Below are 144,179 nucleotides of genomic sequence, written 5' to 3' on the forward strand. Positions count from 1 at the left end.
TACATTCTTGACAGTCAATAAAAAAGGCTGCTTTAGATGTCCACATTGTACCACCTGCAATGCCATGCAATCTGGGACAACAGTGGCACACCCTTATACAGGTAAAAGGTTCCCCATTAGGTTTTATTTAACTTGTACGTCTAATTTCGTAATTTACATTATTTTATTGCCCATGCTCACTCCTATACGTGGGCAAAACTGAACGCCAGTTCAGGGAGCGGATGGCGTTACACCGCTCAGCTGTCCAAGCAGCACTACAAAAGGGCACAAGTGACCAACCGCTTGCACGGCACTTTGCCCAAGCTCGACACTCTCTGGCCTCCATACGATGCATGATCATAGACCATGTGCCACCATTGCCTAGGGGAGGTGACAGAGGGAGAAAACTTCTCCAGTTAGAAACGAGGTGGATCTTTAAGTTGGACACCTTGGCCCCTAAGGAGTTAAACGAGCAGCTGGGCCTCCATTGTTTCTTATAAATATATAAACCAGAGAATCATAGGACAGAGGGGTTCAATCTGCAATTACTTATAGGGTACAAGATAGGTTAAAATATGCCCGGGTGTTGTGAAGTGCCATCCACTAACTTATAGAATCAGGGGTAACACCCAGAATTCAAATAGACTAACAGTATTCATCAATGTATCACCACACTTTTGTCTTTAATAGTGTCAATATTCAATTAATCACCATGTAGTTTAGAAAAAAATCTTCCTTTTCCCTAGTTTGTAATATCTGTTTAATGTTGTTAGTCATATGTATGTGAAGCACTAGGCGCAATGTACATGCCTTAGTAGGTGCCCTGCTGTCATTGTTCTATTTCATGTTGTTTTTGTTTATTTGCAGTGTCACTTTGGTTTTCAGAGACAGTGGACACATGTACTAGGGTTATGCGCCTTATAGTAGCAGTTTGAATACTGCATTTGTTGCTATTACACCGTAACACACGGAGAAGGTTTTTTTTTTCAATATATTTTTTTCAATAAATCTTTATTATACACTTGTTTAGCTCACAGAGCGGCTGGTTGCCGCGGTAACCACTGAACTGAGAGTGACGTCAGACACAGGCGCCTGACACGAGCGCCTGGAAGCGCACGCTGTCCCTGGAAGCCGGGGTGATGCTACACAGTATTTAAGAGGTGAGTGTTCACTTGTTTTTTATGTAAGCGGTTTGAAAAAAGCCTAGATTAAAGGCTGAAACGTCACAGAAAAAGCTTGGCTATCTGTTTCATTTGATTGAAGTCCCCATTGCCGCGGCCATCCACTGCATATATATATATATATATATATATAGAGAGAGAGAGAGAAAGAGAGAGAGAGAGAGAGTTAAAATAAAAAATGAAATGTAAGTAAAATGAGAGAGATAGTGTTAGTGAGGGAAAGGAAAAAGTGTTACTAGAATGTAAGGGCATGCCGCACTAAAGCCACCCAGCCCAACCAGTTCAGGGGCACCGCACCCCACACCACAGTTAGTAAGAAGCCATTATCATGTGGCTTCTTGCTGGTTAATCGTAGACCCAATTTAGGGTAATGGTGGTGTGGGGTGCGGTGCCCCTGGACTGGTTGGGCTGGGTGGCTTTAGTGCGGTACGCCCTTACATTCTATTAACACTTTTCCCTCACTAACACTATCTCTCTCATTTTAATTACATTTAATTTTTTATTTTATCTCTCTCTCTCTCTCTCTCTATATATATATATATATATATATATATATACAGTAGCTTCGGCTTCCTATCACTAATTTTTATTAACACTATAGTATGTCACTGGTGTGCCGCTCTGCGTATGAATACTTGCTCAAACAAATTAACCGGAATAAGGGCCATAGAGGACATCAAAATGTGTGCAACATTTACATGGAAAATTAAAAAGTGGTGAAACTCTAGCACAGGCTGTAGAATAACCCTGATCAGTAAATTATAGCACTAGGTTTATCACATTATCTACACAATGCCTATAAGTAAGTCTGATGGTGCTACACTAACATACTTATTTAATTATTAACAATTCTGAATACAATGCACACATATTCTGCAGTGCTTTACAGAGAATATTTGAACATTCACATCAGTCGCTGCCCCAGTGGAGCTTACAATCTATATTCCCTGCCACATTCACTCTTGGGGTTAATTTTTTTGAAAGCCAATTAACCTACTGGTATATTTTTTGATTGTGTGAGGAAACCGGAGTACCCGGAGGAAACCCATGCAAGCACATGGAGAATATACAAACTCAGCACAGTCAAGCTGTGTACACACGGGGGCGATAGGGGCTGAAATCGCTGGGAATATGGTCGCTGGCGACCATATTCCCAGTGATGGGAGTGTGCCCCAGCGATAAATCGCCGATTGCGCTCTCCCGTTTTTTAGCCCCATTCTAATCTCTGATTACCTCTGCGTCTCCACGGCAGAGGTTCCCCTTCATCAGCGACCATCTCTGGTCGCTGATGAAAAGGAGACGCTGAGCAATATATCTCCCCCGTGTGTACACAGCTTTAGACCCATGGTGGGAATCAAACCCATGACCCAAGTGCTGTGAGGTAGTAATGCTAACTATTATACTGTCTGTGCAGCTGTTGAGCAGAAATCAGCTAACAGCTATAATAAAATCCTAGTTTTTAGCTTGTTATTTTTTTGGGTACTCTTTACCTAGAACGGCGCCCGCGATCAGAATCGCGGGCGTCGGGGGTAAAAAATCGCGGGCATCGCGGGCATCGCGGGTAAATCGCGGGTACATCAAAATTGTGTACCCGCGATCACCGCGATTTTCCCATAGGGAACAATGTTAAAAAGCCTAATTGACCGCGATTTTCATGTAAAATGCCTCAATGCCCGCGATTTTCTCATAGGAATCAATGTTAAATGGGCTACAGAGCCCAAATAGACCCAATTAACCCTTAAATGTCACCCCAATTTTTTGACGCCACCCCACGATCCACGCCAACCCGAAGCGTGGCGAGCGCAGCGAGCCCGCGAGGGGCGGCGGTACGCGTCCTCCGACCTTTTCATGCCCTACTATCCACGTCGGCGTGGAGTTGAGAATAGAATAGTGTGGCGAGCGCAGCGAGCCACCGAGCCCGAAGCGTGGCGAGCGCAGCGAGCCCCGCAAGGGGACGCGGATACCTTCACAGGTAAACGTGTCCCTTCGCGGGCTTCACAGGTGTCCGCGTCGCCACGGACACCTGTGAAGTCCGCGAGGGGACGCGTATAACTCTGAAGGTATCCGCGTCCCCTCGCGGGGCTCGCTGCGCTCGCCACGCTTCGGGCTCGGTGGCTCGCTGCGCTCGCCACACTATTCTATTCTCAACTCCACGCCGACGTGGATAGTAGGGCATGAAAAGGTCGGAGGACGCGTACCGCCGCCCCTCGCGGGCTCGCTGCGCTCGCCACGCTTCGGGTTGGCGTGGATCGTGGGGTGGCGTCAAAAAATTGGGGTGACATTTAAGGGTTAATTGAGCCTATTTGGGCTCTGTAGCCCATTTAACATTGATTCCTATGGTAAAATCGCGGGCATTGAGGCATTGAATGCAAAATCGCGGTCAATCTGGCTTTTTAACATTGTTCCCTATGGGAAAATCGCGGTGATCGCGGGCATCGCGTCGCGGCCGTTTATGTACTGCCCGCGATCCCGCGATCACCCCGATGGGCGCCGTTCTAAGTAAAGAGTACCTTTTTTTGCATTAATATTATGGTTGAAAATCCATAGGATCCCCCCCCCCCCTCCCCCAAAAGTATCAGAGCAGTTTATTGAAAGGATCATATAAGAGAGGCATGAAGAAAATAAAGCTGCAGTGTACCGAGTCTCGCAACAATGATTTATGCTATTAATACTGCTATTTATAAAATATGAATTAAATGTATTCCTAATATGATAATTATAGCTGCATATATTTGTACTTGCTTGTGGAAGCAAGGTATATGCTCATGAACCATTGTTATTTTTAAGCTAGCATAATACACACCCGGTTGTATAGAATATTATTCACATAAAAATGTCTAATACTAATAAACCCGAAAATATGGATCATTTATGATTATCTAGTTTGTAGAAATTGCTGCACTTTTGATGTAAAGATGTATCTTAATTAAGACACAAATGAGAGACACTTGAATCAATAGTCCCGACAGGTAATCAGTAGTATATATCTTTATAAGTGTCCTTGATATGATGGATCCAAATTAAATTGTGAAACAGAAATTTAAGGAATAGTCATATGACCTGTCTCCACATGTGGAGACATGGATGCTGGCATGTGTGCCTGTGGAGCATGTTCTCTGTGCAGGGGTGTGTAGTGTGGGCCCCCTGGTGCACCCCCGTGTGCACCACACACTGCACCCATTATACATACTCCACTAGGCAATTCAATTTGCAAGAGTAATGGGAATAGTAATGGGACCTCACAAAGGCCCTTATTCTGATCGGTGCGGCCGGATCTGATTATGCGGCCAGGACCGTGCGTGCAAAACCCCGCCTTCCATACGGATCGCCAACTCCGTCCGTACGCGGTAAGAAGCTGGCCGAATGGACCGCACGTGTATTTTTCACGGAATACGCCTCCTCCATCTCAGGGAACCTCCCCCATCATTCGATGGTCGCAGGACCGAGTGGTCCACCAGCTCCTGCAACCTCAGACCACACGGACATTTTTCCGTGCAAAAGCAGGGATCTGGGCGGGCAGCTGACATCCGGCGATGTCATATGTCCGCCCCCTACACGTGCGTCATGGCCGCATTACCATACGTACGCCCAGCGTTTGCATGGGAACGCCCATGAAACGCGGGGCGTATGCATATGGTAATGAGCCCAAATAGCCCTTCACACCCCTCTCCACCCCCTGTTTGGAGTGTTCACATTTCATGCGGGATTTGGCCGTACGCCCCGCTCGCACATGCGCAGAGACGCCTCTGCACATGCGCAGACACAAAACATCGGCGGCACGAACGCACGCGGATATTACCGCACCGATCAGAATAAGGGCCAAAGTTTTCCCCAAATATAACTCACCAGACAGAGATCTACAGTCCAGACAACAGTAAGGATAGCAGTGGGTACACACTTGTTCAATCCTTGGCAGATCACACTGTTTACATACTCCTATTGCAGACCTGATTGCAGAGTCTACATTTAATTCTTCCTACACACTTGTTTAATTTTTCCGGAGACCTCCAATTTGAGTCTGCTCACATCAGAGGCGGACCTACCATTGGTGCAGCAAGTACAGTGCACAGGGGCCCTAAGGACTGAGGGGCCCACTGCTGTTCCTATTACCCTCTACTTGCCTTCCTGTATTTTTCCCTGTCAAACTCTGCCTCCCCCTGTCACCCACTGCCTCTACCTTTCACCCACTGCCGTGTTGCATAATGTAAACCTAGGTTTGGGTGGAGGAGGGGTGGCTCAAATTATATTTTTGCACCTGGGCTCAGCACCTCTCCACTGGTTTAAATAGTCTTCAGAAAAATAACATTCAAATGTAGGAGAAGGGGAATTTATTAATGATAATGAGGTGGAGGAAGGGGAGGAATTTCTAAATAACAATAGTGAAGGGGGAGAATTTTTATTGATGTCAATATTCCTATGTTAAAAAGTAAATAACAAACTGGGACCAGCCCTGAACTCCTCAGCTTGGTCTGGTCATGGAAAGTAGGGGAAAAATCCACCGTGGGTATTGGTGGCAGGGGAGGAAGGGGTTCTGTAGAGGTCACCAACAAATGCACAGATTGGGAAAGGGATACTCTGGAGGGCAGCAGTTCTGAGACTTCCCTCAGTACTGAGAGTCTCACGCACGGCTTGTCCACTTTTCCCTAAAGCTAAATGATTTGTTGGATAAAATGAAACATGTTTGAATTTACCAACTTGTTCAAACAACTGTTTTTGGCCATATGAGACCAATTATTATTATTATTATTGTTTATTCCCACACTGCCAGATTATCATTCCAACCAGCCATCTAGAGATCAGCCACCTGATATAAATCTGCTGTATGGCCAGCATTATTATAGGGATATGGTTACTAGGTCGACACTATGAAGGTAAACATACATTAGGTCCACCACTAAAAGTTGAGAGTGTTTAGGTCGACACATGAAATAGGTTGACATGGCTAAGTTTGAGAGGGTGGGAAGGTCGACCGAAGCATTACGTTGACAAAGGAAAGGTGGTGACACAAAAGGTCTGCATGACTTGGCAACTACCGTTTAATGCCTAAAAATGGAAAATCATGCACTTGGGTCTCAAAAATCCAAAGACTAAATACAGTATAAATGGCACTATAATGGAAACTACTGCGGAAGAGAGGGATCTTGGTGTCACTATTTCAGGGGACTTACTGGCAGGTCAGATGCTTGAAGAAGGCAAGTCAGATGCTTGGTTGCATAGGGAGAGGTATCAGCAGTAGAAAGAAAGAAGTAATAATGCCACTGTATAGGTCATTGGTACAACCTCACCTAGAGTATTGTGTTCAGTTCTGGAGGCCATATCTCCAGAAGGATATAAATACATTAGAGACTGTACAAAGAAGGGCAACTAAAATGGTGCATGGCCTACATCACAAAACGTACCCGGAAAGATTAAAAGATCTTAATATGTATAGTTTAGAGCAGAGAAGGGAAAGGGGGGACATGATAGAAACTTTCAAATATATCAAGGGCTTTAACAAGGTACAGGTGGGAGACATTCTTCACAGGAAGAGGAGCAACAGAACATGAGGACATGCACTGTCATTAGAGGTAGGAAGATTCAGGGGAAATGTGAGGAAAAATTACTGGTACTTGTTTCCTAGCACGGCCACACCGATTTGTATCGGGGTGATCATGTCGGAAAAATCGCGTCGGTTGCATCGCATGCGACTAAATCGCATGCGATGCGACCGACGCGATCGACCCAATTTTTACATTGAATCAAATGTGAATAGGGCCCCTGGGACCCTATTTTACATTGGATTCTATGTAAAGTATTCCCCAGACCCTCAATTTTAGCCCCTCAACGGCACCCCACGATTGACGCCAACCCGAAGCGTGGCGAGCGCAGCGAGCCCGCGAGGGGCGGCGGTGCGCGTCCTCTGACCTTTTCATACCCCTACTATCCACGTCGGCGTGGAGTTGAGAACATAAAGTGTGGCGAGCGCAGCAAGCCACCAAGCCCGAAGCGTGGTGAGCGCAGCGAGCCCCTGCGAGGGGACGCGTATAACTTCACAGGTATACGCGTCCACTCGCCACGCTTCGGGCTCGGTGGCTCGCTGCGCTTGCCACACTTTATATTCTCAACTCCACGCCGACGTGGATAGTATGGGTATGAAAAGGTTGGAGGACGCGCACCGCCGACCCTCGCGGGCTCGCTGCGCTCGCCACGCTTCGGGTTGGCGTCAATCGTGGGGTGACGCTCACAATGGGGTTGCGTAACTTTTTGACCATGACGGGGCCATATACAATGTGAAATGGGTCATATTGGCCCATTTCCATCTCAGTCCATCTCATCTTGTGCCATTATAATGGCACAAGACCGACGCGATTCTCTCGATTTCAATGTTAAAAATATTTTAACATTGAAGCCTATGGCAAAATCGCGTCCATCGTGTCGGTCGCGTCGAGGGCCATGTTAATGCACGCGACCGACGCGATGCCCCCGATTTTGCCTTTGCCGGCAAAATGGACCTGATTTCAAAGGAAATCGGGTCCATCGCGTCCATCGTGTACCTTAACTTTAAGGTACACGATGGACGCGATTGTGGCCGTGCTAGGAAACAAGTACCAAATTACTTCACAGAAAGAGTAGTAGATAAGTGGAATAGCCTACCATCAGAGGTGGTAGAGGCCAATACAGTAGTACAATTTAAACATGCTTGGGGATAAGCATATTGATATCCTTACAAAAAAATAAGGATCAAATATGGTTTGAGGTAACATGTTTAAAAAGGGGCAGCCTAGATGGGCCAAGTGGTTCTTATCTGCCGTCAAATTCTATGTTTCTATGAGTTTTTCATTTTTTACTGAGCCGACATGTGCCGACAGGCGATATTCCATAGCCTACCATCCACTAGGGCGTGGAGGGTGAATATAATAGTGCCCAAGCAATAAGGCACCGCAGCAAGGCACCGTGCCCAAGCATGGCAAGTGCAGAGGTACACTGATATGGTGTCGATTGAAATTCAGGACCAAAAAAAATGGTAGAGCTCATGCTGACCCTTTGACTGTCGACCATTCCAATGTCGACCTAATGCTTGTGTCGACTTTGCGACCCTGTCGACATTAGCCATGTTGACCTATTTCATGTGTCAACCTAAGCCCTATTGACATTTAGTGGCTGATCTAATGTATGTCGACCATATGATCCATACATTCGGTGGCAGGCGGCGCTTACCTAGGCTATGAGTATACGCAGCACAGCAAACAAGTCTGAATCAGGCCCTATATTTGGATTATTGAAATCATTACAAAAGTGCTAGTTGAAAATAAAATCTATGAGCTGTCACTACACTTTTTCTGTCTTGGGTAAACTAGAACTGTAAGTCAATGTTAATTTAATAATAGTTTGATTAGTGGTTGAGTTGTAAGACAATAAGGGCCAGATGCACTAAGCATCAAAAGTGATAAAATGGAGAGTGGAAAACAGCCAGCCAATCGGCTCCTACCTGCCATTTCACAGACTGTGTTTGAAAAATGTCAGGCAAGAGCTGATTGGCTGGTTGTTTATCATTCTCCATTTTATCACTTTTGAAGCTTAGTGCATCTGGCCCAGTATGTTACAATAGCATTTTAATGCCAAACTGCAAACCTAATAAGGAATTAATGATTTCTTGCCGATTAATATAAACAGTATTCCTTTCACTCACTTGTGGAATCTGGCTATTTTATATGGCTCGGAGTGCTCTGAAAGGCAGGAAACCATATTTTTAATATTTTATATTGTTGTTTATGCTGATCCATTTTATTGATGCTACATAACATAAATATCCACAGCTGCAGACTTTAAAAGCTGGATAACAGAAACAAACATTTCCGAAAAAACATTCAGTGTTTACATTCTCTTAGCTGCCATGCATAAGAATGACATCAATAACTTCCTGACTGCAATATTTGTTACAGAAATGGTACATGACAGTATAGACTGCAATATTGAAATGAGGAACATCACTATCAATACCAACCTTTAACTTGAATGCTAAGATTATGATCAGTTAAACATGCTGGTCATGCTATTGGTTTATGTCAATGGAGGTTATTGCATCACTGTAAGCTGATTCTTCAGAAATAACTGTTGTGAAACATTTAGCTTTGAAGCTATGATGAGGGATGACCTATTGAAAACCCAATGGGAATCAGTCATGTAATGGCGCAATCAGAAACACATTTTCATATACCGCCTATTTTCCACATTTGCATAAAATCTAGAACACAGTGTTAATTTTTCAGGTTCATCGGCACGGAAGTTGTTCATGTCATATTGGGCCTAATTCAGATCTGTTCGCTAGGATGTGTTCACTCGCAGCCTATCAAACTGGTCAGCACTGCTCGCAGCCCAACCGAACGCCCAACCCAAGGCCGCCAGCATCACCCGCATCATCTCAGTAACATGGGAGAGGATGTGTCCGAGAACACATCCTCTCGCATGCAGCCGAAGGGGGCAGAAATCATTCAATGGCCGTCGATTATAGAATGATTTCTCTCCCCTTCAGAAATAAAAGTCAGTGAGAACTGACTTTTATTCAGCCGGAGATGGCCGAAAATGAGGCAGGTGCTGACGTCATGATGATGTCAGCCACCCGTCCCGAGCAGGCATCGTCTCTGAAACAGTCCATTTTGTGATGCCCACTTTTCTGGGACACCCGATTTTCCTGCCCATTCCAGGAGAGTAGGCAAATATGTACGGCAATATGGTGTGTGACCCAACAAATGTTCCAAAGTTATTCCTGCTATTATATGAAATACATTATTTATATACAGTTATCCTTCTATGAAAAGGAGGCATAGGACAGGGCTGGGCATGTTCCAACAGGCGGTATTTCATGCCCTACCATCCACTATGGTGTGGTGGGAGAATAAAATAGTGTGCCAAGCGCAGTGAGGCACCGTGCCCAAAGCATGCGAGCAAAGCGAGCGATGCGAGGGGATGCAGTGCATTGGAATCTATGTCCATGTCAACTATGTCGACTTTCAGATAAAAAAACAGTGAAAAACCCCATGTTGACCTTTTGACTGTTGACCTAGACCATGTTGACCTATTGCTTGTGTCGAACTATTGACCTGTCGACCTAAACCCATGTCGACCTAGACCCATGTCGATGCTGACCCATGTAGACCTAGAACCATGTTGACCTTTCCCCAATGACAACTGAGGAAGCCGCTGATGTGGTTACCCACACAGGTGGAGAAACATGTTTTGTTGCTCTAATCCAGCTGTCTGACTTGGCCACTGCACCCCTACTGTTGGTGAACTACCGACAAATACAGACGAGTAGTGAACAGACTTTCACAGTGGTGGAGCAGAAACAACCTGGACCTAAACCCCAGCAAAACAGTCGAGATGATAGTAGACGGTACTTATGTATTATCTGGGCTCCCATGTTAAATGCACCCAATTTTTTCATACCCCTACTATCCAACTAAGCATGAAGTTGATTTTATATAGTGTGGCGAGCGCAGCGATCCACCGCGCCCGAAGCGGTCTCATAAGAAAAATGGGAGCCCAGATATTACATAAGTACCTAGTAGACTTCAGGAGAAAACCAAATGTCAAGGTCCCACTGGTAATTTCCAACAGAGTGGTGTCATGGGTAGAGGCCTTCAAATTCCTTAGGACAAAAATCTCTCGCAACCTCAGATGGGAGCCCAACATAACTTCCATTGTCAAAAAGGCCCAACAGCGGCTGTTCTTCCTGAGACAACTGAAATATTCCACAGTAGCTGCTTCAACTCTTTTACACTGCTATCGTGGAGTCTGTTCTATGCTCCTCTATTACAATCTGGTATGGAGGGGCCAATGAATCTGACAAATGAAGACTGCAAAGAGTGGTGAGGACAGTAGAGAAGATTATTGGGACGGACCTCCCCCCTGTAAAGGAACAATACTTAAGTAGGGTCAAGAAGCGAGCTAGGACAAACTCCACCCTGGCCATAGCTTGTTTGATATTCTCCCATCAGGTAGACACTTCAGGTCCATTCCTGCCAAGTCGTCAAGAACCGCAAAAAGCTTCTTCCCGACAGCTATTCAGCTATTGAACAATGTACTCTAAGATACTGCTAATCTAAACACCTGACTGCTCTATCTAACCTTGCAAATCCTAACATGTGAATTGTCATTTGTATGTGCAACCAGGGCCAGATTATAATGGGGCACAAGGGGTCAGTGCCCCTGGGCCCCCCTCTAGCTAGGGGCCCCTTGTGGTTGGCATGTGTGTGTTTTTTTTTTTTTAGCTAAAGGTTTTGTGCATGGAAGTGGGGTAGTGATGCAGCTTCACCTATCTGCCAATGTGACAATGATTATTGGTGCTGAGCATCGGGAGCCAAGGCACACTGATTGCACAAGTGTGCAGTGCATTACTGGGAGTTGACTAAGTCCCATGACACTTTGCACCAGAGGGCAGAGGCTGAGACGTTTGTGCTGAGCTCTGATTGGTGGAGCTCATGTATGTATGAAATCATATCCATATAGCAGCAATCCATCAGGCTGCCCAGCTGATACAGCTAGCTCTCCATAAGAAACGGGAGTTTATGTGCAGGTTCTGATTAACTCTGATTTCAAAGCAGGGTATTATTGGTTATCCCAAATCACATGACAGTTGTTGATAGTTGATAGCCAATGAGATCCTGCTTTGAAATCAGAGTAAATCAGAGTAAATCAGAACCTGCACATACCTAGAGTTTACCTCCATTGAATATGAGGGAATCTTGAATCTTTCGGATTGGTGGACATTTCCAGAGATGGATTACAACTGTTATTAAGGAGACTGTCGTCAATTATTGTGCATATGAAATTATGCCTTGCTTTTTTTTTCTAAATAGAGTATTTATTTATTTATTTATTTTTCCAATATTCATTACATTCATTGCCATATACAAAAGCATTCTTTATATTACATATACATTTTGCTTCACCTATAGTACTTCTTAACATACCATTATGCCTTGCTTAATCAACTGAACACTTGATGCCTGTTTTAAAGCCATTTCTAGCCTTATACCAGAATTAAGAGAATTTATTGAAAGAGCATCTGCATGTTTTGTGTTGTATGTCTTGTAGTGTCATGTGTATTTAAATTTTATATGAAGTGCACTTCTATTTCTTTATATATATATATATATATATATATATATATATATATATATATATATATTCATATGCTATGTTTACTTATGAATTTCTCTTTTTAATAAATTTCTATATATAAAAACACTGTTTATTATTGTGCTCAGCACAACTGCGCCCATTGAGATTACATGCTAGTGCAAGATACATGTTCTCTTCCTTTTCTATGTTTGTTTTGAGGCACACAACCTCTAACAAGGGGCAGCAATAGTGCACAGGAATTGGGATCCTTCAAGTACATTGAACCAGCGCTCCTAATAACCTTAGGGTTATATTCATAGGCGTGCACAGCCCGTTTTATTAGGGGGTGCACCATTGGAGGGGGCGTGTCCATCACTATCTACTGGGCGTGTTCATCATCTCCTATTATTACACATAATGAAACACACTAGACATAATGTCACGCACAATAATGCCCATCACACATGCCACACACCGTAATGCCCATTACAAATTATGTTAGGGCTTAAAAAAAATATTATTAAAACAGGGACAATAGGGACTGTGCACGTCGAAGGCGCGCGCCAAAAATTAACACATACTTACATGCATATTACACATCACACAGCCATTACATAGTATACCACATTCCATAATGCCCATTACACGTTGTACGTGTAATTCCCATTACATGTTATGCCTCACACCATGATGCCCATTACACGTTACGCCTCAGACTGTGATGGCCATTACAGATTATGCCATGGGGGGGATGTGAAATGTTCTTTGCCAGGAGTCACATGCTCCCTGGGAAGGGGGTGGTTAAATGCTCGTTGACAAGGGGAGTTTCATGCTCATTGCTGGGGGTGTGCATTGCACACCAGCGCTCCCGTGAATCCGCACTTCCGGGTAGCGCTGTGCACTCTTCTTATAAGATGTCCACCGGAGCCGCAGCCTCCTTCCCTTTTGAGCCGCTGGCCGGATGCTGCACGCCGCACACTGAAGCTACTTTACCTGTCAGCGGCAGGCAGCATCTGGTCAGCCGCTCAAAAGGGAAGGAGGCTGTGGCGGGCACGGAACACTTGTACCCCAAGTGCCCAGGGGCAAATGCCCACCCGCACACATAGTATACACACACACACATACAAAAAAAAAAAAACGGTTTAACCTCAATATCCCTGGAATCAAATAATCCATATGGATCCGCCTGGTATCAGATTGAAGGCCCAGCGATTTGGGTTTGACTGAAATCAACCTCGAGCTTCAGTGATGCCGAAGGGGGAACTGGCAGCCATTGAACTGGGTGGGGGTCGGAATTAGCGGGTCCCATGTTATTCTATAGGGAAAACGTTCCAGCTTTGCCTGGCAGTATCTCCGGTTCCCAGGGGGCTAGAGACACGGGGCTGGGCTCGTTGGAAAGCCCCATCCCTCAGCTATGATTAGGAGGTGCACCCCCGGCACCCCCCTTGCGCACGCCTATGGTTATATTCTTTGGTCTTTTCCCCAATGTCGACCTAATGGTGTCGACCTAATGCTTGTTGATTAACTTGCTGTAGACCAAATGATCCCAACCCATGAAAAACACTATTTCACTGATAAAGGGCTTTTTCTGCTCCATGAATAACCCCCCACGTGTTATGCACCATAAACAGTGACAATGCAGTCATTTCACTTGGCAATGTAGATACAACAGTAGCTGCCTTTTTAATAGACATTTGTTTATGAGCATCACTGTTTTACATTAAATGAAGGGTGGCTGCTATTTGCAGGTAAAACCAGATGGTGGAGGCATTGCTTCTTATATACTGTTGCTGCATAGTTATATTCACATGCAGGGGTAGGGAGTCTCAGGATCTCAGCGAAGCTTGCCCGGAAATTATGTTATTTGTTTATTAACAGTTTCTTATATAGTGCAGCAAATCCCTTATGCTTTACAATTGGAAACAAGAATGATAAACCAAAACTGGGTAAAAACAGAAAATCATAGCGGTAGGAAAGTGTTGCTCACAAGCTATAGGGAACTTGGAATTGATATACAAGGATAGGTGCTCTGTTTGATAATTGTCCAGCAAGATTGCAAAGGTTCTTGGTGGACTGAATGACATGGCTATACACATACAGCAATGCCAGCCTGGGGTCAGGAGGAAGGGCAATTTATACTGTAATACCCCTTTCACACAGAAAATGAAATACCCGGGTGAAGCAGTTCCACCCGGGAATTTCATTAAATACACGGGTCCTTTTTCTGTGTGAAAGGGCACACCCGTGTCGTAAATCCCGTGTCTCCGACCCGGGAATTGACCAGGGTCGAGGACACGGGATTTATGACCCGTGTTGACCCTTTCACACAGAAGAAATACCCGTGTTATTCAGGTAGAAATTTTCAACCCGGTAATTTTGTTCTTCTGTGTGAAGGGGGGTCAGGCTGCTCCCGGCAAATTGACACAGCATTTGAAATGCCGTGTATTTGCCGGGATTTTCAGACTTTTCTGTCTGAAAGGGGTATAATTAAGTAAACTTGTGACCTTCTGTAAAGTGTCAAAAAATGTGCCACAATTTCATATAAATAGCCAATATAAAATGATATAAAATATCCAATACAAATAGTATGTCTCAATACAAAAACATGTAGTAAATGCCATGATAATAATAATAATAATAATAATAATAATAATAATAATAATAATAATAATAGCAAAGAAAGAAATTACAACTCAGGCTTGGAAACATAGAAACATAGAATTTGACGGCATATAAGAACCATTTGGCCCATCTTGTTTGGGGATACGGTCATTTGATCTACAGCATGTTGGTCAACAAGCATTGGGTCGACATGGGGATAGGTCATTAGGTTGACACAAGCATTAGGTCGACAGTGTCTAGGTCGACAGTCAAAATGTTGACATGGGCTTTTTCACTATTTTTTGAGCCGACATGTGCCGACAGGCAGTATTTCATCAGGGCCGTAACTAGGGGGGGGGGGCTGGGGGTCATGTGCACCGGGCGATGGAGGGGGTGGGGCGCAATACTGTCACTGACCATGCAGGGTACAAAAACGGTCACAGATTTTTTTTACTCATCTCCGCCGGGTTCCTCCTCCTTGTGATGCTGTGTGGGTGATGTCATCACGCATGCGCCGCCCACACGTACATCATAATAGGAGGCCAAGCGCAGACTGTGTGGAGAAGCTAGCGGCAGCCCCTGGGCAGAGAGCCAGCAGTGACAGCGGCCGGTAATACAGCGTGCGCCGCAGGACTAGCCAGCGCGCCATCAGGCCTCTCCCCATCACCACTCCCCAGCCACATTCGAGCAGGGCGCATTGATTGACTGCGCAGAGACTGTCTGAAGGGGCAGCCCTGGCTGAGCCAGCAAGTGACAGCGGGTGCCAAAAGTTATTTCTCTAAAAACTAAGATAATATACACAGACAGCTGCATAGTATTGGGGACAGGGGGAGAAATTGGGGGTCCGGGTTATATTCTGAAATGAAATATATATTTATAAATTATACCTCAGTCATTGACTCTCTCTAAAGCTAAATTATTATTAACCAACTGCTGACTGAGTCAATCCTCAGTCTTCAACTGGTTAATAATTTACCTTCAGAGAGAGTCAATGACTGAGGGATAATTTATAAATATATATTTCATTTCAGAATACAGTGTATATGTAATAATATGAGCATATAAGTGTGGGGCATATGTGTGGGCAACATGTGTGTGGCATAAGTTTAATGGAGCATCACGGTGTGTGGCATATGTATAATGGGCATCACAGTGTGCGTCATATGTATAATGGGCATCACGGTGTGTGGCATATGTATAATGGAGCATCACGTTGTGGGGCATATGTATAATGGACATCATGTGTGTGGCATATGTATAATGAGCATCCAGGTGTGTGGCATATGTATAATGAGCATCCAGGGGTGGGGCATATGTATAATGGGCATCATGTGTGTGGCATATGTTTAATGGAGCGTCACGCTGTGGGACGTTTGCATAATGGAGCGTCACGTTGTGGGGCATATGTACTGTATAATGGGCATATGTATAATGGGCATCATGTGTGTGGCATATGTATAATGAGCATCCAGGTGTGGGGCATATGTATAATGAGCATCACGGTGCGGATCATATTTATAATGGGCATCACAGTATGCGGCATAGGTATAATGGGCATCACGAACTGCACTTTTGGGGTCATGTGTATCTGACACTGCACTTTTGGGGGCATATGTGTATCACACCTCCATTTTCCATGGCCGCACCCCATGTGGCTACAGCTCTTATGCTGGGTACACACCAGGACGACTAGGGCCCGATCCCATCAATCTAGATCCAGATTCCGACCAATTGGATGTAGATTGTGTGCTGATTGGGCCCTTTTCTGTCCTGGTGTGGACCGATACCGATCCGATGCGCGGTCCCGCGGGTCGGTCGGTCGTTATTGAGATCCTACCTGCTGCAGGTAGGATCTCAATGACGACCATACAGCCAGGTGCGGGTCGGCATCGGATCGGACCCGCTCACGGTGCACATCGTGAGCGGGTCGTGCCCCCCGCATCATCGTGAGCGGGTCGGACGAGACACTGATGACCCGCTCACAATGTGCATCGTGAGCGGGTCGTCCTGGTGTGTACCCCACATTAGAGAGCTGACCATGCCCTCATAGCGGAAAAAATGGGGGATGTAGCCTCACAGGAGTTCCACGGTAGTAGGTGAAACCTCTAATTTTGGGCGCGTGCCTTCGGCACACGCAGATGTCTCATCTCCTCTGCCTCCAGTGTTGGGAGGTATGTTTGTGACATATTGGACATTGCAGTGTGTGGCATATTGTGTATCATTCAGGGACAGTGTTCTATCCAGTGGCAGCAGCAATTACTATTGCTTATAATGTGTACTGGGGGGGGGCATAACGGTGTGTGGTATAATGTGTACTGGGCATTACGGTTTGTGGTGTAATGTGCTCTGTGCATTACGGTGTGTGCTGGAATGTGTACTGGGCATAACGGTGTGCTATAATGTGAATTGATACTACTATGTGACCACACCACTTCTCTCCCCCCATCCCCCAAAAAAAAAATGCCCTACATTTTTAGTGTGCGCCTTCGGTGCGCACTGTCCCTGTTTTCAGGTTCATATAGTTTCTAGTATATATATATATATATATATATATATATATATATATGTATCTTGATGCAAGTGGACCAGTTGAGGGATAATTTGTAAATATATATTTCATTTCAGAATACAGTGTATATATAATAATATATGATATATTGTCTTGTTTGTTGGTTTAATATCACCCTTCTGATGTCTGTAAGCACATAAATATATATATATATATATATATATATATATATATATATATATATATATATATATATATATATATATAGAAAGGATAGTGGCCCCAATAATGCGCTTAAAAGAGAAGCACCTCTATAATACCTTGCTGTTAATAGAGGTACAGGTGAGAAAAAGATAAGAAAAAAGAAAGGAGAAAAGAAGAAAGGATAAGATAATTCCTATTCTTCTTTCTTCTTTTTTCTTATATATATATATATATATATATAGTAGTCCTGGGGTTGCTCGGCACTCTGGACAATGGGGATAATAACCGTGGTGCCCTCAATGGTTAGGTAGAAAGATTCTGTTCCCCGATGTCTTGTGAAGGACCCGGAAGGAAGAAAGCGGCACTCCAACGGAATTTTTAGAAATAAATCACCATTTATTAAAAGTGACAACAAGTGGCGTTATACAGGCTCCATCGACGTTTCAAGGCATGTAAGCCTTTTCCTCAGGATGCGCCCTACAATGTGTAAAGTGCCAGTGTGGGTAAAACCCACACTGGCACTTTACACATTGTAGGGCGCATCCTGAGGAAAAGGCTTACATGCCTTGAAACGTCGATGGAGCCTGTATAACGCCATATATCAGGAAAGAATTACAGGCATAGAATCTGGTCGACGTTTCGGCCACAGAACGTGGCCTTACTCATGACCGCCTCGTTCAGAAGACACACAGGTGACGAGGCGGTCATGAGTAAGGCCACGTTCTGTGGCCGAAACGTCGACCAGATTCTATGCCTGTAATTCTTTCCTGATATATGGATTAAAAACCCTTTGCTGGGAAGATTGAAGCCCTGGTGAGTGCCATTTCTTCTATTTGGACTGTATTTGTGACCCTGTCATAGGGATATCACTGATGTGCAACCCCAGGCGGATGTATTTGTAAATGAGTGTGCCAGCCCTATCCAGGATATATATATATATATACACATTTTTTGGGGGGGGGGGCACTAAATGAATGTCTTGCCCCGGGCACCAGAAACCCTAGTTTTGGCCCTGATTTCATGCCCCACCATCCAATAGAGCATGGTGGGTGAATAAAATGACGGAAGCATTGCAAGTGAAGAGAGGGGATGCGGTTCACTGGAAACTGTGCCCATGTCGACTGTGTCGACATCCGGGTAAAAAAACAGTGGAAAACCCCATGTCGACGTTTTCAATGTCGACCTAGACACTGTTGACCTAATGCTTGTGTCAACCTATTGACCTGTCGACCTAAACCCATGTCAATCTAGACCCATGTTGACCATGTCCCATGTCAACCTAGACCCATGTTGACCTTGTCCCATGTCGACTTAGAACCATGTCAACCTTTCCCCATGTTGACCTAATGGTGTCGACCTAATGCTTGTCGACCAAACGATCCCAACCCCTTGTTTGCCGTTTTTTTTTATCCTTTAGGTATAATCTCAAAATATTTAATATAGGATTAAATATTTTGAGATTATACCTAAAGGATAAAAAAAACCCGGCAAACAAGGGGTTGGGATCGTTTGGTTTACAGCATGTTGGTCGACACCATTAGGTCAACATGGGGATAGGGCCTATCCCAAGCATCCCAGGCATAGGGCCTATCCCAAGCATTTTTAAGTTGCTCTATTGCCTAAATCACCTCTGATTGGAGGCTGTTCCACTTATCCACTACCCTTTCTATGAGGTAATTTTTCCTTACATTTCTACGAACCTACCTTCCTCGAGTTTCAGGAGTACAATGCGTATTTTTTGTGATCTCATAATGTTGATAAAATTGGGTAGACATCCATAAAAAAGGCGTAGAACTCAGCACACTGGGGGGTATGACTATTTATGAGATAATTCTGAGCTGCATGCAGCATTAGCATTTATGGCGTAGTCATGTCTGTGACTTTTTGCAGATGCTATTATGCTGGGGCTGTGATGCATCGTAGTCACAATCATCGCAAGCTCCATAGGGACTTGCACAAGCATGGTAGGTGCAGAATCTTCGTCAGAATGTTGGGCCTAATTCAGACCTGATAGCAGTAGATATCCGTGCCTGAAGCACAGGATGTCTACTAGGGGCTGCCTGTAATGGAGTCTGAGAGGGGCTGAGAGGGGGCTGCTACAATGAGGGACACCTAAGGGGGACAAATACTATGGGGAAAACTACTATGGTGGACAACTACTAAGGGGGTAATCACTAAAACTGTACTATTATGGGGGCACTACTAAGGGGGCTGAGGCTAATAAATGTGGATTGCTGTGTATTAGAAAAAATGGTACTCTTTACCTAGAACGGCGCCCGCGATCAGAATCGGGCATCGCGGGTAAATCGCGGGTACATCAAAATCGTGTACCCGCGATGACCGCGATTTTCCCATAGGGAACAATGTTAAAAAGCCTAATTGACCGCGATTTTAATGTAAAATGCCTTAATGCCCGCGATTTTCTCATAGGAATCAATGTTAAATGGGCTACAGAGCCCAAATAGACCCAATTAACCCTTAAATGTCACCCCAATTTTTTTACGCCACCCCACGATCCACGCCAACCCGAAGCGTGGCGAGCGCAGCGAGCCCGCGAGGGGCGGCGGTACGCGTTCTCCGACCTTTTCATGCCCTACTATCCACGTCGGCGTGGAGTTGAGAATAGAATAGTGTGGCGAGCGCAGCGAGCCACCGAGCCCGAAGCGTGGCGAGCGCAGCGAGCCCCGCGAGGGGACGCGGATACCTTCACAGGTAAACGCGTCCCTTCGCGGGCTTCACAGGTGTCCGCGTCGCCACGGACACCTGTGAAGTCCGCGAGGGGACGCGTATAACTGTGAAGGTATCCGCGTCCCCTCGCGGGGCTCGCTGCGCTCGCCACGCTTCGCTCGCCACGCTTCGGGCTCGGTGGCTCGCTGCGCTCGCCACACTATTCTATTCTCAACTCCACGCCGACGTGGATAGTAGGGCATGAAAAGGTCGGAGGATGCGTACCGCCGCCCCTCGCGGGCTCGCTGCGCTCGCCACGCTTCGGGTTGGCGTGGATCGTGGGGTGGCGTCAAAAAATTGGGGTGACATTTAAGGGTTAATTGAGCCTATTTGGGCTCTGTAGCCCATTTAACATTGATTCCTATGGTAAAATCGCGGGCATTGAGGCATTGAATGCAAAATCGCGGTCAATCTGGCTTTTTAACATTGTTCCCTATGGGAAAATCGCGGTGATCGCGGGCATCGCGTCGCGGCCGTTTATGTACTGCCCGCGATCCCGCGATCACCCCGATGGGCGCCGTTCTAGGTAAAGAGTACCGAAAAAATATATATATTTTTTTTTACTCCTGTGCTGCCCAGTGTGCTGTATAACTCCAGGGGTGCTGCCATGTGTCATATATAATTCCAGGGGTGCTGCCATATGTTGTGTATAATTTCAGGGGTGCTGCCATTTGTCGTATTTAATTCAAGGGGTGCTGCAGTATGTTGTGTATAATTCCAGGGGTGCTGCCATGTGTCATTAATTAATTATTTATTTATTATTTATTTTACAAATTGTTTCCTTCCAGGGTTTTAAAGGTTTATATGGTAGCTTTGTACCTCCCTTATTATACCCCCCCTATAATTGACCGGTCCAAATGCCTCTATGAGCTCATAAGGGCTGAGCCATTGAGCATACATCTTATTTTCTGTAGTGGTTACAAACACTAGCACCTTGTCTCCCAATTTCTGATGTTGTTGAGCTTTTTCCATGTGTTTTTTCAAGAGTGGCATTATCTGCCTTAGACGGCCATACAATTGGTTGAAGTTCCTACCCTTCTTTTAGTAGATCCAGAATCCCTCTGGGCTGTCTCCCATAGAGTAGCCTGGTCCAGTGCGACTATATCCACAATCTAGCTGCAACCAGGCCTTGGCCAGCCAGACTAGTTTGGCCAGCTGAATCCTGGGAGGCTAAGAGTCCTCCAGCTGCCAGTCATCGAATGCTTCGACTTTATTGGGGCCTGTCACTCCAATCCTGTCAAGTATAGCTTTCTTAAGATCAGGGTAGGAATGTGACCACAGCCATATCCACATTGGCTCTCTGTGCCTCCTCTGTTATACAGAGAGCCAGCCTGTCAGACAATTCCTGTGCAGGCCATTCCAGGCACGTGGACGTGCAATAAAATATGCTTAGGAATGCATTAATGTCATGAGCTGGAGTGAGCTTAGGTAGCCTCACCTGCTCATGCCCACCATTTCTCAGCTCTTTTAGCTCCTCATGCAGCATCTGAATTTGAGTTTGTTGGCTCTTATATGTCATCTGGACCTGGGCTTGTTGTTTATGCAGCCATCTTCTACTGCCCCTCATGTATCATCTGAACTGGAGCTTGCTGCTCCGCTGCCAGTTCAGTAAACCTTTCCAGTAATTCCTCCATATTACCCTGCTGTTCCCCTTTAAGGTAACATTTGGGAGGCTTAATATAAAGTTCCAGACTGATAAAACGGTACTTGTTTCCTAGCACGGCGCCCGTAATTTTTATTGTATCGCCAACCAAATCGCATGCGATGCGATCGACGCGATGGACGCGATTTTTACACTGGAATCAATGTAAAATGGTCCCTAAAACCCAATTTCAATGTAAAAATCCCCAAAACCCCCCATTTTCATTGCAACCCCCCCCCCCCTGATGGGTGAAATGGCCCTCCATTGTTAACTCCATTGTTAATAAATGGTGATTTATTTCTAAAAATTCCGTTGGAGTGCCGCTTTCTTCCTTCCGGGTCCTTCACAAGACACCGGGGAGCAGAATCTTATATATATATATATATATATATATATATATATACACACATTTTTTTTGGGGGGGGCACTAAATTAATGTCTTGCCCCGGGCACCAGAAACCCTAGTTTTGGCCCTGATTTCATGCCCCACCATCCAATAGAGCATGGTGGGAGAATAAAATGACGGAAGCATTGCAAGTGAAGAGAGGGGATGCGGTTCACTGAAAACTGTGCCCATGTCGACTGTGTCGACATCCGGGTAAAAAAACAGTGGAAAACCCCATGTCGACGTTTTCAATGTCGACCTAGACACTGTTGACCTAATGCTTGTGTCAACCTATTGACCTGTCGACCTAAACCCATGTCAATCTAGACCCATGTTGACCATGTCCCATGTCAACCTAGACCCATGTTGACCTTGTCCCATGTCGACTTAGAACCATGTCAACCTTTCCCCATGTTGACCTAATGGTGTCGACCTAATGCTTGTCGACCAAACGATCCCAACCCCTTGTTTGCCGTTTTTTTTTATCCTTTAGGTATAATCTCAAAATATTTAATATAGGATTAAATATTTTGAGATTATACCTAAAGGATAAAAAAAAACCGGCAAACAAGGGGTTGGGATCGTTTGGTTTACAGCATGTTGGTCGACACCATTAGGTCAACATGGGGATAGGGCCTATCCCAAGCATCCCAGGCATAGGGCCTATCCCAAGCATTTTTAAGTTGCTCTATTGCCTAAATCACCTCTGATTGGAGGCTGTTCCACTTATCCACTACCCTTTCTATGAGGTAATTTTTCCTTACATTTCTACGAACCTACCTTCCTCGAGTTTCAGGAGTACAACGCGTATTTTTTGTGATCTCATAATGTTGATAAAATTGGGTAGACATCCATAAAAAAGGCGTAGAACTCAGCACACTGGGGGTTATGACTATTTATGAGATAATTCTGAGCTGCATGCAGCATTAGCATTTATGGCGTAGTCATGTCTGTGACTTTTTGCAGATGCTATTATGCTGGGGCTGTGATGCATCGTAGTCACAATCATCGCAAGCTCCATAGGGACTTGCACAAGCATGGTAGGTGCAGAATCTTCGTCAGAATGTTGGGCCTAATTCAGACCTGATAGCAGTAGATATCCGTGCCTGAAGCACAGGATGTCTACTAGGGGCTGCCTGTAATGGAGTCTGAGAGGGGCTGAGAGGGGGCTGCTACAATGAGGGACACCTAAGGGGGACAAATACTATGGGGAAAACTACTATGGTGGACAACTACTAAGGGGGTAATCACTAAAACTGTACTATTATGGGGGCACTACTAAGGGGGCTGAGGCTAATAAATGTGGATTGCTGTGTATTAGAAAAAATATATATATATTTTTTTACTCCTGTGCTGCCCAGTGTGCTGTATAACTCCAGGGGTGCTGCCATGTGTCATATATAATTCCAGGGGTGCTGCCATATGTTGTGTATAATTTCAGGGGTGCTGCCATTTGTCGTATTTAATTCAAGGGGTGCTGCAGTATGTTGTGTATAATTCCAGTGGTGCTGCCATGTGTCATTAATTAATTATTTATTTATTATTTATTTTACAAATTGTTTCCTTCCAGGGTTTTAAAGGTTTATATGGTAGCTTTGTACCTCCCTTATTATACCCCCCCTATAATTGACCGGTCCAAATGCCTCTATGAGCTCATAAGGGCTGAGCCATTGAGCATACATCTTATTTTCTGTAGTGGTTACAAACACTAGCACCTTGTCTCCCAATTTCTGATGTTGTTGAGCTTTTTCCATGTGTTTTTTCAAGAGTGGCATTATCTGCCTTAGACGGCCATACAATTGGTTGAAGTTCCTACCCTTCTTTTAGTAGATCCAGAATCCCTCTGGGCTGTCTCCCATAGAGTAGCCTGGTCCAGTGCGACTATATCCACAATCTAGCTGCAACCAGGCCTTGGCCAGCCAGACTAGTTTGGCCAGCTGAATCCTGGGAGGCTAAGAGTCCTCCAGCTGCCAGTCATCGAATGCTTCGACTTTATTGGGGCCTGTCACTCCAATCCTGTCAAGTATAGCTTTCTTAAGATCAGGGTAGGAATGTGACCACAGCCATATCCACATTGTCTCTCTGTGCCTCCTCTGTTATACAGAGAGCCAGCCTGTCAGACAATTCCTGTGCAGGCCATTCCAGGCACGTGGACGTGCAATAAAATATGCTTAGGAATGCATTAATGTCATGAGCTGGAGTGAGCTTAGGTAGCCTCACCTGCTCATGCCCACCATTTCTCAGCTCTTTTAGCTCCTCATGCAGCATCTGAATTTGAGTTTGTTGGCTCTTATATGTCATCTGGACCTGGGCTTGTTGTTTATGCAGCCATCTTCTACTGCCCCTCATGTATCATCTGAACTGGAGCTTGCTGCTCCGCTGCCAGTTCAGTAAACCTTTCCAGTAATTCCTCCATATTACCCTGCTGTTCCCCTTTAAGGTAACATTTGGGAGGCTTAATATAAAGTTCCAGACTGATAAAACGGTACTTGTTTCCTAGCACGGCGCCCGCAATTTTTATTGTATCGCCAACCAAATCGCATGCGATGCGATCGACGCGATGGACGCGATTTTTACACTGGAATCAATGTAAAATGGTCCCTGAGACCCAATTTCAATGTAAAAATCCCCAAAACCCCCCATTTTCATTGCAACCCCCCCCCCCTGATGGGTGAAATGGCCCTCCATTGTTAACGCCACCCCACTATTGACGCCAACCCGAAGCGTGGATGGTACGCGTCCTCCGACCTTTTCATACCCCCACTATCCACGTCGGTGAGGAGTTGATTTTATAAAAAGTGGCGAGCCACCGAGCCCAAAGCGTGGCGAGCGCAGCGAGCCCCACGAGGGGACGCGCAGAACTTCACAGGTATACGCGTCCCCTCGCGGGGCTCGCTTCGCTCACCATGCTTTGTAAAATCAACTCCACACCAACGTGGATAGTGGGGGTGTGAAAAGGTCGGAGGACGCGTACCGCCGCCTTTCGCGGGCTCGCTGCGCTCACCATGCTTCGGGTTGGCGTCAATAGTGGGGTGGCGATAACAATGGGGGGGGGGGGGGGGGCATTAACCATACTTAATACCCATGAGGGGGCATATACAATGAGAAATTGGCCCTATTGGCCCTTTTCCCATTGTTCCCTCTGTAAAATCGTGTTGATCGCATCGCATGCCATTATAATGGCATGCGACCGACGCAATCAACGCGATTTTAACTTTAAAACTCATTTAACATTGTTCTCTATGGGAAAATCACGTTGATCGCGTCGGTCGCATTATAATGGCACGCGATGGACGTGATCAACGCAATTTTCTCTTTACCGGCAATAAAAGCTGATAATTGACAGAAAATCGCGTCCATCGTGACGATCGCATGCCTTAAGTACCTTAACTTAAGGCATGCGATCAACCCTGACGGGCGCCGTGCTAGGAAACAAGTACCGATAAAACAGTGTTAGCTGACACCTGCTTGCTTTACTGGCCACTTTTAACACAAAGCTGCACAATGTGTAACCAAAAAATAAAAGTTTTAAACACAGGTAGCTGTCTTACCCTAGGTTTTCTGCTGTATGTAGTTTCCAGCTGTGCTAGGCCCCAATTTGGGCACCAAACATGACAAGGAATCACATACACTGGATCAAGATGAAGTCTTGCTCTTTATTTATGGAGCAGGTCACAGCATACATGGTATACAGAATAGGTAATTATTGTTAGAGCAAACATTATACAGGTAATTACAGCATAGTTCGAACTCATCAGAATGCTCCAGTCCAGTGGTCCCTACCAAAGACATGGTCAAACATTGATGTACATAGCTTGATCAGATTTCTGTGTCTACATGGCATAACAGCAGCTGAAATTTATCTCCAACTCGGTGATAACTCCATGTCATGGAAACAGGTTTGGGTTTGATGCAATGCCTTTGATAATGATAGGACAGACGTTCAACACAATGCATTACCATTGGGAGGTAAAGGGCAATTCCTCCTACAGCCGTAACCTGTCGCTGAGTGTTTTCCATTACTTTGGGCCATTGATTAAGCACCTGAGTGCAAGGCGATTTACAACTAACAGTGAAGTTGAGAAAGCCGCCATGTTCCCTCGCTTCAATGGCTTGCCATTGATTTAAATGATGCTGGTATAGATGCCTTGGTGTACCATTTGAACAAATGTCTTGATTTTTTTTTGGGGTGGTCCCCTGCGACCCCAGGAGATCTGTCTCATCCACTCATTTCCTAGTGTAGAAGTAGAAGAAGCACTGGGAATTGTAACTCAGTTTTGAGGGGCAGGGCTAAATGGTACAAACTTACATAATTTTGCCCCACCGTTTCTTCTCAGAGTCCAAAAGAGTAGGCAAGTATGGTTTAAAAAGTATGGGGCATATGTAAAAAAATAATGTGAACCAAGGGGATACTATTGCTTATACAATTATTTATGCAATAGGAGGGCTTGTTACCATATTTATTGAAATACCCTTGTATATCAATTTGGGAGTAATATCATTTTGAAGGGGGCTATGCATCATAACGATGTTTAATTCGGGCATACTGTGCATTAGAGCAGTACTGTAAGTTAAGAGATCATTAGTGAATTGTTAACTTAAATATATTGCCAATAGAGACCTAAATCTGTATACAAGATTCATCTGTTCTGGAAGAGAACCTCACTTACATGAGGTTCTCTTCCAGAACAGGTGAATTTGCCCAGTAAATTGAACAGTTTAATTTTGAAGACATTGAAAGTGCCTCAAATTTGGAAGGGCTTACTTTGTAAGATGAAGCTTTGCTCTATTGGTGTAAGTACAACATCAGTTATTGTACAAATAAAAGGGCATCATCCAATTATACAAATTGTGAGTAGATCTATCCATTTATTGTGACATCTTTGTTAAATATCCAACAGATAGTCGCTTATAAAATGCTTACATTAAGCATAAAATATGTTCTCAAAGATCAAGCTTATATAAGTAACTTTTTGGTATTTAGAGAAACTAATATGAGTTTATTCCCAATGCTAAATCTATTATATTTAGAACCCTGCAGATAAGGCTAATTTGAGGTTTCCTATTGTGAACCTCTTCTGGTCAGGGATATTTAAGAGAGTGGCACAGTGTAAATGTTTATGTCCATATGTAATAATACAATTTGGACAGTTGGATCTTTAAAAAGTCAGGTGAGAGTGACAATCTAGCATTTCTCTGATCTGGTCCGATCTGGCCTGATATGGCAGGGAGTGCTGAAGGTGGAGATTTAGGAGTGTGGCAGAATCTGGGTGGTTTGAGGAAACTCTTGCTCATGTAGCATAACCAGAAGATTGATGGTTGAAAGATTATCACCTGAATGAGATGAAACTGGCTGTGTGGGGCTGTGTGGTATTAATAGTTAAAGGTTTTAAATTAGTAAATCCAACACTGGCTCCGGAATAGTTGTGAAACAGACTAGAACCTGAGTAGTCTTTGGACTGATCTGGAACCGAAATGGACTTTGGACCAGACTGGAACCAGAATGGACTTTGGACTGGACTGGAATTGGAGTAGGCTTTGGACCATGTCAAGACTAGGAGTTTGTGGACTAAGTCTTGACCTTGGTGGTCTGGTGGTAGGTGCTGCATGACCAACTGCATCGGTAGGGACAGAGTGGCATGACTGGACAGTACGGATGACAAAGAAACACAGGAACTTAAACACACTTACTTGGCTAAACAGAAACTGGAAGTAACGGGATAACTTAGAATAGCCTTCTTGGTGAATTTGGTAAGGTAACTTGAATACAAGAATGACTCAAACAGGCCGGTTTGGCAATGAAAAACGGGATCCAGAGGATATACCAGGCTGAGTGCACCAGAGATGTGGACTGAAAAGACAGGAAAATTGAATAAGTGAATTCCCAAGGATGACGCAAACAGAGTAGTGAAGGACTGAAGAAATACTGTATCTCGAGAATAATCAGGAACTGGACCTGAGCTAGGTAACTGAGGAATACTGTATACCGGAGAATAACCAGGAACTGGGCCGGAGATGGATAACTGGAGAATACTGTATACTGGAGAAAAAACAGCAACTGTATCGGAGTTGTAGAACTGAATCAGGGAAACTGATATAATCTGATTAATAGTTTATTTGGTACTTGTGAGTTATCCGGGCTGCCGATTTTTTGATTGTATGCCTTAAGTTAAGGCATACAATCAGATGCGATGCGATGCGATATCGCATTGCATCGCATGCGACCATCGGATGCGATGACCCGATTTTTCCATAGGAATCAATGTTAAAATGGACTGAGTCCATTTTAACATGGAATTCAATGGGAAAAAGGGGTCCTTTTCATACCCCTACTATCCAAGTGGGCATGGAGTTGAATACAAACCTGTGGCGAGCGTAGCGAGCCACCGAGCCCGAAGCGTGGCGAGCGAAGAGAGCCCCGCGAGGGGACGGTATTCTGTGTCCCCTCGCGGGGCTCGCTACGCTCGCCACGCTTCGGGCTCGGTGGCTCGCTACGCTCGCCACAGGTTTATATCCAACTCCATGCCCACTTGGATAGTAGGGGTATGAAAAGGACCCCTTTTTCCCATTGAATTCCATGTTAAAATGGACTCAGTCCATTTTAAAATTGATTCCTATGGAAAAATCGGGTCATCGCATCGCATCGGATGGTCGCATGCGATGCGATGCGATGTGCCCGATCCGACCCGATTTAGAAATCGGCAGCCCGGATAACTCACAAGTACCGTTTATTTATTATTAACAGCGCACACATGTTCCACAGCACTTTATAGAGAATATTTGAGCATTCACATCAGTCCCTGCCCCAGTGGAGCTTACAATCTATATTCCCTACTACATGTACATGCACACACAGACATTCTATGGTTAATTTATTGGGAGCCTATTTGCCTACAAGTATATTTTTGGATTGTGGGAGGAAACTGGAGTACCCGGAGGAAAATCACATACAAGGAGAATATACAAACTTAGAGACATGGTGGAAATCAAACCCATGTTCTCAGTGCTGTGAGGCAGTAATGCTAACCATTACACCATCCGTACTGCCCTACCTAATTGAAAACTGCACCACAACACGGTAGCTGATGTTGCCTGGTTAGCGACTAGAAGGCCACACAGCAACTACCAAGCCTTCCGATAGCATGTAGAGAAGAGCTGGAGGCACCGTTAAATTTACAAGAAATAAAAGAGATTATTAAGTCACTTCCAAACGGTAAATCCCCAGGAATAGATGGCATACCGGGGCAAATATATAAAAAGTATCTAGACATAATAGCCCCTATGCTACTGGAAACATTGAACACCAGTTTTGAAGAATATAGTCTTCCTAGATCCATGCTGGAGGCAAAGGTAGTGGTATTACTAAAAGCAGAGAAAGATCCTATGCTATTGGCTAAAATTATTGCCAAGATCTTGGCTATAAGGTTGAACCGTCATCTGGATAAAATTATACATGAAGACCAGACCAGTTTTATGCCAGACAAAGCTACCTCCTTAAAACTGGGAAAATTGTATACCCATTTGCAGATCACCCGGTGGTGGTGTCACTCGACGCAGTTAAATCGTTCGACGCTGTCGACTGGCACTTCCTCTGGGAGGTAATGAGGGCATTTGGGATAGGACCCAGATTTATCAGATGGGTGCAATTATTATATAATGCCCCCGAAGCCAGAATGAGTATAAAGGGTTGTATCTCTCAACCATTTCCTATTGGAAGAGGGACGAGGCAAGGGTGCCCATTATCACCCAGTATAGGGGATAAAGGAATTGGTATCAATGAGTGAAAAAGGGAAGACACCTATGCAAAGATTAATAATGGGGTATGTAAGGAAAAAGGGCCCCCCAATGGTGAAACAAGTCATTAAAATATGGGAAGAAGTGAACAAACTATACGGATTCCAAAGTCTGGATACTGAATATCCCCTTGACGATGTAAAGGGTCTGAGTGAACTGAAACATCTACAGGTATCCAGGGTTTGGGGTAGGTATGGGGTCACAACACTAAATCAATTATATGAAAATAAGGAGATAAAACCCTTTGGTCATTTACAGGAGGAATTCTCCTTACCCTCTTCCCATATTTTCAGATATCTCCAGCTGAAAAATGCAATAGGTGCCCAATTCAAAGGCCAAGCCCCAGAATTTGGAGTATGTCCAATTAAAAAAAATATTAACAACGATCGAAAGAACCAATAAGATATATAACCACTTATTGCAAGTTAAAAATGAGGATGGGTTGAGTAATGTAAAGGAGAAATGGGAGGAAGACATAGGGCGGATGAGCTGGGACGAATGGACCACTGCCATGAACTCGATACCCAAACCGACGAACTCCATCAAGGTCCAACAAGTACAGCTATATATATTACATAGATCATTTATGTCTACGGGGAGGATGGTGAAATTTAAAGCAATCTCATCAGAAAAATGCCCAAAATGTAACAACACTCCAGGGTCATTTTTTCACTTGATATGGGACTGTTGGGTGGTTCAGGACTTTTGGATAAGGGTCAAAAGGTTCCTGGCTGAAACCGGGGTAAAGAAAAATATTCTTACACCCAAATGTTGCCTGCTAAATATAGTTAGGGATGGAGGTATAGACAGTAACGAGAAAGCTTTTATTGCCAACCTGTGTTCCCTGGCAAAGGTAATGATAGCCAGATCTTGGATGGCAAAAACAGGGCCAGAATTCGAAGGTTGGATAACATTGGTAGAATACACAGTACGGCACGAAAAACACTTACACAAGAATAGGAATACATTGGGGAAATTTAAAAAGATATGGAGTAAATGAATAGAAAAACACTAACGTCACATACACACAATTAAGTAATAATAATTATAAGATGTGAAAATCAGTCACAATTAGTCACAAGAAATTTAATATAGAAAGTACAATAGACATAACTAATCAAATAAGTAGTGTGCACAATTACATGTAATATCAGGAATTATGGGTAACACCCCCCACCCCCCACCCCCCCCCCCCCCCAAAAAAAAAAAACTGTAAGGGATAAGGAATATTAAACACAAAAGTGGGAATAGTCACAAATTAAATTAAACACAATTCACAAGTATAAAAAGTGCTTACTAAAAGAGATACCAGTGTAGGTCTCTAAAAAAATATATATATATACCTCATTAAAAGAAAGTTTTATTGATGTTGTACAATTCAAACACAGAGATAAGGATAACTAACTCAGGTTAATGAGGGCAGAATAATAGAATTTACAATAGGCTCAGAGCTGGAACAAATGATGAAATAATGGACAAGGGTTGTCAATGTTGGTTTTAGGTATACGTGATAAATATGATCTGTTTATGCAGTAATTGGGTAGGGAGGAAGTATGAAGGAATAAAGTGATTATTAATGATTATTTACTGCGATGTATGTGTATGTTGTTTGTATGTCATGGTATGTAAACATTCAATGTATATGTGATACATAAGGTGATGTTTTATATATATGTTTTTTGTATTTGAAAACCAATAAAAAGAATTAAAAAAAGAAGGCCACACAGCAGCTGAATAGCAGATGGCGGCAGCCACAGCTTGTAGTCCAGAGTAGGATAAGGAAATGGAATGTAGAAAGCCAGGAATACTGGATGACTGGAAATAATATGGCAACAGTCAGGATACAAAGCGCGTGCCAGGAATCAACCTTGTACAGCAATGAGTGTCCTAAACATGCAAAAGGTAGACAAGTTGCTGAAGGCAGTTTCTGAATTTTTGAGTAGGATATTTAACCCCCTTGCCTTGCCTTGTTTGGAGGAAAGGACAGAGGCGAATCTGCAATCCAAGGCATGAATTCAGGAGACTTCAGTATGAACTAAACAGGTGAGCAACAACGAAGAGGCACCGGAGGGGTACAGATTATTTGAGCATCAGATTGGATTCTTCACAGGTGCTCAGTGAGCCAGCAATGCACAGACTGATAGGCAGACATAACTAAGCAAGGCTGACATAACTAAGCAAGGCTGAGACTAGAAATCAGAACAAAATTTTAAATCAGGTAAGATGAAATAACCGAATTTGTGAAACTGGAACCAGAGTAGGCTTTGAACCAGACAGGAAATGGAGTGGAGATTCCTAGGACAGTCGCTAGCTACCAGGATTGATACTACAGCAAAAGCGATTATATACTGGATAATGAGAGTCATGTGACCGAGTCCAACATGGCGGCGCACATGTTGGAGTTTGGAGGGAAACTTTAGAAACAGTTTAGTTACTATCACGCTGAGATGACTTGCTGAAGCTGAGATGCTGCAAAGAAGTACTTCCCTTCACACATTGGGAACATTGAGAGGACAGAGCGCAGGCAGATTCCCTAAACATCTGGAAGCAATGTGCAGCATTAACAATTCTCCGCACCATGCAGAAGTGGCAAACAACCACAGTGTAACCAGACAACTGCATCAGCTGATAAACATCTTAATGATAGGAAAGTCTTTATTATACAGTAGTGGAGAGTGACAGCTTGCCATTTTTATTAGCAGCATTAAACATGGTACAATAGTTAGGATGTGGGCCAATTTTTAATTTATTTGGAGTTGCTTAATGACGGATTGGATCTCTTTTTGAGTTTATGGGATATTTAATACTGTACATCAGGTATTCAATATGCAACCCTTGAGGTGCTGTGGACTACATATTTCAGCATGCTCTGTCACAGTTTTAGCATGTCTTAATAGCAAACTATGACAAGGCATGCTGGGATGTTTAGGTCCATGGCAGCTGGTCAAATACTCCTACAATAAATATTTCCTTATTCCATTAGGTCTGTTAGAAATGAGTGAATGTTGGACTGTGTAGGAATTGTCCTGTCCTCAATCAAATTATATGCCTATGGGATTATGTTGTATCTGGTCATTAGAGATACTGTAATTAGGCATTTTATCCTAGTTCTAGCTTGAAAGTGATACAATACAGGTTGGGTCTCCCTTATCTGTGTATTCCAAAAAATAAAATGTTCCGAAAACCGTGGTTTTTCAGAATATTAAGTTTTTTTTTTGTTTCCCCCACCACCACCCCTTTTTTCATACTTAACTCATCCCCCAATGTCCATGGCGGCCTCCAGGATCCTCTTCAGTGGCATATGCACCCCTGGGACCGGAGATGTTGCTGAAGAGGATCCTGAAGGCTGCCATGGATGCCGGGGGGGGGACCATCAGGGCACCACCAAGTGACCAGGTAACTATGGGAAAAAAATATTCCAAAAACAAAACAATCCCTTATCCAAAATGATCGTGGTCCCGAGCATTTCGGATAAGGCATGCTTAGGGGGAGATTCTCTAAGCTAAAAATGCGGTAAAAACCCCATTATCAGGGTTTTTACTGCATTTTGGGATGCTGTAAGAAAAATCTGGCGATGCCCCATAGAAGCCTATGGGCTTCTACCGCATCCCACGCCGCCCTGCAACGACCCCCCGCCGCCCGCATCGCCCCCTCCCCTCACCTGTGTCCGGGCAGCACAGAGCTGTGCTGCCCGGACCTGTGACCTCCTCCCTGCACTGATCCTCTTCCGGGTGCAGGGAGGAGGAGAGCCCGGCGCAGCAGCAGCAGCGCCGGGTCTGTGAGTGAGGGGGGAGCTGCCGGGACCTGCTGGGACCCGGTGACTCTCACCGCAAAGGACAGCTCTTAACGCAAGAGCTGTCCTTTGCTATAATTATCGCATATGTTAGAACATATGCGATAATTATAAATGCGAAGAGAGGTGAAGGGGGGCGGAGATTCTTAGAGAATCTCCCCCTTATTAACCTGTAATATGTTAGCTTTTTTCCTGTTATTTGTATAAGTACCCTTTTTTTAAGGAATTAATTTATAGTTGGTGTCTAATAACATTTAGATTCTTTTAAAGGGCCCATTAGGGGTCTATCTGGTTTTGTAATTCAGACTTTGTATGTACAGTGTCTCTATTTTAGTCTGATTCCCTTTTGTAATGCTACTGATTTATGTGAAGACCAATCTTCAGGTTTGTTAGACACCATGCAGAAGGTAAGCTGTTCTGCTAAGGTCTTCTAAGGACTCGCCAAATGTTTCAAACTGGCCTAGGAATTCCGCATTCCTCTCCTAATTCCCCATAAATATTTATACAATATAATATTTTATATAACTCCCTGCCATCCATGACCTATTCATCTCTAGAGCATTCCACCTCCTTGCTATCACCGAGACCTGGCTCTCCACCTCTGATTCTGTCTCTCCAGCTGCTCTCTCCCACGGTGGCCTCTCTTTCTCTCACACTCCCAGGCCTGACGGTCGCCAAGGTGGCGGTGTGGGTTTTCTCCTCTCAGCCTCATGCACCCACAGTGTCATTCACCCTGAACCCTCTCTCCTTTTCTCCTCCTTTGAGTCTCACTCTATCCGTCTATACTACCCCTACCACCTCCGTGTCGCTGCAATCTACCGCCCCCCTGGCCCTATCTCCCAATTTCTTGACAACTTCGCCGCCTGGCTTCCACACTTCCTCTCCTCTGACCTGCCATCTGTCATTCTTGGTGACTTTAACATCCCCTTGGATAACCCCGCTGATCCTGGCTCCTCCAAACTCCTCTCTCTCTGCTCCTCTCTTGGCCTATCTCAGTGGACTACCTCTCCCACCCACATCCAAGGACACTCCCTCGATCTCGTCTTCTCTCGCTCTTGTTCCCTTACTGACTACACTATCTCAGCTTTTCCTCTTTCTGACCATCACCTCATCTCCTTCTCCCTCACTGCTTCCCCCTCTCCCACCCCCCCTCCCAAGCGCATTGTCTCACGGCATAACGTCAACACACTTGATCTTGCTGCCTTCTCAAACACGCTGTGTCCTCTTCTCGCCCCAATCGCCCTCATGTCCTGCCCGAACCTCGCTGCCTCCCTCTATAATGACACCCTATCTTCGGCATTGGACTCTGCCTGCCCTCCCTCCTCTATCCCCCTTCGATGCTCCAACCCCCAACCGTGGCACTCACCTATCACCCGATTCCTTAAAAAGTGCTCTCGCACTGCTGAGCGCTTCTGGAAGAAATCACGCTCCCTTGCGGATTATCTCCATTTCAAATTCATTCTTTCCTCCTTCAGCTCTGCCCTTGCTTTGGCCAAGGAATCCTACTTTAAGTCCCTCATCCTTTCCCAATCATCCAATCCCCGCAGGCTCTTCGCCACCTTCAACTCCTTACTCTCCCCCCCTCCTCCAGCTCTTCCGTCCTCCATCGTAGCCGCTGATTTTGCTACCTACTTTTCAACCAAAATCTCCTCTCTCAGGACTGCCATCACTGCTGCCATGACCTCACCCTCTCCCTCCTCCCCTCCTACATCTCCACTCCCCTCCTTCCAACCCCTGTCCTCATTTTACCCCACCACTGCTGCTGAAGTCCACTCTATCCTTCAATCCGCTTCTCCCTCCACCTGCCCGCTTGATCCTATCCCCTCCAATATTATCCGTCGTCTCAGTCCATCAGTCTGCTCTCACCTGGCTCACCTCTTTAATCTTTCCCTATCCTCTGGGATCTTCCCTTCCTCCTTCAAACACGCTCTTGTCTCCCCAATTCTCAAAAAAACAAATCTGGACCCCAACTCTCCATCCAACTACAGGCCCATCTCCCTCCTCCCTTTTGCCTCCAAACTCCTAGAACGTCTGACCTATAATCGTCTCCTAAGCCACCTTACTGCTAACTCCATTCTAGACCCCCTCCAATCCGGGTTCCGCCCTTTACATTCCACTGAAACTGCCCTGACCAAAGTCACTAACGATCTACTATCGGCTAAATCCAAAGGCCTCTTCTCTATCCTCATCCAGCTTGATCTGTCGGCTGCCTTTGACACTGTTGACCACCCTCTCCTGCTCAACACCCTCCGCTCCTTTGGCATCACTGGCACGGTCTTCTCCTGGTTCACCTCATACCTCTCCGATCGCTCCTTCTCCGTCTCCACTCCGAGCTCCTCCTCTCCTACTACCCCCCAGCCAGTCGGTGTTCCCCAAGGGTCAGTCCTTGGCCCTCTCCTCTTCTCCCTCTACACCACCTCTCTGGGCACCCTCATCAGCTCCTATGGTTTTCATTACCACCTTTATGCTGATGATACCCTAATCTATCTCTCCTCCCCCGACTTATCCCCATCACTTCTGTCCAAGGTCTCCGAATGCCTCACGGCCATCTCAGCCTGGATGACCCAACGCTTCCTGAAACTAAACATGGCTAAAACTGAACTTCTAATCTTCCATCCCCCGAACATCCCCTCTTCTCCCACTATCTCCATCAGCATTGGTGAAACCGAGATCACGTCCACCGACCAAACGCGCTGCCTCGGTGTCATCATTGACTCCTCCCTCTCTTTCACCCCCCACATTCGTGCTCTCTCACAGTCTTGCCGCTTTCACCTACGCAACATCTCACGCATCAGACCATTCCTCTCCACTGACGCGACCAAAATTCTCATTCACTCTCTTGTCATCTCCCGCCTTGACTACTGCAACATCCTTCTCTCTGGGCTACCTCTCACCCGCCTCGCACCTCTCCAATCCATTCTTAACGCTGCTGCTAGGCTCATCTTCCTCTCCCGCCGCTCTACCTCCGCCTCCCCCCTCTGTTTATCTCTTCACTGGCTCCCCATTCCTTTCCGAGTTCTCTTTAAACTCCTCACCACCACCTACAAGGCTCTCTCCTCCTCCACAGCTCCCTACCTCTCTTCACTGATCTCTATCCACACTCCCTCCCGTCCTCTTCGCTCCATCGCTGACCGCCGACTGACCTCTCACCTAATCACCTCCTCCCACTCCCGTGTCCAAGATTTCTCTCGCGCTGCCCCCCTGCACTGGAACAACCTCCCGCCACCCATCAGGCTATCTGATTCCCTTACCTCCTTCAAGCGCTCCCTCAAAACCCACTTTTTTCGACTAGCCTATCCCTCCTCCTAACCTCTTTTGATCCTCCTATCCTGCCTCCGTTCCCCTCCGTTCCTACTTATCCTATTGTATTTCGTTCGTCCACCCACCTATTTTTAGTATGTTAACTCTTATGAGCAGGGCCCTCCTTCCTCACGTACTCACCCTACCTCATTACCTCACCTGTGCTCCTGTCCTGTTCTTCCCTTCCTCTACTTCATCTTCGGTCTCCTTGACTATTTTGACACCTACTTCTGAACTGATGCTGATTTTAGTTCTACCAGCTATACCCCTATTTATACTGTATCTTTCTACACACCCTGTACGTTACCTTGTAATTTTTTATTTTTTTTTTGTTTGCTATGTACGGCGCTGCGGACACTTTGTGGCGCCTTATAAATAAACGTACTACTACTACTACTACAATATATACATATAAATAAAATTCTTATTTTGATTGTTATCGAAGCACTGCATTAGTGCTGAAAGAATAGTCCATACAAGAGAGACTCTACTCTGATAATGTATCCGTCCTGGCACTCCAGACAGAGGGATTGTTTCAATATGTCTGTCATTTTTTTTAAATTGGGAGTGTTCTGTCTCTAGGACAGTTATACAGGCGCTACCCTTGAGCTCCTTATTCAAAAATGCAGCAGCTGGATACGGGGATTGTCAATCCCCTATAAAAAAAATATGCCCATGATTGATGCATTTTGCTGGGAACCCCCCAGCGAAACGCATCAGACACAATACCCCACTACAGGCACGGACACCCCACCACCATTACTCCAATCCGTGGGTTACAAATTTGGATTCCTAAACCAGGACTTTGCCACTTACCATCAGCAACAGCCATTTGCTTACAAACAGGACACAGAGCCGTCTGCACCACTCCAGGGGGCAATTTCTCCATCTCCAATTCAGTTCAGGTTTCTTCCCCACAATCGTAAGTAGTTTATTAAACTGTCCAACACATTGGTGTACTTAGTCAAGGGTGTAACTACCATAGGTGCAAGGGGTGCAACTGCTTACGCCTCTGTACTTAGTCCATACATATGGAACAGGATCCTAATTGAGGAACATTTCCCAGTATCCAAGCTATGAGCTGTTTTTAAAAGTTTTTTATTTTCTTTATTTTTAATGTATAAAGTGTATTAAATGTATTCATTATTGCTATATAAAATAATGAATTCCATCACGCTGTGTGATAAATTGGTGTATTTCCTCTAAGCTCAGCTTTTTTCTTTTTCTAGCATATTTTTTTAAAATTGACTTGTACTACATCCGTTAGCAAATAGCGAACCGCACCGCCAATGCATGGTGAGGTATATGGAAATCTGCCTCTAATGGAATTCTATTAAATCATCCCTTACACTCTCCACATTGCTTATTTATCTGTATATTCATATTTTACTCATTTATATGCAATGTATGTTATTTTCTTTGCTGTGTTGAAATAAAACAGTTTATTTACATCCAATGCTTGACACCTTATATAATACCCATTTTTGTTAGAAAGAGTTTCCACTAAAGTTTACATCGTCCCTGGCGCCAATTTACTTTCTTCATACCATTTCCACATCTGTTAAAGGGACAGGAGTGAGAGCTATCTGGGAGTGGAACAATGACTGGGGTGTTTTTTTGGCTCCACTGTGGGAGTGGTGGGGATATTTGTGATATTTAGGTTATTATGCTATTGAGTTTTTGTCTGCTTGATGGAGGTTTTGGGGTCTGCGTTCATTAAGGGTGAGGTAGGGTATTATTTGAAAAGTGGAGGTTTGTGGTTTGTCACAGCAGCTTAAAGCCGTGGGGGCCACCACACTGCCAAGCATATTAAAATCAATGGCTTCCACACAGGTATAGTGATGTATTAATCCCGCCTATTTCGGTGTTGGTTCCGCCTACATTTGATTTTGTTTAGCTCACTTGAGGTCACTTCTACAAATTTTCACAGAGCCACTTTGCATGCACACTGAGCTGAAAATATTTCAGTGCATACACATTGAGCAATTTTAGTCCGTCCAATTCATTTTCGTCTTTCCAATCGATTTTCCCCGGGGGTGGGCAGATTTCCATAGCAGGACATCCACCCCGTCACTAATCTGTCGGTAATACCAGCAGATGAGCGGAGGCAGATGATAATGCAGGAGCATGCATCAGCGCTCACCGCTCATTGCTTTGCCATACACACTGGGCAACTTTTGAGCTCAAAGCAGCTCAAACGGTAAAAGTAAACTGCTTTCAGCTCAAAACTGCCCTTAATGAAATTCCATAAAAATCACCTATTACATCTCCACATTGCTTAAACCTCAAAAGTTGAAACTAGCCCCTGCTCACTGCAATTTATCAAAGAGCTACTAATTGTTTAGTACAGTGGTTTCCAAATTTCTTTGAATCACTGCACCCTAGAGTATTAGGATCCTTGTGCCAAAAGTTTTTGTGAAATTCAGAAAAACATATTACATTGAGTAAATTATGTCATTTTTCAAACATAGCTGATTGGCTGGTGCATTACCACGTTCTACTTTATCTCCACTTTATTTCTTCACCAGGCTTAATGCATCTGTAGCACCCCAGAAATAAATACTGGGACTGTTTTTTTTTAAGCATTATACAGGAATGTGTATGAATATTTGTTGTTTTGTTATGGAAAACATCCATGTGCTTTATTTATTCTGCTGCCTCATTTCAGGGACACTCTGGGTACTGCAGAGGTTAACTTAACTGTATAGCAGGCACTTCCTAGTGCACGGATTGGCTCAGGAAGCTGGCTACACATGCACAGGATGAGGAGAGGAGGTTTTTAGAAAGTGAAAGTAAAGAGAGGACAGAGTCAGCCAGCATATGGAGAGAGCATGGTTGCTGAGTGATAGCTGCTGGAGCATTTCAAGGAGCAAGGACACTGACCTCTCATGAAGATAGCCAGCTAAGCTGTAGAGAAAGACTTTGGGAGGCCCTGGAGTTTATGAGATCCCTCCATAGCCACAGTGAGTGAAGCTATAAGGTACAGTAGTGCTGAGAGGAGATGAGCACCCTGTGGCTGCTGTGAGTAATTAACAAGAGATGGCCAGGCATTTGTTTGTAATACAGACCCAGCAAGTAAAGACTTTCCCAGTCAAGCAGCTGAATCAGAAGAACTTATACAGTATGTGACTAGTCTGTGTTTGTCACCAGGCCTTTGCAAGTTTCAGCTATTGCTGTTTGTGTCATAGTGCTACAAAGTTTATTCCTGATACTGCAAAAGACAAGTCCATGCATAGACTGTTGGTTTAACATTTGGACACTGTGCCATCCGCATAATGTACTGAAAACAAGGCAAGATACTAAAGGCTGCATCTGCAGCATTTATTTGACTTTGATTCTGTAGTTTGAGAATGCTGGAAAAGACTCTATATACTCATACCTCCCAACTTTGTGAGATTAGCCGGCGAAATTCTCGGGGGCGTGGCCTATACTCGGGGCTCTCCCGCCACGCCCCCATTTTGCCGCTATGGGGGCATGACCCAGAGGCTCTGTGAGCCTCTAGCCATGCCCCCAGCCCCCCGGCTGCGGGAATAGACGTTGTGCACAGCGTTTATTCCCCGCTGCTTAGCAGCTGACAGGGGGGGACTCTCAACAGCCCCCCCACACCGCGGGACACTGCCGCCCGCGGGTGGGACAGCAGGACAGGCCCTGATAATCGGGACTGTCCCGCTAAAATCGGGACTGTTGGGAGGTATGATATACTGTATATATATGCTTGAGATTGTGGCAAAAGCAAGGATTCAGAGCCCAAGGGCTTCTTTAAAGAGACATACAGACTAATGCAGACCTCACCACCTGTATTCTTAGTAAATGGTGACAATTGCTATTATTTCTTGAAGAAGCTGAAATTGTAATAAAACCGCCTTTATTTCACTGTCACCTGTTTAACTCCTGCCTCAGCGTGAAGAATTCTGAGTTGCCACTGAAGATGTTCCTGAAAGGTAAATCTCTGTAACCTCAGCCCTGAGTGTTACACATCTGCCCCCTAGTTTGGCAACCACTGGTTCTAGCTTTGAAGGTCGTGAGCTGTATTACTTGGCCTAACCTCTTTTGTAAAAGGGTACCTTAAACACAGTTCATACAAAAGTTTAAGAACCTAAGTTTTTAATTAAAAACTTTCTTACTTGGATGGAATCGGTTGGAATAATTGAAATAATAATTGATATGACATTTTTGGAGGTTTAAGAGTTAAATAACTAGTACAATGGGTGAGTCTTACTACCTAGTCTGGGTGTGAAGTGAAGGGAGCATGGTGAGGAAAGAGAGAAAAAAGTTTTTTCTTAGTTCTTACAACCACCCAACTCCCTGACAGTTTATTGCTCTCAGACATGTGATATCAGAAGATTTATTTTAAAGCTTAAGAAATTTACTTCCGCTGGTGGCTGAAAAGTCCAAAAATAAAGGAAAGAGTGGGAAACAAAATCTCCTCCTCCAACATTGTGCGTATACACTGTAACTTCAGCCAAACCAGTTATCTAGCAGGGCTGGTTATATAAGTGACGCTCTGGCTCGGAGGTCACAGTACAGCTGAGGAATTAGGAGTAGCATTCCTAAGTAAGAGGGAAACCTGCCTGAACACTGAGCTGTATTAGTCATCCTCCTGACTTGTGCTGCACTTCCATACAGAGGTACTGACAGCATCTACAGGTGCCATCCAAGAACAGACTGAGGATCTGCAGATCAAGCGCTCTACATCTCTCACCGCCAGCTGACAGCATGAATTGTTGGAGACGGATCTGCAGCGTACTCATTTTATTTTGTGAGTATACCTTACGTCTGGCATCTGACATAAGTAGAGTAGATTGTAAACTCCTTCATAAGCGAGTTCCTCACTACCCTTAAAATTCATGACTGTTCTCCTGTCTAATTTGCATTTCCTTCTTTTATTGTATGTTTGACCTGTGGAACAATGTGGTCTCTTACAATTTAACAACAATACTAATATTACATTTAGGTGCCCATTCATGGTGCGTTTTGCCTGTGCGATGCGTTGCGATGCGCTCTAGTACAAAAAGAACTAAGCACATGTATGGGCACCATTAGGCACACTTTCAGTTGGAGTAAGATAAGACCATTGTTACAGTATATTGGAACCTATACAGTATATGGAATATGGAATTCTACATGGAATTCTATATGGCCATTGCTTTGTACACTGCAGGCCATATTTTGCCATACATCAAAACTAAAATAATAATACTTTATTCAATTTAGTCTGCACAGAAAGAAATGATTTACAGACACATAGACTTTGTACTCTAGAACGTACACAAGGGATCAAATACATTTCAGTATGAGCTACATGTACTATAAAAGTTAGGTAAGTATTACTATTTATTAGCGTTATTAGACCCACCAACAGGATACGCACCGCTGAATAAGAGTGTCTAATTCTGATCGCTGCTAAAATCCACATGAATTTGTCATATGTGCAACACAATTTTTTTTTCAGGTTAATTTTGTTTTTTAATTAAGAAACGTGTCTGACTTATCATGCCTGTGTGTTGGTATACTGGTGTGATGCTGCATAATTAGATTCCACAAGTGTTTCAATTGTCCATTTTATATCAGCATCACTAGAAATGAATCCAGTAACAATGTAATGTATATGGGACAATGTCATATCGGGAGGGAGGGAGGGAGGGAGGGGGAGATTGGGCTATGAGTAAAAGTAAGTGACTGGGGTTAGTGACATATGACTATGCAAATATATAACTTAGTTGTAAAAATTCACTCCCAGATTTCTTTATTGTATGACACGTTGTAAGATTCTACTATGATGGTAAAAAAATCTTGAGGTGTATTCAACATTACTTCAATTATACAAAATCAAGTGAAAATTAATATTGTCTTCTATGTTTGTAGAAATGAAATGTCAGGGCCATTCAACGTTGGTGGTGTTACTTTATGCCACCCTGAGATGGCGTGCAGCCTCTGATAATCTTCACAGACTGACGTTTTGTGCAGCAGTTGGATCTTTTCAGATCCCTCCTCACTGTGCTTTGGCTGCCTGTGGCTACCAGTTCTGTCCCTGTCCCTCCTTCTAGCTCCACTTTACTTACCCGCCGCTCTTCATCCAGGTGGTTGTCAGCACTCCGGACGGTCACAACACTTTACTCCTGCTTCTCCAGCCTTCCATGAATCTTCACAGTCTGTCTACATGCTGCATATGCACAGACTGAAGGCATGCTGCTGAGATTCTGGGTAGACCAGGGCATCAGGAGAAAAGTCCCTCACTTCTGAAAAGCTGACTCCGCAGAAAGAGCAGTTTTTTGGAATTCATAGTTTAGGTAATGAGGCATGCCTCTGAAAGTTTTTTTTTATACTCATAGCAAGTGTGAAACATAATTATCACTAGTGATAATTATGTAATAATAAATAAGCCCCATAGAGCTATAAAACCGTTTTGATTTTAATTTCATTGTAATATTTCATTTGGTAAATCATGTATATACAGTACAGGATAATTGTATGGGGCAGGAAGAGAGGATCATTCTCCAAGGCAAGATTGTACATGCACACTATTGCTAAATGTAGTTCCTAGGGTGCATTCTATGCATTTTTGTGTCAGGTGTCACAGATTTTAGTTTGAGACAGAATATATTAAAAGCTGTTTAAATAATAGTCCTTTAAATTGCAATTCAGTATAAAAAAATCTACATTTTTATGTAAACATTAATAAATAAATACAGAATATACTCCAGTATAAGCCTACTTTTTCAGAACATTTTTTATGCTGAACAAGCCCCCCTCGGCTTATACTCGAGTGAGGGTCCCGCTTGAGTCAATGAGTTTTCCCAGTTTTTTTGTTGTAAAATTAGGCCTCGGCTTATATTCGGGTCGACTTATACTCGAGTATATACGGTATGTAAACGTTTCTATATCATGATAAACATTTAAATGTTGGACATTCTATGTAACTTTTTATCTGCCTAGTTTTATACCTCTTTTTTCAACCATTTAGGTCTCCAAATTAATCATTACATTGTCCGACAGACTCGTGACAGGAAGTGAGATGTGCTTCGTTAAAATATTTCCCCAATGATAAACACCTTGCATAACTTAAATGTATAATATGTTACAACTTTATGAAATTGCCAATTGTATATACAGTATGTGGGGAATATTAGCAGAATACTTGTTATATAACAGTTAACATGTTAGTGGGGAAATTATGGTTCTAAGATGTGGTACAGTGGTAAGCAGGTACAGTGGCAGAACATGTGGGTGACAAGTCTAGGTTCCAAAATATAATTTGGTCCCCCCCTTCTCCAGCCCAACCAAAGTTCACAAAATGCAACACAGCAGTGGGTGACAGGGAAAGGCAGGGGGTGACAGTGAAACACAGTGGGTGACAGGGAGAGGCAGGGGGTGACAGGGAGAGGCAGAGGGTAACAGGGAGAGGCAGGGGGTGACAGGGAAACACAGGTGGAGGCAGAGTATTTCATGGAAAAACAATGGGTGACAGGACAAGGGCCCCTTTGTCCTCAGGGGCCCCGGTGCACTGCACCGGCTGCGCCAGTGCTAGTTCCACCTCTAAGCAGGTAGTGCTAGTCCATCTCAGTAGGAAAATGCTGCATAGTAACAAATGCCATGAGAATGTCTTGAATTGTACCTTCAGCTATGACAAAAACAGTGGCAGAAATACATGCAGCTACATGGAGCATGCAGCTATCATAGGAACCAACAAGAAAGAGGGGTCCCCTGTTACTACCAAAGCCCCACTGCAGGAGAGCAGAGCTAAGGCTCCAGGAGTGAAACCCACAGACCCCAATACCCTCAAAGGTGGCATTCTGGGAAGGTGCATTCGACAATGTAACATTTTCCATACCTTGCCCCAAAGGAAGATAATTTAGATGAATCTGTAATTGTATTTTTTTCAACTCTTTACTTGAAATTGCCAAGATTCTTTGTTATGCTTTTGTTACCTCTGAAGGGATTATCCAGGGCTAAAATTGTCGATACACAGTTTAGGTTGAGGCCCGAGGCAGCATGCTGAAATTTGTTTCCACAACATACAGTAGTTGTTTCTTATGCATGAAAGTATTTAAAAAAAAAAATCGCTTCTCATTTAAAATTATTGGCAGAATAAATCTACTTCCATGCAGATGAGACTTTGTGCAGGTTGGTCACAGCCAGAGGCGTAACTAGCACCTTCTGGGCCCCATAGCAAAAACCTTGAAAGGCCCCCCCCCCCCTACCCCTCCCAATTGTTACTACAATAACCCTCAGGGTGGCAGAAGAGAGAGTGATGGATATGAGAGACAAAGAGGGTGTCGTGAAAATAGAGAGGTGTGGTCAGGGATAGATAGCACTTCATGGAGGGCAAAGAGGGGAGCAAGAGAGTGAGTGGGTCAGGCAGACAGATGGATAGGAGAAAATGAGAGGGGAGGGGAAGTAGGTGGGAACATGAGAAAGAGAGACTGAAAGAGAAGAGAGGTTAGATGAGGGGTAGGTGGGTGGAGAGAGCAGGAAACAGAGAAAGGAGGAGAGAGGGGAGATGATAGGTAGACAGAGGGGATGTGGTGATAGGTAGAAGGGAGAGATATTAGAGGGGAAGGGGGGGAAAGGGGATAGCAGGAGAGACATGGAGGGGAGGTAGAAAAAGAGAGGAGGTGGAGGGAGAGAGAGCACAGAGAATAAAGAGGAGAGAGGAGGTGGGACCTGTATCACTCACGAGTCCCCACCGATCCCCGTTCAGGCTGTCCTGTGTCCATCGCTCACCACTAAGTGTTATTGATGCTGTGTACCTGTGCACTGGGGGAGGTTCCCTCATTCCGTGCAGTCGCCTTCAACTGACAGGCAGCTCCGGGTCTCCAACGCTCGTGGGAAGGAGATCCTCCTCTACATGCTGCTCTTGCCTGGGTCTCCCACTCCTCTTCCACAAATTGCCGGTGCCGCGTGTTTCGCGCCGGGGCTGGTCACTAGAAAGTGACGTCAAGCCCCAGCAGCATCGACATAGCGGGGAGACAGGAGGCTGTAAGCATTAATTTCCCCGCTGCATTATGAAAGCATTGCCGCTGCGGGGGAGGTGGCATGTGACGACGCTCCTCATTGTCAGTGCTGACACTGCTACTATGGCACTTCTTAAGTAAAAAAGGGTGCAGGGGATTGCCTGTTGAGCTATGGGGCCCCCCCAGGGCCCGGGCCCCATAGCAGCTGCATCCCTTGCACCCTCCATAGTTACGCCACTGGTCACAGCTTAGGGGGGCAAACGTTTGAATAAAGACTTGTTCATCCCTGAATGTTGAAGTAGGGTGCTTGGGCCTCTCCTGTAACTACAAGCCCCAGCATGCTTTGGCCAGCTGGTGAGTAACAGGTTATTTAACCCTGTTATATACACACTGGCAAATTCAGGAAATGAAGATTACATTATAAATAACTTTTGGTACTTATGTATTATCTGGGCGCCCAATTTTTTCATTGCATTGCATTGCATCACATCACCTGCAATATAGTGGCATACAATGCAATGCAATGCAATTTTTCATTGTAAAGACCCAATTTTTAATTGTATAGTCACCCATGGGTGATTTCATACCCCCACTATCCAACTACGCATGGAGTTGATTTTATATAGTGTGGTGAGCGCAGCGAGCCACCGAGCCCGAAGCGTGGTGAGCGCAGCGAGCCCCGCGAGGGGCCGCAGAATACATGTAAAGTTATCCACGTGCGCTCGCCACGCTTCGGGCTCGGTGGCTCGCTGCGCTTGCCACACTATATAAAATCAACTCCATGCGTAGTTGGATAGTGGGGGTATGAAATCACCCATAGGTGACTATACAATTAAAATTTAGGTATTTACAATGAAAAATCGCATTGCATTGCATGCCTTAAGTAGTGGCATGCAATGAAAAAATCGGGAGCCCAGATAATACATAAGTACCTAACTTTTTGTCAGTACTTGTCATTCTTGTTCATTTAAGACTTCAGTCTGTCTTTTGATTGTTAATACCAAACAGACTGTCGTTGTATTGCGTGTCTTTCCAGTTATAATGCTTTTATAGATTAGGAGACACGTAGAAAATGTCTGTAATCTGATCTACCTGAATTGCAGGTAGGCAATATCCAGGAGTGCCCTGTTTATCTCACATTCCTCAGTATAATAAACTAGCAAAACTGGAGCTAAGTTACCAGAAGTTGGAAGTGCACCTGAAACCTCAGTATGGGATATGGCCAAACTTAACAAGAAAATGGCATGTTTGTGGTTTGACTAGCACAAAGGACAACCTCCTGCTGTGATTGCTTTTCAAGTATATTTCATCATCATGCAAACATTTGGAGCTGACAGCATAGGAAAAGATTGCTGTACTGAAAAAGGAAAGGGTTAAAGGAACGCTTGTCTGAGATCCAGAATTAGCTTGATTACTAAACCAGTAAAACATTTTTTGGCCATTGCCGTTCATAATTATAGGTTGTAATTTTCATTGGTAACCAAACCCTTTATGCAGGTTAAGCAGAGTTTCTGTTTTCATGCCTTTATTCACATACCAGCAGACGTCTGCACAATTGTCCATGAAATGAGTTAATTTTTCGATTGCACAATTTGAGCACAAGACACATCCCCTTTCTATTGTAATGCAAGGTATAGCATACTTAAGGAGAAGGGATATATATGTGTTAGAAATATGTGTCATGATTTGAATACTATTAGAAAGGTCATACAGCATATCTCCCAATTGTCATATTCATGAAACAGTCCCATGTTTGGTGGGGCAGTTGGGAGACACCCCTATCGCTAACCAGAGCAGCAATGCACACAGCATCTATTCACAGGAGACAGAAGAACTGAGCGTATACCAGCAGCTCACAGAGCAGCTCACAGAGGGCGGGATGTACTAAAGGGAAAATGCAGTAAAACGGGGGTTTTACCGCATTTTCCTATTTACCATCACCCGTCCGCCCCGTCTTCGCCTGGCAGGGTATCGCCACCCAGAGGGTAGCGATACCCTATAGAAGCCTATGGGCTTCTATCGCCGTCCCCTCCCGTCCTCCTTTGATCTCCTCCTCCCCCAGCAGGTGTCACAGCCGGGAGGACATCCGGCTGCAGGAGGGAGGAGGAGACGCAGGGGGACACTGGCAGCCGCCGGGATGTGACGGAGACCCCCGCAGACCACATCACAGGTATCGCGGGGGTCTCCGTCACCGCAACCCGATGCTAGCCGCATATGTTAGTACATATGCGGCAGTATCGCGGCAGCTGTCAGTCGAAGGGCGGCGATGTATATTAATACATCCCGCCCACAGTGAATTGGAAGCCTAGCTCATGAGAGCATCATCCTGTGTAGCCATGCCCTCCTTTCAATATTTATTATTATTATTATTATTATTATTTTACAGTTTTATAATACAGCATATTCCATTGTGCTTTTACAATGTGCTTTTACAATATGTTGGGAGGTATGCATACAGTACAGTCACAAAAAAATAAGCCCTTATTCAGATCTGTTCGCAGGACAAATTTGTTCTCAAAATGGGCAAAAACATGCTGCACTGCAGGTGGGGCAGATGTAACATGTGCAGAGAGAGTTAAATATGGGTGGGGTGTGTTTTGAAACTGAAATCTAAATTGCAGTGTAAAAATAATGCAGCCAGTATTTACCCTGCACAGAAACAAAATAACTCACACAAATCTGATGGACCCCATACATCAGCAATTCATTGTGACAATCCTCCATTCTGGAGAAGATTGTCACAGTTAATCTTTAATGTGTGGGCTCCCCCTTTTGGCGATCCCAATCAAAAATGAATAGGGATCCCCAATCGATTGCTGAATCAGATTTTTAAACAGGTTTAAAAATCTGGTTTTATTGGAGTTTCACTTTTATATGTGTGGCCATTCTAACAGGAAAAATCTGCTGATCACTGAAACAAATCTGTAGTGTGTGGGCAAGTCAAATCGATTGAAGAAACAATTTATCTGGGGGAAAAAAATCACTGGACCTGAGAAGCAATTAATTGTGATCGCAGGTGTATGTGGCCCTCTACTCTCTCTGCACATGTTACATCTGCCCCACCTGCCGTGCACATGGTTTTGCCCATTTTGAGAACAAATTTGTCCTGCGAACAGATCTTAATAATCACCATAGTGTGTGACAGAGCAAACCTTCTAAAGAGAACAAGTTGTGAAGGTGCTCGTAACAACAAATTAGCTTCTAATTAATAATCAAATTAATTGTATAAAATGATAGTTAGAAGCTGATTGGTTGCCATGGGCAACTTACCCACTTCTGCTATTTGGGAGGTTTGACACATGTCTCCATAAATCTGATTTGTGGCGCACTGTTCAACAACTCAGCTATATACCATTATCACATTGTTCCTTATACGTATTTACTGTCACCCAGGACATACAGACTGTGTTATGCGCTTTCATGTGTTAAACTCGGTAGTCATACAGCAACTACTAGTTCATTTCTAATATGCAATCAGCAATAGTGTACAAAGTGCAATGTACAGTAAGTGCGGTTACAAATTACCAGTTTTAGTCACATTCTCAATGAAATGCAAAAAGACTGTCCAAGGTCAAGTCAAATCTCCTCAAGTTTATCATTAACTTGGCAAGTTATCCTGTCATTATGCCAAAGCTGTAAAAAATATGGGGTTGCATCACATTTAGGTATGTACCCTACTGTTAACACATATTGTCACGGGTGCCAAGAGGGGGTGCGTGGCACTGATTACCCAGACCCAGGTCCCCTGTAGGGGCCCTGATCCTCTCAGATCAGCTCTTCTCCTCAACTCAACACATGCAAAACATTCAATAACATTACTCTTCTTAAGCAATGTGGTCACTTTTATTGTTGACAATAATTAAAATAATTTACAATAATAATATTGACATTAATTAGTCTTAAGCATGTACAAATAAAGTACAGTTTGATTGAACATAACGTTAGCCACAATCTGATATTTCAATCTCCAATAGGATATGGTGGACCTTACCAATTCCATCATATTTAAAGAGACGAAGAAAAAAGACTCTCTTTTTGTTGGGGCACTCTTAATTAAATAGTTTCTATATTTCAAAAATTTGGGTATTATGTAGAGCAAAGTCAAGGTGACACCAAAGTTCTCACATATGCAAGGATTGTCAGTACTAGTGATACGTTTATGATATGTTCTGGGATTATGACCAGAAGAAAAATGGAAGTTTAATAAGATTTACCTTTTAATTGAAAAATCTTTAAAATAAGCACTAGACATGGACACACAAACAAATAACATAAAGATATTGTGAAAAAAATGTGGTTTGTATGCTAGTTATCCCAATTAAAAGGTAAATCTTATTAAACTTCCATTTTTCTTCTGGTCATAATCCCAGAACATATCATAAACGTATCACTAGTACTGACAATCCTTGCATATGTGAGAACTTTGGTGTCACCTTGACTTTGCTCTACATAATACCCTAATTTTTGAAATATAGAAACTATTTAATTAAGAGTGCCCCAACAAAAAGAGAGTCTTTTTTCTTCGTCTCTTTAAATACTCTGTGTTTACTCTCAAGGGAGCACCTCCACATCTTTAATTATAACAAGTTTTTTGTAAACTTGTATTTATACTCTGACCACACTGTGGATCTGAACATACTAATCCTCATCTCTTAAAAATCTGTACCAGTGCACTGATTTATCCCCACATCCCCTTTTTCCCTTTCAATACAATTCCATCATATTACAATGCTAGTACATCCAGGTAAAAGTGAACAATACTTATTCTACAATAGCTATGCAACTGTACTCAACACATCACACCGTCCTTCATCTGCCTATAATTGGCAAACAGGAACAGGTGAGTGTATGGGTCAGGCCACCCCTAGGCACATTTTCATCAGCCACCTCCCTCATACCCTCCTTCATAACTCCACCCGTTCACGGGCAGCTGAGCAATAGCTGCAGAGTCACCAAGCTGCAGTTTTAAGGGTGGCTATGCACAAACAATTACAGCTCCTTCATTACAGCTGTGGCCTGGTAAATCTAGGACTTCCACTAATCTGCTAAAGGACTATGCTGGAAGGGGCCATTTCAGTGACCCACCTAAACAAATGCCTGGGCACTCCAGCATTTTCACTAACACACCTAGAAAACATCCTGTTTCCTCACCTAAATGCCAGCTTGCTGTTGATCAAACTGCGACTGCCCTGCTACTGATATGCATACAGATATTTATAATTACAGCAGCACAAGTGCAATGCGAGCGCTGCACATGCGTAGTCGTTTGATAATCGGCTTGCAAATTCCCTCATTAGTGATCCATGCTGAATTAGGCCCATGGTCCCAAGCTTCAGTTATATGGTAGGCTTCAAACAATAATGATTAACCTGCCAAAACCTCGTGGACATCCTATGGCTGTTTTGGCTTACATGGCCATCTAAATGTACAATTAGGGCCAGCTATTTTAAGATTTGGCTTATCGGTGCTTTCCCTCAAGCTGCTCTAATAATGCTAATCCTTTGCTATTGTAGTCACATTCCACAAAACCGCATAAGTGTTTGTTGTACTGTTGAGAATGGCATTCCATTAATACAGTGTTCCGCAATCGCTTTTTTCTCCAGTGCTGGGAAAGATGATGTAACACAGTGTAGTTACGGTTGCTCTAATGTGTCAGCAGTGTATTGCCCATAGCTGACAGTTAGTGAATTAACTTAAACTGACAGGGTTTACTGTTGCTACTACGCTGTGTACATCAGTTACTGTCAGTAAAATGTTTTTTTTTTTTTTGTACATTTTAAAGCATAAGGGGGAGATTCTCTAAACTAAAAATGTGGTAAAAACCCCCGTTATCGTGTTTTTACCGCATTTTGGGATGCTCTAAGCACCCCCTGCCGAGTTTCCGCGGCGGGGGGCACCGCCAGAAAAATCTGGCGATGCCCCATAGAAGCCTATGGGCTTCTAACGCGACCACCCGCCACCCCGCACCGACCCACCTCCGCCCCACACCGACCCCCACCACCCTGCACCGACCCCCACCACCCTGCACCGACCGCCCCTCACCTGTGTCTGGGCAGCACAGAGCTGTGCTGCCCGGACCTGTGACCTCCTCCCTGCACTATGATCCTCTTCCAAGTGCAGGGAGGAGGAGAGCCAGCCCCCCGCCGCAGCAGCAGCACAGTGCCGGGCAAGGGAGGGAGGGGCTCACCGCAAAGGACAGCTCTTAACACAAGACCTGTCCTTTTTCATAATTATCACATATGTTACAGCATATGCGATAATTATGTATGCGGTAGCCGGTGATAGGGGGTGGTAAGGGGGCGCGGATGTTAGAGCATCCCCCCCTAAATATGGTTTGAATTTATGTCTAAATACATCAGAGGTAGACGTTAAAACCATGAACTTTAGATAATTATATCCTCCAGTGGCGGAAGTTTGTCCCAGTTGCCAGGTGGCAAGTTAAAAATTGGTGCCCCCCAAATAGCTTAATCAGTAATGTGTTTGTCTCCAGTAAGTCATGTCATGTGTTCTAATACAGGGTGTAACTCTAGCAAAAATAATGTTAGGAGGGGGTTAGGAGAAGCGATATCATTGGCTTTCAATTAACTGATTCAAACTCGCAGGGGAGGAGAGGTGCCCCCTTAGGAGCTCAGCAGCAGATGACTCCATTGACTCCCAGAGTTACGCCTCTGACATCCTCTGTCTGTCTAGGATGCACACAGGAACTGATAGTAAATCAACCCTATTAAGGGTATGTTTATTAGAAAAGAAAGAACATTTTTTTCAGGGGTAACATCCTTGTGGAAGAAGGCTGGCCTCTGAAATATCATGTTCCAACAATACTTTGCGTTGACAAGTGTAGCTCCAGGGCACTGATTTACTAACACTTTCAATGTGCAGTCTGTTCGTGTAGACACTTAAGGACACACGTATGTGTCATGACAGCAAGGCAGGATGTGCAACAAGAATGCATGGGCAATGCAAAAGGTGTTGAAATCATTTTGAAGATATGAAGTATGTTTTATATGTGAATTATATTTTAATTCCTAAAAGTGTAATTGACTTAGTTTTTGTTATAATTTTTTATACAAAACCAATGCTATGACAGTAGCAAGGTTTATATAGATTGCAAAATACTACAATATAAAACTTAATTTGGTATATGCTCATGTGATAGACATTGGTAAAAGCTGCCATCAAGGTGCGCAAGTCTGCAGTCGTTTTTTTTACAATGATTTACAGGAGTAATAGTGTATGGGGTGGAGCCGTGTGCTAAGCCACTTATGTCACCTCCCTATTTCTCATTGTCACAAGCTTCAAAGTGCTGACAACTCAACACAAATGAAGATGAAAACAGGGCTTGGTACACACTTTGATCTCACCCACTACCTAGAGTCCTGTGAAAATGATGACACTGCTTTAAAGTTTTTATACAGTGCAATGGCTAGCGTAATATATACTTTTATCTGTGTAGATGGGAGTTTTGTAGCTAAGGTCAGGGAATACACACAGATGAATGGTGGACAGGAAGCTGGCATTCAGAATACCAATGCTGGAATCCTGATAAAGGGAATCCTGGCAGGGGTCTGGTAAGTATACTTACCCCCAACCTTTACCTCCTGCCCCACTATTTAACCCTTCCCTTTCATAATGCCTAACCTAACACTTCCTGCCTACACCCTAAAACCGAACCTTGACTCCAGAAGTAGCCTCTCTACCTTCCCAGGTATCTCATTGCTGGATATTAGCTATCGTTGTTGAATGTTAAATTAAGAAGACACTGCAGTACCCATAGCAGGCTATGGGGATGCATTAAACTGGAATATCACATGAACATCAAGCGGAATAGGTAATTTCCCTGTTGATAATGAACTACTTGGACAAAAAATCCACTGCTTCATAAATAGACCACTTTTTCACTTACTAGTATAATTATGTGGCTCTCACAAATGAATTGAATTTGAATGCTAAGCAATGATTTTCTGGCACATATTTAGTGCCATTTAAATATTTTTTCCCAGTAGTGCCAGTTATAGATGTCCCCAGTAGTGCCAGTTACAGATGTCCCTGTAGTGCCATTTACAGATGTCCTCAGTAGTGCCAGTTATAGATGTCCCCAGTAGTGCCAGTTACAGATGTCCCTGTAGTGCCATTTACAGATGTCCTCAGTAGTGCCAGTTATAGATGTCCTCAGTAGTGCCAGTTATAGATGTCCCCAGTAGTGCCAGTTATAGATGTCCCCAGTAGTGCCAGTTACAGATGTCCCTGTAGTGACAGTTACAGATGTCCTCAGTAGTGCCAGTTATAGATGTCCCCAGTAGTGCCAGTTACAGATGTCCCTGTAGTGCCAGTTACAGATGTCCTCAGTAGTGCCAGTTATAGATGTCCCCAGTAGTGCTTTTAGCAAAAAGTACATTCCGGAATCTATGGTTTTCGGAAAAATATGGATAACAGAATGCCACATGAGGTATACTCAGATTGTACCAGCAGTTTCATACAGTCATGACCTTTACTAATCACCTTTGGCTTTATGTGCTCTTTGATGCAGTGGTTGAAAGGCTTTCAGTTACAGCATATGGCATAATGAGATCTACTGTACTAAAATACTGCTAATTGAAGGCACCTACTATTGTGAAGCACAGGCATTTGCTTTAATACTTTTATGTACAAAATGCTACCCTTGGAGACATAAATAAATAATAATAATACACAGTCATTATAGAACAAAATTTGATAACTTACAATTTATAAAAGGAAATATTTGATTCGTGTTTATGTGTTCATGACATAGATATGGGATAGACACAAAAGTAGGCAAAGGAAATCTTTGCCCTAAAGTTAATACATAAACAAACAATACATAAACTATTGTAACTATGGAGAGTATGTTATTGGTTACAGTGCATGGAGCCAATGTTTACTTTGGTCTAAACAGATTAGAACATTGGCTTGCTTACACCTGGGCAGTATACTGTACTAAGTATACTCTCAGGTAACCAATTCATTATTGACAGGGTCCACTGTTCATCCTGTTGGTGTACTTGACAGCAACTAATGGATTTGTTCACAGTAGCATATAAACCACATGGGGCTGTCATTTACTGTAACCTTCCGTCTAGATTAATCCAAAGCATTTTAAGTGGAGATTGCCTTTTTTTTACGGAAAAATAGATGAATGAAACATTCATTTTATTATCCTACATGGCACAAAATGTGCATAATGTAATCGTGTCACACTATTCTCTCAATAGACGTTCACTAAATTTTTTTGTTGGAGCTTGGGAGAACCTTTCAGAATTCAGAAATCCTTCTGGGTACACACTACAATATTATCTGTCCAATATTTCTGGTTGGAATGAAAATCTGGTAATGTATGGGAATAAATGACAATCAACCATTTGCTCTGAAACACTGGAAAACATAAAAATTGAAGTTCAGACAAATTGGTTAAATCCATTTCACTTAAACAATTTATCTGAACGAACACTTTTGGGAGCAAATGGTTGATTGTCATTGGCTCCTATGGTGTACATTACCAGATTTTCGCTCCAACCGGAAATATTGGACAGATAATCTCATAGTGTGTATCTAGCATAAGACTTCAAGAACTATTCCCATATTGTGTCAGCACTGACTAATATAGTGATGCAATGTGTTACAGTCAGAATCACTACTACCGGTATATAATTAAATATGTAAAGCAAGAACGAAATAACATAGCAATTTGATTGGCTAATAACATTATATTTAATCTTAGTTCAGTATTCGTTAAGACATGTTCTTTTATATCAGTTTTTTTCTGTCAACCTGACTCTACATTACCGGAAAAGTTTAGAATGACATATTGCAGTTACGTTTGTTTCTCTGGCTTGTTAGTGATGGGCGGGATGAGGATGTGATTATTGCAGGGCACTCCTACATGCTATCACTATATATTCAACAAGAACAAATATTGATTTTGCAAGAGATCATGAGCTGACACCAAACTTCCGATTATAGAGTCAAAATTACTCTGCAAATAAATGCGGAATGTTTGATGTAGAAATATTGTTTCTGAGATAATAATTCCTTGAAAAAATAACAAAAGGTATGCAAATAGCGCTGCCCCTGTTACCATTGCAGCATGATCCACAGTTGTTAAATGATCAGCCAATGACTAGGGAGCGCCGAATAGTATAAATGAGTGACCATTACACTCATCAATGTAATTTTAATCAGCGGAAGATCCAGATGTGGGGCTGCAGTACAGTCTAAAATTCGAAGAGTGGAACCACACCATCTGCCACCCCAAACATCACCAGCCAGGACTCATTGGCAGTGGGTGTGGCTCCCTATTTAAATGTTGGAGTATACTGCAGCCCACTTCTGGAGCTGCCACTGATTTAAAAGCCCCCTTGTTGGAGCTTTGGATGGTGCCACTGGTAGAGAGAAAAGAGAATGTGGGGGTTATTCTGATTCGCAAGGCTGCGAATTCACAGCCTTGCGAGTCCACCAAACCCTTCCTTACGAATGGTGGCTGGCCGCCATTCGCAAGGCAAATTCACACGCAGGGCATGCAAATGGATGTTACATAGTAACATCCTTTTGCTGCCTGCTGGGATCTGCCCCCATCAGACAATGGTCACCATCCATCGAATGATGATGAAAGCTCACGCATATATAAGGCCGATTAAGAACAATCTTACAGATGCGTGTCTGTTCGGGGGGGGGGAGGCGGGGAGCTGACATTCGGTGATGTCAGCTGCCTGCCCCCTGCCTGTCCATCATGCCTCATTACCATGAAAACCCCCACCCACACTCTCTGCCCCCACCCACAAGGTTGTTTGTGTGTGCACGGTAATCAATCTGTTCCTTTGAGTCTGCATGCACGCACTCAGCGGTGATGTCACTTTCATATTTTATACTTCCAGTCTGAATCTTCATTTCATTTAAAATGTCTCCATCCAGGGTGCTCCATGACTTGCAGGGATGCTGATCCATTGAATTATAAATGTCTAAATATATATAAAAACGTAATTATTCTAACCATTCGTTATGCATATTTTCTGTATGTCTGTTTCATATTTGTTTCATGTTCCAAAATATAATGGTAAATTCATAGACCGTAATCCTGATACAGATGGAGCCACGGGTACGGCGTGGCTCCTACTCTAGATCAATTTCTAATCGAGGACAGTGGAGATACACTGTCAATGTACAATGGACAATGGGCTATGTATATATCAAAGCTGAAATATATTATATATATATATATATATATATATATATATATATATATATATATGTGTTGATTTAATGCAACATTATTCCAACAAAGATTTATTGGGAATCATTTTCTGTCACAGATTTCCACATGCTACAGCTTGCGTGTTGCACAACAGTCGTTCCTTTATGTAAATCTGGAGACAATGTGGAGAATTGCACAACTGCAATGGGTAAGTCAGTGGCACATTTTTACATCTGTAACTTTATCATTGGACTAAGGAAACAGTCATTCCTATTTTATAATTGTAATAAACATAATTTAAAAAACTAATATAACAGATAAAAACAATTTAAAATACAGTAGGAACCACCGTCATACACCTACATAGAATTCCATACAGAAGTGCTTTTATAATGCAGCTATGTACAATTTTACTCTCTTTTACTGTTAAGTTATTGTACATATGTTTCATAATACTATTTTTTTTTATTAGTGCGAACAGCTTTAAGTCCACGTGTGACAGCAGTAAAGGTAGCAATCTGTGAAAGAGATATGAGCACCTACTGTATGAATGGTCAGTGCTTGTACTTGGTGGAGTTGGATGAACACTACTGCAGGTAATCAAACCGAAATATCTATTTGCTTCATACAACCAAAAAATTATAAATCTGTTTACCTATGTGACTATGCGGAAGGGAGCCTTTATCGTCAGAAATGGTTTTGTTGAAAAAAAACGGCAGCATTTTTGCTGAACCACAGACTTTCCAACACCCGACACTCGGAACATTGAACTTCGACTGTCGAGTTACTGTCGGATCCAACAAAAATGGCTGGGACATTCCGTCAGTCGGAATCCTGGATTGAATACCCCCCTGTATATACATCCATGTTAGCAGATCCATTGGTGTACATATTTAGGAACAACGAGGAAAACATTCTGGCTCAAATATCTTCATTAATCCTAAAACGTTTAAATATACTGTATATTTCGTAAATATGTCGACTACTATAACATACAGGACATTACTGTAAATTTGGAGGTGTATTTATTGCTGCCATATACTGACCTTGGAAGTGGGATGGCTTTTATTGATATACAAGTAAGCCCACTCGAAGCAAAAGCATCGAAAGCTAGTTGCTTCTGTGAGAGAGAGGAAGAGATGTAGTTTCACTTGCTGCCAACAGATGGCAGTGTTTCAGAGACACACAGACACTAGTCAAATATGCAGATGATAGAAAGTGTAGTTAGAAACTTTATAAATGTGTTTGCTCCCACTGAGACTTACAGGTAGATCTAGTTACAATTCAATGTCAAAATTGTAGAACACACTTCATGTATAAAATATGGAATGATATGTATTCTCTTTGTTCCTCAGGTGTGAGAGAGGTTATTTGGGGATTCGCTGCTCTCACTTAGACCTTGTCAAACAACCCATGAGTGACGAATACCTGGCACTCACCATCTTTCTAACATCTCTTCTACTCGTAACAGCTGCCTTGGCGGCATTTTTTGCATATAATTGGTAAGTGTATATTAATACCATTGTCATACAGTATATGCATTGTTATGCATTGTATATTACAAGTTTTGTTGATTGACGTCTCTAGTACTGTAACTGGCTTCAGGGGCAATAGCAGATTCAGTGAAATTTAGGAATAATAAAACAAGATATTTCAGATATTTTCTTGTTTTGAGGAACTCTAACCCTAAGCACATCCCCTCATTTTAATTTTGTTCCCCAAAATGTCATTTGTCATTTGGTGCCATGCTCAAACTACTGTACTTAGATGTTCTGTATTTAATAATGATGTCTGTGTGTCTTGTCATTGGCCTCCAGTCAGTCTTGTGTTTAGTTGAATAAAATGGTATAAAGTGCATTCTGGCCTACGACTCCCGAATTTTCATTCAGTACCCCACACTCGTGGATGTTGCCCAAAGCATCAAATCAGATTCTGTCTGAAAAGATAGATGAAATCTGGTTGGTTTCTATGGGCAACATCACCTCTGGAGTAGCTTCAGTAAATTTACCCATATGCTATAATTTGTTGGACTGCTTGGAATAATAGAATAGAATAGAATAAACTTTATTGGCCATAATGTCTATATTTATAATAAAGTGAATATAAATTCAGGCAACATTTTAGACTGAACAGTTTAGGGGGAATGTATTAAGATGGGAGTTCAATATCACATGGAATGTTGTTATGGACAACCAATTAGATGCTCTCTATTATCTTAGAGAAGGTGCTAAATAAATAAGATGTAGGTTCTGATTGGTTGCCCATAGCAACATCCCATGTAAAATATAACTCCCATCTTAGTAAATTTCTAATGCTAGGTGCACACCAGCACGATCGTGATCTTGATCGCAAGATGACCATACAATGGTTGCACAGGATCTGCTCATGGTCTGCATCCGATCCAATTCCGATCTGTACCCAGTTGTAGGATCTGCAAAACAACCAAACGACCAGCGGGGACGCGCATCGGATCGGAATCGGTTCTAAAACATGCCAAAACATGCCCATTTTACATACAATCGGTCAAGATTGTATCAAAATTGGGGGAAATCATTCTGGTGTGTACCCAGCATAATGCTGGGTACACACCAGGACGACTAGGGCCCGATCCCCTCAATCTAGATCCAATTCCGACCAATTGGATGTAGATTGGGTGGTGATTGGGCCCTTTTCTGTCCTGGTGTGGACCGATACCGATCCGATGCGCGGTCCCGCGGGTCGGTCGGTCGTTATTGAGATCCTACCTGCTGCAGGTAGGATCTCAATGACGACCATACAGCCGGGTGCGGGTCGCCATCGGATCGGACCCGCTCACGGTGCACATCGTGAGCGGGTCGTGCCCCCCCGCGTCACCGTGAGCGGGTCGGACGAGACACTGACGACCCGCTCACGATGTGCATCGTGAGCGGGTCGTCCTGGTGTGTACCCTACATTAGACTGTTATGCTGATAGATACAATAAATTAAATTATGTTATAACAATTGATTGCTTGAACTTTTATGATGCAATTTATTATTATTAAAGCTAGCAATTGCTTATAGTGAACATACCATTTCTTTTCTCTAGGTATAAAAGTAAGAAATCAAGCCAGTCCGCCCAAAAGTACAAAGAAGTCAGTACGCAAAACATGTAGAGATCCCTGCTTTCTATGAAGGTCAAAGACAGACTGAGGAATTTGCCGTGTTTGTGACACAGCCCAGAAAACTGCATTTGGAAGAAAAAGCTTTAACAAAAAAATTATTTTCTTATTTTTTTATGTATTGTTCAATATTTATACATATGTTTTAACAATGTAATGCACTGCAGGTCAACCACAAATGTGTTATTACTATTGGTGTTGGTGCTAGTTTATATGTGTTATTTGTGACCAACACATTATAGTATATTTGTTTTCTGTAAATATTTGATAAATCGACCAATTTTTTTGTATGCTGCAAACTCACATTTTCTATGAAATATTTATGTACTTTTTATTTGTTTTAAATTATATTTAAAATAGTTTTGTAATGTTTAAATAGCTAGTGTGGCTGTTCCATGTTTTGTGCATCACATAACATATTTTGCAGTGATTCCTTTTAATTGTGCAAGAACATGGATTATGTACAGTAGTTTAACCTGTTTTCGTAGATGGTATAAAAATGAGGTATATAATCAATATACCTACTAGTGCTTGCAGGACAAGTTGTTTTCATTGTATTCTTTCTTGATATTTGTTTCCATGTCATCTCTAACTCCTTTTTTTCATAGCTAAATCCATGCTTTTATATTGCATTTAACACCCTTACCATTTCTTTTTTAATTTAGTATTAAAAAACAAACTTGCATTTGTAAATTATATTCATATGCAAACTTATAATGGGTCATCAATGTACCCATGGGTAAGATGGGCCATGTTTGGCATCTCTCTGTTTTTCAAAAGGGACATAACTAAATAGTCACATATTTAACTGATGAATACAGTACTATACAGTTACTCCATATACCAGGATTTTACCATACAGATGGAGCCCCTCTCTTTCTTGCCCGGCTCTCGCCAGACCATCTCCACTGGCGAAAGCCAGCGGAGAGGGACTCCATCATACTGGGACTCCATCATACTGCATCTTACGCGCATGCGCGTCCCAGTCTCTCGGTGGCTGGGCAGCGGGACCCTGCCCGTCTCCCATTCAGGGAAATGAGCAGGGTTAGGGGGGTGCGGGGAGGTGGGGACAGGCATCGGAACGGGGCGGCGGGGAGCTCCATTGGAATGGGGTACACGAGCGTCTTGTGCGTGCGCCCCTTCCAATGGCTGGTGGGGGCTGGCGGTAGAAATGCCAGCCCCTGCAAAGATAAGACCGACTCCATCTGTATTTAACTGTAATACACTGCACATATTTTCCTTTTTAGTCCCTTGTACTCTCCACTTCCATACTTGAATAGCCATTTAGGTAATTAGAGATAACAATCAGCAAATATGCTGCTGTATATTTTTGATGTTCAAGGGTTGCAGTAGCATTAGACCAGAATGTAAGACTTATTTTTACGGTGCACTTTTATAGAAATTGTTATGATTACTAAAACTCATTATAGAGTAAAAATAATGACTACATCATACTGGTCAACAAGTGCGAAACCGGGACCTGCCATGCTGGAGGCAAGGCCTTGGGGGAGCATCGGGCAGAGGGAACTATGCACTACTCCACCATTTTCATTTAGGTGGCATGACCAGTGCTTAGCAGCCCCCCCCCCCCAGCTCCCCCCTGCACTGCTAGATACCGTGAGCATGCACACAGTGTCTATTCAGTGATCACTGACTGCTTTGCGGAGCAGAGCAATGGAGATCACTGGCTCCCCCAACTGTACCCCCTGCCCTCGGGACACAGTGGCCCTCGGTTGGGACAGTGGGACTTTGCTCAAATAGTGGGACTGTCCTTCAGTAATGCAGACAGTTGGGAGGTAGGCTACATTTAATGTAGTGCTACTATATTACACAGTCATGTTATTGATTGAATTAGTATAGACAGTATTTTTGAGCAGAAAATGTAACCACTAAAATAGATTTGCCTTTAGAGTTTAAATGAATTGGGCAACTCTAAACAGTTCTTGATCTGATCATGTTTAGGGAGCGCAGTTAGCATTGAAACATGATGCAATGTAGATGTACTGTACCATTGTTGTAATGACTGCTGCTGACTCTTTCTAAATGACTGCCAACTTATTTCTGGAAAAATAATTCTGAATGATCAAGGCTTATCATGGCTGATAACTCTGCGATAATTTCTAAACAAGTCAATGGCTGGTATTGTCAATGCTTGAAGATGCATACATTGATAAATAAATGTTTAACAATATTAAATAGATTTGTCATTAAAGTATGTTTAAAGAAAAACTTCAGTTCAGTAAACATTTCTTGTGTTGAAATAAATATTTCATCTGTTCTATATTTTTTTTGTCTTTTATTTAACTTTTGAAGAAGAAATTGTTAAAAAATTCCCCCGTAGCGCCACCTGTGACAATCAGCTCAAATTACACCAAATATAGAACTTTTCACCAAAGTTCAAACAAATACATCAAGCCACAATTTTTGGGTCACACTAAGCGATATCACAATAAAAATATATCTTACATAAAGATTTCTGAATGATACAAAGGTTTAAACTTAATACAATCTACTAGGGAAACTTAAGAGAAAAGAAACATAGTGTAGATGGTAATACAAATTTCAAGATTTTATTCATAGAACCATTCACATAATTAGATGATAATCAGCGTATTAGGGACATTTAGGACCTGCATAGATCACTCTTCCAACAGGTAAGTATTTCCTTCAGAGCAATTCCAGTAACTCAAATAACATGCAATAGTGCAACACTGTATAATTTCAGGAAAGGGGATTTATTACAAGTGTACACTCACATTTAAAACAAATAAAAACAGCATCTAACACCAAATGGTGTAAAACTGAAGGGAGATGCCAGTGGACAATACTTGCTGAACAGCTATATTGAAAGATGCTGGCTCCTCCAAGCAGCTGGTAGTTGTTAAAAAGCAGAGCAGAATCCACCTGGGTACCTCCAACGGATCCAATGAAATGGTGTCCTAGAAGCTTGAACGCGTTTTCAAACCCATAAGGTTCTTCATCAGAAGCCAAGGGCACCATCTCCGTGCAAGTGCACGCAGAGGTGATATATGAATAATATATGTGAATGCAACAATGCACAAAAGATGGAATACAAATAAATACAAGAAGCAAATGCAGGGAGAACCCCTGACTTATCTGGGAGATGACTGGATCACAGCTGAAGTCTCTAACTGCAACACAGGTACAGGAACCGACAGGCAGGGTGCACTGAAGGGAAGCCAGGAACACACACTAGACACAGGCAAGGCAGGGTCCAGGGACGCTGGATACAAGGTGCTGGGACCGGGAACACTCTGGAGCAGGCACAATATAACTGCACTAAGAACTAAACAGAACTAAACAGGACTAAACAGGACTATAACCACATTTAGACCGATCCACTGGAGGCAGATCGTAACACATTCCCATGAATGGGTGAGTAGATGCTGCCCATGTCCCTGGGGACATGGCCCAGACACTGACATGTACAATATTTTCCAGCACTATAAACAAAAATATGAAAAATATATTATACTGTACCTGCTTTCTTGGTATTAGAATAATTTCATATCCTTCAATTTAAAAATATTGCAGTCTACATAGGTCACACAATCCCTCAACTAATTCAATAAATAAGAAATGTGCTGTGTATCAGTACAATACTAGTTACTAAAAAGTCCCCAGTATGCCCATTCTCTTGAAGGAGATAAATGTCTCATTGCTAGCAGGCTGATTGGTAGGACTGCAGTCAGACACGCTAAACACCTAGGTAGTTCATTTTTATACAAGGTAGCAGGGAACTATTAGCTTCAGGGAATGGAAAATCATTGGTCTAATGTCACCAAATTAGGATAGAGCCATATGGCCAAACTCATATTCAGTTGGAAGTTTTAGCCAAGAAAAAATAATTTTGTGTGAAAAATGTCTCTCAGCTCTCTGGCAAAAAAAAGAGATTAGGGAAATTTAATAGGATGAGAGATTTGGTAAGAAATCTCCAGGTTTTTTTCAAGCGGCAATCATTTACACTGAAAAAACAGTTTGATGTTGCAGTGTAAATGATTGCTGCTTTAAAAAAAAACCTGGAGATTTCTTACCAAATCTCTCACTTTCTGATTCTCTCACCCTATTTCAATTCCCCCTATTTGTCAGCTTGTTGTTCGGGGCCTTTTAAATTGCTAGAAATGTTGGTACAGGGTGATTACTATACTCTGGTGGTGGTAGACTATTCCACTTGTGTCCAGAGTTTGTACTGTTAGGAATGACAAATCTGAGTACTATAGCAAAGTTGCTACTAATGTTTACTCATTTGTGAATACCCATGGGGATCCTCAAACTGTATATCAGGGGGATAAATTTCACATCTAAACTGATAAATGACATACAGTATACCAGCCATTAGTATAAAATGTACTTCTTACTTCTGTCTGTTAGCATTAATCTGATGGCCTCAAAAAATACTTTAAGAAAGCATTAAATCATTTGCCTAGAAAGTTAGTAACTCTGGTGAAAAAAAAGATTGTGACACAATGTTGTGGTTGAGGCACTACTAGGATTACAACTTTTGATTTACTCTATGGGAGAAAGCCAAGAGTTATGTTGGACAAGTGGATATTAATGGTGAGTTCCTCATTACATACATTTTTCTAAAATTACTTCCTATTCAAATCACATCATTGATTTGACTAGCATAATACTGGCTTCAGAGGTGCAGGCTGGCCCTGCTTTCTGGCTTTTGATTTTTTAAAAATCCATTCTTACACATCTGAGTAATTACACAGCATTTCCAAACACTTTAGGACCTATTAAAAAAAAACAATAAAAGATAAGCAAAGGGAATGTGTAGTGTTGAAGATGGCACAACCAGTGTGTAACCCCCGCCATCCGCAGGAAGTGGGTGCGCGCCCCGTTCTGACGGAGCTCTCCGATGCCTGAACCGGAGACTTCCAGGGATTCTGCCGCCCACCGCCGAGCTATGGGGTCACGCATGCGTATGAGACACTCGCATGTCCCCGTCAGATGGAGCACCTCTCCGCCAGCTCACGGGGAGGGGATCTGGCGAGGGCTGGGGATGTATGAGAGGCGCTCCATTTGTACTTATTTCTGTTGCTTATTCCTCTTATCTTGCAATCAATCCTAGGACTTGCCTTCTGCTTTGCTTTGTTACAGTGCTTGCCTGCCTTCAAGTCATATGAAATGGTCATCCTAATTGCCTTTCCTCTGCAGTAGTTTCCATTATAGTGCCCTTGAATAATATATTAGACTTTGTTCTTTTTAGACCAAGTGCATGATTTTGCATTTTTTAAATATTAAACTGTAGTTGTCACATTCTTGGCCATTCCTCTAGTTTATCTAGATTCTCAGTCATTTGTTTTATCCCTCTTGGTGTGTCTAGCCTGTTGCATACTTTTGTGTCATCTGCAATAAGGCATACTTTCCCTTTAATACAATTTGTAATGTTACTAACAAAGACATTAAATTAATTCAAAATTTCCCTCCTGTGAATAAACTTAATTTACTACAACTCTCTGTTTCCTATTTGGCAACCTTCCAGTTTGTTTAATAGTCTACAATTCTGGACTATGGGGGTTATTCTGATTCACTCGGAAAGGCACAATCACTCTCTAATGGCCACCCATCGAACATTGCCGCTGACTAGCCGGGGGGCGGGTGCTGCAGGCGGCTGATGTGGGAGGGGGCCGCGGCCGCCAGCTGCCAGAGAATTGTCGCGGCGCTGACTAATGATGACCAGTCGGGGGGCACCAAGTTTACCGCAGGGAGTCCGATGACCAGATTGGGGGGAGGGGGGGCGGGGGGTATGTCCCAAAGGGGGGTTTGGGTTTTCCACTGACCAACCGGGGGGGGGGGGGGGGGGGTAGTTTCACTCACCTGACTGAATAACTTGGCAAGTTGACAGGTCAGGTGCACTTTCTTTCTCCTGCTCTCCTCAGCGGCGGTGGGACCATTCCTCCTGCTGCTCCTCCTGCAGCTCATTACCGCCCTCCATACCTATGAGTTTTGCTTGTGTATCTGTCATTTAAGACAAGGCCTTCCTCACGTTGGATTGTGCCCATATAAGGTACATCTCTTTGGGTTGCTCATAGGGAGCATGCTAGTGCATAGTTGAATGCACTAGCATGCTCCCTATGACATTCTCCTTTTAGTGAGAATAATATATTTCCAGGCAAAAGCTTTTGTAAAGTCATTGAGTTTCTTTGGATTGATAGCGATCACAGCTAAGTATTCAGTAGCCATGATGAAAGCCAAATATTTGTGCTATGTCATGGGACAAGGTCAAGTCAAACTTCAGGTAGATAAGGTAGAGGTAGTGAAACAGTGGCCTAGGTGTGACTATACACTTTCTGCACTTAGTGGGTGATTCAGTGTAAAACTTTCCGGCACTAGGGAATAGCCATTAACTGAGATAGTACAGAAAACTTCCAGGATTGGTTAATTTGGTCTGATGTAGTTCAAGCTGCATTTTCATGTAGTATTTTGGTCTGCTCTCTCTAATTTCCAGTTAATTCTACAATAATTTGGTTGTAGAATTTCCTTCATCCTGTATCTTTATAATTCCTTCTCAAAAGGCCTTATATAAGCATTATATAATCAGGCACATCAGGGATCAGATTTCTGGGCACTCATACGCTCAGAAGGCTTTGTCAGTGTTTTTGACTCACATAACTTTTATTACCCATTTAAAAAGTCCTTTTATGCAGGTATTTTATTCAAACCATGTAATACAGTATTTATCCTTCCATGAATGATTTACCTGGAGCTGAAGTCTGTGTTGTTTTCTTGGAGATGTGGTCATGCATGTAGTGGCTGCAGGTAGTAGAGGGCTGCACTAACAGTACACTGACTGCAGGGTCAGAGAAAGGGCTGCAGGGACAGAATACTGCATCTGCAGAGGCTGCGGTAATGGGACACAGCAGCATCATAGATGGAGGGCAGTGGGGATGGGCAGCGGTGATGGGACACAGTGGAATGGCAGTTGTGGGCTTTAGGGACAGAATACGGCAGCTGCAGGAGAAATGGGGCTGCAGGAAGGACACAATGGCTGTTGAGAGGGCTGTGCAGTGGACGCAGGGGGTCTGGAGGAGAGGCCAGGGTCAGATTAAAGGGGGGCTTTAGGGGATCAGTACCCCTAGGCCCCCCTCTGTCTAGGGCCCCCCTGTGGTCGGATGTATTTAAAAAACTTTTTTTTTTTTGCTAAAGGTTTTTTGTGGGGAAGTGCTGCAGCTTCACCTATCTGACAATGTGACAATGATTATTGGTGCTGAGCACTACTGTGCGGGCATATTATGCCCAGCAGTATGCCAATACTGAACCTGGTCATTTATGCTTCATATACCTGTGAAGAGGGGTGTGAATATGGGCGTGCATACAGCAGACAAGTGAGTTCTGTGCCACACAGGGTTGCGGGTAGACTTAAAGATCTTCTGATAAGCAATTATTACAAATGATTAAGCATCCGCACCTGATTGTGTCCTAAACACATTTACACACAAAAGCAGCCATGTGACCTGGCACCCATTTCTATGGTTTTGCTAAATTTGTTTTGTAAACATATATTACAACACACATATCCACTTCATGTAGCAAATTCATCAGGGACAGAAACCATGTTATGTAATATCAATGTTTGAGCATTATGCTCTGGTTTCTCTTCAGAACGCACAAATCTTTCGCCTTTTATCAATGTTTGAGTATTTAATGTTAATTTCCAAAATAACCTACTTATATGATGAATGCTTCTAAATAATGTCACACTTCAGCTCAACATGATACTTTCTGCTTCGACCTCATTAACGAGGCAAAACAGGTAGGGTCATTGACTAAAAGATGTATTAACATCTTGTCTGCCAAAGTGGGGGAGCTTTCCTATCCCTGTCATGGGGATAGGGCTTCAACACCTTGCAGCGGTCAAAGTGGATAGCGGCAGGAGGTGGAACGGTCAGTGCCACTGACCGTTCACACATTTGTCATGCATATCGGCCTGCTATTATTTAGATAGCAGCACCGATATGGACAGGGGTGCACCCCAGCTCCTCCTTACATGGGAGAAAAGTGGTGTTAGTGTACATAGCATGCGCTGATACCCCCCCCCCCCCCATAGCGCATGTTCTGATATCTGACTGTCTTTATGTTTTATTTTTGACCAATAATGTTTTTAAGAATACAGACTTTGATGGTTATGTTCCATATGTTTATTACACTTCTTAACATATAATTTAAAAGCAGAATGTCTGCGGGAAAAACTAATCTAAAAAAATTAAAGTAAAAAATAAATGTACACAAAACAGCAGCTTTGCACAACAAAATAAAAATGTGGCCATGCAAATAGCAATAAAGCACAGAACACTGGACCCCAAGAGATATGTTTTTCTCTGAAATATGGGTTCAGCAGCGGGATTGCATCTGGCGACAAATAATGGATTAATTTGCGTTTTCTTTTGGCCCACTGAAGGCTTTTGGTGCTCGTCTGGCAGGACGGACGTTGTATGCTTTACCCAGATGTTTCATGTTCCTGGGAAGGGTACGGTGGTGGTGGTAACAGGGTGGGCACCCTCTTTTTCTCATTCCCCAGGGAGGTAGCAATGTCCCACAAGCCATCCCTGATGCAGGAATTCAGGTCACGCAGATGAATTAGGATCTCCTTCTGGACTTTATTGGCGTGCTCCTACATTTGCAGACTATGCTCCTGCATTTGCAGAGTACGTGCCCTTTGCACTTCCAGGACCAGCAGGAGATCCCAGGCAGAGAGAACTACCACTAGGAATCGCGGGGCCCGGGACTGACCTTCAATCCGCCCCCCCCCCAGTACCATTATGGCCAACCCCCCCCCAGTACCAATACGGCCACCCCCGAGCACCATTACTTACAGTACCTAGATGCGGCAGCGCATCTCCTCAGGAGCGCACACTGCACAGTGCAGCCTGCAGAGCGCCGAGACCCTTTGTGTCCTAGGCCCAGCGCTCTGCAGGTTGCACTGTGTATTGTGTGTGCCTGGCTGGGGGGCTGCCGGGTGGGGGAAGCGGTGTGCGGCCACGGGGGTGGGGGGTGGCCCTTTGCCGCTGTCATGGTGTGCAGCTGCCCTCCAGAGGCCGGGGCTCGGGACAGCTTTACCCACAGCACCCCCCTGTCAGCGGCCCTGCAGGCAGATTCTGCTGGGGGTTCACTAACACCCCTGTGTCTACAGGCAATGGGGGGGGGGGCATCCTCCCCAGTGGTTGGTGCAACACCCCCCATCACAGACTGAGTGACCTCCTCCACATCATCTAAAGATGAAAAAAAAATAACATTGACCTTTAACAGTACATTGTCAACATGTATTAAAAACTATTTCAATTACCAGGTAGGTCTTGCATCACACACTCTGCAGACATACCCGTGCCCATTTGGGACACTCCTGCCACCTCCTGTAGGGAAATGCATCCCTCTGCCAAGTCTGTCAGCTCAAGACTTGCCAGGTCTGTCAGCTCAAGACTTATTAGAGGCATTGGTCCACACCCTGTAGTCCTCGAGTTTCTCCACTGGGCAGCCACCTTAGCCTTCATTTTAAATCATGCCATCTTAAACAATTGTATATAGATAATAGAAATATGTTGTTAATGAAATCAAGACAATTGAAATAAAAACTAGAGATGTGCATGGGACACTTTTAGTGTTTTGTGTTTTGGGTCTGTATCGCCAGCCGTATTTTGGATCTGGATCTGTTCCAAAACACCACTCTTTCGTGTTTTGGATCTGTATTTAAAAAATAAAAACATGTAAAAACCTCACAATGTTGTTTTTAATCCAAAAAGATTGCACCGAGGTAGCTGGATGACTATGCTAAGCGACACAAGTGGGCTGCACAAACACGTGGTCCATTAGGAGTGGTACTGCAGCAGCAGACAGGCCACAAAGAGCAAATAATGCCACTAAAAAAGGTGCAAGATGTAATTGTCCTTGGGCCCCCCCCCCCCCACCCTTATGTTGTGTAAATAGGACATGCACACTGACTTTAACAAACCATTTCAGCGACAGGGAATGCCACACTACTGTGGCTGAAATTATTGGTTTGTTTCAAATCATCTCTCCCTGTACAAACTGGCTCTACAGGGGCAAGATATCGCCCTCATCCTCCGATTCCTCACCCCCTTCAGTACGTACATCCTCACAGATTATTAGTTTGTCCCCGCTGGAATACACCATTACAGGTCCGTCTTTAGAATTTAAGAATTGATCATTCATTTTGATGAACATCATCTTCACATTTTGTGGAAGTAACCTTCTACACAGCTCACTGACCAGGTTCTCGGCTGCACTAAAAACTATTTTGGAGCACACACTGGACTTATGCAGCAGTACCATTGGACTTTAACGTCAGTGCCACTGGTCTGGACTTATGCAGCAATATCACTGGACTTTAATGGCAGTATTACTGGACTTATGCAGTGTTACCAACAGACTTTAATGTCAGTGTCACTGGACTGGACTTATGCTGCAATATCACTGGACTGGACTTATCCAGGAGTACCACTGGACTTTATCAGCAGTACCAATAGACTTTAACATCAGTATTCCTGGCCTTTGATGGCAGTACCAATGGACTGGACTTATGCAGCAGTCTCACTGGAATGGACTTAGGCCGCAGCACTATCACTGGACTGGACTATATAGCACTATCACTGGACTGGACTATATACAGCAGTATCATTGGACTGGACTATACAGAACTATCCCTGGACTTGACTTTACAGCACTTTCACTGGACGGGACTAGTTTATATACAGCAGACAGCACTATCACTGGACAAGACAGCACTATCACTGGACTGGACGGTGGGATGGCAGGCGGGCAAGCGAACAGGCAAACAGTCAGGCAGGTGGCCAGGATGTGCTGCCTCTTCACTCTCCTAGACTGTATTTTTAACATGAAATATGGCTAAATAGACATACTAATTTTAACACACATTTGCACTAGAGATAAGCGCCTCCGGATTCTGGGAATCGGGACACCCCCGAACACCCCCCTATCGGAACGCGTTCACAAGCCTGTTCGGGTTTTCCCACCCAGACTCGGAGCGTGCCTTTCCGGTGCACGTGAGTTCTCGCTGTCAGATCTCGCAAGATCCAGACAATGCCACTACAATGTCACTACGGCCCTTATTCTAGTTGAATCGGACAGATGCGCATTTCGGACGGGCACCGAGTGTTCTTAGCCCCGCCTACCGTACGGATCGCTCACATCGTCCGAATGCGGTAAGACGCCGAGCGAATGGACCGTGAGTGGATGTTTCATGCGAACACCTCCCCCATCTGTGGGAACCTCCTCCATTCTCCAATGGTCGCCGACCATTGAATGATGGACTGAGCGGTCAGGCAGCACTGAGTGGTCCAGACCACTCGGACATTTTTCCGTATGAAAGCAGGGATATGGGCGGGCAGCTGAAATCCGTCTATGTCAGATGTCCGCCCCCCACTCTTGCATCACGGTCGGATTACCATACGTACGCCCAGCACTTTAATGGGAACACACATATGGTAATGAGCCCAAACATTCCTTCACGCCCCTCTCCACCCCCTGCTCGGATGGTTCTGACCGATCATTTTCTGCACGGAACTCACGACGTGCGAGGTGTTCGCACATGAACAGAAATACCTCTGCACATTCGCAAACACCAAACATCGGCCATCCGACCGCACACACAGCTGTGACTCAATCAGAATAAGGGCCTATATGTATATAAGGATGGCCGGCGGGCGCCATGTTCACTTCAGTCTAGGAGATTGAACAGTGTGCACATTTGGCTGTCTTCCCTGGCGCCCGCCCACGTGCTCACTCTGCCACCCCGCTGTGCAACCTGCGTGGTGTAGTAGATTTAACTACTACACTGCTGATAGTGACAACCTGCTGAGTCTGACTGTAGTGTAGTGTAGTGTGGTGGTACACTGACAGAGTCTGTGCTGTGATGTATATTATATATTTATCACTGTAGTCTGTGCCTGTGCCTTATATAGAATGATTTATCTGTCCTCCAGTGTCCACTCCAAAAGTCCCTACCACCAAATTCCTTAATAATAATCCTTTTAAATTTTTCTGTGTCTGCTGCTGTGTGACTAAGCTGGAACAGGGTACTACAAGTCTCACCTCACCTGTGCAGGCCACACATCAGTGCAAAATAAATTGCAAAATATTTTTATTTTAGAATAAAGGGGTTAATAAATAATACTGACTTATTAATAATCCTTTTACATTTTTCTGTGTCTGCTGCTTTGTGTGTAAGCTGGGAGAGGGTACTACAAGTCTCACCTCACCTGTGCAGGCCACACGTCGGTGCAAATTACAATAATAAAGGGGTTACTGACTTCTTAATAATCCTTTTCAATTTTTCTGTGTCTGCTGCTGTGTGACTGTTAGCTGGGAAAGGGTACTACAAGTCTCACCTCACCTGTGTGCACACCGGTGCTGCAAAATAATCGGTGCTGCAAAATAATCAATCTAATTTTTTTGGACAATAAGGGTTACTGACTTAAATAAATGGTACTTGTGTAATAGCACGGCGCCCGTTATGTAGTTAGAGTAGCGTCCCTGTCAGAATCAGTGTAGTGTTCGTGCGGCCAGCGTAGTCAGTCAGAAGTAGCGTAGTGTTCCCGCGGACGCTTAGCGTAGTTAGCGTAGTCAGCATCCCTGTCAGAAGTAGCGTAGTGTTTCCGCGGCCAGCGTACTCAGCGTCCCTGTCAGATTCAGCGTAGTGTTCCCGCTGCCAGCGTAGTCAGTCAGCGTTACACAGTTACTGTAGTCAGTCAGAGGTGAAGTGACGTAAGAAGGTCAGTCTCCGTGCGGCACATTGGTTCCCGGACTGTCGTATACATTTCTTACCCTCATCTGTTTTATTTAATTATTGGCGGAGGAGCTCAGAAGCATATCTTTTTATGAGCGACAACTAAAGTTGTCAAATAAAACCACCGTGCTGTACAATACCCTTATGCGGGAGACCTGCACTGTGGACTTAATGTCGCAGGCCTAACGCCGGATTGGTGGTCTGGGAAAAATAGTGGAGGTGGATGAGAGTCTGTTTGTACAGAGGAAAAGTCATGCCGGACGAGTGCTACCTCAACAGTGGCTGTTTGGAGGCATTTCCAGAGACACCGGTGACTGTTTCATAACGCCTGTGGAAAGATGTGACGTCAGCAACCTGATGGCCGCCATCTACAAATATATAGAACCAGGGAAACTATATATTCGGATTGCTGACGTGTATATAACACCGAGCAGCTGGAGCAGGCAGGGTATCACCATGCACGGGTGAACCACCACTATCATTTTGTTGATCCGGACACTGGGGTTCACAACCAAAACATTGAACACCTACTAATTACCAGCGCAACCAGAGCCAGTCCTGGTTGCAGAAATACGGGGGGGGGGGGGGAGCTGGTCCGCCTGTATTTCTATAACCAGCAGCAAGTTTATGACCCAGTCCTGGTTCCTAAAATACAGGGGACAAACTGACTAGGGCCCCCCGTATTTTGAAAAACCAGAACCGGGCTCATTAGGCCGACTTGTCCTAAAGGCCTATACACATTAGTTGATTTTTAGCTGAAAATTGCCTAGTGTGTATGAGCCACTGATGACAGATTATCGATGATGTGCGCTCCCACATCATCACTAACAAAGTTCCACATTGGCTGGCTTTACCAACATGTCTAGCGATGATGGCTGGTTTCTCAGCCATCATTGCTTTGTGTGTGTGTACCATTGGTGCCGCCGAGCTGGGAGATTACACACTTTTAGCCCGGTGATCGCCCCGTCGACCCGCCCCGCAGCGTGAACTGTGACACTGACACTGATTTTCATATACCCACTGCCCACTAATATATATATTTTCACTGATGCATATTTTTTTGCTATGCCCACCTCCCAGCAATATATATTTGTATATGCCCACTGATGTATATATTTTTATATGCCCACTGCCCACCAATATTTATATGCCCACTGCTACCAATGTATATTTATTTAAACACCACTGCCCACCAATGTTTATTAATAATAGGCGGTAACATATACAGTATATTGCTGGCCTGCGCCTACGTTACCACCTATTATTAATAAACATTGGTGGGCAGTAGTGTTTAAATATACATTGGTAGCAGTGGGCATATAAAAATATATACATCAGTGGGCATATAAAAATATATACATTGGTGGGCAGTGGGCATATAATATATACATTGGCGGGCAGTGGATAAATAAACATATACACATTAGTGGGCATATAAAAATATATACATTGGTGGGCATATAATAATATATACATTGGTGGGCAGTGGGCATACAAAAATGTATACATTGGTGGGCATATAATAATATATACATTGGTGGGCAGTGGGCATATAAAAATGTATACATTGGTGGGCAGTGGGCATATAATAATATATACATTGTTGGGCAGTGGATAAATACACATATACATATTAGTGGGCATATAAAAATATATACATTGGTGGGCAGTGGGCATATAAAAATGTATACATTGGTGGGCAGTGGGCATATAATAATATATACATTGTTGGCAGTGGATAAATAAAAATACACATTAGTGGGCATATAATTATATATACATTGGTGGGCAGTGGGCATATAAAAAATGTATACATTGGTGGGCATATAATAATATATACATCAGGGTTGCCGACTTTTAAAGCTCCTCTCCGGGAGAAGCCCGGAGAGGAGACTTTCAGCAGGAGTTCGGGGCGGAGCTTAAACGTGACATCATTAAGCCCCGCACCCATGAAGGAAAGTTACTCGATGTGCCTATCTTCATGAAAGGGGTGGGACTAAATGACGCGATTATGACACTTTAGCCCCGCCCCCTCCCCGGAGATAAGGTAATTTAAATGCCGCGGTCAGGGGGGGGGGGGGGGAGCCGCAATCAGGGAGGGAGCGGGGGTCCCCCAGAATCCGGGAGGGTTGGCCCCCTTTCGAGGGGGCCGGGGGGGTGACCCGATTTTCGGGACCCTCCGACCATTCCGGGAGGGTAGGCAACCCTGATATACATTGGTGGGCAGTGGATAAATAAAAATATACACATTAGTGGGCATATAATAATATATACATTGGTGGGCAGTGGATAAATAAAAATACGGTACTTGTTTCCTATCTGGGCGCCCGCTAAGTTAATTGCGCACCATGCTATTCTCCGTAGAGAAATCTGATCGCATCGCATCGTACACATACACGATATTGAACGATGCGATGCGATTCGATTTCCCATAGGAAACAATGTTAAATGGATCAATTTACCCAAATCAGCATAGGGAAGAATGGTAAATGGGCCAGAAACCCCAAAAAAACCTACAGAGCAGTGGAACGTCCCCCCCAAAGTAGTTGACGCCACCCCGCCATCAACGTGAACCCGAAGCGTGGCGAGCGCAGCGAGCCCGCGAGGGGCGGCGGTACGCGTCCTCCGACCTTTTCATGCCCTACTATCCACTAGGGCGTGGAGTGATAATAGAATAGTGTGGCGAGCGCAGCGAGCCACCGAGCCCGAAGCGTGGCGAGCGCAGCGAGCCCCGCGAGGGGACGCGGATACCTTCACAGGTAAACGCGTCCCTTCGCAGGCTTCCCAGGTGTCCGCGTCGCCATGGACACCTGGGAAGCCCGCGAGGGGACGCGTATAACTGTGAAGGTATCCGGGTATTTTTGGCCCATTTACTATTGTTCCTATGATAATTTGGCTAAATTGAGCCATTTCACATTGTTTCCTATGGGAAATCGAATCGGATCGCATCGCATCGTTCAATATCGTGTATGTGTACGATGCGATGAGATCCGATTTCCTTACGGTGCCGTACCTGGGCGCCCAGATAGGAAACAAGTACCAAAAATACTCATTAGTGGGCTTATAATATACACAATGGTGGGTAGTGGGCACGCATCCCCTGGCCCCCATTCCTTCCCCCCTCCAGGCACTTTTAATAAATGCAGCAATCGGGCCGTACCTTAAGGCACAGGGGTCAGGGTGGCTGGCAGCTCCTCGTCCTCTCTATGATGCAGCACAGCAGCAGGAGGTCTCCTGACTCTGCTGCCGCTGCGCTGCTCCTCGTTCGTAACTTGCGGTGTGATGTCATGCCGCACGGTGGGAGTCCCGGTGGCCAGCTTGTTGTTTAAAGATGTGACTGAGCCGCCGAGTCTGTAATGAACTGGGAGCCGGGCGGCGGGGGTGAGTGATGTGCTGCTGGGGAGGGAGCTGGACAGGCTGGACAGTGTAGGGGCCGCGGTGGGGGTGAGTGGATGGAGCTGGACAGTGAATGGGGCCACGGCGGGAATGAGCTGCCCGGGCCCTACCCTTTGTCAGAGCGGCGGGGCCCGGGACTCAAGTATCCGCAGACCTCCCCTGTCGGCGGCCCTGGTAATAACTGTTCATTTCATCTTTGTATGTATTATTTCCATGCTTTGCTTATTACCCACTAGGGGAGAAGTATCGGTAGTTTATCTCTCTCCACTGTATCTCTTTCCCTGGTTTGATACATCCACACCATTTTAATGAAAGTAGTGCATCTAACATGGCTGACTGGCCTGATACTCTATTGCAGGGGTCCTCAAACTATTTTGCTCTGGACCCCATCATACAAAAAAAAAGAATTACAGGACCCCAGCAAGTTACTGCAGAAGGTCACCATATCACATGTAAAGTCCGCAGAAGGCACATACATGGCAGCATTGTGTAGGCACAAAATGATGGGAGGAGTCTAAAGTAACATTCAATTCAGCAGATTTTTCAGACTCCTTGAATCACTGACTTACCATACTGAGAAGATCGGAACCCACTTTGGAGTCAGGACCCACACTTTGAGAACCTCTGCTCTATTTAGTAGAATAAACAATGCATAGTTCTTTTGATTGTGCAAGGATCTCGACTAGTATTTTTATCTCCTCCATTCTGTGGCAATTCCAGGCATAGCCTATTCTGCCCAGTGTATGCTACAGTATGTAGTCCAAATAAAATGATCAAAATTATTATTATTAATATTATAGTAACTGTTTAATGGTATACACAACAGAGATCCTAATTCTAGCTGCACGAGTTGCTTTTGTAACAGAGTATTTTTTTTATCACATATTTTTGTAACCAAGTAATGCTTCAGATATATGTGCTAGTGTGCTGAAATACTTAAAATGGGCCCACATACTGTATGACTGGAGAAAATATATCTGCTTAATATTTTGCTGAATAAAAGAATGTACTTTTAATCTCAGCACAACTTCAAGATAAATTTGCTGCCAACTTTAAACTTTCAAATGTGCACATTCCAATTCTTTTTTTGTTAACAACTATAAATATTCTTAAACTTCTCCTGAAATGAAGGTAAACTATGACAAAAACTTTTTACAGCTTGGGTGTGATATTGAAGCAAACAAAATTCAAATGAAATATTTTTTTGTTACAGGCAGAGGTGTAGCGTGTTGCCATGGTGCCCGGAGCATGTGTGTGTGCTACGGCGCCCCCCCCCCCAGCCAAACTGCTGTGCTTCTGCATCTGCTCTATTGGGGCCTACACACCAGGCGATTTCAGACCAGTTTCTATGCGATATGTGCTGAGTGATCTTGCTAGATCGCTCAGCTAAATCTCCCTGTGTGGAGGCCCCATAAAACTCCCCAACTATTAGGGCCCAGTACACCTCTGAATGGATCAGTCTGCTGGGATGGGGTGCAGGGGCTTGTTGGCAACTTTAAGCCTGGGGGCAAATATATGCAAGTGATCTTGGCTTTTCTAAATGCGAATGGCAATGTAAAAAAATAATTAAAAAGTTGGTGTGTACACACAATTCTAGCATATCTCCACCTACAGCTAAAGGGGCGTGTTGATGGAAATTCAGACTACAGAGTAGATTGAAGGGGTGGGTATATATGTATATATTCCCTACAGTCAGGATCCCAGCATTTCCTGGTAAGTATTTATACTCTACCCCTACTCTTAACCAACCCTCCGCAGCCAAGTCCAACATTCCTTTCCTGTAGCCGAATATACATTATACATACATGACTATCACCCCCCTCACATCATCCATTTTACATACATACATGACTATCACCTCCCCCACACACACATCCATTATGCACACATACATGACTTTCACCTCCCCACATCCATTACACATACATATATACATGACTATCACCTCCCAACATACATTACACATACATACATGACTATATCACCTCCCCATATCCACTACACATATATACATACATACATGCATGACTATCACCTCCCCACATCCATTACACATACATACCTGACTATCACCTCCCCACATCCATTACACATACATACATGACTATCACCTCCCCACATCCATTACACATACAGTACATACATACATGACTATCACCTCCCCACATCCATTACACATACATACCTGACTATCACCTCCCCACATCCATTACACATACATACATGACTATCACCTCCCCACATCCATTACACATACATACATACATACATACATGACTATCACCTACCCACATCCATTACACATACATACATACATGACTATCACCTACCCACATCCATTACACATACATACATGACTATCACCTCCCCACATCCATTACACATACATACATACATACATACATGACTATCACCTCCCCACATCCAGTACACATACATACATACATACATGACTATCACCTCCCCACATCCATTACACATACATACATACCTGACTATCACCTCCCCACATCCATTACACATACATACATACCTGACTATCACCTCCCCACATCCATTACACATACATACATGACTATCACCTCCCCACATCCAGTACACATACATACATACATACATACATACATGACTATCACCTCCCCACATCCAGTACAGATACATACATACATACATACATGACTATCACCTCCCCACATCCATTACACATACATACATGACTATCACCTACCCACATCCATTACACATGCATACATACATGACTATCACCTCCCCACATCCATTACACATACATACATGACTATCACCTTCCCACATCCAGTACACATACATACATACATACATACATACATACATACATACATGACTATCACCTCCCCACATCCAGTACACATACATACATACATACATACATACATACATACATGACTATCACCTCCCCACATCCAGTACACATACATACATACATACATGACTATCACCTCCCACATCCATTACACATACATACATACATACAGTACATGACTATCACCTCCCACATCCATTACACACCCTTTATATACCTAACCTATCTCCCCCCACACACCTCTTATATTGCAGTTTTCCCTGTGGTGCTGAGTGACTGAGAGGACGCTGAGATCTTTTCTTTGCCGCGCGTGGGCAGGGAGTGGAGCTGGCCAAGCAGGTGTGGAGGCTGGGGATGGTGGGGGCCGAGTATCCTCCTCTCCCCTGTGCACTGTAGTAACGGAGCTGCTGGGCCTGGGCTTGTTTACAGGTTCCCACGCTGCTTGTTTAGAAGGGGAAGCAGCATGATGCCTGGCTACTTCCTGTCTGCTCTAGATGGAAAGCAGACTGTCCGGGTGCAGCTGTCAGCTTCAGCCACTGGGCAGAAAACGCAGCAGGAGATGGTGGAAGGTGATAGAGCTTGCTGCCTCCTGTAAGAGCAGCCCCGGCCGCCGCTAGTAGCTACCTGACGTGTTACTAATACTAATCGCGCATCAGTGCTCACCTGCGGTGCCTGCAGATCATTTTCCTGCGCTGCCGCTCACACTCCGCTGCTGGGTCATTCCCCTTTGCCGGTGTCTCACTCCGCTGAGAGCTCTCCATCTCCAGCAGTGCTGCTGTCATCTCCCTGCAATGTGGCGCCACCACCATAGAGGGCGCCTGGAGCTTGAGCTCCAGTGGCACCACCCTCGCTACGCCTCTGGTTACAGGAAATACAATACACTACCATGGCTACAATAAATCATTACTATACCGGGTGCTCCAGTTTCCTCCCATACTCCAAAAACATACTGTACTTAAACATACTATTAACGCTAGCATGGTTCTTGCGTGTTATTGAATCTAGATTGTAAGCGTCAATGGGGCAGGGACAATGTGAATGACGAATATTCTCTGTTAAGCACTGGCGCTATAAAAATAAACAAGAATAACAATAATCTTTCTTTAAACAATTTTGAAGACATTACTCATCAATCAAATTTGGCAAAATATTTTTGATGGACAGAACAACTCATAACAAATTCCACCCATTCATCTATTCACAATTACTTGTGTATATGGGGGAAAATCCTAAATGTTAATTGTTTTCTGCCTCTCAAATTACTGGAAGACAGTGAAGCACATCTCTCAAACCTGGAAAAATACCTAAATTAGCTCTTCAGTATAAAAGCAGTTTGCATAGTCATTGGAGATACTGAGGATAATTCAGTAGGCACGCGTAAGTTCGGACATTAGTAAGCATCCATTTTTGCTCTTCTGTGTATATGGCAGGGTGCACACGCAAGCTCCTAACCTGCTGTCGCATTTCGGAAAATGCGACTGCAGTCAAAGAGATTTCTGTTTTAACTCTGTTCATGATAAATAGATAGTCCTGTTAATTTAATGGTGGTAAAAAAAAAAACCCAGTGGTATCCTCTTGCTTTAACACCTAGAACGTTGAGCCAACCCATTAAAATAATCTGCTTTTGGGCATTAACATATAGAATGCGAGATGTAGGTTCCCGATACCATGTGTTAACACTGTCCCCACGCCCAAAAACAGGGTACTTATCAGGGATTTATTTTTGGATGAATTCCGTAATGCAAGCTCTGTTGCCTTCAGCGGCTAAATGAATTGCCATGGGGGATCAATTTAGCTGGCGGTAAATTACAACTGCTAATTAAATTAGCTCCTTAATCACCCAGGGAGCAAGAGGGCAACTTGTGTAGTTTCACTAGTATGTACATTGTATATGATATTTTGTGAGCAGGAAAAGCAATTGCCTAGACAGGGTGTAGGTAACCAAGATTCTTTTCATCCATGTCTGTATATAGATGATATGAGCTTGTTTGATTATATACATGAAAGCCATCTTTGGGAAAAGAACAGTCTGACCAAAATTTGTTCACAAACTTCAAGTAGGACCAAAGACTACAGCCTTAAATTACCTTAATACAAAATTAATCGTTCTACAAAAACTACAAGCTCTCGAACCCACAGCAAGATAGCTGACGTTAGTGTGCTGGTCAGGTGTGATTTAGGGGCATTTGGCATTTATGGTTTGGGAGAAATTAGGTATCTAACCAGTCACACATTCCAGATCAGTCTTAGTTACTATTTACAGCCTAAATAATAGAGATTAATGGGAACATACCATACCATATTTCATGTGGCTACTACACAGGGACAATTCTGCAGTCATAAGTACTTGCAGGGGCAAACGCAGGATTTTCAGAAGGGGGTTTCTAGAGGGGCGGAGCAAAGCACAGAGATGGACACTTAGGTGATAAGTATATGCCGGGTCAGTTAAATTATTATAGATAGACCAAATATATATAAATAATAATAATAATTATATATATGTATACATATATATATATATATATATATATATATACACACAAATATATATATATATATATATAAATATATATACATATATATATATATAGGGGTGTCAACAGCAGTGTAGACCCCTGGGCATAGCAATGTATTGGGGCCCCTACCGATCCTCTAGCAGTAGGGGTGGTAGAAGCTTTGATGTCCCGCGGGTTGTAGGGGGTATTATATCAACCGCTCAGCATGTAGGGCCTGGATCAGTCATTTCCACTAATTACCCCTTTACTGCACAGATGGTGGGAGATGGGGTGAGAGAAGGGGGCATTGGGCTGAATGAAGGGGCCCCGATACATAAATTCCAGAGGGGTAGTGGATGTTTAATACGCAGAGGAGGGGTGTATAGTGGAGTGGGCTTATTATTCATAATTTTCTGGTGGGAGGACAGCTTGCTTGACTGCAGATATCTTCAGTTCCCGGAAATAGATTTCTTAGATTTTAATGGAATTAAAAACTAGAGAATCCCACCTACGAAATGGTATTGGGGACTAGGGGATTAAAGTTCATGAGGCAGCGCAATCTGCCAACGAGTATATAAAACTACATACCAGGTGTGTGGAGCTGGAGCAGTAACCAGCTGCTGAAAGGCTGATATCTCTGGTTCTGGGAACAGTAGCGACAAGCTATTAGTGTCCATCAAAGGAGGAGAGTCCCAGCTTTTGGAATAGCAGAAAAACTCAGAAAAACTCTAAGTCAGACAAAACCTGAAATATCTGACTGGGAATAGCAATTAACAGGCTTGGATGGGGACCACTGATTTGAAGTCAGATATCTCCGGTTCCCAAGGGCCGATTTTTACAATTCTTGTATCCATGGAAAGAGGGGACCCTCAGCTTTCAGGCTAGGGGCCTTAGACTCCTGGTAGGTTTCTGGGTACTCAGAAACCCCCCCTGCGTGCGCTACTGACTTGGGTTCAAAATTATGGTTGATGGATCCTGGGTTATTAACCAGCCACCAATGTCTCAGGTACTTGGTCATAATATCACTATGAGGGCTGCAAATAGTGATAACAGGTATAGGAGCACTTTGGTTTCTGTCAGACTTGGGGATCAATTCAATACTGAAGCCTGGACTTACAGTATATTCCCTGCTGTTCTGACCAAACAAGAGTTTAATCAAGTGTTCCATTTTATCCTGAAGTTGTAACACACTTTTCATGTTTTTTCATTAAAGAAAACAAATTTCACTCATCATTCTAGTTCTCTTGGTCAGGAGAAGCTATTATTAGGGACCTTTATCCTTTGGAGCTTGTGGCTAGATTTATCAAATCTTCTTAAAATGACTAGTGCAAAAATTGCTCATAATAACCAATCATTTAAATTTATCGTATTTATGCATTTTAGAAATGATAGCTAGAAGCTCTGGACAACTTTGGCACTCATTATCGTTAGAAGGTTTGATATATCTCCCCTATAGTTAGATACTATTCTGGGTTGACAATAGGCTGTGGTTCTGCTAAGAATGGAAATCAGGGGTCCAAGGGGAACAAAAGGCTGTGTGTGCATGATAAAGGAAATTTTGCTCCTCTTCTTGATTTTATCTCTTCTACTGTTCAGCAGATGTACTAAGCCGTGGGGAGAGATAAAGTGGAGAGAGATAAGCTACTAACCAACCAGCTTCTAGCTGCTAATATTCAAACACAAATATATTTAACTACAAGCAATATTTTAGTTATCATTTGTTATAAATTACTTTACTTGCATGCTGAATTTATTTTTATTTATATTATTTATGATTTTATGTTTTTAGTGTATATAGATCTCAGTGACTGTAGTATAGGTAGATCTCAGTGACTGTAGTGTAGGTAGATCTCAGTGACTGTAGTGTAGGTAGATCTCAGTGACTGTAGTGTAGGTAGATCTCAGTGACTGTAGTGTAGGTAGGCAAGCAGGAAACAATGATAACAGAGTATATATTCAGAAAGCAGCTGATTCACTTATTTATTTATTAACAGTTTCTTATATAGTGCATACATAATATGCAGCGCTTTACAGAGTATAGTTTAACATTCACATCAGTCCCTACCCCATGCACATGCACACACAGACATTCTAGAGTTAATTTGTAAGGAGCCAATTAGCCTACCAGTATATTTTTGGATTGTGGGAGGAAAACGGAGTACCCGGAGGAAACCCATGCAAGTAGGGGGATAATATACAAACTCCACACAGTTAGAGCCATGGTGGGAATGGAACCCATGACCTCAGTGCTGTGAGGCAGTAATGCTAACCATTACACCATCCGTTTCACTTAACTCTTGCTGTTAATATTGCATCTGTATATTATTAATACTTCTATGCAACATTTCTGTCATTAGCTAAATGAGCAATAACCACCATATGTATTGCAAGTGATAATATTTCTATTTATTGGCCAGATTCCGAGTGGCATGCAAGCACAAGGGACTGCATCTCATGATTTGTAGCTGAATGCACATACACCACAGCCAGCATAAGCTTCTTTGCATGTCTTTAGATTCCAAGTCAGATAAATGTTAGATATTTCTCTCCTAATGTACGTAAAATGTATGTTTTTGGTTGTCAACTGGGAAGTAATTGGGCATACACATGGCAAAGAACGGTCTGAAAGAAGTGTAATGGGAGTGCTGTGCTGCCAGGGCTGCGTATAATCCTTAAGGGACACATGGTGCGATATGGCAGCCACCGATATCGGTTTGATATCAGTGGCCATTGGGGCCGGAAGGGAGGAAAGGACTGGGTGGGGGTGTGGTGGGTGGGATATAGGGGGATGTGTGTGTGTGGAAGCAGAATGAAGCAGAAATAGACTTGCCTGCACAGTCTATTTCTGCTTTCGATTCCGATGCCGCAATGCCACACATGCTGTCAATGTTGGACGATGCGTTCCCAGTATAATCACACTCCATTTTTAAATACGTCTGCATGTGACTCAAAATCATGCCCTTGATAGGAATATAATGTGATGCCTTTTAGCTTCTTCCTGAGGTCATGTTTGGCACAAGAGAGCAGTAACAGTGACATAAGCATTTGTAACCTCTGACTGGCAGGATGTAAGGGAACATAATAGGCAAAGGAATGTGTACAGGACTGTACCTTTTTGGAACACTGTTGTAAAAGTTTAGTAAACATGTATTAACAGATTCCTATTGTAGAGTCCTATCTTTTTTTCAGTGAAACAGGGATGGCTGTGTCTAGGAACATCAGTAAATAGTGATTCATTTACAACATATGCACATTTAATTTCATTAGCCATAAGGAAGTCGTTACAACACCTTGCATTACTCGGTTAAATAAGTGAATCAATTGGAATTAACTTTGTCCATAATTTAAGCATATTACTGGCACTTATATTCATATTGAGCCTGTCTTGTTAATACTGTAAATCATAGACCCTTTGCTGTTGACTAGTAAATAATTTATAATTCATTTGCTGGTGTCTTTTTTATTTAAAATTGATTATGTACAGTTTATACATGACAGAACCAATTGTCGCTACAATATAGAGCCCATTTCCTAATGGCCAGTGTACAGTAAACATGCCACTTGTGTTGGATGGTGCATAATAGAGAGTCCATTGTCTTGAGGTCATTCAGTAATGGTCAATACAAAGACTACTGTCCTGTAATCAGTGTACATAACACTAACCATTTCCTGGTAGACAGTATATAAAATAAACCATTTCTTGGCTGCCAATCAGTGAGTCTGTCTTATCTTCTGATGTCCATTCTTCTTAGCGCAACTATTCAATTACTCTTGGCATTCAAGATTCAACCATCAAATATGAAAGAGTTTATCGTATACTTCACCAGACTCACTATATTGTCTTTGAAACCCCAGTACAATTTAGAAGGATTAAATGAGCATCCATTTAAATAGCATTACTGATTTTACACACATGTTCAAACTGTAACATACTTTTGCCTGGCCATTAATTACACCATTTTCAGAACATGATCCAGGAGTTTTAAAGTTTTTAATAAGTATACTCTTTGTGATGTTATTGGGCAAATTTATACAGATAATAACATAAAACGGAATTTATATGTTAGTTGGGTGCCCACTAAGCTATTTGCTTAGTTTTCCACGTCCACTTGCCACGCTTCGGGCTCGTTGTCTCGCTGCGCTCGCCACACTATATAAAATCAACTCCATGCCAACATGGATAGTGGGGGTATGAGCATACTAACTATAGTGGGCGTCCAACTAACATATAAGTACCCATAAAACTGCTCAGAGCTCTGATTCATTGTCATGGCGAGATTAGGTATGGATTAACAATGGGGCGATTGGATTAAGCTCCAGACTTCTGCATAAAAACAGGTAGTACAGTAGTTGACCACACAGTTGGCCATAAATCATAAAATCAATATTAAAAATGTGTTTCTAGTTTCTACTAAAAAGTGCATTTTTTCTATTTTTATATATATTTAGGGAGACAAAGGGGCTGATAATGTAAGTGCCACTGTACAATATAGAGCCTATTTTATTGTGGTTATTTTGCAATTGATAGTCCATTCTCTGGCAGACAATGTGTAGTACATAATTAATTTCCAATTGACTTGTATAGAATTCACAGTCCAAAAAGTGATTTTTCAGAGTTTATTATCTTGCAAGTATACAAATGGATGGCGGTAAGGTAATGTGACTGCAAGCAGAAATTTACATTGACAGAAGCTTTGCTCTCTCTCCTCTACTGAGCCATTGCAGCTAATCATTGGGCAGTATGGATGTTGTAATGGTTAACATTACTGCCTCACAGCGCTGAGGTCATGGGTTCAATTCCCACCATGGCCCTAACTGTGTGGAGTTTATATATTCTCCCCATACTTGCGTGGGTTTCCTCTGGGTACTCAGGTTTCCTCCCACAATCCAAAAATATACTGGTAGGCTAATTGGCTACAAAACAAAATTAACCCTAGAATGTCTATGTGCGTGTAAGGTATATGTGGTAGGGAATACAGATTGTAAGCTTCACTGGGACAGGGACTGATGTGAATGTTCAAATATTCTCTGCAAAGCGCTGCGGAATATGTATGCGCTATATAAGAAAATGTTAATAAATAAATAATAACAATTCATTAGAAGAAAAGAACGGAATACTAAAACAGGCTTATGCTATTCTTTGCTGTACTATACTGCTAGAAAGAAAAGACAAAGATGCTATCAACCAACGTAACAGAATCTACAGTAGTACTAGCCCCAGCCCACGCAATCACAGTCACAGAGAACTTGTCCAAGGTCAGCAGTTGTGCTATGACACACCATGCTATTCATCCAGCAGCACTGGAATCAAAGTCCCAGCATGGGCAGCTATTCTAATTCCAGGGATTTAGAGTGAATGATACAGATGACTGGGGAAAACCCAGAGTCTTACTGTCCTGCCTCTCCACTACGTCATTCAGCCAGTCTCACATGTATCATCATCTCAGCAATGGGTGTGGATGGCGTGGAGACACAGACACAATGGTAGCTTGAGTAGCAGGTTTATTATGTCAACCAGTGGAAGCCATCTATAGATAGAGAGCTGTCTACCTAGAGGAGAAACTGCCTTTAAGATTTGAGTCTAGTGGAACAGTCAATTAATAGTAGATACTGTATGTTGTTTGAAATAAAGAGATACGGGCACATCCAGTCAGGCCAGGGTCAATGATAGAAGAATTGGTCTTGAGTTTTCTTAATAATATAGATAGGTGTTAATACCCTGAAATAGCCATTATACAGAAAGACGGCAATGCATTAAACACATGAGAATAGGATGGTGCACATTTTTCTCTTTATCATAAGCGGATCTGTAGAGTATCTGCCCGGTCCAGAGTAAATGATTGTGGCACAAAATGTCAAAATGTAGTATGTCGACACAAGACTATCAATATGTTCTGTGTCTATGTTGACATGTGAATGTTGACGGTTAGCATGCCAGAAATGCATTTTTCCCAAACCCCAAAATTTGCTGATGGCATTGTCAGCATTCACAATGTCATCATTATAACAATGTTTACACATAGTCCTTGTTGACATAGTGAATGTTTATGTTGACATTCTGAATATACAGTTGGAGCCTCTGTCAACTTTGTTCCTTAGGTCTTGGCTCACCATGGCTAGCCATGGCTATCCTATTGTTCTCAGCAGCAATTCAATACATGGAACAATACAGTAGGGGATCAGCATAGAAGTCCTATTATTCACTTAATCCAATTAACAGGCTAAGGGGAAGATTTATTAAGCTTGGAGAAGAGATAAACTGGAGATAAAGTGGAGAAAAGGTAAAAGGAGATAAAGCACCAGCCAATCAGCTCCCAACTGTCTTTTTCAAACACAGCTGATTGGCTGGTGCTTTATCTCCTTTTACCTTTTCTCCACTTTATCTCCAGTTTATCTCTTCTCCAAGCTTAATAAATCTGCCCCTAAATGAGGAGGGCTCCATCTGTATACCATTTAAACGTGTTTTGTGTGATAAAAGAATATTGAGAAACTGGCAAACAACTGTGATTGATGTTGGCCACCATCATTCTAAGAGCAGGCCTACACCAACCCAAGAAATAAATCTAGAGGAAAAAATGGTTCTTTTATAAATAGATACAGAAAAATGTATTTGATAGCAGAGCTTATACTGTATAAGACAATAAAAGGTACCAAACCAAAAATGAAAAGTTCATTCTGACAGTTTTCTAACATAAAGTATGTTGTAGGAGGTTTTTGTAGATAGAGGCAAAACAGATGTACACATACAGTACCTACTACAAAGTGAATGGCATGAGATAAGTTAAAAGAGGTTGTGAGAGCCTGGGAGGATGTATTGTAGTGTTGTAAATTACTGTAAGCAATATGAGCCTTTCCCCTGCTTTGATCTTTTTCCTAGTCAGTTACAAATTGCTCTGACACATTTTATTAGTCACTAATATGAAAGCATATTAAAATAATTCATTAAACTCAATTTCTATACAAACTACTAGGAAAATGTAACACAATACTCTGTGCTCATTGCATTTATTTTATAATGTCATCTCGTTATTTATATTATTTTTATTTGAATCTATTTACATGGCAACACAAGAGGTAAAAAGCACCCATTATTTGCTGATGATAATCGATTCCGATAGATCATACGTACGTATGATCTACAGGATTCAGGGGTAGACTTATTAAGCTCGGTGAAGTGATAAACTGTCTGGTTTTTATCACTGGCCAATCAGCTCCTAACTGTCATTTTTCAAACCAACAGGTTGGGTGCAATAGCACAAGACTTATGGATTGTGATAAGAAGGTTTTTATCTGAGCAGCCCCTTATATCTTAGTGTGCAGACCTTTATAAGGAAGATATACAATAGGGGTGTGCTACCACTGACAAATATCATTTTATTCAAGGAGAACAAGGAAAGAAAATAATTTGTCCTGGTGTGGTGCACCAGCAAGAAATTTCGTACATAAAACTTAGCTTTTATTTATTTATATTAGAAGCAAGCGAAAAATTATTAAAAAACACAGATAGACAGAAAAAAGACAATAAAGTGTGTTAAAAACTTAACACGTGCGGGCGTGTTGTGTGTGCTTAAACCGTACGTATGTATTGTCCAACTGTCAGACAGGCTCCGTTTTAATTCAATCTGGGAATTTATAAGATTCCCTTGAACAGGCACAGTTATTGGAAGTATATTGGCTAAACAGATCTATGGTACTGTGTTCTTCAGTTCAGGTAACAATTGGACAATTGCCTATTGGGCATACTGTAATTGTTTGTATTTAAGTGGGGACATTACAATCTAACCATTTGTGGCAGGAGGGCATGAGCAGAGAATTCATATCTGCTGTAGTAACCTGACCACATACTGGTTAGTCTGTCTCTCGCAGGTCTGGCACATAAATATCTGCCGAGAGCAGGATTCATGGAAATAGGAGGGAATAAAATATAATTACAAATCCCCAATATTTATCTTAGATTGTGTGAAGCCACAGACCAATACTGTATAATCAATCCTCAGGCTTGAGGACAATTTCAGTAGAACAGAGCCTATTGCAGTGTAACCAATCTTGGTTAATTGATAAACTCAATACAATCTGTATAAATTGTTTCCAATTGTTACCTGAATTGAAGAACACAGTACCATAGAGCTGTTTAGCCAGGATGCAGTCAATTTTCCGTCGGTCGGGATCCCGGCAGTCGGAATCCCGACACTGGAATCCCGACTGCCGAAATCCCGAAACTTTTTCCCTCCGTGGGTGTCCACGACACCCATAGAGGGAGAATAAAATAGCGTGCCGAGCGTAGCGAGGCACCGGGCCCGCTGCGTGGCGAGCGCAGCGAGCCCGCAAGGGGGGGCGCTCCACGTCCCCCCCATGTCGGGATTTCGGCGGTCGGGATTCCAGTGTCGGGATTCCGACCGCGGGGATTCCGACCGCCGGCATTACATATCGGATCCGTTTAGCCAATATACTTCCAATAACTGTGCCTGTTCAAGGGAATCTTATAAATTCCCAGATAGAATTAAAACGGAGCCTGTCTGACAGTTGGACAATACATACGTACGGTTTAAGCACACACAACACGCCCGCATGTGTTAAGTTTTTAACACACTTTATTGTCTTTTTTCTGTCTATCTGTGTTTTTTAATAATTTTTCGCTTGTTTCTAATATAAATAAATAAAATCTAAGTTTTATGTACGAAATTTCTTGTTGGTGCACCACACCAGGACAAATTATTTTCTTTCCTTGTTCTCCATTTTTCAAACCAAGCCTGTAACTTCACAATTAGGAGGTAATTGGCCAGTAATAAAAACCAGACACTTTATCACTTCACTGAGCTTAATAAATCTGCCCCTCAATCTGTTGCACACAGATCCGATCACATGACAGATATATCAGGTGAAATCGGCCCAAATCGGACCTGTGTATGGGCTCCTTTACAGTAGTAGACAATGTAGGACATATATATGCTACATAAATTCTGCATCAGTGGACATGACATAAGCACCCGCCCCCATTTCGGCCTTTACCGTCCAGGATAAAATATATAATATATAAAATATATAATATAAGTATAGACTTACTTTTATCTAAAAAAGAGGAAAACTCATTCTATGTTGAGGGACCATCTGATGTCTTTTCCTCTGTGCGGCACCATGCAAGCGGATGTGTAAGCGTACACATTCGCTCGCATGGTACAATGGAGATTAAGGCAGTAGGTCATGCATTTGGTGGGGCGTCGTTTACCTGCTCGCTAAGCAGCTTATATTATAGTCTGAATCAGGCACTATGGGCCTTATTCTAGTTCACTCTTTCTGAAAAAAATCTTCTTAGATGGACAAAACCATGTGCACTGCAGGGGGGGCAGATGTAAAATGTGCAGAGAGAGTAAAATTTGGGTGAGTTATTTTGTTTCTGTGCAGGGCTGCTTTAATTTTACACTGCAATATAGATCTCACTTTGAAGTAAAGCCCCACCCAAATCTAATTATTTCTGCACAAGTTACATCTGCCCCACCTGTAGTGCCATTGGTTTTGTCCATCTAAGAAGGATTTTATCAGAAAGAATGAACTAGAATAAGGCCCTATGTGCAGTTGTAGGAAGCATGTAGTAGATCATGGGTCTTCAACCTGTGGCCCTCCAGATGTTGTGAAACTACATGTTCCAACATGCATTGCCACATTTTTTCCTATAAGAGCATGCCAAAACTGTCAGGGCATGCTGGGACATGTAGTCGGAGGGCCACAGGTTGAAGACCTGTGTAGTAGATTATAGTAAGTAGGACAGTGAGGGCTAACCTTGACACTCCAGCTGTTGTTGCTCAGTTTTAGCATGGCCAAATAGTAAAACTGGTACCTGTCACGCTAGGGGTACCTTGTGGATCTGTCTGAGGCCTGGAGGTTGGGTGTTCGCGACTTGAAGGAGACTGGAGAACAGCAGGTTTGATATAACTCTTTATTGTAGCACCAACATGAGAAGGCAAGACCATAAATGAAACTGCAGGCCGAAGAACCCAGTGGAATACCTGGGTAACAACTGAAGTCCAGAATGATGGGACTAGTCCCAGAGTCTCTGTTGGCTTACTGGGGAAACTGGTGACTGGCTGCGGGTGCCGACAGCAGGGTGGAGAAGCGTCAGCAGGCACGGAGGGCTAGCAGTAGGTGCAGATGCAGACAGCAGGATGGTGAAGCGTCAGCAGGCACGGAAGACTGGCAGTAGGTGCGGATGCAGACAACAGGATGGTGAAGCGTCAGCAGGCACGGGAGACTGGCAGTAGGTGCGGATGCAGACAGCAGGATGGTGAAGCGTCAGCAGGCACGGAGGACTGGCAGTAGGTGTATCTGGACGACAACAGGAGTGGAGATGAGTCAACAGGCCCGGGGTGCTGGCAGCAGGTGCAGCTAGTCGACAACAGGAGTGCAGATGTGTCAACAGGCACGCAGGGCTGGCAGCAGGTGCAGCTGGACCACAACAGACGTGAAGATGCGTCAACAGACACGCAGGACTGGCAGCAGGTGCAGCTGGTCGACAGCAGGAGTGGAGATGTGTCAACAGACACGCAGGGCTGGCAACAGGTGCAGCTGGTCGACAGCAGGAGTGGAGATGTGTCAACAGACACGCAGGGCTGGCAGCCGGTGCAGCTGGTCGACAGCAGGAGTGGAGATGTGTCAACAGACACGCAGGGCTGGCAACAGGTGCAGCTGGTCGACAGCAGGAGTGGAGATGTGTCAACAGACACGCAGGGCTGGCAGCCGGTGCAGCTGGTCGACAGCAGGAGTGGAGATGTGTCAACAGACACGCAGGGCTGGCAACAGGTGCAGCTGGTCGACAGCAGGAGTGGAGATGTGTCAACAGACACGCAGGGCTGGCAACAGGTGCAGCTGGTCGACAGCAGGAGTGGAGATGTGTCAACAGACACGCAGGGCTGGCAGCAGGTGCAGAGATTCTGGAGACTGTAGCAAAACCTGAAAGGGCTGGAGGCAGAGTGCAATTTGCAAAGTCCAGGAAACAGATGTAAAGCTGTAAGGGCTGGGAGCAGAATGCAAATGCAGGTATCCAGGTATCAGGTGTTGAACTGCAGGTAACGAAGACAGGAATCAGGGATCTCACAGAGCAAGGACAGGAGCACAGGCTGAAGCTTCCTCCCAAGGGATTGACAACAAAGCACTGGCGCTTGTATGCCCCAGAGGGCTCTGCTTTATCCCCCAGGGCAGATCTTGATTGGAGGAGTTGAACTGGGGCTCTGAACCATTGGCTGGCTACAACAACATGGCGGCGACCGGACTTGAGACAAACAACCTTGGCTGGCTCCCATGCTGGATGCGCGTGCCGCAGGCCCCAGGCAGATGGTCGCGGCCGGAAGACCCAGACGCCGCGCTCCCCGTCCTGCACCCAGACGGATGGCCCGCAGGCCCCGCCGCCGGAGATGAACAGGTGAGCGGCGCGTCCTAACAGCGGCCGTGACAGTACTTTTCTTTTTATTCAGCATCCTTTACTGTGGGCGGACCCCGACATGGTGAAGTGGGAGCACTAACCCACTGAGCCAAGAACCCTCAGTCTAATCCTTATCTATTTCACCAATCTATTGGTTCACCATCTCTTGGATACAAATCTTCCATAAGGATAAAGAATTTAACATTGCCTCAAGGATGTGGTAATTATACCTCTGCAAACTGTTTGCACTTTACAAACTGTGCTTCCCTGCTAAAAATTGCTGCACTATATCTTTCTAAAGGTGCCCATACACGGTCCGTTTAACGGATCAGTTTGGCACTTAATTAGCACGCATCGCATCGGATCGCATCCCTAGTGCATGCCTTGTGCATGCACTGTGATCCGATGTGATGTGTACCTAGTACAAATAGTATGTGCAGCACATACTTTTTGTACCATACTATGTGATGCGCGGGAGCGCGCATCACATAGTAATAAACGGAGCCGGGGAAAACGGACCGTGTATGGGCTGCAGAAGTGCCTGCACTCTAACAAACTGTGCTTCTCTGTTATATTACTAACAAGCCTCATTTTAAAACTCTACTTCAAAGCTGCATGCAATCCAACAGCCGTTTGAGCAATATTTCCTAACAAGTTTGTTATTTACAATGAAAATTACTAACATGCTGTTCGGTTAATTCTGGTCATTTTTCAATATTGGTCATTATTATTACTGTGTATACTGTTTGTGAATGTTTATGATTTGTGTTTTCATGTTTTAGCATGGATTAGGTATCTACAGTATATACAAATCTATGTATTCATGTTTTAAAGAATATTTTTAATTAAAATATTAGTAATTCCATTATAGCGTAGTGTCCTTTGCTTTTTTCTTAATAGTAAAACTGTAGCAGGGCATGTTGGGATGTGTAGTTCAACAACAGCTGGAGTGTCAAGCTTAGCCATCACTGAAGTTGGAAATGGAAAATCACATGAGGGGAGAAGGCTATACTCTTAAAAGTTTACATTCTAAAGGTTAGAGGGCACATAGGGATAACACAGGTGGGGTAGGCACAGTGGCGTAACTATAAATTTTGCTCCCCCCCTGCCAAAAAGTTTGTGGCGCCCTTGGCTCCGACACATCCCAGGCCGCCCTCGCACGCCCATCCGCCCGTCCATCCTGTACACAGTAGCCAATAGCTGGCTCTGTGTACCGCAAATTGAATCAGTGGGGGGATTTGTCATCTCTGCCATGGCCGTACCCACGCTGTGGCTGACTCGCCTCCAGTGCTCAGTCAGTGGGCAGCGGCAGGCAGCAGCATGTCAGAGCATTGAGCGGATACCGGCGCCCACACAGACCCCACTGCTGCTTGCTCCCCCAAGTGGCTGCTGGGGCTGCCTTACAGTAGTTACGCCACTGGGTAGGCAGTGAGCATAGGACAGAGGGTTAGGATGAGAAATGGCAGGGTTTGATGTAGGGTTACCACCCATCCGGGATTTCTCCGGACATTCCGTAATTAAGCCGGGTGTCCGGAGTCCGGTGGGTGGTGTTACCCGGACTATACAATGTCCGGGAACGGGGACACACCAGAACCCGGCAGTACTCACGACCGCAGTGCCTGGGCTCCCTGGCTCTGACTGACAGCCAGTAGCAGAGTAGGGGAGGGTGACTCACCGAAGCGGCTCTGGGGCTCCCTGGCTCTGACTGACAGCTGAGCCAGCCGTAGAGTGTGAGTGGCGCAGTGCACACAAATAGTATGGGGGGGGGCGGCGGGGTGACTGGCATTGCATACCCGATACCAGTATGCACACTGGGAGGCTGGGCTGCTGTTGGTGTAAGAGCGGGTGCCTTCCCCTCCTGCTTACCCCAGGGGAAAGAGGAGGGACCCGGCTTCCGCCCGGCTTCTGCGCAGGCAGCCTGAGGGGTGTACTGTCAATCACTGCCGGTGGCTCCCTCCCCCTCCTGATCTGGGGATTAGCCACCCGTAGATGGAGGAGGGACCCGGCTTGGGCGCGTAGGCTGAGTGACACTGCCACTGACTGCTTCTGCCTAAACCTGGACTGGTCTCTGGTGCATCTATTTTGTTGGTGAGTGACACTGAGTCTGAGTCTGTCTTTGTCTGCACTGCAGCAGAAAAGTAAGTTAGTACTGTTCAGTCACATGATGGGACAAGACAGGGCATGGGGCCTAGGGGAGCAACAGTATGTATAATAATGTATGCTGGGATATTTTGGCACTGTGGGCTGGGGGGCATATATGGCACTGTGGGGGCATATCTGTGTCTGGCACTATGGGAGCATATGTGTAATGGGCATCATGGTGTGGGGTGTAATGAGCAGCATTACGGTGTGGGGAGTATTGTGTAATTACCATCACAGTGTGGGGTGTAATGGGCATCATGGTGTGCTGCTTATTGTGTAATTGGCATCATGGTGTGTGGCGTAATGGGCGTCATGGTGTGCAGCGTATTGTGTAATTGGCATCACGGTGTGTGGGCGTAATGGGCATCATGGTGTGCGGTGTAATGGCATCACAGTGTGCAGTGTAATGGGCATCACGGTGTTAGGTGTAATGGGCATCAGGTGTGCAGCGTATTGTGTAATTGGCATCACAGTGCGGGGCATAATGGGCACCATGGTGTGCAGTGTAATGGGCATCACGGTGTGCGGCATAATGTGTAATTGGCATTATGGATAAACACTGATTAATGATTTAAGTAGCCTGTAAAAATGCAGGGAAGAACTAAGCAGGACTGATCAATCAATTAATCTATACATCACTGCTATAATAATGGAAGATTGTAATAGGTGCGCTGACACAATGTGCAGGTACACAATTCAATCACGGTACAGGCCACACCATCGTCTTATACGCCATGCCCTCAATTGTCCGGCGCATCTCCTGCGCACACAAGCATCCCGTCTTCCAGAAAGTTGGGGGGTGACACTGTGAGTTACTACACCGGGTGACACCAACCCTAGTAACGCCACTGCCCTGGCATCAAGCATGAAGGCCTTGGCATTGAGCAAGAAACCTCAAGCAATAAACATGTAGGTAAGCGGCATTTACATGGCATAATAAGTGAGGCAGGTCATTGTTCAGGAATCTCTCAACACAAAAGGTGGTAACACTAGTTTGATGAAGATGCTGGTCTTGTAGAGAGGTAAAAAGATCTAATAGGAAGAGGTAGACAATTCCATAGGTAGCACCATGGCCAAAATCTGGGAGACAGAAAAGAAAATAAGTACAAAATAATATATGAATAAAACGTTATACACTCTAGTCATTACATACCATTACTTGGCAAATATGCATTGTGCAGTGCACCAGGCCAGAGGACAGCAGGGGAGGAGATGATAAGCCTGAGCCTCTCTCATCTGCATGGGGTCTAGATGCAGCAGCAACTCGCTCCTGGCGGTCTTCAAGTTCCTGCTGTCTCCTGCAGGGCCCGCCCCCGGCACTCTGCTACCGGGCTGACTACCATCCCGGGCTGCCTGTCATGGTGTCAGATGGCACTCAATGTCAGATGGCATTAAATTTGGGTGGGATGTGTTGAAACTGAAATCTAAATTGCAGTGTAAAAATAATGCAGCCAGTATTTACCCTGCACAGAAACAAAATAACTCACAAAAATCTAAATCTCTCTGCACATCTGCCCCACCTACAGTGCACATGGTTTTGCCAATTTTCCAAACAAATTTGTACTGCGATCAGATCTGAATAAAGGCCAATGTCTTCCCCAACTTAGACTCTCCAGGAGAGTTAAGGTATCTGACAACACTACCAATATTGTGCAATAATTACATCTGGGCAAATTCCAGCATGCCCCATGTTTTGCTCACACAATAAATTTGGTGATACAGCATTTCTTGAAAAATGACAGGGGCGTGTAGGAAATGCATTCGGTGGCCAGAAAAATTGTGGGCCACTTTCACCATTCAGCAACTGCCTTCCGAAAATTGGAGTGCCAGCAATCCCATTTGAACCTGCCCTGCAATCACCTGAAGAAAGAAGTAGTGACGTGGTGGAACTCAACCCTCTGTATGCTTCAGAGGATAAAGGAGCAGCAAAAGGCCATTCAAGCCTACACATCCACCTATGACATGGAAAAAGGAGTGGGGTTGCACCTGACTCAAGCACAGTGGAGAATAATGTCCATGTTGTGCAAGTTCTCCAACCCTTTGAACTTGCCACACATGAAGGCAGCTCAGACACTGTCAGCTTGATTCAGATCATTCCCCTCATCAGGCTTAAGGAACTGGAGAAGTGAAGGAAGAGTTAAAAATTAGGAATTTCGCTAAGTATGTGGGACTTGAAGTCCTTGGTTCACTTTGCATGGATTTGAGGGTGGTCAGTCTATTGAAATATGACCACCACATTTTGGTCACCATGCCCGATCCTCGGTTCAAGCCTATGCTGTGTTTTCAGTGGACACAAGTCTATAGTGGTCTAGGTCAGGAGATTGTCATCTGAAGCAGCACGGGACATGGCAACAGATCATCCTTCATTTTCTCGCAACTGGGGCTATGAGGAAACAACTCAGATTCCCTAACTGACCTGCTGGCGGTGATATAGGGCAGGCAGGAGCGAGTTTGTACATCTGGTCTGAACTAAAGGACCAGCCGACATTTCTACTATCACTGCATAAGATGCTGTCACCATAGGGAAAAAAAAGGAGGATTACGTTCATGAAAGCATCCAAGTAGGCATGTCGGACAGTCCATATCTGTACTGGCAGGAAAAAGAGGCAAAAAAAGAGGTCCCTGTACAAACTGGCTCTATTTTACCTGAGTTGGATGTTTACTCTGAAAGAGTTTTTAGTGCAGCCGGGAACCTTGTCAGCGAGTGGCGTAGGAGGTTGCTTCCACAAAATGTTGAGATGATGTTCATCAAAATGAATGATCAATTCTTCAACGTAGACAAGAAATTGCCTACAGTGAGTACAGAGGGACCTGTGATGGTGGATTCCAGCGGGAACTAATTAATACTCTGTGAGGATGAGGATGTACTCACTGAAGGAGGTGAGGAATCAAAGGATGAGGATGAGATCTTGCCTCTGTAGAGACAGTTTGTACAGCATAAGATTAATTGTAACTTTGTGGGGGCCCAAACAAACCAATCCTTTCAGCCACAGTTGTGTGTCAAATCCTGTCGCTGAAATGACTGGTTTGTTAAAGTATGCATGTCCTGTTTACTATACAACATAAGACTGGGTGGGAGGGCCCAAGGACAATTCCATCTTGCATCTCTTTTTTTTTTCATTATGTGCTCTTTGGGGCTTAGTATTCAAAAAATACATCCTGTCTGCCACTGCAGTGTCACTCCAGCAGGGAAAAATTGATGCTCTGTGAGGATGAGGATGTACACAACACTGAAGGGGGTAAGGATTCGATGGATTAGGACAGGGGTAGCCAACTCCAGTCCTCGAGAGCTACCAACAGTTAACATTTTTCATGTCTCCTCACAGAATTACAAGTGAAGTATTTAGCTCCACCTGTGGATCTGTTAAAATGTGTTAGTAATGAGTGCACCTGTGTACCTGCGAGGTGCTATGGAAAATGTGAACTGTTGGTAGTCCTCGAGGACTGGAGTTGGCTACCCCATGGTTAGGATGACATTTTGTCTCTGTGGAGCCATTTTGTGCAGGGAAAGATTATTTCCAGCTTGTTTTGTGAAAGCCCAAACAAACCAATCATTTCAGCCACAGTCGACTCGTGTAGCAGACCCTGATTGGTTTGTTAAAGTGTGCATGCCCTATTTATGCAATATAGGGGTGAGGAGTGAGTGGGCCCAACAAAAATCCATCTTGCGCCTCTTTTTTTGCATTATGTGCTCTTTGGGGCCTACTTTTTAAAACTGCCATCCTGTCTGCCACTGCAGTGCCACTCCTAAATGGGCCACAAGTTTGTGCCACCCACTTATGTCACTTAGTATAGTCATATAGCTACCTCGGTGAAACCTATGGGCCTAAAAACAATATTGTGAGGTGTTCAGAATAGGTTGGAAGTGAGTGGAAATTAATGTTACTGAGGTTAACCATAGCATAGAAAAAAAAAGCATTTTCACTTATTTTAGTGGTTTAAAAAAAAATCCAGATCCAAAACCAAAACAAGGAAGGGTGGTTTTGGCAAAACCAATCCAGATTCAAAACATGACAAGAGATCCAGATCCAAAACACAAAATCTGAAAAGTGCCCTGTACACACCCCTAGTTTGGAACAACCTCCCTGCCGAGTTCCTTTAAAATGTGTGTGCAAGTGTACCTTGAAGAATTAAATCTGCTTTGAAAGCAAAGGATGGTCACACAAAATTTTCATTTGATTTAGATTTCTCTGTTCATTTAGTCTGCATTTTATAAAAATGACCGATTAATGCTAACATAACACATTTTAAAGCATTCTTATTTTGCAATTTTTTTTCCCATACCTGACTAAAACTTCTGCACAGTTCAGTTTTTATATACTGTACACATACATATACATTTACACACAAGGGGGCACTCTTGTCTTTCTGCACTAAAAATGAATTACTGAAAATGTAAGAAAAAATACTCTTTCGATTCTCCATCTGGCAGTCTGCAAAATGGCTAATACATTTAAAAAAAAAAATATTTAAGAACATTAATACTGTATGACTATAACATTTGGTATATTTCCAGAACCCTGGGAAAGAGGGGAAAGATGTATACAATTATCGCAGACCCAGAAGTCTATCCTCAGGTCTATGTAGACAAATGTTACCAAATTTGCTGATAAAAATAATATTACTAAATGAAACATGATTTATACTTAAAAATTATGTTATTCAGAATGTAGTGGATGAACAAAAGGCTTCAATATTTACAAATAAATATTTATTACAGAATGTACTTCATATAATGCGGGTATAAAGCAATCCACATGGAGTTTTATTTATATCTTTCCTCATTAACATTGGGAACTTCCATTATGGCTTTACATAGGTGAGCACAGCCGTACAGCTGTACTACTAAGATAGTGGCTGCCTTTTATATACTTACTCTACTTTTAAAAAGTACTTCATTTTTATATTATAGAGCAATGGCAAATGTGACGCAGAGGTAGGGTGACCAACTCATCACTTTAATCCGGGACACATATTAATTACACCGGTTCTGTGGCTGGCTTTCACCTGGTTTTAAACTGCCACACCTCAAGACTCCATTTCACCTGGTTTTATGTAGGGTACACACCAGGGCGACCCGCTCACGATGCACATTGTGAGCGGGTCATCAGTGTCTCGTCCGACCCGCTCACGGTGACGCGGGGGGGCACGACCCGCTCACGATGTGCACCGTGAGCGGGTCCGATCCGATGGCGACCCGCACCCGGCTGAATGGTCGTCATTGAGATCCTACCTGCAGCAGGTAGGATCTCAATAACGACCGACCGACCCGCGGGACCGCACATCGGATCGGTATCGGTCCACACCAGGACAGAAAAGGGCCCAATCACCACGCAATCTACATCCAATTGGTCGGAATTGGATCTAGATTGAGGGGATCAGGCCCTAGTCGTCCTGGTGTGTACCCAGCATTAAACTGCCACAGAACCTGTGTAATTAATATGTGTCCCGGATTAAAGGGATGAGTTGGTCACCCTACGCAGAGGGGTAAATTTACTAATATAGGAGTTCTATTTCACATGGGATGTTGCTATGGGCAACCAATCAGAAACTGGGCAGTATGTATCAAGCAGCGGCGCTACATCCTCCTCTCATCGCACTAATGCTCATTGCATATGTACTCACATATGCGATAAGCAACGTAAATTGTAGCTCTCTTGTTCGGTTCACCAATAAACCAATATTGAAGCCACACCCCTTTTCAGACTGACCACACCTTTGGCGCAACTGGTCCCAATTTAAAAATGACTAATGTTGGGAGGTCTGAACTACCTAAACCCTAATCTCCCACAGCCTGACTCCCTCCCACCACTTAACCAAGTCTCTCACAGCATATCTGAGCCCTCCCACAGCCTAACTTTAGGGAGCAGCCTAACTCTGATGTGTCCGGAAGTCTTGCTTCTATAACTCTGAACCACTCCTGTAATTCATTTCAACCTTCTAACTTTTGTCCTAAAATAAAAAGAGTAAAAATCACCATGTTTAGACCACAATCAGCTATGAACATCTCAGTTCACCCAATTTACATTAGAAACAGCAGAAATTGACAAACCATCAATTAATCACCCTTTAGCATTACCTCTAAGGAATGTGAAGGGAAAATGTAAGTGTACTCTTCTATTAAAAACTGTATTCAATGTAAATGTTCTAGTAGTCTCGCCCACCACAATTTTTTTTTCTCGTTTGCTACATAGACGCTATTTCAGCCTGAGGGAATCAGTGGGGAAATGTTTGCCAAGCTTAGCCCGCCCTTACAGAGCTAAGATTGGCATACATTTCCCCACAGAGTCCCTGAGGATGATCGAGCGACTATGTACTGTAGAATAATTACTGTACAACATGGTGGCTGGGCAGCCACAAGGGAGCCCACCCCATATAGAGCTATGTGAATGGCGATGGCGCTTCACATATCCATCTGTCGCACTGTACTGTACTTTTCATTAGTGGAGCAATCGCCACCCAGCTGTGAAGCAGTGTTATTACATGCTTTGCCATAGTATGACTAAGTGCGCGATAACGAGACATTTCTCATTGTGGGACGAGGATACCAAGCTGGAGAGCCAACAGGCAAGATGAATGTGGCTATATCTGTATAGTATACATCATTCATCCTGAATTATTGAAGATGGCTGCACTAAAGTTGTAAACCACCTCATAGGCAGAAAGGATAAAAATAAGCAATTTTACATACTTCTTATGAGAACATAGGAAATAAATACTGTGTACGAAATATAATCTTTCACTTGCTGTCTTTAGTGTAACTATTAACTGTTATTTTATTATGCACATGTAGAGATAAAATCCTACCCTCCTCCCAAAAAAGACAGAGGATCACATAGCATCTTAGAAAGTGTTAATATTTAAGCTATATAGTTGTGTATGTTTTACTGAATGCAAAATATTAATGTTTAATACAGTTTTTCAATAATTGGTGGTGATGCTAGGGGGCGCTATATACACTCTTCAATATACACTCTTCAAGAAGGGATGATAGCAGTAAGGCAGCAGAGAGGAGATTATTCATGAATAAAAGATATTTATGGTATACATCTTAAAAGTATTTATGCAACTGGGAATACCGACAAACATCCATATTGTTAGATGAACTTTGACATATTCTTCTGCACTGACATTTTGCAAAGGGAAGGATGGGGGAGGACTTGAGTCAGAGAGGTAACATTAGAAAGTAAGAGCATGAGGGCAAGGAATAGAACAAGAAGTGGAATAAAGGAGGATGGAATGGAGGGAATAAGAGAGAGAAGAACGAAGAAACGATGCAGAGAATGAGGGGTAGATTTATTAATCCTGCTGTAAGGAACCTTATGGGTGCAGGTTCGCTTCACCACTTTATCGTCTGAATCTATTAATGTTTGTGTGCACGTTATGGGAGTGCGTTATCCCCTCCTGCCAGGGATACGCTTCCTCCCATAACGAATGCTCCGCAGGCGTCCGGCGGTGTCTTCTGCACATGCGCCGGATACCTTGGTCTCACATTGTGTACCCGGCGCATGCGCAGTTTTCCGCTTGCTCGTCTCCGGCGTCTTCAAATTCAAACTGCGCATGCGCCGGGTAATGTTCGCCGGGGATGCTGTGTACCCGGCGCATGCGCAGTTTGAATTTGAAGACGCCGGAGACCAGCAAGCGTCGTGTAACATCATAGAGGAGTCCCGCAGCGCCAGAGAATTCTGATGATAAGGACAGCACCTCAGAGACGCACGAAGGGCACATAAAGAAGAATCATAAATTAGGTATGGCTAATGCGCGCTGTACTAAAACTAGTACATGCGCTAAGTCCCCTCCCCCGAACCGCTGCCGTTAAAGTACTCGCACAGCGGGTTTGATAGATCAGGGATGCGCTATCGCCTGCTTTAGCGCACGGGGATAGCGCATATACCCCACTTCACCTAATGATAAATCTACCCCTGAGAGAGATATGAGTCATGGGTATATCATGAAAAGGAATGAGGAGAAAGGGAACAAGGGAGAGAGGAAGGAAGAATGGTGGAGAAAAACAAGAGAGAATGAGATGGATATCAAGAAAGAGAACATTGGATGCAACAAAAGAGAGAGAGAGAGAGAGAGAAGGAGAGAAGGAATTAAGGAGAGATAACGGGGCCCATTTATCAAAGTATATTTGCATTTAACTGCAAATATTATTTACCACCGGCATGTATGACGGAGGGACCACAGCAGTTATCAGAAACACCCGCTGTGCGAGTACTCCATTCCCACTGCCAGCGGCATCCACTATAGGTTTCTATGGGGGCCGCGATGCTGACAGATTTACTAATATTGGTCCCTCGCAGCTACAGCCATCTGGAAATGGCAGTAGCCCAGTGTAGCATATGGGCTACTTACCGCAATGCTGTTCAGGCAGAGGTTTCCCATGGAAGAAGTGCTTGATAAACCCCAGGCACCTAGGAGTGCGGACATGGTACGAAGAAACGCCCACCGGTCCTCCGCATTTGGACGGACTCACACTTTAAGAAGAGGGCGTATTTACGGACGACATCCAAACCTTGCGTGTGCGGTGGACACACACATATTCTGCACGGTCTTACAGCATCTGCACGGTCTTACCGCTTCAGAACGGACAGGAACCTGGCCGTACACACCGATGCGGTGTATTTTCGCAAAACTCACCACTATTACATTTATTGGTAAATGTACAAGTGACATGTATATTTATATTAGTGATAGGAAGTTCTGTCCATTGCTTGCAGTGTAAATGTGTGTCAAAAATGTAGCATATATTTGTGTGTTTAGTAATGGTCCATTTAAGCTGCAATGGTTCCAATTGAAGCAATGACAAGAGTGTAATTAATGAGTAATGAGTAAAGGAGTGGATTGTATTGTGTTCAGCTGACATTGGTTGAGGTGCGCCCGTACTGATTGGGCGTTCCGAATGCCTAGCGCATGACCGAGTGGTGTCCGCAAAGCAATACTTGCTTATGAAGACCGCATATTTCCTGCCTTTTTGTTCGTGTGCAGTCGGTGTGCTGTCTGAATGTACGCGTACCAGAATTAGTGCACTCCCTCATGTACGCCCATGTTTACGCCCAGTTTAGCCCACTTTGAAACTACGCCCCTGTGTACTTCCGAATGACGCCCATAATACGCCCATATCTCCAGAGTGAATGCGGTGCACATTTCTGAACGGTATTAGTGAGAACAAGTACGGAGACCTTGCGTGGCACATGCGCATAGCGTTGCCTACGCATGCGCAGACGGCTAAAAAAACGCCATCCGAAAGAGTTCGGGAAAGTACGCATCGACCAGAATAAGGCCCCTAGTGAGGAGTCATACAGAACAAAATATGTCAGAGCACCCACTCTGTGGTGAATAATGATATAGAAGCAGCAGCTAAGCAAGGAATCCACCAACACCCTTAAAGCAAGCAGCCCAACACAACAAAAAAGTGTCAGCACCTATTTTTTCTATACCAAACAATAAAATATATTGTATATTTATGAATTTAAGAACCATACAGCTGGATACAATGTGGGTGAGATACATTGTGGAATACACCGCAGGTTGAATACAGTGCAAATACAGCATGGGTCAGATACAGTGTGGGCTAGATATGGCGCCGGATTAATAAATGATGGGTTGGATACAGGGTTGGATGGATACAATACAAGTGTGAAACAGTGCAGGATACAGAGCAGGTTGTATACTGTGTGGGATACAGTGTGGGCTAGATATAGTTTAGGATACAGTGCAGGTTTAATAAAACATGGGTCAGATAAAGTGTGGGTGGGATACAGTGTGTATACAGATCAGGTTGGATACATTATGGGTCAGATACAGTGCAGGTTAGATAAAGTATGGGTTGGATACACTGACAGGGGGTTTCAGTGGTGTCCTCACAGTAGAGGTGGTGACAGTGCAGGAGTGCTGGCGGTGTCCTTAGTGCAGGGTTGCTGGCTGTATAGTAGTACGAGGTTGCTGGTGGTGCTTGCAGCGAAGGGGTGCCAGTGGTATTCTCAGTGCTGGGGGGTGACAGTGGTGTCAGCAGTGCCGGTGGCATTGGCAGTGTATGGGTGGCCATTGTGCCTGCAGTGCAGGAGTGCCTGTGGTGTAATCATTGCAAAGTTGCCAGCGGTGTCAGCAGTGCAAGCAGAACTTGCTTTGTATGTACTTGGACTGTGTTCCGTTGGAAATTAAAAATCTTTATGGAACCTTGGAGTCAACTGCTTCCTGAATCAGAGGCTGTGGTGTAACCAGGAGAAAGATACCTTTCAAGGCACATAGGGCTCAGATTTCTGGTGAGTGTAAATCCAAAAGCTACCCAGTGTGGGACCTTGGAAGCTATCTATTTTGAAGTGTATGTTGAAGATTTAAAGAAACCGCTACGTGCACATAGGGCACTTGCCAAAGGTCAGTTAGCAGTGTCCTAGAGGGGACGTCTAGACGGAAGATTTATAATATTGGAGAAAGATTATACTCTAAGAGATTTAAAGTGGGGATACAGCGCCTATGGTCATCCTTTTTTGTAAATGCTATTGGTTTAAGATTGAGGAGTCTTGCAGTTGACCAAGGGCTGCAGTATCCAGGGCGCAGTCACTATTCATATAATTTGCTGTTTTTAGAACTTGATGGACGCATGTCTTTATTCAGTCTTAACTACTATGTAACTATGTAGTATTCAAAGTATGGTGGTGTCAGCAGCGTCTAATTTGGGGGTGTAGTAGTGCGGGGAGACCAACGGAGTCAGCATCGTGGACGGCATTGTCCTCAGTTAGACGGAGGAGAGTGATGCTGTCTTCCACATGTTGTTCAATTGAAATCAATGGTGAACCGCTGATTGACTGAGAGCCAACACAGAGAGCTTTCTCAGGCAATCAGCAGCTGGCCCCTTGATTTCAATGGGACTTTTGAAAGTAGTGCTGCTTTCTCCATCCCGAGTCCGGCCCCCGGATGCCGTTGCCTGTTCCCTGCAAAGCTTCAGCTCCATGATGCCACTTCTCGGGTCCTGTATATATAGTATATGGGCGCTTCTCAAATTAGCTGCCCTCCCAATTCCAGCACCCTGATTGTGGCCTAGATGTGTTGCACCTATTGTAACTCGATGGGATAAAATTACTAAAGCTTCTAAAAAATGAAAAGAGGTGATGTTGCCCATATCAACCAATCAGATTCTATCATATATCTATTGTATCCTAGAAAATGATCGACAAAATCTGATTGACTGCTATGTTCATCATCACCTCTTTTAATTTTTAGAAGCTATAGTAAATTTACCCCTATATCATACCTCCCAACTGTCCCGAATTTTCCGGGACAGTCCCTTCTTGTTCGAGACTGTCCCATGTCCCACCCGGGGCCAGCAGTGTCCTGTGGTTGGAGGGTAGTTGGGAGTCCCACCTGCTACCTACTGCTCTGCATAGCCGAGCCGCCTCAGGGAATACTGTAGATGCTGTGTGAATGTGCACAGCGTCTTTTCACTGCAAGAAAGGGGAAAGGGGGCATGGGCAGCAGCTCACAGATCTCTGGACATGCCCCCTTTCAAATAGGCCACGCCCAGTGGTGCAAGTAGAATGTTTTTCTTGGTGGTACTGATAGCCTTCACCAAAAATGGGCATGGTCATGTGTCATCAGGGGGCGTGGTCACACAAAGCTAGAGGAGTGACTAAATGACAAAAGAGGCGTGGACACAGGAGACAGGGAATGAGAAACTGGGAATGACTGGGGGTGGGTTGGCTCTTGCTTGGGGGAGAGCCAGGCAGCTTGTGCTTACAATAGTGGAGCCTGCTCTTCATGCTGTCGGCGCTGCTGATGCCAGTCAGTGTGACAGGCTAAATCAGCAGTAGCCGGTAGCTGCATACAGCACCAATCATAACGCTGGGTGGGCGGGCTGCGGATGCATTATATTTAGACTTAAAATGAAAATAGAAATGACAGTGGATCAGGGGTAAGTGGTACTGCGTACCTGCAACATATTTCTTACAGGTACTCCGTACCACGCCGTACCCCCTTACTTGCAACACTGGCCACGCCCCATTGACAGGAGCGCTATATCTATGAAGAATGGGACAGGTTACAAAATGACACAGTTACACATGATGCTGCTTAAAATAATTAGAATTAAATATTAATTAATAACAAATCTAACTGTGGGTAAACCAGTAATCTAAACGTCCCAGAAGTGGTAACGCTTTGGTGAGGTAAATAGGATGTGTGATTCACATGAACTTATTATTGCTAGTTCTTACAGAATCTTTATACTATAAACAGAATTCACACGCACCATCAAAACATAAATAGAAAAATATGTGTTTCTACTCTTTCAAAATGTTGTGGGTGTCAAGGAAAGACGACAAAAGTAGTTAAGCCATAGGAAGGAAGTTATTAGATATAACAGTATTATTTACTAATAAAAAAAAGTACACCAGCTGGAAAAACACTATGGATAATTGTCTTGTATTGTGACATGTAAACCAGAGTTAATGAGCATCCTACAAATAAGAGTGACGCTTATCTCTTACATCATGTCAAACTTTTTGGCACATGGGAAATACTGTTTTATTTATTAATAGCTTTGTCAAAATGAGAATGTAAATTACAGTTTAGAATGGCCGGTTTGTCAATCCATGTTTACAAAATGTATTTGATTGATGCTACCATTCAAATCGTAGTAGATGAAGTGTATAGATACTTGCATACATGGAATATCATGGAGTTTCCCAAATTTCAGTGAGTTATCCTGGACACCAGGAAAAGTAGCCTACACTCTCAGATACTGCATACTTCCTCATTGGAGGGGTGCATAGGAGTGAGTAGGCTCCATTTTATACTCATCATTTGCAGCCTCACCTCCTGCTACATGATGCACATCTCTGTATTTTGCCAATGGGTGGAGGTTACAAGGGCCAAGATGGTGCAAATCATATTACCGTGCACCTATACTAACCCCTGAACCTCCCCTATGAGATCTGCCTGAACAGAGCAGTAAAAAGAAGGTAAGTATTAGTGTCACACTCTGGGGATTTGTAGGGATTGGCAAATGGGTTGTAACCTTAGGGGCAGGGGCGGATTGGGAACTAAAAGTGTCCCCCAGTGACACAGAGACGCCTTGACGTACGGCCTGGGGTCTTAGCCCTATATCTGCAGATACATAACCACAATTTGTCAGGACACCCGGTTAAATTTACTTACCATATTGATGCCCAGACCATTAACTACCTTGATGTCACTCTGTCCAAAGGCCCCATGGGTATTACAACCACACTATATAGAAAGCCCATGGATCGCAACAATTTGCTATTGGCGTCCAGTGCGCACCCTGCCCACTGTAAGTCATCTTTACCATACAGCCAATTTTTGTGTGTACTGCGCATTGTCAGCGACCCGACAGAGGCAAAGAAAGAATTGGGGATCATGTTCCAAAAATTTAAGGATAGAGGATACAAACATAATATGCTGCAAAAACAACATGATAAAGCTGTGGCTAAAAACAGAGCTGACCTCTTGAAACCCAAAAATTCATCTAAACAGCAGGCAGAGAAATTAGTCTGGGTAAACAAGTTTTCCCACCAAACTCACAGTAACGTTCAAATAGCCAAAAAACTATGGCCCCTCATTGAGAGCGATTCGTCACTGGGGCTGAAGGGTAAAAAATTAATGCCAGCTTACAAAAGAGGACAAAACCTCAAGGACCATCTAGTGAAAACTGACATCACCAATCTTGGCAAGAAAACTAAAACCACCTTCCTTACTAGAACCAAAAAAGGCTGTTACAGGTGCCCTAATTGCACCACCTGTAGCTATATGCAGACATGAACAACAGTCAGTCATCCGTATTCAGGCAAACGGTTCCCCATTAAACAGTACTTGACCTGTACATCCAATTTTGTTATTTATATTATTTTTTGCCCAAGCTCCTTGATTTATGTCGGTAAGACTGAACGGCAATTCAAGGAGAGAATGGCCATGCACCGTTCAGCCATTCGTGCGGCATTACAAAAAGGTACAAGTGAGCAACCCGTTGCTCACCATTTTGCACAAGCCAAACATTCATTGGCCTCTGTGAGATACATGATAATCGACCAGGTCCCGCCGCCCCCGCAAGGGGGTGACAGGGGTAGAAAATTACTCCAACTTGAATCAAGATGGATATTCAAGTTGGACTCATTGGCCCCCAGGGGGCTCAATGAACAATTGGGCCTCCGATGTTTTCTATAAAATGCAGTACAAGGTGACAGTGAGACAGTGCTCATGTAGACACTGTCCAATGCAGTGAAAGAGAACATTAACAATAAAAATATAAATATATATATATCGAGGTCCATTCAAAGTTTTGTAATTAGGAGCAAACGATTTAATGTAGATAAACTCCATATGCCCTATCTATTGCTTACTTGAGGGCAAATTAGGATTTCCTGTTTTTAGGATAGAACCAGCAGAGCAATCCATTTTTTATTTTTCATATTTAAATGTTAGATGTATATGTTTTTACACATGTATCATTTTATCACCATAGCTTAGGATATAAATTGACAGCACTATTTGATTGTCACCTGTCATATACCACTTTTATAAAATAATTAATAGTTTTAGACATTATTGGCATTTATTGCACTGATCTGTATCAATCATATATAGAATGAGCACTGATTTTGATACCTGTTTGTATATACATGTCCCGCAATATACAGTTGATTTTTTTCACTTTAGATTGTGTATGTTGTTTTTCACATTGCAGTGCAAGTTTCAGCGGGCACGTATATTCCATTATATACACATTTTCAGTATATAACTCTAGTTCATCCACTGTTTTTAAGTAGTGTTTCTATCAATATTGTCACAACATAACCCTTATTGTCCCACTTATAGAACACTGAGTATCGCGTTGCCATGGCAACCGTCTTACCAACCAGTGACGTCACTAACAGGTGCCGAGATCGTGCGCCCGGAAGTGCCCGCTGCTGCTGCACGCCAGTGTGGATCTGCAACACATATAAGGTGAGTGTACACGCTATTTTGACATGTAAGCTGTTTTGAAAAAAGCCTTGATAAAGGCTGAAATGTCACCTCCTAGCTGGTCGTTGTGTGAGTTATTTATAGTCCCCAGTGCCGCAGACGATTGTACACATATTCATTTGTCCGGCGCGCTGGACTCTGCTGATGGCACGGGGCCATAACTAATAAGGAGCTGAGTGCCGACTACCCGTCTCTTTATATATATTTATATATATATTTATATCGGATATTGTAGAACCGGCACACACAACCTTCACAGACCAACTGCTGGGGTGCCACACTCAGGCCACAATCCAGGGGGTACAGCCAATATATACACTTTGTTCAGAGAGCACTCACCAGTCTTCAAGATATTTGATGCAAATAATTTTTTTTTAATACATCACCAAAGTCTCAGGTATAATGTCGACGTTTCGAGCCACGCCGGGCCCTTTGTCAAGACCAAAAGATAGGATGGGTCATGGGCTGTGACCCATCCTATCTTTTGGTCTTGACAAAGGGCCCGGCGTGGCTCGAAACGTCGACATTATACCTGAGACTTTGGTGATGTATTAAAAAAAATGTATATATAAAAAGTGTATATATATATATATATATACACACACACATAACAACAGTGTAGACCCCTGTGCATAGAAATCTATTGGGTCCCCTACCCATCCTCCAGCGGTAGGGGCGGGGGGTGCTAAGAGCGGAGGCTTTGATGTCCCGCGGGTGGTAGGGGGTATCATATCAACCGCTCAGCATGTAGGGCCTGGATCAGTAATTTCCACTAATTACCCCTTTAATGCACAAATGGTGAGAGATGAGGTGGGAGAAGGTGGCATTGGGCTGAATGAAGGGGTCCTGATACATAACTTCTAGGGTGGTATAGGATGTTTAATACGCAGAGGAGGGGTGTATAGTGGACTGGGTTTATTATTTATAATTTTCTGGTGGGAGGACAGCTTTCTTGACTGCAGATATCTCCAGTTCCCAGAAATAGATTTCTTAGTTTTTAATGGAATTAAAGACTAGAGAATCCCACCTACCAAATGGTACTGGGGACTAGGGAATCAGAGTTCAGGAGGCAAAGCAATTCGCCAATGAGTATATTAAACTACATACCAGGTGTGTGGAGCTGGAGCAGTAACCAGCTGCTGGAAGGCTGATTTCTCTGGTTCTGTGCACAGTAGAGACAAGCTTCTAGTATCCATCAAAGAGGGAGAGTCCCAGCTTTTGGAATATACCCTCACAAAAACTCTAAATCAGACAGAACCTGAAATATCTGACTAGCAAGAGCAATTAACAGACTTGGATGGTCACCACTGCTTTGAAGTAAGATATCGCCGGTTCCCCAGGGCCGATTTTAAAAATTCTTGTACCCATGGAAAGAGGGGCCAGTAGATTCCTGGAGGGGGGGGGGGGGGTTCTGGGTACTCAGAAAACCCCCCTGCGTGCGCCACTGATTTGGGGGCTGGACTCACCACACCTCTCCATTTATCATTTACAGTCTGACAGGTCACAGCAAAAACTTGAGAGGGAATCCAAGCAATTCCTGGAGATTTCCCCCCCCCCCCCCCTTCATGCGGTGCACGCATGCTCCCGGAACAGTGGGCGTGGCTTTGAAAACAGACGTGGCCTCTTTTTCGGAAAAGTGGGCATGGTCTCTAATACAGACATTAAATGTAACAATAGGGACTTCAATACATAACACATTTCCCCTACTGACAACTCCTACACAGAGATACTTCATACATCCTCCCCTCACCCTGACACCAGTGACAACAACTTCACAGCAACCTTCCCCACCCCTCACTTCTCTAACATGCATATCTGCCCAAAACACTGACCGTCCACACACACAAAGCCTCCCCCCCTCAACACTGGCCTCACCATTTCCGCAGCTGACAGCGCAGACGGCAGAGGCCCCCTGGGACTGATACACAGTAGCAGCCAGCTTATCTCTCCCCTGAGGCTCAGTTTGGGAGGAAGCGCTGCTGCAGCATCCTAAACTGTTAGCTGCACAGTGCTCCTCCATCCTCTCCTCTCCCGCAGCCCAGTTTAAATATTTCTGGAGGTGGAGGGAGCAGTGGGGTGGGCAGCAACTTGCAAGGGCTGGAGACGCACTGTGCATGCGATCCACGTCCCCTCCTTGTCAGGATTTCAGCGGTCGGGATTCCGGCGTTGGGTTTTTGAACGCCAGGATTCCGACCGACGGGATTTCGTATCAAACCCATAAAATCTCATTGCAAGTATAATCTTATAGGATGCCGGCATTGGTTTAATTTATCCTTCACTTCGACAATCTGGAGTCCATAAGTGCATGCTCACTTGTAACTCCTGCACTATTGTCCTCAGTTGGCTAAGCAAGTGGTAAATAGATGCTATGCACATGCACATGACCTCTATTCAATGCAGAGAGGGATTGGGGGCATGCCCAGCAGCTCCTTATGCACAGGGCATGATGATGAAATGGGGGCGTGGCTCGCAGACACAGCATTGCCAATGAGGCCATGTGCCCTGCCATGAGGCCACACCACATTTGGTCATGCCGGACTACATTTAGCAAATGTCAGGATGTATGTTTTATATATCATTGAGGAGGAAGTTCAAAAAAGATTAAGAAACGTATCTAAATGTTGAAGATCTTTGTGGATTCATCAGAGGAATTGACTTTGTGCCCCTATTAATCTAACAATAATATGTGCCTCCTTTAGTAGTATACTATGCTAAGGAGTGGCTTTCATCTGGGTACTCTACCATACAGGCGTGATTGGTGGATTGCTGCAGAGATGGTTGTCCTTCTGAAAGGTTCTCTTCTCTCCACAGAGGAATGCTGTTGCTTTGACAGAGTGACCATCAGGTTCTCGGTCACCTCCCTGACTACAGCTGCCCATACACGCTGCTAAGCACGCTGAGTTGATGTGTGCTTTGAGGTGCGCGCTCCCGCGCACCTCATCGCACAGTACAAAAAGTATGTGCTTGCACATACTTTTTGTACTTAGGTTTCATCAAATTGCATCGCATTGCATGCACAATGCATGCACATGCAATACAATGCAATGTGATCCCTGCTATTGTAGCCCACAACGCACGCCCGCATCGGGACGTGTATGGGCTGCTTAAGGCCTTCTCCCTAGATCTCTCAGTTTAGACAGTTGGCCAGCTCTAGGTCTTGTGGTTCCAAATTTCTTCCATTTAAGGATGATGGAGGCCACTGTGCTGATTGGGACCTTAAAAGTAGCAGATATTTTTCTGTAGCCGTCCCCAGATTTGTGTCTCAAAGCAATTCTGTCTCAGAGATGTACAGACAATTCCTCTGACTTCATGCTTTGTTTGTGCTCTGACATGCACTGTCAAGTGTGCAACCTTATATAGACAGGTGTGTGTCTTTCCAAATAATGTCCAATCAACTGAATTTACCACAGGTGGACTCCAATTAAGCTGTAGGAACTGCTCAAGAATGATCAGTGGAAACAGGATGCACCTGAGCTCAATTTTTAACTTTATGGCAAAGGCAGTGAATACTTACTTTATGTACATGTGTAATGGGGTACTTTATGTACATTTGTAATGGGGTATTGTGTGTAGAATTTTGAAGGGAAAAATAAATTTATTCTATTTTAGAATAAGGCTGTAACAACAAAATATGGAAAAAGTGAAATGCTGTGAAAACTTTCCGGATGCATTGTATACAGATCATACTTGCCTACCTGACCCTCTCCATGAGGGAGAAAATTCTATGTTCCGGGACTTCCCTGGTAATGTATGATTTGGAGCGCTACTGTATGTTGGGTACCTTGTTGTTACTTTTTTATGTCTAATAAAGGCAGTCAGGAACTGCAGCCATCCAAACCCCGCAGGCTGCTCATTCATAACACACAAGGGGTGTGGATCATTAGATATACAGTGGCTAAATAGACTTGCACTTGGATGCACTTGGGTCGAGAGAGTCAAAAAGTCAACATGGTCAAAAGGACGGCATGAAAAGATCCAACAGGGTTAAAAGGTCAACAAGAGTTATTCACCTGTCAAAATGGACACCCAATTAGTGTGACCCGTACCCTCGCTTCACTTTGCTAAGAACACCGTTCTCGATTGTAGTCCACGTGGATGGTAAAGTATGATAGAGTAAAAAGATGTAAAAAAAATGTAAAGAAACTCATATCAAACCTTTTCATGTGTCCACCTTTTTCATGTCGACTTTTGACCATGTCAAACTTTTTTCATATTGACCTTCTAACTCTGTCCGCATGTCGACCTTTCGGTGTTGACCTTATGACAGTCTATCTAGACACTGTACAACTATCGACCAGAACCACACACAAGGGGAAAGGCTAATTTATCTTTCCTCTACCCATCCAACATGACTGAATGTACAATAAAACCATATGATGAATGGAAAGTACAATCAAAACTATTAGTGATAACTGATAAGAAGCTATAGCTACACCTATTGTGTAAAAGAGCCAGCTGCTGAATAGAAGCAATATTATACAACTCTAGTAATTACACAAGCAATCTTCCTTCTTGATAAGAATATGGTATTTACAACTTTAATGTTGGCAAGTGCTGACGTCAGATACTTCATAAGATCATAGTACGGTACTGTAGGTACTCTAGATAATATGATGAATTTTTTAGATAAATGTTTTTGAAAATATTCATGATTCAGACAAACATTAAATGCCTTGGTTACAGCTCTGCACATGGACCACTTCCAAGACAGCAATTAAAAAAAGTTTTAAATAAAAAAATATGTTGTAAGGTAATGTGGAATGCACTATCTTCCATGTGCTGTCAGAAGAAACCTATTACCCAGAAAGCTATTTCATAGCCACCCTACACATTGACAAGATGATGCCATGGCACCTTCAAAGGCTATATCTTACTGGTGTGGTACAGGGGTCCGACAGTCGGGATCTCGACAGTCATTAGCCCAACGTCGGGATCCCAACTGGCCAGACCCAGACAGCATGGTGAGTGCAACTATGCCCCTTGCGGGCTCGCTGCGCTCGCCAGTTACTACTCAACTGCTCCCATCAAAATCATGCCATGCAACATACCTCCCAACATGACCCTCTCCAGGAGGGATACATTGCTCTGCTCCTGCACTTCCCTGTTCATTTTGATTGCCATCACCTGTGGAGAAACACCTTTCTTATTAGTTAACCTGTTCAAAAACAGGTGATGGCAATCATACATTAAGAGGAAAGTCCAGTAGCAGAGTAGTTTGTCCCTCCTGGCATGCGTCATGTTGGGAGGTATGCATGCAATTTAGATCTGTGCCTATGTTCAGTAACCATGATGCATGCACAGTTGGGCCCAGAATGATTGCACCCAATGGAGGAAATTTACTAAGAAGGGAGTTCTATTTCACATGGGATGTTGCTATGGTTTCCCATAGCAACATCCTATGTGAAATAGAAATCCAATCTTAGTAAATTTTCCCCTATGGCTTCGCTGCATCCATCTCTGAATTACTCCTCTGTGAATGATATCAGCAAGAGAGGTTAATGCCACTAGATAATCTATTATCACTGGGATGGGGTAGGGGGGTTCTAGGTGAGGGAATTGCTAGAATGAAGACCTATGGATGTGGTGGTGGGGCATGCTAAAATGGTTCTGTGGAGTATAGGATGTTGCCCATTACAATCAATTGGATTCTACTTCTTAATTACTTAGCACTTAAAAAAAAAATTGTTTTGATTTAATTTTTACTGTTATCATGGACTCCGATGCATGTGTCTATAAGTCTAGGGAGCACCTGCTGATTTTATTCTAATGGGCACTTCTGGTTGTCATTGGGTTTCCCGTATTGGAGACTGACTCTGCATCTTATATCCTTGGAAAAAATAGTTGAAAGAAGCTCCATACTCATCCAAACTATCTTTGGGATACCACCACCTGCACACTGTGGATTACAATTTCGCATTATTGTTGAGGACACCCCTAATTCAATCGGGGCCTGCAGATATCCTCCAGCGTTATTCAATAATATCCGGCAAGGTTTATGGATCCCCTTTTCACTCAGCTTCAAGATGGCTTAACTCAAGGAAAATAATATCTCCAAGAGTCTCCAAAAGGACTACAAACGGGACTCCACACCAATAAGTATAACACCCACACAATTTTTAACAGTATTAATTGTATTATGTACTATCTTCAATTGTTGTATATGTTTTTTATACCATATTAATTTAATTCAATTTTTAATAAATTGTGTATTACTTTCCATAAATTAACTGATTAATCCAATTTTTTTAGCGCTCCCCCTTTTGTTTCTTGTATACTACATTGTTATAGGGGTTTTGACGCCCCTAGATAGGAGCAGCTTGACAACACACCCTCTTAGGCGTCCGTTTACTCTTGGCCAGCAGGCCATTAGTTAACTTCTTTTTTTGCATGTGTCTGTAAATCAATGTTTTTTATATAACTTTTGGGTGGGAAAAACATTATTTAAGGGGTTAATAATAAAGTGACCCATTTTTGGGATTGGCCTCTTGCTGCTCACTGCTATTAGCACTGAGGGGAAGATGAAACACCCACTGGTTCAGTTGTGTCATCGTTGTATTCCCCTGACCTAGCTGTCTTACTACACCAGTTATTTTTAAGGATGTTGCAGACTAAAACATAAACAAGCTATTGAGCATAAGTAAACCAAATCGTCCTACTGCTAATCGTCAATCTGTCCCCTTTAATAACCTTAACTAACGTCATTGAAAAGGTTTACTTTCAGTGCCATGTCAAAGAAAAACCGATGGCTGAGTAAGCTGGAGGTGACATAAACCACTGAAGGTTTCTTATGCTGCAGTTGTTAACAGTTTGTAGGGTCATTGAGAGTGTTCTGCTGCTGGCAGCCAGTGGGTGCAAGGGGAGGAGTAGTGAGGTTAGAAGGGTCTTGTGATCTAGGAAGTCTGCCTCTCTGGGAAATTTCCCCACCCTCCCTTCCCTATTTTCTGTCTCTAATTCTTCTCTTGAGCGGCGGTAAAGAACGGTCATTTGTGTAGATGGAATAGTGTGTAGATTAGTGGGTGTGCTCTCCCGACATCGATTGTCATGAGCCATACTTCTTTGCATGGAAGATGGCTGCCACCAACGACCTGGGTGGTTGGCTGGGAGAGTTGATCACCAGCGGTGTGTGAATGCTATGGTGATCCTACCCAGTTTTCTTTCCTCCGACCATTCTTTGGTGCCGCCACCAATATTTAAAGTTATAGTCAGTTGTCAAAAAAATTTCACATTCATTATTTGAAACGCCAGCATTTGTGTCCGTGTCATTATTTTAGTTAAGCAAGTTAAGTGTTAAGGGTTTTAAGCATAAGAGTACCGATGGTGTCATGGTTGAAGATTCAGATGGGGTCATGTGATGCTCAGGGACTGGAGACGAGGCAGCAGCAGTAGGGTTAAAACGAGCGGGATTAATAAATTATGTCATACAGGGACTCAAATACTTCTTTGAGAAAAGGGCAGGCAAAATAATAATAAATAGCAATGATAATGAATGTCCAGATAACAATGATGAAGAATATCCAGATTACAATGATGTCCAGAGAAAGAAGTGAAAAGATGGCAACAACAATGGATCTGGTGACTGAAAGAATTATGAAGAATGACTGAGACCTGAAGATTCTGGAACTGTATTCCTGGGGGTTCCGGAGGCGGAACTGGAGTAAGGAATCCAGGAGGTAGCACCTAGGAGTTCCAGGAAGGAGCTGGCTTCCAGCGTGATTGGAATAAAGCGATGGGGTCTATAGCCAATACAAGCAAACGGACACAGCGGGAGCAGCAAGTGCACAATGAGTCAGGAGTCTTCCAGGAAGTGCACGGCACAGAAGACTCTTTGCACTGACACTGAGCTACCTAGGCAGATCTCCTATATGCATAGAGGGCGGCTGCCATTCGCTGTCAAAGTGGAACAGGTGAGAATACCTGACCTGGCCCAATCCCCTGTTTGCCCTTAAGCAAGATGGCGGCGCTGGTCTCCTGGCATCTATAGCCTTAGAGCGGGACCACGCTGCAGACTCCCATGCTGACCTCCACACTGCCGGATCTCTGCCTGCCGCCTCACCTGTCATGGAGACCAACACAAGCCAGTCGTCGGTGGGCACGGACGGGTGAGTACAGTACCCGCTGTGCACCGCCGGGACGGCGTGTGACACAATGGTGAGTTTATGAAGTTAAATCACAGTAAAAATGTAGGCATTATATTATGTGTCCAACTATCAGCCTTTGGAACATATAGGAAATGGCATTATGTGAAATAGTGAAGCAAAAGCAGAATCTGAAATTTGTGTGCTAGAACTTTGTACTTCGGCAAAACTCTATTTGCATGAAATTTCACTCATCTCTTTTTGAAATATGCCTAGGAATGTGATTTTTCTTAAAAGTGCTGCTGAGAAATGCATAGCTTAGTTTGTTCAAGAATGGTCTACTCTAGTGTATGACCCAATATCTGACTCTTGGCTAAAAAAGGACAAGGCAGTGAATGTCAATGTAAAAGAGACTTCTTCTTAACGCCACTATTACCCCTTTCACACCTTACCTCTGAACTGGGCAATTGCCAGGTTGGTGACGGTGTACGTTGAGGTGTGGTGTACAAGCACCAAAGCTTATAAACCGGGTCACCCTCTGTATAATGGGCGACCCGGGTTTAATGTGACAGTGTCAAGATCCTGGGTCAAACCAAGCATTGCAATGTGAAAGTGGTAGGTCTTTGAAACAATCTTTTCTGCAAACATAAAAGTTTTGCATATGGCTGTATATACAGACAGCAATGGACACCTCCAATTTGTTCCTCTACTCTAAGTAGGTCATCTCCAAGATTGGATCGATATGTGTGCGAGTGGACCCATAACTCAGGGTGCAAAGCCAAGGGGCAGCGCTGTTGCTGCCCTATGGCTCCTGCATTTTGCTAACAGAGTAGCTGTACACTAAATACTTTGATGGCTCTGCCCCCTACTGTCATTTTACAGGTTTGGGGTGGGACCTTTTACAGGAAGCTATGCTCTGCCACTCATCCTCTATTGCACTTTCCCTAAATTTGTATTCCTTAATAAAGTATAGATCATAAGAAATATTTTTAATTGGTTCTCTAACCAGCACCAAAGTTGGATAATTCATAAACTGTAGTCTCATAAGCTACAGTCAAGCAAGGAGAACCATATGAATCCTGACTACATTGTTTTTCCATGAAAATTTGAAAACAGTAATTTTGACTACTCAAACAAATTATTATTATTATTATTATTATTAGTAGTAGTAGTATTATCCTTTATTTATATGGCTGCTAAAGTAAGAAAGGATAAGCACATGAGGTAAGAGGTCCCTGCTCGTGAGAGCTTACATTCTAAAGGAATAATAACTATTTAGGAGCAAGATGTGTTCCCATGGGCTGAATAAGGATAGTGGGGCATATTTATCACATATTGGAAGTGGATAAGATGTGATAAATTTGCCTACATTTTTGTCTGGAATTTGCATTCCACTCCCTGTGATTATATTTAAGCTCCCAATAGGGTGTATGAATATAATTGGCCTTGTTTTTGCACAAATTGTTCAATGCTCTTTGCAGACAGGCAGTTTTCCTCAACTCCTAAAGGAATTCATTGTTAGACCTCTCCATAAAAACCTAATTTAGATCCCAACTGCATGACCAACTACAGGCCAGTATCAAACCTTCCTTCTCTAGGAAAGATTATTGAGAAAGTGGTTGCAAATCAACTAAATGGCTGTCTAGCTGAGCTCCAGGAGTGGATGAGTACCAGTTGGCTGAGAATGAATCCTGATAAAACAGAGGTCCTTATGGTACGGCCTCAACATCAAAGAACAAGACTATAGCATAGCCATCCAACTGGACTGACACTTTGGGGTTCAGAATTGTAAAACTCTGATCACGTGCGGAATCTTAGCGTAGTGCTCATAGGCTCATCTAGGGGGTGGTCCAGGGGTGCACATGACCACCCATTAGACTGCCTGGTGTCCAGGCAGCTGGGCTGGGGGGCAGGGTGCCATGTGCCCCTGGGCCACTTTATCACCAAGTGCTGCGGGCCGCCGTGTAAAGCAAAAGGACTTTTCCTGTGCAGCGGCGGATGTGCTCCGACTTGACTGTCGGCGGAAGCCGCGGTCATGTCATTTACTCACCAGCGGCTTTTACAGGGCTACGGATGCTCTGTAGGTCCAAAATTAATTTAAAGCAATCTGATACGACTGTGATGCTGCCGCGCATAGGCGGCCGCATCACAGAGGGAACTCCTGCATTTGTAATGCCCCTGGACATTACCCAGTGACTGAAAGATCCTTGGAACAGGGCGGGACAAGGAGCCAGCTTCAGGAGAGCGGAGGAGGAAGTCACACTCTGGAGGAGAGGGAAGGAAGGAGCAGCAGTAGCACACGTGTGGCGGTGAGGGCGAGCAGGGACGGACGGAGGAGCAGTGGCGGGGAGAGTGGAGCGGTGAGTGACAGCTCCAGCCACGGGCGCCTCTTCACAGCACCGCATCACCCGGCGGCCACGGCGCACAGTAACCCCAGCAGTGGCGCCTCAGACCCGGTCAGGTGACCGGCACCCAGACCTCCCTCACCCCACAGCCATCCAGGCACAGTAACCCCAGCAGCGGTGCCTCAGACCCGGTCAGGTGACCGGCACCAAGACTTCCCTCACCCCACAGCCATCCAGGCACAGCGACACCTGTCTCTGGTCAGGTGACTGGCTTCAGCACCCCCCACCCAGCTACAGCACCCACTGATACCCAGTGATGGCAGAACGAGGGAGGACAAGTCCCCCTGGCACCTGGTGGTTGCCAAAGCGAGTGGTGAACGTTGGCCACAAGGAGAGCCGACAGTTTCAAGGCATGGAGACCCCAAGCTACTGAGGTCAGCGTAACCAGCCGCAAAGGGCACGTGAGTAGGCCAGTGTGGCCCTGTGTCCATTTCCCCAGGAGAGACGGATTTTACTATATTGGCATAGACTGTCCTCTTAAAGGGAGGCTCCCATAATTATTCAATGAATAATAAAGATACAAGTGGCCCTCCTGTGGGACTACAAATCCCAGCATACTCTGCCACAGTTTTCTATCAGGGTATGCTGAAAATGTGTTAGGCATGCTGGGATTTGTATGCTCCCACAGGGTGCATTGGGGTGTGGAAGTGGGGGGGATGGGTTGAGGTAGTGTTGGGAGGGGTTGTGTGACAAAGATGCAGGGAGAAAAAATGTGGGCATGACTAACCCCTGTTAAACCACGCCCCTCAAAGGAGGGCACGCCCCTCCCCCCCGCGCGCGGCCTTGCCGCACGCAAAACTATTATGATTATTCTGGAACCACCCATTAGCATACTTCTAGATTCGCCTATGGTAGTGCTGGATGGGGGCTTGACAATTAAACAGCAGATATCAGCCACAATCAAATCCTCATTCTTTCATCCCAGGAACAAAGCCATAATCAATCACCTAATTCCCTCTGAAGATCTGCCAAAAGTCATACATGTCATACATGCATTTGTATCAACTGTATCAATTATTTTACTGCAATGCCCTTTACCTTGGTCTCCCAGCAAAAGAACTGCACCAATTACAGCTGGTACAAAACACAGCTGCCAGCCAACCAGTATACATACAGATAGTGGTAGATGCTCAATTAGTTCAGTAGCATTTCCCAGGTGCATGAGGGAGGGGTTAAATACTGGTTAAGTAAAACAAGACATTTTTTCCCTCAACACACTGAGCAATGCTAGTAACCAATCTAGAACACTACATGATAATAGAATTCAGAGATATTGGTTACATATACCTGCGCAGGTTGTATGATAAGCCCCCAAGCCGCGTCAAGGCTTCTCTGTATATTGGGGGTCCCTAGCGCTATATCTAGGTGCAGGGTGCGGCACCCCAAAAAACTATCCCAACCAGCCCTGTTCTAGCCACATAACTTCCATTATCTACTCCCTTCACTGGCTGCCTATAAAATGGCGAATCAACTTCAAGATTAATTTACTGAGTTTTAAAGCACTACAAGACAAGGCCCAAGGTACCTGAAGCAGCTTCTGGTTCCATACTGTCCCAAACGATTACTGCAATCTGTAGATGAAGGACTTTTATCAGTACCTAGGATCTCCCATAATTCATCTGGGGGTCGAGCTTTTAGCCATGCAGCTCCAACTTTATGGAACTCACTTCCCTGCACAGTTCAAGAGGCCCCCACTCTAGAATGTTTAAAAAACAGTCTCAATATTTTCATGTTTACTCAAGCATTTCCATAATTCCTTTAAGTATAATTTATGAAAAGCTTATCTTTATTTCATTGTTCCTGTACTGTATTACATCCATTCTATCTGCTAAGCGCCTTGAGTCATATTGGAGAAAGAGCGCTATATAAATAAAATTATTATTATTATTACATTTGAATTGTAAAAACTGAATACATCACAAGGATGTATCAATTATCGCATGCAGGGATGGAGCTTGCAAGAAAACTCTGTCCCTTCAACCTCTCCCCAAACAGGTTCTAAATCATTGCCCTTTAAAATGTAGGGGATAAACATGAACAGAAGAAGTGTTGGTTTATAGAACTGGAGGCTTACTAAAAAAAACTAACTTTTTATTAAGTTGGTGTTAGTGGCAAACACTCAGTATGTATTACAGTACATAATCAATACAAGTTTTATACTATAACTTAAATGCTGGACATGGATATAGTATACATCTGGGGTAGCTAAATCCAGTCCTCGAGAGCTACCAACAGTTAATGGAGCAGATGTATCAATCTGCCTATAACGTTTTTTAAATAACGAGTCCCGGTTCTCCAGCATAACGTAGAGAAGCGGGGAAACGTTATAGGCAGATGTATTAACCCCCCCAAAGCAGATAAGGAGAGCCGTTATGCCCAGTGTGAACGGCTCTCCTTATCAGCTCCCCCACCACCCCACAGTGGGGTATAGGACAACGCTAGCCCTGAGCTGGCGAAGCGGCCGGGGCAAATTAATGCCTGGGCAGCTGTTAATACAATGCCCTGGCCGCTAATCACTGGGGGGATTGCAGGGGACAGCCCCACCAAGCGTAACTTTGCGGGCTGTCACTAGCGCACGTTAGGTGCCCTAGTAATACATTTGGGTAAACGTAATCCCCCCCAGTTAACCAGCGTTAAGTGCAGAAATGCACTTAACGCTGGTTAGTACATCTGCCTCAATGTTTTCCAGGTCTCCTCACAGAATCACAATTGAAGTGTCAGTGAGTAATGAGTGCACCTTTGCAGCATCTAGGTTGTCTGGAAAATGTGCACTGTTGGTAGCTCTCGAGGACTGGAATTAGCTATGACCAGTACACATATACAATACACATTTATTCTGAATGACGTTTTCAGATTGCTTCCCTTTCACATCTTTCCTGTAGTCCTGATATTCAAGACAATGATGTCATATCATCTGGTTGCAGCAAGCACTATGTCTCCACTTTCAAGTGATTTTTCCTGTACTTGGTAATGTTAACCTATGGAAAATAACACAACACTTTTTTGCTGAGTGGAAATACTGAGCAGATGCTTTAGCTCATCATTCATGTAAATGCAGTAGCAGTCCTGTTCCTATATGGCTTTTACCATTCAGATGTCAAGGCCAGGAGATTTCCTCTTGGAAAAAATAAAATACTCATCTATTCCTCTCATCCTAAAATAGAAATTGTACAAATTGATTTAATTTAGGAACACCATTTTATATCTGCTTAAATTATTGTATTCATTCCACCATGTCACTGTAATGCATACTTGCCTACCTGACCCTCTCCATGCGGGAGAAAATGCTCTGTTTCTAGACTTTCCTGGTAATGTATGATTGCCATCACCTGTGGGGAGCTAGGTAAAGGTGTTTCACCACAGGTGATGGCAATCATACATTACCAGGAAAGTCCAGGAGCAGAGCATTTTCTCCCGCATGGAGAGGGTCAGGTAGGGAAGTATGCTGTAATGTGAAATGTGCAAAGCTATATCATTAGCAGGGCCACAACTAGGAGGAAGCCATGGCAGCATGTAACCCGAGTGCTGGGTCAGAGGGGACACTGCAGGGCATTTTTTTAGACCAACCTAATAGCTCAAAGTGAAAGTAAATTGCAGAAGCAGTCATTTTGATGAGCTATTAGCTAGTTATTTCATAAACGTTTACTCCGCCCTAACATTGAAATTTAGAAATATACAAGCTTCCAGTTGAATCCAACCTAGACTTGATGATCTGAACTGCAAATTGCAATTGTCAGCATTTGCACCCTGCAACATGGATGAAAGCAGGAGCCTAGAAAAAGGAGAGAAAAGAGTGTCCTTGTATGGGTGCACCACAGAAAGTAAATCATACAATAAAAATTAACTTTTATTATTATACCTTTAAAAGGCTGCGAAAATTAGTTAAAAGACATATATAACGTACAGGGGTGGGATAACACACTTTTATTAAAACAAAGGTGGCAGGCAGGTGTGGCTTTTCATTTGTAATGAATAGCGTGTAGTGATTCACGGTGTGTGGATGCCTCAGTTCGAGCCGTGGGTCTACAATGTCCACAGCGAACAGTGGTCTTAGGCTGCCAGGGGAGCTGGGTCACCTGACCTCTAATAACTCCACTCTTGTGGCATAAATTGATATATACACGTGTGCCGTCTCTGACAGTAAATTGACAGAGAGAGCTCTTCCTCAGAGTGCCTGATAGTGTCGCCTGTGGCAAACGTGAGTGAGGTTTCTGAGGCGAAGTATGCCCCTCTAAACAGGGGGAAACAAAGTCACCGCTAATTACTCACTCGCGTATCTCCTATGACCCAAATGTGGTATAGGTCACCTGGTACAGGTACCAAATATCACATACCCTGGAGTCTCAAAATGGGGTGTCACATCTGTAGCAATGGCAGAGGGACCTCAACCCCAGATACCCCCACAGGCGACACTATCAGGCACTCTGAGGAAGAGCTCTCTCTGTTATTTATGACAGACAGGACACCCCAGTAGCTGATTCGTTGTCACATACAGCCTTGTGGCCATTGTGTCACAGATAGCACCAGTCAATTTACTGTCAGAGACGGCACACGTGTATATATCAATTTATGCCACAAGAGTGGAGTTATTAGAGGTCAGGTGACCCAGCTCCCCTGGCAGCCTAAGACCACTGTTCGCTGTTGACATTGTAGACCCACGGCTCGAACTGAGGCATCCACACACCGTGAATCACTACACGCTATTCATTACAAATGTACAGCCACACCTGCCTGCCACCTTTGTTTTAATAAAAGTGTGTTATCCCACCCCTGTACGTTATATATGTCTTTTAACTAATTTTCGCAGCCTTTTAAAGGTATAATAATAAAAGTTAATTTTTATTGTATGATTTACTTTCTGTGGTGCACCCATACAAGGACACTCTTTTCTCTCCTTTTTCTATGCTCTCAAACATAGTGTCCAGAGGTAGCACACCCCTGCCTACATAGGTTGAACCGTATACATATTATTTCAGGGGTCCTAACATCTTTAGTCTTGTGCGACTGACCAAAACCTCCTGTTTCTCTGAAAGCAGGAGCCGACTGGCCATAGGGCTCACCAGGAATAATCCAAATGGGCCAATATTTGGGCAGCAGTATGACCTCTGGGAGACCTTTTTTCTGGCAGTTCATTTCTGCTGCAACTTTGCAGTTGCTGGCAGCACTCTAAATTAACTGGAGCAACAGGTGCAGCAGCAGCAACAACCCCTCCAGCACTGGGGATGAGATAAAAATAAGGCAACTCTTCCAAACCTTCTACGGGGACACAGATGCCTACATCAGCATGTACAGTGCAGGCAGTTACTTCCCCAGGAACTGCAACATAGCTTGCGAAAGGGACGTATTCTTCTAAACACTCTATCAGCCGATGTGTGACCTTAGTATGCATTAAGATAATAACTTGACACAATAAATTGAGACACCTGAAATAAAGACACGGAGACATAGGTTTGGCAGAAATTGTCAGCTGAATTTATTTTAAAGGAATTTAAGCTAATTTTTAGTTTTGTTTAATTATTTCATTTTTATTTTAGTTTTATTTTAATTTAATTAAATTTTTGGTGGCCAGAAAGAACGGCACTAAAACTAAGCCCACCCCAAGACTATTCTGCATGATTCAGCAAACTCATCAAACAGCGGTCTCCACTCAACCTACTTCATTGACTCCCCACCCAGTCGGGTGGGGTCGCAGCTCCCGAGCGGGTGGTCCAGCGAAGGCCTAAGCCAATGAGAGGCGAGCGCACCGAAAACAAGCCAAATCTGCAGTAAACATAACTTACATCAAGCCTTCAAATCTATGAAATTGCCGTTCTTTCCCGCCTTCAGCCAACGCGCTTAGAAAAAACAACCCACCCAAAAAACAAATTGATATAATAGGGAAGGGAGGGTGGGAAACTTCACAGGAAAAAGAGGCAGACTCATCCCACTCCTGCAGTATTATCTCCGCTAACCTGCTATAACCTATGCCCTTATTGGTCCCTCCGAGTCACATGCAAACCCACAGGTACACACCCAGCTTTGACTGTTTAAGCCACTGCATGTCTATGCAGCCATTCCATTGTTCTAAACACTCTATCAGCCGATGTGTGACCTTAGTATGCATTAAGATAATAACTTGACACAATAAATTGAGACACCTGAAATAAAGACACGGAGACATAGGTTTGGCAGAAATTGTCAGCTGAATTTATTTAAAAGGATTTTAAGCTAATTTTTAGTTTTGTTTAATTATTTCATTTTTATTTTATTTTTATTTTTATTTTTATTTAATTAAATTTTTGGTGGCCAGAAAGAACGGCACTAAAACTAAGCCCACCCCAAAACTATTCTGCATGATTCAGCAAACTCATCAAACAGTGGTCTCCACTCAACCTACTACATTGACTCCCCACCCAGCCGGGTGGGGTCGCAGCTCCCGAGCGGGTGGTCCAGCGAAGGCCTAAGCCAATGAGAGGCGAGCGCACCGAAAACAAGCCAAATCTGCAGTAAACATAACTTACATCAAGCCTTCAAATCTATGAAATTGCCGTTCTTTCCCGCCAAAGCAGAGACTCCGGCGCCGGAGGCTCCGCCCGCCACCAAACTAAACCAATGAGGCAACTACTGTCAACAGATCCTCCACAAAGAAGAATAGCCCAGCCCTCATGAGATGAACACCGTCGGGTCTGTATAGCTGGTGGTACCTATATCGAATGCGCTCGTGTGGAACCACCGCACCACCAGCCTGCAGAACCCAACGAGCAACTGCGGAATTCAGTTTCTTCCTAGCCTCATCTATAGTTTTACAATCCCTTGCATCCCTCCAACACAGGCGTGGGACAATAAATGACCAAATCAACTTGCATGTAGGCCATGCTCCTTTAATGGCCGCCAGATCATCCAAGATCATGTCCCGCAGTTCCAACTGGGACATTTTCCCAAGGTCGTTGCCGCCCAAATGTATGACCAATACTTCAGGCAGGCCATACAACCTCACTTTACCGAGAAGAAATGACCTTAGCTTGCGCCAGGACATACCTCGCACTCCAAGCCAACGCACAAGGTGGCAAGCTTCAATCACAGGACCATACCCTGAAGCCACCAATTTTGCTGACCAAAAAACAAAAGAATGACCTACTACCCACACCTTTAGGTTGTCGAAGCCTACACCTGGAGGAAGAGAATGAATGAAGTGGGATTAGTATTTGTTTTATAAGGACCGATATAAGCATATTATTAGGAGGATCTGCCAAAAAGAAAAAATTTGAATGTTGCACAAATTTGGTGCTTGAGAATGCTTCAATGCCAATTAAAGCCACTCCTAGACACAAAAGGTATGATGACAAACCAGAAGAGGTAAGGGTAATGGACGGGAATATAGGTAAACAGGGGATTACTCGGCCGGAGGAAAAAACGTCTGAACCTGCTGAGGGACTCCTAATTGGTGCCTAATTAGCCAAATTATGATTGAGCCGAATTCAGTCCGTCAGGTCAGGCAAAAAAGCGTGAAAACTCCGGACGCTGGCCCAACAGCAGAGCGTAGCTAATCCCCGAGTAGGAAACAGGCGATATGGGGTAACATAGGAGTACAACCAAACAGCTGGAAACCAAACATTCACAGATTAATCAGGACAAAAGGTGTGGTCTGATGTATTTCTTGTAGCTAGCAGAGCGCCATCTACCTAGGGTCTTGATCTCCTGAACTTGCCAGCCTGCCCTAGCCGCAGATGTAGCCGCGCCTATTCTGAAGGAATGGGTGCCAAACTCCTCCGGTGATAGTCCCATATCGCTCAGACAACGCTGCATCATCTAGGTAAATTGGTACCTTGTTAAGGGTAACCCATCATAATGCAGCAGCCAAGACCAACCAACTTCTGGTCTCACCAGGGCATACTGACCGGCCAGAGTCACCGGGCAAACTGATGCTGGCGAAACGGGGGACATTGGCACCCATGTACCCTTAGCAAGCTGATCTGTCTTTGACCGCCTAATTCTACACCATAGCGCCTGATCATCAATGCGAATATCTGTCGCCAGCAAGGTCGCATCCTTATGCTTAGAGGGGCAACTACCCTCAGCTCTCCATGAAACGCCATGGAAAAAGCAAGTCTAAACAACAAAGACTCAAACTCTGAGTCTGCATGGTTGGATACCAAACCTAACAAAGAAGGAAGCATGGTACTGTCTATCGGGCGCCTACTATCGGGAGCAGGGGGGGGGGGGCAGCCCGCAGCCATCCCTTCATAGCTTTCGGCACTAAAAAACCCTTGGTAAAATCATTAAGCCCTTTTAGCTGCGCAAAGATCTGGATCTGCCTGACTTGTAAATTGTCCAGAGAAAAGATAGCAAGAGCTGCTGTCCCTGCCTATCTGGCTGCGCTGACCCTCCGGAAAAAGTTTCCCATTCCGACCAAGCCTGGCGATAAGATCTAAGCATAGCCGGCGCCACCGACAGCTCGGCTAGCTCCTCCATCCGGCCCGATGACCTGCCAAACATAAAGTGGGCACGAAACCCCGACAGTATCAGCACCCGGAGCCAGCGATCTAAAGCGCTCCCATTGGAATCGCGACAACGCATCAGCCACATCATTCTGCACGCCAGGTACATGCTTAGCCTTGAACAGTATATTAAACCGCAAGCACTGTAAGTATAGCTGCGACAACACCCTTAGTACCAGAAGCGACTTGGCTTTCTGGTTGTTAATCGCGTGCACTGCGCTATAGTTGTCACACCAAAACAGCACATTGCGATTAGCCAAATGCGGGCCCCAAATTTCCATAGCCACCATGATGGGAAAGAGCTCTAGAAGCAACATATCCCTAATGAGGCCTTCACGCACCCAGCTGTCGGGCCAAGCTTGCGCACACCAACTGCCATTGAGGTAACAGCCAAAACCAGTAGATCCCGCCGCGTCCCTGTAAAGCTGCAGTCCGGAGCTATCAACCATGGGAGCTAGCCATATGCATAACCCGTTGAAGTCCTCCAGGAAGGAGGACCATACTACAAGGTCACGCCGAATTTCAGCAGACAGACGCACAAAATGATGGGGTCTGGCCACTCCCGTGGTTGCACGCTCCAACCTGCGACAGAACAGCCTACCCATAGGGATCACACGACAGGCAAAGTTTAGCTGACCCAAGAGTGATTGAGCCTGACGCAGGGTTACCTTACGAGCAGACTGAAAGGCTGTAATCGTCTCCTTCAGCTTAGCCACCTTATCCTGCGGTAAACTGCAACATCCTAAACTTGAGTCAATCTGGATCCCCAGAAATGGCAAGCAAGTAACAGGTCCCTCCGTTTTCTCCTCAGCAATTGTAACCCCAAATTGACCGAAAAGAGCGCGGATGGTTGACAGTAGCTCCATGCACTGGTCCGTGTTTGACGGGCCAACGCATAGGAAGTTGTCGAGGTAGTGGGCAATGCCCACCACACCCGCGACCTCTCAACACACCAATGAAGAAAAGTACTGAACTTCTCAAAATAGGCACAGGAAACCGAACACCCCATAGGCAAGCACTTGTCGATGAAGTATTCGTTCCCAATGCGGAAGCCCATGTACTTAAATGCTTCTGGGTGCAGAGGCAAGAGACGGAAGGCCGACTCCACGTCAATCTTGGCCATCAATGCTTCCCGCCCGAATGCCTGCACCATTGCCAGTGCCTCATCAAACGACTGATACGCAACAGAACAGCATTCCGCAGGAATGGCGTCATTAACAGATAAACCTGCAGGATAAGACAGGTGCTGAATCAATCTGAATTTTTCTGGGGCCTTTTTTGTTACAACCCCAACCGGTGAAATAATCAAGTTTGGTAGAGGGGGCTTTAAAAAAGGCCCCGCCATGCGACCCAATTGAACTTCCTTCACAACTTTCTCTTTCAAAACTGCTGCAAAAGATCGAGCTGATAACAAATTTCTATAAGCTCCTCCGACAACTTCACCTTGTATAGGTAGGTGAAAACCCTCACTAAAACCTTTGTACAAGAAATCCGCAACATCTCTATCTGGGTACAGTTGAAGCCATGGTCCCATGGCCGCCACCTGCACCGGGGTGAATGCTCTAGCGAGCGGGGGCTGGACCTGAGGACCTAGAAGCCGCTGATGAACCCGCCCCTCTGCCAGGGCGGCCACCCCGAAAGCAATTAGATGCCGGGTGGTTACCTGAGCAGGTGATACAAACGTGCTTGTACTTGCATCGTTGACCCATAGTACAAGAGGAATTGTTGAAGGCGTAACATTTGCCTTTTGCTGTACCCCGGGTGAACGACCTACCCCCAGGAGTGAAACTTTTCTGCGGAACGCTGTCCGCCAGGGCCCGCTGAGGTTGCTGTGGCAGAGGAGGAAGGGGAGCGGCCGGGCGAACTGACTCCAAACCCTCAGTATGTGTCCTCGCTATTTCCATCCAAACCTCAACATCCTTGCACCCAAAGTCAATTATGTGCAAGCAGTCCTGCTTACGCCTGAATTGTTCGTCATAACTCCTCCATGCCACTCCTCCGTACCTTCTGTACATGTCATGGACCATATGAATATAGCGAATAATATTCATATGCTCCTTCGGCCTATCTTCTAAGTAACAAGCTGCAAATACACAAAAACCAGCCAGCCAGTTGTCATAAGATCTGTACGCTTCCACTCCAATGCCACCTTTGCTCTTAGCCGCTTTGTAAGCCTTTTTGGACTCATCTGTCAGGCCAAAAAGGTCCACAAAATCACCCTTCTGAATCTTAGACCTGCAGCTTTCTCTTAGGCCCCGTAGGACTCGAGTATAGTCGCAATGCACGACCCCCGGCAAGTTCCACCTCTTTCTCTCCCTCCGCGACACAGAGACCATGCGCTTATGCTTCCTACTGCGCGTGCGTTTACACGCCTCCTTCTTGGCATATTTGGCTGCCCTCTTACGTGCCTTAGTCTTGCTGCCTGTGTCAGAAACTCCATCCGAAGAGGAAGAGGAGGAGGACGAGTACCGCGTGGACCCTGAGCTACCAGCACCAGAACCTTCAGCTGAAGTATCTTCCCCATTAGTGGAGTTCTCACCTGACGACCCTGCGTTATCGGACCAAGTTTCGTCGCCATCGTCATCATCATCATCAACATCGGGTAATTCTTCATACCAATCCTCCTCTCCTTGTTTATCCTGCATGACCCCTGCACCTACTGAAACATTGGGAGAGGGCCTAGAGGGCTGTGTGGATCTACGCCTAGTCCCAGCTAGCGGGACGTTAACCTGCTCCTCCTGCGCATCCTCATAACTGAAAGCAGGGCTCTTGTATCCCCCAAAAGCCCTGACAAATTCTGAACAGCCAGGAATCGGCTCACTGCTCGCGCTCCTTGACCTACGACCTCTGCCGGCACACCCTGACCTGCTGGGTACCCCTTCTGCCAATGGGGCCAGAGCGCCAGCCATAGAGGACAGTGCAGCAGACAGCAGTGCTGGGTCAAAAGCTGGGGTTTGCGGCTCAGCCCTGCCTTGGCCCCTGGGTGCTGTAGCAGCTCCATGGTGGCCACCCCTAGATGACCGCCTCCTCCCTGCTGCGACCCTGCTTGCAGCTCCAGCCTGCACACTGACATCCTCCAAGTTTGCTGCGCCCTGACGCTCCCAGGAGGGTCTGTACCCATACATGGGAGTCTCAGGATCTGGCGCCGGCTCCAGTGTCTCAGCCGGAGCAGGAACACCATAGCCCTGTGCCCTGTCAGCTCTATCCCCTCTGACTCTAGAGTGTGCTGATGCCTCGCCCCGCCTCCTCACTTGTCCGGGCCTCGCTGCCCTTATCGGCCGTCTGGTGTTCTGTGTAGATATACCAGCGGCTAATGGCCGCCGCCCGGGAGCCACAGATAGTGGCAGAGACCCGCCGCCACTCACCCCCATACCCCCGCGGCGAGCACGTCCCATGGACGAACGCCCGCCGCGTGACATCATCCGCCCCCGCCCGACAGCTACTCCCGGCGTCACAGGCCTAGCCACAGCCGCCCCCCTCACCAGACCCGCACGAGCGACAGCAGCAGCCCGGACAGCCCTGGGCGCAGCATCCAGCACCGGAGGTTGAACCATGACACTGGGTAAGTGCAGCTCAGCGAGCTCATCCTCTGAGGCAAACCTGGCTGGGGGCCTGGTGGAGCGCCTCGGACGCTGAGGGGGAGCTCTGGACATTGTGTGAGGAAAATGTACAGCAGCAACAAAAACAACTCACAATAATACTATGGTGTGTTTAGCTAAGCAAAATCCCCAATTTAAGAGTATTAGCTAAAAGTTTTTACCTCAAAAGACACCAAGTAAAGCTAAAGGAAGCAGAGCGCAGGGGCACACAGCTACTCACAGAAACTTCACAGGAAAAAGAGGCAGACTCCTCCCACTCCTGCAGTATTATCTCAGCTAACCTGCTATAACCTATGCCCTAATTGGTCCCTCCGAGTCACATGCAAACCCACAGGTACACACCCAGCTGTGACTGTTTAAGCCAGTGCATGTCTATGCAGCCATGCCGTCTGCATTATGGGCCAGGGCCTGGAGGGTATTAAAAGTGCTAATCCCATTGCATGAGGGAGCTACAGTAGAATAGGATATACCCCATAAATGACACGGGAGACATGTAATAAATTACTAAATAGTACAGGGCTCAACATTTTTTTCTAAAACTAGGAGAAAACTAAAAAGTTTTGGAGCAAGACCATCACCATCCCCAAATATATGAAAACTTGTATAGACCACAATATTAATCCTTACATTTTACTAATGGGATCTGCTGTCAGGACTAGATGACGCTAATCCCAAGTTAGCACTGGTTGTAGGGATGGAGTCTTTCTGGGTGGCTGGTGCTGGATGGCAGCTGTGATGAGCAGATCTTTAATGTGAGAGATGCAGCAGCAACACAGAGATATCTGAACACAGTACTCACTACATGCTGCTGGCTCATAAGGCACAAAGGGGGTTATTTTGGTTTACTCTTTCTGACAAATTCCTTCTTAGATGGACAAAACCATGTGCACTGCAGGGGGGCAGATATAAAAAATGTGCAGAGAGAATTCAATTTGTGTGAGTTATTTTGTTTCTGTGCAGGGAAAATACTGACTGCTTTATTTTTACTCTGCAATATAGATCTTAATTTGAAGTAAAACCCCACCCAAATCTAATTCTATCTGTACAAGTTACATCTGCCCGCCTGCAGTGCACATGGTTTTGTCCATCTAAGAAGGAACTTGTCAGAAAGAGTGAACCAAAATAACCCCCAAAGTTCTGTCCCACCACACCATTGGCAACCTTAATAATGGGACCAGGTATGGCAGAGCCAAGGTCAGTGACAGAAAATTGGAAAAAACAAATGGTGGAATATAATTACTAAAGACAGAGACTGGGGGTGAGATTTAATAGGATGAGAGATTCAGAAAGTGAGAGATTTGGTAAGAAATCTGCAGTTTTTTTAAAGCGGCAATCATTTACACTGCTAAACCAGTTTGATTTTGAAGTGTAAATGATTGCAGCTTTAATAAAACTGGAGAATTCTCACTAAATCTCTCACTTTCTGAAACTCTCATCCTATTAAATCTCACCCTGGGAGTCTTGTTGAAGAATACAATGTAATTGCAGTAATGTACATCTTAACAATTATTTTTGCTCAGGATTCACTACTGAAAAAGAGGGGTTAAGAGGCCACCGTTAAATTGCAGGGATAGTCAGAAATATGAAATAAGTACATTTACAGAGGAAAAGGTCCTAACAGAGCTATCAAAACTAAAAAGTGGATAAATAAATGGGGCCAGATGGAATACATCCAATGATACTAAAAGTGCTTAAAGGGGTACTGGTAGCACCATTTACCTAATTAGTCAACCAGTCACTAGCTACAGTACAAGAGTAATTCCAAAGGACTGGAAAAGAGCAATAGTACCACTGCATAAAAGTGGAAGCAATGAAGAGGCAAACAACTACCGACCAGTGAACCTCACATCAGTAGTAGTTACATTGATGAAAACCTTAAAATCTTAAAAGAAAGAGACTTTGGGGAGATCATGTCAAAACAAACTTTATTGAGTTATTTGATTGGGTGACTGAAATAATAGATAAAGGAGGGGCCATAGCTATAGCTTATCTAGACATTAAGAAGGCTTTTGATGCTGTCCCACATTGCAGACTTCTAAATAAACTTGAAAGCATAGGATTGGATACTAAGATGGTTGAATGGATAAGATCTTGTTTGCAGAAAACAGAAAGTTGTAGTAAATGGAGAGCATTCACAGGAAGGTAATGATTATGAATGGCATGCCCCAGGGACCTGTACTTATACTAGTGCTTTTTAATATCTTTATTGGAGACATTGCAATTGAAATTGAGGGTAAAATATGCCTTTTTGCAGATGACACAAATGTATGCAACAGGGTAGACACACCAGGAGAGGGCAAAACAAATGATTAATGGTCTAGGTATGAGAGGAACGGTCAACATCATGGCAATTACAATGTAATGCCAAAATATGCAAAATCATGCACTTGTGTCTCACAAATCCAAAGGCTAAATATAGTATTAATGACACTATATTAGAAACTACTGAGGAGGAAAGGGATATATGACCCACTATTTCAGGTGACTTAAAAGCAGGTAAGCAGTGTAACAAAGCAATGAGAAAGGCAAGTCAGATGCTTGGCTGCATAGGGGGAGGAATCAGCAGCAGAAAGAAGTAATAATGCCACTGTATAGGTCATTGGTATGACATCATCTAGAGTATTGTGTCCAGTTCTGGAGGCCATATCTCCAGAAGATTATACATACATTAGAGTTTGTAAAAAGAAGGGCAGCTAAAATGGTACATGGCCTACATCACAAAACTTACCCAGGATGACTAAAAAATATAAATATTTATAGTTTCGAACACAGAAGGGAAAGGAGGGACATTATAGAAATTTTCAAATATATCAAGGGTTATTACCAGGTCCAGGAGGGGTAGTGGGCAAGTGGAAAAGCCTCCCATAAGAGGTGGTAGAACAATTTAAACATGCATGGGATATACATAAGGATATACTTATGCAGAAATAAGGATCAAATAGGGATTAAGGATAACAATATGGTTCAAAAAGGGGCAGACTAGATGGGCCGAATGGCTCTGATCTGCAATCAAATTCTGTTTCTATAGTGTCTGGTGCATGCCATTGCATAGCAGCACCCGCAGCAATGGTAAAAGAGTGCATACACACAACATCTAATCATTGGAGAGGGAATGGGGGGAAGCTCCCAGGACAATGGGCATGCTCCCAGCATGACAAAAACGGGAGAGTGGATTCTAGGCAAGCATTTTATGCAAGGCACTTTTACTATGTATCTAACTAAATACAGTATGTATTTCCTTTTCTGTTTGTATATATCCTGGCTATTCCATACCTCCCAACTTTGTAGCTGCAGAAATAGGGACAAAAAGGGGGCGAGGCTTATGCAAATGAGCCGCGTCCCCATTTTCGGCCGGGAATAGACGCTGTGCGCATGCGCACAGCATCTATTCTGTTAAATTGGGGGGCTCCCAACTGGCTATTCCATACCTCCCAACTTTGTAGCTGCAGAAATAGGGACAAAAAGGGGGCGCAGCTTATGTAAATGAGGGGCGAGGTTTATGCAAATGAGCCGCGTCCCTATTTTCGGCCGGGAATAGACGCTGTGCGCATGCGCACAGCGTCTATTCTGTTAAATTGGGGGGGCTCCCAACTGCCCCCCGCAGCGGGACACCTCCGGCCGCGGGTGGGACAGGACCCGTTAATCGGGACTGTCCCGCTGAAATCGTGAGTGTTGGGAGGTATGCTATTTTTTATTTGCCTTTATGTCTAAAATGTCTCTGCCTTTGTATCTTCATCTTCATGGCCAGTCTGTCCTCTTCTAAGTATTTCTATTTATGTGTTGTTGTTCTCTCTCCTTTTATGTCCTAGATACAGTGGCAGGTATTCAATGCTGTTTGCGAGTGGTGACAGCGAGCAGGGCTTCCTGTCACCTTCCTGTCACCACTCACCCTGACAGCATTCAACGCAGCCTCCGCATCCGCCAATTCCCCCTCACTCCGTTTTTTGAGCGAGGGGGAATTGGCGGATGCGGCTCCAGAAGCAGCGAGACCCGCGGCTAAAAACTGTGAGGTTTCTGCAGCAGCCGCGGGTCTCGCTGTTTTGGGGAATTCTCGCCGTCCTGTGACGGCGAGGATTTCTCCAGAAGGTTGAATAGAGCGAGCGGCCGGCGCGGGGGTTAAACAGCGAGGATTGCTGGTTTTCAGCAATCCTCGCTGTTTAACCCCCTCGCCGGCCGCTCGCTGCGGCATTGAATACCAGCCAGTATGTTTCCTACATATATTTCACATTCTACGTCTATAATATATGTTCTAGAATGTATGTGGGGAAGAGAGTTGCTCTGCACAGGCCACATAAATGTGCTTTGCTTTGGGGGTTTGTGATTTCTAGTTACATGCCATCCAGAACCTGTAGGATAGTTCCACAAATCCTGGTTTAATGTTTTCTCCACCTTGCTGTAATTATAGATAACACCAGCACATGTATTATTCTAACAGAGTGCAAATACAGTGAATACTATAGACAATGACATCATTTTCATGGCATTTTCTAGAAAACGTGTCCTGGGAAAGTGATCTCTCAATTATCAGAGGTAGCATTTGCAATGCGATCTGAACATGATATTAGAGCTCAAGATCGCAATTCAGAAGGGACTTCGGAGCCAGTCCATGCAATGCCTACTGCAGGAGACTCCCTGAAATAGCAGCAATCTCCCTCTCTCCCTGATTAGTCTAGCAATCTCCCTTTCCATTTCACCTAGCCCACATTAATGTAGCTGTTACATGTTTGGGGAAAAAAAGGAATTAGAGATAGATATATTTACACTGAATCATTAGCACATATCAGTGACTTTTCTTTAGCAAGTATATTAGCTCTTGCTAGCTGCTTTGGGGCTCATCTACATTTGGATATAAGCCAATTTAAAAGATTCCTCTCAGATGTAGCAGTACACACCCACACTTGTAGGTGCCACATTCGCAATCTCTCCATATATGGAACTAGACACGCCCTTTGGGTGGAGCATAACATTTTGCGTTTCGCAAAATTCTACTACAGGTTGAGTATATTGTATCCGAAATCGGGACCATGAGAATTTTTGATTAGGGTATATTTTTGGATTTTGAAATATTTTTTTTTTTTTACCATACTTACTTGGTATCCTGGTGGTACCCCGATGGTCCACAGATGTTCACAGTGTCCCCCGGTGTCCACGGCGTCCTTCAGGATCCTCTTCAACAGCATCTCCAGTCCCAGGAGTGCATTGCTTGAGTATGTGGGCGTGCCTAGTGAGCAGGTAAACACCGCCCCACCGAACACACACAACCCGGCCAAGCTAAGCCTCACATTAGCATGGGAGTGGATGTGTACACTAAAAGGAAGAAAAATCATTCGATGGTCGCTCACCATCAAATGATTTTTCCTCCCTTTGTAGATAAAAGTAAGTCTATACTTACATTTATCCTGGACAGAGATGGCCGAGATGGGGGCGGGTGCTGACGTCATGTGACATCTGTGACGTCTGCGTTCTGAAGGGCCTGTCCAGCGTTTCTATGGGCGCACCCATTTTTGTGAACACGCCCATGAAACGTTGGGCGAACCCCAGCGACCACCCTCTGCCCGTCCGCTGCCCACCCATCAGTGAACGCTCCTGGGGTTTGCACAAACATATATTCACACATGTGCAAACCCCCACCATCGGGACCAGGACTGAATTTGGATCTGAACAAACAGATCTGAATCGGATCCTATATTTTTGTTGCTGTTTGCAGCCAGTATTGATAGAGTGTACAGTCTACCGATAAATGCTCAGATGCGTAAAAATCACAATATGTAGAAATCTGAATCATGCTCTAGGTCTTTTGGAGTTAAACTGGGTACACATCTATACAATCCCTGTTTTCTTGCGACCGTTCGACCGTCCGTGGACGAGTCGGACCATCCACAAACAACAGCCGATACGCGCGTACACACCTGTACAATTTTACTTGCGACGTCCGATGTACTCCCGTCCAGTCGCAAGAAAAAGATTGTACCACCGTACACGCTCTCTCGATTTGGGCTATTGACACTATATATATATATATATATATATATATATATATATATAAATTATCATAATTGGCTGGGTTAAGGGCATACCAAAACAAAGTACAGAACCTAAACAAAAGTCGTCGTACACGTCTAGTCAGCCGGCAGGGTGACTATGGACAGATACGGCAAACTGCTATAAAGACGGGGGAAAGCATTCTACAGTCAGCTGGCAGGGTGACTATGGACACATATGCAAACTGCTATAAAGACGGGGGAAAGCGTCTACAGTCAGCCGGCAGGGTGATCTTCACAATCTAGAAATGTATGAATCTGGCAGCATTGCATATCAGGGATATCTGCTGCATTCCCTCCTACATACTTTCAATGGATACTTAATATTTGCGGTTAATAAGGTGTTTTGGGGAATAATGATAAATGTTAATGTTGCAGATACTACTAATTTAGAAAATATTAAATAAATATGTGTTTTTTCTTATGAAGACAAGAAAGCAACCATGAAATAAATCTGCAACTCTTTTAGTAAAAAACATAAAAAATTTCCTTTAATTAATTAAAGTTACTTCGTTTGAAAATACATGTAAATGGCAGAGCCAGCTAATTTTATTTATTCTAGTTCGTGTGAAGTAAGAAGGCGAGACACTTGTACAGCTTATGATGTGGGTGGATAGTTAGTCAAAGTATTTTCAATGACTAAATACACTAAAACTTCATTTTGAAGTACTTCTTTAATCAGCAACAATAATGATTCAATTTCTGTAAATATAGAACACACAGAAGATAAGCGGGGTATAGCCTTGCAAATCTCTCATGAAATAAACTGTGGGCGTAAACTTAGTTAAAAAGCTAATTAAATTATTATAAAGTGAATTGATATACCGCCACACACACACACACGCGTGCTCACACATGCGTGCACACACACACACACAGTGGAGTTGTACAGATCAGTGCATTTAAGCCTGCAGCCCCCTGCAAGGGACCTTAATTTTCTGCAGGTTCCTACTCTATCACTCAAAGTAATTACAAAAAATCTAGCTATCACATTAGTGTTACGCATCAGGTATGCTACCTGGTCTATGGGTCTATTCAATCCTGGACTATATTTCCGACAGGTGGAAATATTGGCCCTTATTCAGATCTGATTGCAGTACAAATTTGTTCTCAAATTTGTTCTCAAAACCATGTGCACTGCAGGTGGGGCAGATGTAACATGTGCAGAGAAGGGATGCGGTCATTTGGTCTACTGCATTATGGTAGAAAGTCATTAGGTCGAATCCATTAGGTCGACATGCTAAAAGGTCGACATGACTCTAGGTCGACATGGGAAAAGGTCGACATGATTCTAGTTCGAAAGGTCATTAGTTCGACAGGTCATTAGTTCGACAAGGTCATTAGTTCGACATTGTCTATGTCGACATTCACAAGGTCGACATGGAGTTTTTCACTGTTTTTTGAGCCAACATGTGCCGACAGGCGGTATTTCATGCCCTACCATCCACTAGGGCATGGTGGGAGAATAAAATAGTGTGCCGAGCGTAGCGAGGCACCGTGCCCGACGCATGGCGAGCGCAGCGAGCGATGCGAGGGGATGCAGTGCACTTTAAACTGTGTCCATGTCGACTGTGTTGACATTCAGGTAAAAAAACAGTGAAAAACTCCATGTCGACCTTGTGAATGTCGACATAGACAATGTCGAACTAATGACCTTGTCGAACTAATGGCCTGTCGAACTAATGACCTTTCGACCTAGAATCATGTCGACCTTTTCCCATGTCGACCTAGAATCATGTCGACCTTTTAGCATGTCGACCTAATGGATTCGACCTAATGACTTTCTACCATAATGCAATAGACCAAATGATCCCAACCCGCAGAGAAAGTTAGATTTGGTTGGGGTGTGTTGAAACTAAAATCTAAATTGTATTGTAAAAATAATGCAGCCAGTATTTACCCTGCACAGAAACAAAATAACTCACACAAATCTAACTCTCTCTGTACACGTTACATCTGCCCCACATGCAGTGCACATGGTTTTGCCCATTTTGAGAACAAATTTGTACTGCAATCAGATCTGAATAAGGGCCAATATTTCCAGCTGCCGGAAATATAGTCCAGGATTGAATAGACCCATAGACCAGGTAGCATGACAATGGCAATTGTCAGTTTTTGGCAAGATTAGGTCAAATTGACATTCGACCTAGCCAATGTCCTTTTTTTTTTTTAGAAGCTGGAAAGTTTCTAACAGTCGGAAAACACAGTGCAATTTAGATTTCAGTTTGAACACATCACCCAAATTCAAATCAGGGATGTGCATGGACCACTTTTAGTGTTTCGGGTCTGTATTTCTGGCAGCGTTTTGAGTCTGGATCTGTTCCAAAACACCACCCTTCCGTGTTTCGGATCTGTATTTTTTTAAACAAAAAAACCCATAAAAATCGCAGAATTTTTTTTTTTTTTTGTTGCTCCTACGCTATTATTAAACTCAATAACATTAATTTCCACTTGTATCCTGTCTATCCTGAATACCTCACAATGTTTTTTTATGGCAAAAGGTTGCACCTTGGTAGCTGGATAACTATGCCAAGCCACACAAGTGTGCGGCACAAACACATGGCCCACCTAGGAGTGGCACTGCAGGATGGCAGTTTTAAAAACTAGGCCCCAAAGAGCACATAATGCCAAAAAAACAAGGTACAAGATGGAACTGTCCTTGGGTCCTCCCACCCACCCTTATATTGTGTAAATAGGACTTTAACAAAGCAACCATTTCAGCGACAGGGTTTGCCACACAACCATGGCTGAAATGATTGGTTTGTTTGGGCCCTCACAAAAAAAGAAGCAAATCATCTCTCCCTGTCGCTCTCCCATGTCTCCCAGCACCCCCCCCCCCAGCCTTGCCTGTCTCCCTGAAGCAGAGACGGGCAGGGATTCCGCTCCACAGGGCAGGTTCAGGAGTTTTTGATGGTGCTCCAGTCTTTGGCAGCAATATCACTGGATTGGACTTATGCAGCAGTACCACTGGACTTTATCTGCAGTACCAATAGACTTTTACGGCAGTACCACTGGACTTTAATGGCAGTACCACTAGACTGGACTTATGCAGCAGTATCACTGGACTAGACTATACAGCAGTATCACTGGCACTGGACTAGTATATACTTTTTACAGCAGAGAGCACTATCACCAGACAAGACAGCACTATTACTGGACGGGAGGGCGGGCGGGCATGCAGGGAGGCGGCCAGGGCGTTAAGCAAACTTTGCAGGATATGTATTTAAATTCACTGGCAAGTCAAAAAAGCATCCCTGTATATGCATTACATTCAGAATTTATACTAGTACAGGTTGAGTATCCCCAATCCGAGCATCCCGTATCCAAATTATTCCAAAAACCGTGTTTTTTTCCAAACAATTAGAATTGTCCCCCCTAACCCTTTTTTTATACTTCCCAAGTCCCCCAGCATCCACAGCAGGCCTTCAGCATCCTCTCCAGCGTCTCCAGTGGTCCCAGGAGTGCTTTGCGCGGATGACGTCACCGGCGTGCCTGGGAACTCGCGCAAAGCACTCATGGGACCGCTGGAGATGCCGAAGACGGTGCTGAAGGCCTGCTGTGGACTCCGGAGGACAACGTGGACTCCGGGGGACAACGTGGATGCCGAGGGACCACCGGGCACCACCAGGGGACAGGTAAGTATGCCTGAAACATTTTTATTCCAAAAACCGGAAAATTCACTTATCCAGAATGCTCGTGGTCCAGAGCATTTCGGATAAGGGATACTCAACCTCTATTAACAAATGTCAAACAAATAATACATTGGGAATATTGGAAATCCAAATGCAAAAGTGGAAAGCAAATTAAAATTACTTTTGTCAGCCACATGCAGCTTAAAAGCTGTTATAATTAGAGATGTGCGGCGGCCACTTTTTCGGGTTTTGGTTTTGGTTTTGGATCTGGATCTCCCTTCGTGTTTTGGGTCTGGATTGGTTTTGGCAAAACCACCCTTGTGGGTTTTGGTTTTGGATCTGGATTTTTATGAAAAAATGCTAAAAATGTCTAAAATAACAGAATTTGGGCCTGTTTTTGCCCCTAAAGTATTACCGGTATTAACCCCAATAACATTAGTTTCCTTTAATTTCTAGTCAATTTTGATCACTGCACAGCTTACAAAATTGTTTTCATTTACTGTAGTTGGGCCAAAAGGGTATACCGAGGTAGCTGTATGACTAAGCTAAGCGACAGCAGTCGGCATCACATACATGTGGACCTTACACTTCCAACCTGGCAGAGCGGCACTGCAGGGGCAGACAGGGTGGCAGTTTAATAAATTATCCCAAAAAAAGAGAAATGCTCCAAACAGCAAATACAAAGAGGTATCGGCCTTGTAGTGACTGGTGGTAGCAGCTTCAGCACTCCCACTATTTTCTCCTCCATCATCCTCCAAAAATGTGTTTTTATTTTATTTATTACTTTTATTTATTTTTCTTACTTTACACTGGACACAGCCTGTCACACTGGACACAGCCCCTTGGACACTGGACACTGCCCCTGGACACAGCCCCTGGACACTGCCCCTGGACACTGGACACAGCCTGTCACTCTGGACACAGCCCCTGGACAATGGACACAGCCTCTGGACACAGCTCCTGTACACTGGACACAGCCGTCACACTGGACACAGCCCCTGGACAATGGACACTGCCGTCACACTGGACACGGCCTCTGGACACCGCCCCTGGACACAGCTCCTGTACACTGGACAATGGATTTATGTCATGCTGGACACTGGATATATGCCGTCACACAATGGTTAGATGTCACACTGGCCACTGGATATATGTTGTCACACTGGACACAGGATATATGTCGTCACACTGGACACAGGATATATGTCGTCACACTGGACACTGGATATATGTCGTCACAGTGGACACAGGATATATGTCGTCACACTGCACACAGGATATATGTCGTCACACTGGACACTGGATATATGTCGTCACACTGGACACTGGATATATGTCGTCACACTGGACACTGGATATATGTCGTCACACTG

The 144,179-nt window shown here is 44.1% G+C and overlaps 1 protein-coding gene across 1 annotated transcript; it reads left to right on the forward strand.

Annotated features, from left to right (window-relative positions):
• Positions 1-1,117: 1,117 nt before the first annotated feature.
• Positions 1,118-62,097, forward strand: LOC146067035 (proepiregulin-like). Its single transcript, XM_083179154.1, has 5 exons — positions 1,118-1,139; positions 57,497-57,586; positions 57,851-57,974; positions 58,734-58,880; positions 60,445-62,097. The coding sequence occupies exons 2-5, from the start codon at positions 57,505-57,507 to the stop codon at positions 60,509-60,511; spliced, it is 420 nt and encodes a 139-aa protein (XP_083035280.1). The 5' UTR covers positions 1,118-1,139; positions 57,497-57,504; the 3' UTR covers positions 60,512-62,097.
• Positions 62,098-144,179: the final 82,082 nt, after the last annotated feature.

This window comes from Crinia signifera, chromosome 1 (genome assembly GCF_055691185.1).
Source record: "Crinia signifera chromosome 1, ASM5569118v1, whole genome shotgun sequence".
Lineage (NCBI taxonomy): Eukaryota > Metazoa > Chordata > Amphibia > Anura > Myobatrachidae > Crinia > Crinia signifera.

Bases quoted from the DNA above. Each gene is read 5' to 3' on its own strand.
- LOC146067035 (XM_083179154.1), top strand. From the start codon at position 57,505: ATGCTACAGCTTGCGTGTTGCACAACAGTCGTTCCTTTATGTAAATCT. The intron at 57,587-57,850 runs GTAAGTCAGTGG...TTTTTTTATTAG, and splicing joins GAATTGCACAACTGCAATGG to TGCGAACAGCTTTAAGTCCA. The intron at 57,975-58,733 runs GTAATCAAACCG...TTTGTTCCTCAG, and splicing joins TTGGATGAACACTACTGCAG to GTGTGAGAGAGGTTATTTGG.